The following is a 144179-nucleotide window of genomic DNA, read 5'->3' as shown; positions in this document are numbered from 1 at the left end:
GGTCTTTAACAATGCATTGAGCTCTAAGCACATGGTGCTTCTCAGGGTAGATAAAAATCGATTAAAAAAAATTAATTGGATTTTTAAAAAATTAAATTGGATTTTTTTTTTTATTTTTATCAAACGTATGTTACTAAAATGCTTTTGAAGTAAAAATCTATCTAAAGATAGTTTTCTATTTAGGATACATTAATAATTTAGTTTATCCAGCATGAAATGGAGCTTAGTTATGTAGCGTGAGGCTGTATATTCTGCAATATTTACATTTTTTGTAAACTCATTCAATGAATCCAAGCTCTGCAAGCTGAGTTAACATGCACTGCATTGCATGTTAAATTCGTACAATTTCACAGTAACCATGAGATAAATCATAAAATAAAGTTCAGGAATATTCCTTTATCCCATTGTTTTGCAATGGATTTGCATTGTTTTGCAAATCTATGTCCACTGCAAACTATGATTGTTTGAAGAGAAATGCATCTGTACCACCAGACTCTTAAGTGTGAGTAGGAAGGGCAAGCAGTAAAAATGAAAGTGAAACCTAAGCAGTTTATAAACCTTGTGATCTTTCGGCACATAGCTTGAAGCGCTTTATTCTTCCCTTGAGGAGCAAAATGGCAGCAGGCCATAAAAGACCCAGTTTGGGAATATTTTAATGAAGTTCCTCTTCCTACGGGTAAAACAGGTATGCAGGCAAAGCAGGTATACATGCAAAATGCAAGCAATGCAACAAAGATGCAAGGCTTGGTGGCCTGAATGAAACAACATCATGAGAGGTGCTGTGATGAAAGGACCATGTTTGAAGAGGCAGGACCTTCAGGTTGGTAAACTTTCTTTCACCATATTTTTTAGGCTGCCATGAGGTATTGGTATGCTAAAGCAATAATATATATCTGCTATTGTTACTGCATGGTACTGCATACAGTTGCCAAGAAAAGAAATAATGAATTAAAATATGCAAATATTCCCTTTTAGGCTGTACTGTGTGTGAATACAATGAGAAATTTACAATAAGCATACATGGTATAAATAATAAAATAACAGTATTGCTTTTTTTGTTTAGGTGAAACCACCATCAACATAAAAGATTCTGGAAACTATCCACTTTCTAAATCGTCATCCTCTTGTTCTACAGTTTCAGAGTTATCTCTCAAGGATAGTGCATCAGTCACATCATTTACACATATCCGCAATATATCACCTAAAAGAAAGAAACCATCTGGAACCACCACCATGGATAAGTTTCTGATAAAAACCAGCAGATTAGAAAAAGAGTTAATTGATGAAAAAAATTGGTCGGTTTGTTTATGCAACAAACTCTTCTTTCCGTCTGCTTGAAAACCCACTCTTTGTTAATAGGATTAAGCCACAGAGACCAAGATACAGTCCACCAAGTAGATTAGATGTTGTAAGGAAACTGCTGGATAAAGTATATGATGAAGAAATTATGCAATGTGCAACAAGTCTAAAAGGTAAAATTGTTAACCTAAGTCTTGATGGGTGGAGTAATGTCCACAATGATCCTATTGTATGTGTTGTATAACAACAGAAGAAGGGAATGTATTCCTTGCAGAAACGATACTTCAGGAAATACACACACAGCAGCATACTTAGAAGACATAGCAGCAAAAGTTATCATAACATGCGAAAAAAAATCAAATGTCAAGTACACAGTTTGGTCACAGACAATGCTGCAAATGTGTCCAAAATGAGAATACATTTAGAACAACATGAAGAAACTACCAAGATAATAGCATATGGTTGCAGCACTCATTTGATGCACCTCCTAGCCTCTGTGTCCCAGAAATAAAGAGTAATGTTGAAATTGATAAATAGTTCCGTAGCAATCATTTTGCAGCATCAGCTCTGAAAATAATGGGTGGAACCAAACTAAAACTCCCACAAGATGTTAGATGGAACTCTGTAGTGGACTGTTTTGAACAATATATAAAAAACTGGCCTATTCTGATGACCGTTTGTGAGCGAAATCGAGAAAAAATAAATGGCACTTTCACAGCTAAAATCCTCAACATTGGCCTTAAGAGAAATGTTGAACATATGCTGAGCATCCTGAAACTCATTTCTGAAGCTTTATGTCAACTCACAAAGTTCTGCTTTCAAGTTGCCATAGGCAAGGGAGATGGGAAAACAAACTTTGCAGCTGCATCAAGGAGCTGGTATCTCAGTCAAAACAAAGCACATTCCAACTGATAACGCTGAGGTTATCTCCACGGGAAACCACAGTGGCCAGAGGGGAGTGATCTCTACAACTTGTGAAATTGCTTCGATGGAGAATGTGACTGATGACACACCTTGGGGGAAGGGGGGAAACAGGGTCAGAGCCGGGACGTAAATTAAGTGAGGTCAGAGTTGGCTTCATTTGGTCCCTGCGGACATGAAGCTCCTAATAAATAACTGGATTTCTTTTGAAACCTGGTGTGAGGCTCATGATTTAATTAGGGAAGCTGTTGGAACCCTGACACTAAACAGAATCCAGAAAAATAGTTGTTTTTATTGCTGATGCTGTTGAAATTAGTGAGCACTTAAAAACAACTATACACTGACAAGCAGAAATTACAAGATTTTAAAAAGCGAATGGGACAAGCACTGTCTCCAGCTCATTTTCTCGCAAACGTCAATATCCGGTACCTTAAGTGCTGAATATCTGGGTCAGACCTTAAGTGCTGAAGAAGAGAAGTTAGCCCTGACATGGGTATCCAGCAATTATCCATATCTAGTACCAGCTATAATGAACTGCAGAGCTAAGGGGGAACCATTCAAGAAAGTATGTTTGCTGATGAGGTTTTAAATAAAGTTTCACCAGTGAATATGGAAATCACTTAATCTTAATCACTTGGATTCAGAAAGTGTTGAAGTAATGATTTCACTTTTAACTGCAGTGGCCTCTTCTACTGGCATTGAAAGAATATTCTCTTCCTTTGGACTTGTTCACTCTAAATTGAGAAATCGTCTGGGGTCTGATAAAGCAGGAAAGCTTTTTCTTTTCCAAATCATGAACAAACAAGAGAATGGAGATGAAAAAGAGATAGCTGCAGAAGACCCTGTTTGAAGTTTTTTTATGTGGCCCCAGCTGATATATTCAATTTAAGTTCTTTTGTTTGTTTTTGCAAAGATATTTTGTTGATACATTTCAGCTACTAAACATTGATGTTTAAGCAAATACAAGAATATGTAATATAATGTTATTGTTTTAATTAAATAAAAGAATTTGAGTAGTTCTCCACCTATGTGTGATTAACCTATTAACCTAAAATTGGTTCTGATATCGCTGTTTTACTAACCTGACAACTTACTATTCTATATAGGAAACCATTTTGTTTGCAAATAATAATATTAAAGATTCTAACTACCAGCAAGGATGAGTCCTTAATTTAAAGAGCACCTGTCATTTCAGATCCATCATGGCAGCGCCTATTAGCGGTCATCCACTCACCTGCTGCCCGCCACGTCCCTCACCTTGTGTCACTGCCGCATCACCAGCTGTCCCATTAAAGTGAATGGGACTGTAGTGAGTCAACAGCGGGTCAGAGGAGAAGCCACTGCGGGACACAGATGACAGTTGCTCTTTAAAAATTATGATTTAAATTGAGTTGATTTAAATCAAGCCTTTTTTTTTTTACTAATAATTTAAATCAAATCCACCATGGCGCTTATAAGCAGTATCCTGAATAGCAGGAAGTGAGCTTCCTATAATCTTCTCGGCTGTCCATACCAGTCTTTGTATGGACTTTCTATCTGAGGCACTGCTGCCATCAAACCAAACAGTGATGCAGTTTGTTAAAACACTCTCAATTGTGACTCTGTAAAAAATTAGTAATAAAGGACAATATTTGTAGCTCAGAGTTGAAATAATAATAATAATAATTTTATTTCTATACCGCCCTTCTCCCGAAGGACTCAGGGCGGTGTACAGCCTATTTAAAAACACAAAACAAAACGATTAAAATTTAAAATCATTAAATAGATTAGGCTCAAATTAAAATCCCAGAAATTTAAAATACCCCAATTTAAAATTATTATGTTGATAGCCCGGGCTGGCAGAACAACAGGGTCTTCAGTGCACAGCGAAACACCCGGAGGTCGGAGATCTTACATATTTCCGGGGGCAGTTCATTCCACAGGGCTGGGGCTCCCACAGAGAAGGCCCTCCCTCTGGGTGTCGCCAGCCGACATAACTTGGCCAATGGCACCCTGAGGAGACCCTCTCTGTGGGAGCGGACTGGTCGGTGGGAGGCTATTGGTGGCAGAAATGAGGGGTCCTTGGTGCTCTCTGAGCTTGGCTGCTTTCTTGCAGACGTGTCATTACCCAAACTAGTGTAAATTAGCAACTAATGCAACTTCTATAGCAGCAGTGTTATATAACAGAGGGAAAACTCTGTCCGGTGATTTAGTTTCAACCTGAGATTATAACAATGATGTTCATTAAAGGACCTTATCTTGAAAATCCACTTACATTTCCCTTTCAAAAAAAAAATCTGAGATTTTGTTGTTTTCATTCTCAAACTCTTGTTTAAGAATGAGATTATTCCTGAAATGGAAACATTCTATAGTACTACTGAGGCACTCTTAATGAAATTCAGAATGTTGTTCTTAGTTATATATTTTTTCTGAGCAAATATTTATTGGAGGAACTTTTTTGTCTGTTCAGCGTTTTGCACTGTTTTGTTTTACAGATGTTTGATCATAATAAGCAAGCTGATGAAGCCAATGCTAGTTCAGCACAAGGTAAACCTCTTCTTCAACAAAAAGAAACATACAATGAGATCTTCAGCATCTGTTGAAATAAATTTTACTGTTCTGAAATGAAACTTGGGAAGTAAGAATGTAGATTGATGTTCTATTTCAATTTTTTTTCATTCAGGTATGGAAAGGAAAGTTAATAATGAAGGTTCCTTATTGCAGGACAGCAATAGTAGGTAAGTTTAGTTTCATGTAGAATCAACAATCCCCAGATAACATCAAAGATTGTTTTATCAATAATCTTGATAAAAAGAATTATGAGTAAAAAATATACAAAAATAAGTTTCATTTAGCAGAATTAGGAATGTTAAATCATTTTAGGTTAATCTGACCAGATAGATTATCATGTTTATGGTGATTTTAAAATCATTTTCATAGCAAATAGATGAATTAATTTTATTTATTAATTTGGTTATGTCCTGTATTTATGAGAGGACAGTGTGGCTGGCAGATCAAAAGACTAAATATTTTGTTGCATTTTCTGTTTTGTTTTCTCAGTTGAAAGGACAGGAGTTGTTGATTTAATCTGTTTCATGTGAGCTAATTAGCATAAAGGAGAATGGTTGCTTTTATTCATATAATTATTTTTGTTTGTAAACATAAGGAAAGGGGGAATTATGATGAAGGGTGAATTGTTCTGGAACTTTGCCTTTATTAAAGTTTGTTTCTCTAGAATACTCAATATTACACTGATATGAAATTTTGTTGGGTTGCATTTTAGAACTACTGCCTTGGTGATTGTGTCCTAGGAGATGTTGAATTATGAGTTAGATAATCCATTTTCTTTTTGTCTTGATCCCCCACTTCAAAAATACTTGGAAGTTAGTGAATGGTAAAAAAAAACATGGTAAAATGGTGACTCCTCCCACACATTATTTTACATGTGTCACCCTCCCATGGATTCTTCTGTAATCATGAATGTCAAACAGGAGCTATAACAGCAAGTGTGCTGTGCTTGTCTTCCAAACTTCTCATGGTTGTGTTAGTAAGTTTCCTCTACCTGTTTAAAGGTGATGCTTTTCAGTGGTGAACCATTGTCTAGCATAGGCAAACAATTTGAATAGTTGTCATAATCACTTCTTGTACTTTTCATAATTATGAAGATAATAAAGTACGATATTTTTATTGGAAACTCAGGACAATAAAACAGCAGGGCTGAGTCTAGAGTGATGATGAAAGAAGAGTTGGTCAAATCTAAAATGTAAGTTAGATGTCTTGGTTCTGAGTATGGTGAAGAAATTGCCACTATCACTGCATTTGCAGAGTAATACAGCAGAAGTATTCTCCTTTTAAATGTCTATTACAGGAAAATCAATTTCAGATTACTCAGTTGTCCACTGTGACCTTTCTGTGAAATCCTTAGGGATAAAATCAGTTGCATTTGCTTTAACTTGGATTCATTTGCTGTAATGGACAAAGGCATGTATGAAATCTATTTGGCCATTCCTTGTGGGAAAGTTTCATTTATACTGTTTGAAGATATAAATAAGATTCTTTGTAGCACAAGACTAATTAGCATGCATATTTGTCTTTTCTGGGTGATTTAAGACCGCTAGGAGAGATCTAGTCAAAAGACAAAGAATGCACAATGCTTCACTAAGGAAAAGGAACCGTACTATCCAATTTAAAATACTAATGATGGGCACAATTTAAAATATTGGTGATGATTCTTTTTTTTTTTATTAAAAAGTTTTTATCAGGTATTACAACAATTTTTTCCCATCCCTCCTCCCCCCCTTCCCTCCTTATAAAAATTCTCTCTTAAATTTTGGGCTTGCATAAACTTCACATTTCTAACCCATATTTTTTCCCACGTTTCCATCATTATTGGTTCTTCAATATTTTGTGCCCACTTTATCATACAGTCCTTAACTAACTCCGTTTCTGAATCTATTTCTACCAATGCATTATACAACCTTTTTATATGCATTTGACTTTGATCTCTAATTTGTTTTACCAAGTTCTCCTCATTTTGCAAGATACCAATTTTCTGATCTTCTCTCCATCTAGCTTGCAGCTGTCCATACTGAAACCATGTTTGAATTATCCTTTCTTCTCTTAATTGATTCAAAGATTTTAGTTGTAGTGTACCTCTTTCCTTGTTAAGAAGCTCTTTATATGTAATCACATCTTGTTTTTGCTCTACACTTATATTCTCTATCGCGTGTCTGGGTATTGCCCACATTGGTAACTTCTCATTTAATTTATACTGATACTTTTTCCAGACATGCAATAAAGCATTCCTTAATATGTGACTTTTAAAAGTCTTATCCACTTTCTTATCATATAATAAATAAGCATGCCAACCTTAAACCAAATCATATCCCTCAATATTCAATATTCTTTCTTCTGTTGAATTCATCCAATCACTCATTGCTGATAGGGCAGCTGCCTCATAATATAGTCTTAAGTTAGGCATTTTGAAACCTCCTCTTTCACGTATATCCTGCATTATTTTTTGCTTTATTCTTGGTCTCTTCCCTGCCCAGACAAAATTATTAATATCCTTCTGCCATATCTTCAAATTTTCATCTTTTTTAAGTATTGGTATCATTTGAAAAAGAAATAAAAACTTAGCATTCATTTTTACTGCTGCTATTCTTCCCAACAAAGATAATTTTAATTTTTTCCAATCTTCCATCTCTGTATTTTTTGCCACAACGGATCATAATTATGCTTAAATAATTTCGCATTTGATGTCGTAATGTAAACCCCTAAATACTTAACTTTTTTAATTATTTCAAACCCTGTTAGTCTTTCTAATTCTTCTTTTAGATTTGTAGTCATGTTTTTAGTTATTATCTTCATTTTCCCTGCATTTATTTTAAATCCAGATACTTGTCCATATTGATTAATTGTATCCATTAAACCTACAACTGACTGTAATGGTTGGGTTAAAGTAACAACCAAATCGTCTGCAAATGCTCGTAGTCTGTAGTCATACTGCCTAATTTTAATTCCATTTATTTTATCTGACCCCCGTATTTTACTCAACAAAAATTCCAAAGTCAAAATAAACAATAATGGAGACAAGGGACATCCTTGTCTTGTTCCTTTTTCTATATTAAAGGTATCTGTTAAACTACCATTAATTATTATTTGCGCTGTTTGTTTCTGATATATTGTCTTAATAGATTGTGTGAAATATTCTCCAAGTTGCATCTTTTCTATTATTTTCTCCGCATCAAGAAATATTAGCACCGCAGGGATTTGGTTGTTCTTCCCCAAATACTCTAATAGGTTAACAACTTGTCTTACATTACTCTTCATTTGTCTACCATCCTCAAACACCGAAGTATTTTTTTTTTTCTGTAACAGACGCTTGTGTTTTAAGGACTTCATGCAACATTTCAAGTGTTAATATTGATGGTTCCGTTGGAACAGAGAGAGATTGCAATTTGGACGTTTGAGCTGGCGAGCTCCCAGCACTTTTAGGGACAATAGTCTTTATTTGTTTTGAAGCCATTTTTAGTTTCCAATTTGAAACTAAATCAAAGATCAAGCAAAGATCTCTAATTTTAGACAGGGGCTGCCAGCGCTAAACGAAACTTTCCTTTTTAACTTTCACTTTCACGCCACATTAAAGCTCAATCACCATCTTGGTTTCACTTTCTTCCCTTAGTAAGTCAGAAGGAAGTAATACACATTTGGAGTTAAAGTTTAGTACTTGCAAATCTGATCTCTCCTGAGTTTGCTCAGCCTGCTTCCAAATCCAATGTTTTATTCAAAGCGTTGTTTGCAGGGGTGGTTGCGGCGTCTTTCTTCTTCTGTCGGGCTTCCAGGGAGCTCTCACCCTTCAAGCCCCAGAATTGTTCCTGGGACACTTGGGGAGCTCTACCTGCACCCGTCTGCTCTCTTCCTCCCCTTTCCCCAGGGAGAAAGTTTCCAAGCTGCTAGACAGCTGATTTGCGCTGTTCTAGCGGCTTTACGCGATCGCGGGGCTGGCGCTCACAAAGGAGCATGTTCAGCGCCTGCGGTGCCACCGGAAGGCTTGATTCTTAAAGCTAGTCTAAAAAGACTAGAATCAGGATAATTTATGGACTGCATCACCCTAGACCAACTTTACTAAATTCTGAAGTAGAGGCCTTTCTCTAGGCTGTGGCAACAGAATGATTAAGAAGGGGGGAGGTTCTCAGTGGCCACATTTAAACTGTGAAACTCCCAGTTTTGTGTGTGTGTGTGTGTGTGTGTGTGTGTCAGGTTGATATTTCATATGGTAGGTTTCACAAACTGATTAACAAGTTTTCTGTTTAAGAGAGGGGTTCCTTCTCTTAGCTAGTGACTTCCAAACTTCTCATGTTGTGTTAGTAAGTTTCCTCTGCATATTTACATATTTATTTAAATATGTTATCTTTTTTGTATTTTGTCTGGTTTTCATTTTCTTTTAATTCATTTTAGTGTTTTGATGATTTTAATTTCTGCATTAGGTATAAATAATTTATACCTAAATAAGTATACTTTTAATAAGTAGAAATTAAAATAAACTTCTAATTTGAGAAGAATGTAAATACATCTGCAATTTCTACAGCACATTCAGTGAGATCTAATTGATTTTGTAGGGCTATTGAAAAATGTAACAAAAATACTGTTGTAATAGTACACTAATACCTTTTAATACCTGAGCATGCAACACCTCATTTCATCAAACTTTTATATGATGGAATTTGCATGCAGTGTTGTTTGAAAAATGGCATCATTACATCTTTTTTTTAAGCGTATGGCACATGTTAGCCAGGGATCACCAAGGGGGCTGGCTGCCACAAATTCCCACAAGGCCTTATTCTTTAATACAGTAGATATTTCTGAATAATGGAACCTCCTCTGCAGTTAGTTTTATTTACTATGCTTTATAATTCTCTCTGAAAATAAATTATATCAAAATTTATATTTTTCAGTTTAAATAAACAAGGATTAGAGCTGTCAAAGACTGAACTACCTGTTATGCAGAACAGACAAGGTTACTGCAACTGTTGCCATGCACCCTACAGCAATCTGGAACAGGTATTCAAATGAAAATTTAACTCTGACATATGGAAACTTCACTAAAGGTTTTAATAGTTCCTTTTTTTAAGGCTTTCCCTATAGAAATAAACTGCTCAGGGAAATCTCCTTTGTAGCCTCCAAGGTCTCTTCCCCCTCCTCCGTCCTTGAATTTTAAAAAAATGCATGCTGCAAAGCACAACCTCATACCATCTCTATTTTTTAGAATTCTTCTGCACTCCCAAAAAGGGAATGACTTCTGGAGGGAAAAATGGCTGCAGATCAGTATTTTGTTCTGAGTTATTTCCATTACCCCCTTCCAAAGATTCACTGAAGTGTTAAATATCATATGGTGGAGCTAGAAAGTAATGAAAAATTAAACAGATTAAATGTTTGTCTTGTGATTGTTTACTTCCATCATGACAGTTGTTTGTAGGAACACAAGCACTTCAATCACAGTAATTTTGTGACAGCATCCACAGTATGCTTTCAAAATTCTCAGAGATCCCCAAAAAATTCATCTTTTAGAGTAGATCTAAAAAAATCAAAGCAAAGCTCCTTCCATACTTGCAGTTACATTTGTATTTTTAACTTATTGGCGTTGAAGTTATTGGCTTGAGAAAAGCATAGTTAATCAAATAAAAAATCCAAATATGTTCATTAGCTATGATAGAAGAATGTCCCTCACTTATACAAGTCTTAATTTTCTTTTTTCTGTATCACTTCTATTATGACAGTCTAAAATGGACTTACCCTCTTGCAACTCCTTTCATCAGTAGAAGACACTTTCTTTCCTGTAAGACTATATTTGAAGGGAAAATGGTGATTTGGTGCATGAGTTGACATGTATGAGACATCTATCAGCATTTCCTTGAATCAAACCCATGTTTTCCTGAGAGTGTCAAGTGAGTTCTAAACTATGCAGTTGCCAGTAGATGTGTGTGAAAATTCTCAAATGCCCAGTTCACATTTTGCCTTTCAAATATGGATCGTTGCATGCCCCTTTCTTTGAAGAAGTGACAAGTAGGATCCATAAGCAAGGGGGGCTTGGGATTCTTGTTGGAAGATGGCTTACAGGAAAGGCTGTTGTTAGGAGGTTTTCCTGATGAATTATCTACTTGACTTGCTTGTAATGTAGTTTAGTGTTGAAGAGCAAAATCTATGAAATGTGGCAAAAAATGCTTAGAGGATTGGGATTAGGATTACCAGAGATACAAAAATGATTCTTTTTACTCTTCTTTAATGACCAAATTTTACACTGTGGTACCACTGCTATTTTTTCCCCATAAAAAGGGTTTTTTTCATTTTCATTTCATTTTTTTGCTTTTTTTGGTCTCTTGTCCTTAGTTTATTTGCTGCAGTTGGTTTTTGCCTAGTGTTTCTAAGTTCCATGACATCAAAAATATCACTCTTAAAGCATTATTTTTCTTATAATCTTTTGTAATTGCAATTACCGGAATTTATTTTTGTCTCTTAGAATAGAATAAAATTTTATTGGCCAAGCATGATTAGACACACAAGGAATTTGTCTTGGTGCATATGCTCTCAGTGTACATAAAAGAAAAGATACATTCGTCAAGAATCATAAGGTACAACACTTAATGATAGTCATAGGGTACAAATAAGCAATCAAATCATATTAGGAAACAGTCAGTATAAATCGTAAGGATACAAGCAACAAAGTTACAGTCATTCAGTCATTAGTGGAAGGAGATGGGTGATAGGAATGATGAGAAGATTAATATTTACTAAGTGCAGACTTAGTAAATAGTTTGACTTTTCTCTTTTCTTTTTCCCTTTTCTCTTTATCTTCAGCATGTATATAGTTCCCAGCACAGACATTTTGTCAGTTACTGTAGGAATCGCATGGGTACAAGTAGCTTGATGGAGCGTTTCCTGCAAGATGTTCTGCAACATCATCCCTACAGATACCACGACAACAGGTAAAACCATTCAATGCATTGAACTATCTGAATATTTGATGATACAAATCAGTGGTGTAATCTAAAATTTGTTACTACCGGTTCAGTGGGCATGGCTTGATGGGGGATAATGTGACTGGGTGAGTGTGGCCAACTTTTTTTAAAAAAAACTTTTAAAACCATTTTTTCTACAACCTCTTTGGCAAAGAGGTTGTAAAAAAAATGCTTTTAAAAACCTCTGACAGTCCCAGCTGAGTTGTCTGATGACAGAGGCTTTTTTTCTTTTAAAAGCCTCTGATGATCAGGCAACTCAGCTGGGATCATCAGAAGCTTTTAAAAGCATTTTTTTTTTACAACCTCTTCGGCCGAAGGGGTTGTAGAAAAAATGTTTTTAAAAGAAAAAAAGCCTCTGCCGATCAGGCAACTCAGCTGGGATTGTTAGAGGTTTTTAAAAGCAATTTTTTCCCTACAACCTCCTGAGCCGAAGAGGTTGTAGAAAAAATGCTTTCAGAAGCCTCTGATGATCCCACCTGAGCCGTGCGATCATCAGAGGCTTTTTTTTTTTTACTTTTAAAAGCATTTTTTTCTGCTGAAAAGGTTGTAGAAAAAATGCTTTTAAAAATTAAAAAAAGCCTCTGATGATCGCGCGGCTCAGCTGGGCATGGGGGGAAGGCAGGGATTTTTGCTACAGGTTCTCCAAACCACCCGCCTCCATTGCTACCGGATCGGGCGATCTGGTCCGAAACGGGAGCATTTCACCCCTGGTACAAATCCAGTATAGTAAAGTAGAAATGTATTAAATTGGCAGCCTGTTGGGCCAGCTGAAATATATTTGCATCTGGAGGCAACTTGAAAAAAAAGTTGTAAAAGAAGTGAGACAACTCTAAATTGAACCTGTTGTGGTTTTGTGCTCATTAATTTTGCTTTCATTTTCAGCAAATGCATTACTCCAAAGCAATACCTTTTTTCTATTTTGATGAGGAGGGAGAAACTATAACATCTGTTTTTAATACCTTTAGCCACATATATGCTGAATCATTTAAACGCCTAATCGGAGAAAACTTAGGATCTGATGTCATTATAATAAAGCTATCGCTGATGATGATAAAGCAATTTCCTGGAAAAAATCATGTACACATCATGTTAGTTAAGTACCATTAAATTGTGCTCAACTCCTGGTGACTACACAGACTAATGCCTGCCATCTTTGCATTGGAAGTCTACAATTATAATCTTATAAACATTAATTATTATGAATTAATAGTAATTCATATACTGGAATGAAATGCTTCTTCAGCCTGTTCAAATGACAATTTGCCTGATTTAACTACTGACTAAATTCCCTTGTGTGAAGACATCATCTAGATAACATTGTTTTTGTTTTTTCCTCATGCAGTTGAGCTGGGCCAAGCAAGGGAGGGAACCAGCTAATTCAGACAATATGGGGAAGGAAGGTTGAAGGGAGGATAAATGCAGTCTGTTCAATTATTGGAAAGAGAAGATTTGTTCAGAAAGAGAGTTTCCTGTACTTTTGCCCATCATGTCTTCTGCCCATTTGTTGCTCTAGGTAGTGGCTTCTCAGCACAAAGGATATACCACATAGAAACATTTAGGAAGAAATTTTAGGCAAAGGAAAACATATAAAGAATAATCAGGGCATGGAGAGATTGTCATAGAAATCTACCTATTGAAAGAAGACAGTATAAATGAAACTATAGATCAATCTGAGAACCAAAGTACCTGAAAAACAGTATGAATGAGCTAGCTAATAAATTAGATATCTGCATCACTCTGCAATGCAATCTGGGCTCTTTAATACTAGAGTGATTAACATATGACCTCCTAAGCAATTTCCTAAAGCAGTTTAAAGGATACTGCTTTTAAAGGGTTTAGTTTAGTTTAGTTTCCTTTAAATATTTAACAAGTTTTTAAAAAGTGAGGATTCTTTTAAGAGTTGACAATCGTGGGTTGCATTTTTTTATAGTATATATTTCACGTTCCTAATTTTGGATCTTTATAACAGATCATACTTAACTTTACCAAGTGGATTTCTCCAGTGGGTTAAGAGGGAAATACTTCAGAATTCTCAACTAAGATGGGCACTATAGGTAGTCCGTGGTTTACAATTGCTTGTTCAATAACTATTTGAAGTTCCAATGACACTGAAGAAGTATGGTGCTTACAACCACTTCTTGAAATTCTGCCCATTGCAGCACACCAATGGTCACATGATCACAATTCAGGTACTTGGCAGCTGGCTCACTCCTACAATGGTTACAGCATCCCATGGTCATGTGATTGTGACCTTTCCTGCCATCTTCCCACAAACAAAGTCAATGGGAAGCTAGCAGGGAAGGTCTAAAATCACTCCCATAAATTGCTGCAATTGCTTTTTTTCCCAAGGAGCCTGCTGTGGAGTATGAGATCTCAAGGATCTCGAACTCTATAGCATGTGCCTGCAGCGCCCTTCCCTTGCCCAGTCACCTCCCTAGCACCTACCCAAGACTTGTGACTTCCTGCCAGCTACAAATTGCTATTCTAATGACCATTTTGCTTCAGTTTTGCATTAGAAAGCAGATGGTTATAAATTAGATCTTCCCCATGAGATTGAAAAGAATGTTGTGTTTGAACAATTTAAGCAACAACTGGGCAATTAATAAAAGGTCTTATCCAAAGTACTTAAAATTAGGTTAGTCATATGAAAAATATTATCAATATATCAGAGCCTGCAGTCATATTCTTAAAAAGCAATTCAGAAAGAGCATTGTTTGTTGGTGATGCTGTTGAAAATATGGATGGCATTTCAAATATTCCGAAGGAATATATGACTGAGGGAAAAAGTCTACCATATGAAAAATTACTTTTTGGGTATTCCTATTGCAATAAATTTGAAGCTTGTCAGGAAACCATTTGAATATCACATGGTGCTGATGTTTAGAGCAAAGCCATTCCTCTAATTTGGAGGATTCACTACTTAGACACTTTCAATCAGAGATGTTTTAGTTGCTAAGCCAACACTTTACTGTAGGTGCATTCCTTACAGGCTCAGAGGGAATATTTTCAATATTTGCTATTCACTCCAAGCGAACAAACCAACTGGGATTTGAAAAACCTAGGAGATTTACATATCTGTTTCAGTCCATGAATATATGAAAACTAAAATAAAAAGTGAAAAACATGAGAAAGAGAAGGGAATAAAATTTGATCTAAAAAATAAAGTTATAAACTAAGACATTTGCAGTTGCAAATATAAAATGCTGATGTGATAGTTAAGCAGTAACTAATTAATTAATACAGTAGCATATTTTGCGATTTAGTGTCTTGGTTCTGAATGTACTATCATTGAATTTGAAGTTTGTCATATATAATCAATATTATGAACTATTTTCTAAATTAATAGTAATATAAATGTCAGAAAAGATGTATATGGTGTGAAGTTATGTATTGAGTGCCATGTGTCAGTAATTGATTTCACGTAAGAGACGTGCTAGCAATTGCATTGCAAAAACTAAGTGGTGCCAGGACAAATGTTAAATTAAATACATTATTACAATTCCCTCCATATAATTTTCCCCCTCTTGGTCATATAAAAATTAAAATTTCATAGTAACTTTTAGAAGAATTGTGAACAATAGATTGACATCCCGACTTTAAAACAGTAGAGATATAGTCAACCAAGCTTTGGTGCAATATGAATAAGCATAACCTACTGGCTTTGCACAATTTTCCTTCCCTCATTTACTTCCATTTTTATTTACGGTAACTGGAATGAAACTATAGTAATTTCAAGCTGTTTTATTTCTAAAGCTGGCTTGTTTAATGTGACCATGTATAATAATAGTTCCTAATTCCATTAACAAAAGTCGAAATGAAAGCAATAAACTTCAGGAAAGGAGGAGACTTTGTCTTCCAGGAAGAGGCTAAGCTGGTTCATATCTCACTAAAAGTTAACTGCTTAGCACGATATTCAGATAATGGCCATTATGATAAATAGTTGCCTTTCTTTATATAGCAGAGTGCCCTAACCCTGACTCATTTGATAAGTGATTCTAGTCATAGTAAGAAATAAGCCTGATATAAATTTCATGGGTTTCCTTCAAAGGAAATTATAAGCTCTATTTCTATTTTGCAGCAACTCATAAATTGGATGTATTATTTAACAATATTATGATCACTGAAGTAAATTGATTCCAAGCCTGGTTAGGTCTATACCCTCTATTATTGCAAAATTACAAAAAATGAGGAAGAATGCTACATGGAGGGAGAGATGAGTCCTTTCTAAAGGTAGGAGAGGCATTTGCTGAATGACCAAGCTAAGCTCTGGAGTCATCTATTAGAGGTTGGTATGGCAGATGAGTGGGGAAGAAGCATTCTCTTCTGTGATGTGAGTGAGATTCCCAGGTTAACCTTTATTCCCCCCCCCTTTATCTCTGTCATGTTTCCATCAAACCATTACGTAACTGGCAAGTTGCAGCCCTCCCCTGGACTAGAGTCACTTTGACCTGAACTTACATCATTTTGTGGAATATTAATTGGGAAGTGAGGATTCAGTGCTTTAAGTTGCCTTTCAAAATCTATTCATAAAATTCTGTTTGAGCATTGATTCTGAGGATACTTTTGTTATTTCTCACTATTTAATTCTTCAGTTGACATGAACATTGGGCTATTAATGACGTGCAGCAACCAGCCATAGAATGGGTTATTTTAATGACTGAAATAGTATTTTGCTCTGGTACTTGATATATTATTTATAAAAGTTAGGAGACTAAAGAAGGATTTTTTTAAAAACTTTGAGCTTGTATGTGGTGTGCTATATTGATGGTGCGGAAGATATTTCTAACTGCAGCAGTTTTATATAGCGGGTTTTTAAATTCAGTATATCGATCAGATTTCAAGAGGCAACAAGAATATGTGTGTGTGTGTGTGTGTGTGTGTGTGTATGTGTGTGTGTGTACATATAGTAACATTCTTCACAGTATCTTTAACATTTTATGTTATTGATTTTTTTCTTAGAATCTTAAAATTTAATTGTAATCATTTATTTATATATATAGGTTGTCCACAACTTAAAGTACAACTGGAACTGGAATTTCCATTGCTAAGTAATGAGGTCACTTAGCAACAGCAATCCCTACAGTCCCAGTTGCCATTGTTAAATAAATCCCACATTCACTAAGCGAGGCAACTTCCTGCTGGCTCTCCACAACCAAAGTGGAGGTATCAGATGCAAAAGGGAGTTAGAGGGTGCATGGGAGTGTGTTAAAAACACTGCACAGGTTGGGGAGGCGTTGCACAAGTTGAGGTGTAAAGATGTCTGTGAGAGGCACTGGGAGGCTCAAAGAAAGTGCACAAAAGGCACCATATGGGTCAGGAGGGTCATTAAAAGTGTCGCGAGAGGTGCTGTGGCTGGCATGGAGGATGCTTAGAGGTACATGAGAAGGGCCATGAAGCTCAAGGAGGATGCATGGGGTTGTGCAAGTGGCACTGTTCAACTCAGGAAGGGCATGTGGGATTGCACAAGAAGCTCTGTGTGGGTCTAGAAGGGTGCAAGAGAGTGGAGTGCATAGAGATTGGGGAGGATGTGAAGGGATGCATGAGGGTGCAGGGGAAGTGTGGCAAGAGACATAGAGGGTGTGTCAGTGATCAGCACAGTCCAAGCACAAGGTGGGGCAAGCTTTGACTTTCCGGGGAAGTCGGCAGGAAAGGTTGCAAATGATGATCTTGTGATTGTGCGATCTTTGGCAATCAGTCATGAGTGCATATGGATTGCCGAGTGTCCCAGTACCAATAATCACATGGGGTGGGGTGGGGGACTGCTGGAACTGCCAGACCTCCAAGGACATATCATAAATCTATTTTTTCATCACTGTCATAACTTTGGTGACTAAACGAATGATCATAGGACAAGGACTATATTACCATTGAAGAGTAGAAGTGCAGCAGCAGAATTGATTTACTAAGGATTTTAAAAATTAAAATCCCATGGTATCCTGTAGTGGAATGACTATTGACAGAAATGACAAGATTTAGTTAACAGAAAAGGCAGGTCATGAGTTGAAAAACATTTTTGTACACAAATGCAAGTGAGATTGGAGGGATTGTTTTCTTTTGTTTTTTATGCAGCTATAATAGATTTATATATACTCTAGTTGATTAATTTGCAGATTTCTGTGTCATGCCATTTCAACTAATCTGGTTAGTTTATGGGTGTCTTATGTGGACCCAGACAGGAACCATGATTTTTTGCATCTCAGAACATATTAACTATTGTGACTGAAAAATTTGACACAAAAAATAATTATGGAGATCATGGTGCCATCTCCCCAATGATGGAGAATGTTGAAAGTTCCCTATCATGCCTCACCATTATATAGTAGTGGGATTTAAACAATATATGAATCCATGAAATTCAGAGCTCAAACTTGTATGTTCCTGAGTGGTTTATAAGCCAGTTTGGTTTGCAGCTGTACTGCTAGTTATACTACTGTAATAGGACCATTAAAGTTTTATTAACTCTCCTGGCTTTTCATCTCTTAGTTGTGCATTCTGCTTTAATGTTCAATAATTTATAATATTGATGTGTATTTTTTCCCTTTCCCTAGACCAACTTACGATGATATGCCATTCAACTCCCAGCTTCTTGCAAAAGATGGGGCTGCTGTTTCAATGGAAGTCAAAGAGAAGGAGAGACAGACAAGCAGGGTGGAAAATCCAAACATTGAGAGTGGATTCACTGCTGAATCAGGCTGCCTTATTTCCCAGAGCCACGAAAAGCAGAAGAAGGCTTCTGTAGAATGTCTACCTATCCAGACTCTGGGAAGGGGACAACATCCCAAACTAGGAGCGTCACAACAAAATCTGGATATTGCCAGTAATATAAATAATCTTGGTCCAACAAACTTTTTGACCGAAAATAGTAGTCAAAAAGTCTCATTTACAGCTAGAGATGTTTTACCCGATCCATTACCTGCTATCCAGATACCATCCACTCCTCATAGACTTGCAAAAAATATTAGCTATCCAGTAAAAGCAGATGACATATGTGAAGAAGCTACCCAAGATATATGCAACCAAGATGGATTTTTTAATTCAAAGAAAAATCTTGTTTTACAGCCAGTCCTGTCAAAAACTGTTTCACACTTTCATGAGAGTCCTGTCTATAATAAAGGCAACTCTTTAATCTCAGGTCAACTTTTTTTAAAACAAGATGACTTAGAATCTCAGGATGAAACTCAGATTAACCTCTGTCTCAGGAATGCTAGAAAACCTGTGGGCACCAGCAATTCCCTGAATTTTCAAGCAGCTCCCCAATTACCAAGACAAAAAGAACATTTATGTAGAAGTGCTGAAAGTTCTATAAATGAAATAATTGAACAAGTCATTTTGAAATACTGTTATGAACCTCCTCCCAAAGAGTTGCCTTGCAGAGGAGAAGATACAAATTCCTGTGTAAATATTCTGTCACTTTTGGATTACAGTAGTCTGCATGGTTCAGATATGAGTTTTGATTGTGATGCAGTTGTTGATTCACAAGCAAATCTTTCCAAGTTAGCTGCTAAAAATCTAGAACTTCTCAAAGAAGTTAAAGTAAATCTACAAGATGAAAATTATGGGACCCAACTCAGCTCCATTTTTAAAAATGTTTCAGTGCAGCAAATAGCAGAAGAAGAGAATGATATTTCAATTCAAAATAAAGAACCAGTTCTTCCAGCTCTGCCTCATGTGCCTCCTTCCTTTGTAGGAAAAACCTGGTCTCAGATCATGTACGAAGATGATATGAAAATTGAAGCACTTGTGCGGGATTTTAGAGAAGGCCGCTTCCGCTGCCATTTTGATACTGAGCCCTTGGCTCATCGTACACTGAGAAAAAAACCTCAAAAGACTGATGAGAGGATCAATGCAGTTGCACCTAACAAAACAGAGGCTGGGCCCGCTAAAGGGCTTCCAGAATTTACTGATGGGCTAAGTGATGGTCCTGACTTCAGTAACTTATCTGCAACTTCAGAAATACATGTTCCAAAGCCCCTGAAGAATCCCCCAAAAAGAATTTGCCGCCTTGCCTCAAGATGCCAAGTAGTCAAGGTTAGCCATGGCACACAAACAAGTTTAATACAGTATCCGGTAGTAAAGCAAAAAATAATTAGGAAGGACTATCAGCTACAAGATCAGATGGCCAACCTTCTTTGGTCAGAGAATGAGAAAACGCCTACCATGAAAACTAGGTTATGTGCTCTTAAGCTTCCTAAATCTTATACCAAAATCATGAGCCCTTTACAGCCACAAACACTAGTCTATGTTCTTTCATGTCCAGAGATGAAACAATTTAGAAACAAGGCTGAAGAGATTCCCAAAGTTAAAAGTCACCATTCTACAGATAGCAAAGATTCTGTAAGGTACAAGTACAAACAAACCTCTATTAAGTATTATGATCCTCTGACAAATCGAATTTTAAAAACACCTCCCAAATGCATAGCTGGGGGGAAAACAAAGAAGCCAGCACATGTTCGACAGCTATTCAGGAACCTCAACTTTGATGGAAACAGGAAGAAACAAGCTGATATCCAGTATATATCAAAGCCCTTCAATTCCCCAGACAACCATGCGACATCTCTCTTACTTGACCCTGTTAAGAAGAATGATATGAATTCAAATCATAAGTCAGAGGACACTTCTATTTCATCTGAAAAATCAGAATGCTTGATCTATAACTGTTCAGAGAAATGCTGTAAACACTTATTTATTTCACAGTTGAAGTCGCATGAATCACAGCAGGAAGGTGACTTTCAATTCAATCCATTTAAGAGGAAAAGAGTCAAATGTCCCTTGAAGTCCCATACTGCTGATTGTTTAGAAAGAGACAATCCAAAGAAAACATGGCAGAGGAAAAAAATCAATAGTAGAGAATCAGGGTTTCCGAAAAAAACTTCAGAGCTAATTTTTATCAAACATGACCTTGTTAAGAAAGGCAGTAGAAAACAACCACCCAGAAGTACAACTCAGCAAATAGAAGGAAAGATTAAAAAAAAATCTTGTACTCTTAAATCATCTATTCTCATGCACCACTCAAAGAACACTACCATAAAAAAGCATCTTCAGAAAAGAAAAGCTGATATTAAAAAGTTGACAGTGTCAAGGAAGTCAAAAAGAACATTTTTGAACACTGCAGCTGCAATGGGTGTTCCAGAAAAAAGGCAGAGAGCCTCTGTAAGGACTTCTTCCAAAGTAAAGACATGGGAAGTGACCAGAGACAAGAATCTTTTTTGTACTGTGAAATAATGTTGCTCAGATCATATAAATTTGCTTTGGGATTGTCTTTAAGAGGGCTGGAAAGGGAGAAAAAAAGTGGGAATGGCTTTTCAAGATAATGCATCAGAATTAGAAATGGAACAATTTCAAGGTCAAACAGTAAGCTAATAGGTCAAGTAGTAGTTCATATTGCTACTTTGTGAGTGTTCTGCACATTACATGTTGAGTTAAAACTATTTTTAAGCAGTAAAAGCCCAGTTATGCAGCTTGCTACATATTTTTCTCAAGCAGAGCACTGTGTTCCCTAGTAAAACCAGTGTTAGTTATTGAAAAAAGTTTTATCTTTTACATGAAGCTTGGCTTTGATATCTTGTTGGTAAACTAAGCAATGTCAAAACTCATCCCAAAGCAGTGTGAAACTAAATGGGCACTCCTGCTGTTTGTTAAGATTGTCAATTTCCCCTTAACTTCTCTGAAGAATCTTTGATTGTGTAGAACCAGTTTTTTGGAAATTGCACATGGAGTTTTGGGATGTATGCATTGCATTTGAAGAAGTAACTTTACCTTATCTGGAATCTAAATTTGGATATCACACAATGATTGTATTTTAAATTCAGATCACAAATGCAAAATCATTCTTCCTATATTTGTTACCTTCTCAAAATTATCGGATGTCCTTCTAGAATGAAGCTGCTGTTGAAAAAAAAATTTTTTTCTTTTGATTTTTTTTTACTTTTTCTGGAAGAACAATTGATTTTTAAGATCATACAGAATGGTTAATCAAGACTGCTGTGTATAAGCAATATTTCTACACATAATCTGCCCTTAGAATGCATTACTACCTAGTTTCATCTCACAATATAGTTGTGAAAACATTTTAAAATAATTTCAATATATAAGCAAGTTTCTGAAAAATGCTACTTCATGCTTAAAATAGATTTCCAACTTCAATTTTTAAAAAGGTAAATACTTAATTTTTTAAAATTTTTGGCTTGCATTAATTTTTCTAACAGCATATATACTAAGTTATATGTTACTCTTAAATACAGGTAATTCTTGACTTAGAACAGTTTAGTGACCATTTAAAGTTACAATAACACTGAAAAAAGTGACTTATGACCGTTTTTTCAGTTACCACCTTTGCAGCACCCCCATGATCATGTGATCAAAATTCAGCTGCTTGGTTCATATTTATCACTGTTGCTGTATCCCGAGGTTATGTGATCACCTTTTGTGATCTTTTGACAAGCAACGTCAATGAGGAAGCTAGGTTTAGTTAACAGCCAGGTTACTAACTTAACAACTGCAGTGATTCACTAAACAACTGAGGCAAGAAAGGTGGTAAAATGGGGTAAAACTCACTTAACAAATCTCTCCCTTAACAACAGAAATTTTGGACTCAATTGTGGCCGTAAGTCGAGGACTACCTGTATAAAATAATAATATAAAAATTCTCCATCTGGATTGATTGAATTTCTGTTTCCTGAGAATTCCAACAGGTATTTATATGAAAATGACTATTTTGTTCAAAAAAAATAGTGTGTTTCAAGTGTTTTGGATGTTATACTGGATATTACTTCCAGTATACTATCACCACCAACTATTGTAACAAAGTAATTATGGGTGCCCCGGACATATATTATGCTAATACAAATATATTTAAACAAAAATTCTTTAGTTGATAATTTTATAACCAAGTTACCTGATAAAAGATTTATTGCAAAAGTTTTTTTCAACAGTTCTTGTGTTTATATGCAAATTTTCACTGATGCATTTATGATTGATAGCAATGTCATTTTAGCTAACATGCTGATTTTTTACATTCTGTTCTGTAAGTTTTTGTGAATATTCTGACATTGTCTTGTCTTCTCCAATTCTAAAATTGTACACATTTCTATATATATATATCCTGCTTTCTTAATGATCCCATTTTTCCCAACCTCAGGATGCACAAGGCACAGGCTGTCTAATGTTAAAACATTTTTTTTAATATTTGTATGTGTTTGATTTATAATTCGGTTCCTCAAACAGAGTGCCATTTTAAAAACAGAATATTTAAAAAATGGCTATATTTAAAAAATGTGGATAATTATCTTGATATATTTATATATTTTCTTTAAAAGAGGAAGAAGTCTAACATCTTATTTTTTTGTATTGTAAAGAGCTTGGGATATACTTTTGGAGAAAATTGTGCAGAATTGAAAAGTCTATAACCATTACTTTTGACTATGCCTCACTTCTGGGTTTAAGATTATAGTGTATGCTTGGTAAAGTGAATGTTGGAGAGAATATATTTTGGTTAAAATTATACTGTATTTTATCAGTTCATTGGTTTTATGGATAGGTTTTTAACTTATTATCTTATACAATTACAATATGTGGAATGCTCAACATTTTAATAAATAAATCAGGATCCAAAGGTACTGCATAAACATCTAGATGATTTCCTGTGCCTGTGCCATGGGCATACCTGTTGTGTGTTCTAACTAAGGACTAACTCAGTTTCATATTTTTATTGGCTTTCAAAATTTTGAAATGTTAGGAGGTTGGCTTCTATATCCGTCTTAATTTTATTTATTTATTTATTTATTGCTATTCATTCCCCACATTGTGCCTGCCCCATCCCCTCATATATTAGACAACTACTTTCCAGCGTCCGGTTTCAGACTGAGCCTCCAAATTTGTGCCTCAAAAGCTTCTAAACAGACTTAAATTACATCTCCTCATGTTGCAACAAGTAATTTTGGTATAGGTATACCTGGGGGATTTTACGACTCTTGCGGATGTAAGAAAGATACAGTTGTCATCATGTGCACAGAAGCCCCCTTTCCTTTTCTGACAATATTATATGAATGATTCTCTTCAAAGAAGAGGAGAGCAGCCATAGAAATGTTTTAATGAATATTTCAGCAATGCTGCATGAGTATGTATTGAATTTAGGCATGGAAGAGAAATTTGTTTGATTCAAATTTTAAAGACTGATGCCACTAACCTCAGTACAGCATTTATTTTTCAATGCAGTTTGAAAATTAAACTGTACACAATATAGTGCATGTAAAAGAAAAGAGCTTTTAAATTATGTTTTCCTTATCATAAGTAAGTAAGCATGTAACACTAAAAAAATCTCAACACTAGACATGTACAAAAATTAAAATCAAATTTCTGTTCTTTTGTTATATTTACCCAGCTGTGGTAGAAAGGTGAAAGATAATTGATAATTTGGAAAATAGAAACTGAACAGACCAAAATGATAAATTCGTCCATTTCTATTTAAATGTCAAAACTGACATTTTAAACAGATATCTCTAGGATCCTAGCATAAAGGATATTGTTTAAAAGCTCACTGAAAGACTGCCATCAGTTCTAACACTCGTCCCCACTGGAAGGACTTGCTATTGACGCTACAGGGTACCCAAGGGAACCATTTCCCCAATTACATTTTTGCAAATAAATTCAGATTGGGAAAAGCTTTAAAGGTTTCACTTCACATGTCTTCTAGAGGAAAGTGGGAGCAAAACAAAACTTCTATATGTTATTTTCAAAATAATACAGCAAATAATAGATTAAACAAAGTTGAAATGCCATCTTTTTAATAATAGTAACATTTTCACAAATTGTTACCATCAATATAGGTCAAACAATTTTTTCATATTTTTCACCCTTTGTGCAATTTATTAACATAGAAGTCTGGTTGTTACTTTATTAAACCTGTGCAAATACTGGTTTTACCAGTCTTAACTTCTTGTTCTATTATTAAAAATGAGGGCTCCCTCTTTGCAATGATTTTCCATTCTAACTTTTCCTGATTTTTATTGTTTCACTTTATTTACTAAATGAATAAAACATGTTTAATTTCACTTGTATTAATTAATAAAATTGTTGGTACATATAATACTGCAGCTAATTACAGGCACTCCTTGACTTACAATGAAATTGAACCCAAAATTTATGTTAAGAAAGACATTTGTTAAGTGAGTTTTGACCCATTTTACGACTTTTCTTGCCACAATTGTTAAGTGAATCACTGCAGTTGACAAGTCAGTAACCTAGTTGTTAAGTGAATCTGGCTTCCCCATTGACTTTGCTTGTCAGAAGATGGCAAAAGGTGATTAAATGATGACTTTGGGATACAGTAATGGTCATAAGTATGAACTGGTTGCCAAGCATCTGAATTTTGATCATATGATCATGGGGATGCTGCAAAGGTAACTATGAAAATTGTTCATAAGTCACTTTTTTCATTGTCATTGTAACTTTGAAAGGTCACTAAAGTAAAGTAGTCCTCAACTTACAGTAGTTCATTTAATGACCATTCAAAGTTACAATGGCACTGAAAAAAAGTGACTTATGATCATTTTACAAACGTTGCAGTATCCCCAGAGTGGTAAAGTTGGAATTCTAAATTTATCTTTTTATTATAAAGCTTTCCACTTACACAAAAGGTACTCAAAATTGCTAATTCCTACTAGACACTCTTAAAAGATTTTGAGCCTTTTATAATCTTTTTTGGTGTGCTAATTTTAAAATCTGAATGCAATGGGTAAAAACAGTAGCAACCTTTTGTTACCTTCTGTTTTTAGCTGTCCTAAATTCTCTGTATATTACTACATGTTACAAACCAAGTTCAATCAGAAATTATACAGACTGAAGACTTTGATCTATTAAATTAGAAGTGATTAGTTAAATTCAGAATGTACTCAGCTATTTCAGTTACAGTTTAGATCAGGGTGGATTTGATTTAAATCGAGTTGATTTAAATCACAATTTAAATCATGATTTAAATCACTAGTAAAAAGGCTTGATTTAAATCAACTTGATTTAAATCATAATTTTTAAAGAACAACTGTCATCTCTGCTACTCCTTTGACCCACTGTTGACTCACCGATAGTCCCAGTGTTGCAGAATATACAGCCTCATGCTACATAACTAAGCTCCATTTCATGCTGAATAAACTAAATTCTTTGTGTATCTTAAATAGAAAACTATCTTACGATAGATTTTTATCCCAAAAGTTTTTTATTAAAATAAATTTGATAAAAATAAAAAAAAACTGATTTAAATAAAAAAAATCCAATTTAAATCAAAAAAATCTGATTTTTTTGATTTTAAAAAAAAATCATTGATTTTTATCCACCCTGGTTTAGATCCTTTCTTCTTAATTCAAAAATAAACACTTAAGCAACAGACCATAGACAAACTTTGAAGCAGAGTTATTTGACTCATTCAGATTAACCTGAAAGAGTTATCTCTTAAATTATATAATATTGTCCCAGAAAAAATACTTCAGCTCTAATTTGTTTGAAAATGACTTGGGAGAAAACATTTCAAGAGTAGAATAAAATGTGGAAATCAGTGTCATCTTCAGCCCAAATTAAAGAAAATTATCTTAAACTATTCAGTAGATGATATATGATTATTTTTAAAATAACATGCATGAAAGCTTTTTGGAATGGTTGTGAAGAAAATGGAACTTATTTTCACTTGTTGTGATCATATCTGAATTTTTCTTCTAGTCTGGGGTATTTTGGGTTATTGATAAAACTAAAAATCAAAGAATTAATTTATGTCTACAATTTGCTTTGAAAAATATTTTTTCAGGGTCTAACACTAATACATTTTTTTAAAAAAAAAGTAGTGGTGTTTTTGTTGAATGCAACCAGAATGTCCATAGCTAAAAATTAGAAAGATAAATCTGTGATGTTGGTCCTTTGATACCAAAAAGTTTGACATATCAGCAGCTGAAAAACTGACCTACATTCTTCAGCTATGTTCTGGTCAAATTAGAGTTAAAGCTTTCTCAAATATGTGGTTTGATTTCATATCTTATGCTGTCCAGGGGAATCATAATTGTTTTATCTCATATATTTATATTAATGAGTGGGAAGAATATTAAGGTATAATTAATATGTGGTATTAATTATTTCCACATCTCCCCTTTTAATCTTTACATGTACGGGTTGAATTTTATTGCACTGTTTATCATTTTTTTATTTTTTTTTAGAACTAAATCTAAGAAATAAGATGGAGTTCTAATTTTTAAAAATGATATTTTTCTCCTAAATGGTTGGCTGAAGACAGCATATGCAACAGCCATTCATAATAAGTCTTCAATTATTTGTTGGCCACAGAATGGTCTCGGCCTATTCTGTAAAGCAAGAAGTATTTGCCATAGAATTGGAATTACTTGCAATGTTTCAAATATTGAGGTAACTTCTTTATTAGGCTATAGTCTGTCAGACAACATTACAGCACAGCAGAATTTTTAAAAATTCCTAGAGAACTTTGATTTTGTTTTCTTTGATTGTTTATTTATTACTGCTACAAACTATGGTATAGCCAGAAATCTCACCATAGCCTTCATTAAATTGTTGATGCCAGCAGCATGTTCTATCTGAAAAAGCAATAAACATAACTTGGATCAGGAGAACTTAGGCAAACACAAGCAGTTGGAATAATTCTGTGCTTGCCATTTTCTAAAATAATTGCAGGTCTTTCTCCTACAGTATTTCTCGTGAACCATAATACTTACCTCAAATCACAGAGGGTTTTTTTGATGTAATAAATCTGCAACCATCTCCTACAGATAAGAGATTTTAGATATATGCTATTTTGACTGAAGCTCTTTTCTTACACATACAAAGATAGGATGAGTTTGAAGCAGTTTTCTTTTGCTGTATTTTAACTCTTAACGATTGATCTAGATAGACTGCAAAGAGCAGCACTGCAGGAAACTCCAGTAAAAAAAAAATCTTTCCATTATTCATTAATATAAAACACCATGATGGAAAAGAATGTGGGGGACCATTTAATCTCATCCAAGCAATCAGGCCACCTCCTGTACCACAATGTTTTTTAATCTATTGTTTGGCAATGAATAGAGTCTGTTCCCTCACAGCATTTGAAAGCAATATCTTTTACTGAGACCAAGCCTTTTGCATGCTATTTTCCTGTTTTCCTTACTCAGATGTTCCGATCTAGAGAACCAGAAAAATGATGACAGTATGCAGTACTCAAACTAAGCATTTTTCTTTAATCCTCTAGCGGGGAAAAGTCTACAAAACAGCTGTGCTAGATCTGTTGAACCAAAATAGATTAGCTATCATACCTAGAGAACAAGTAGTATTCCATAAATAAGAATAAATACCATCTGGTATCCTCCTGATACTTTTTTCCTCACCATTTTGTATCAATGTTTGTTTTTCTCAAGATGAGCCACTGTAATCCCTTAAAAAAGATTCAGTCACTTAACAGATTCTTTGCTGAAACAAGCACCAGCACCTTTTCTTCTTAAGATGTCTCATTCTTCCTCAGCGAGAGGCTCTTATCCCCCAACTTCTATGAATCAGTGTTTTCCGCAGGATACCTAGTTTTCAAGATGCCTAGAAAGATCCAAAACCTCTACTTTCAGTTAGAATTGCCCTACGTTGTTCTCATACATTGCCCTAGGGCCAGGTTTTAATCCCATTTTGTTGAAAAATAAAAATGTAAAAGTTGAGGTTTATGCACATAAATCAATAAAAAAAACAGTCTTTTAACCAAAATCTCTTCTACATTTGGGCAACATATACAGTATGATTAGCACAGGGTGATCTAGAATAAGCTATCTGGTGTTTCCAGACCTCCAGGTTGCTGAAACAGGATGAGTGGTTTTTGCACACCTCTAGTTGCTGACAAGTCCAAAATGTCAACAGAGACCTTTGGTAGGGAAAATATACACATTGTTCAGGAGAATTGAGTGAGGCAAGGTTTCACATGTCGCTGATAAGACATGTAGGAGACAAATGGTACATAGGAATTAATAGTGAAAATAAATGGTGGTATGAAGTCACACCAAATTCGATAAAAATGATAGGCAGAATCTGAAAGGGGAGTCTTCTTTTCTATTTAGCAATTCTTCAAAAGTTAACGTGAATGACAACACTGTGGAAAACCTGTAACTATATTGCAGAGAGTAAGGTGGTTGACTTTGCTATGCAAAACTCTTACTTAAACAAAAGGGCTTGAAACATTTTTGAAGTCCTGAGTATCAAGATAATATTTGGTAGTGACTTAGGCAGATGTTTCTTTAATTCACTGGAGTAGAAGAAGAAAGATAAGGCACAATCAGATTTGCAAAATTCTGTTTTATAACCAATCTTAATAATAAGAGTACTTTCATGCCTTTCTGTGGAGTTGATTTCCTTGCCTGGGCATCCTATTGGGATAAGACAGTATATTTTTAATCATTTCATTATTAGACTAATGGATTCCATGTTTAGAATGAAGTGAAGACATGCTAGCAATAATGGTTAGAGTATAGTGTATTTTTAGCATGAAGAAATAAAATTGTGAGATTTTAAAATGTTAGTAACTTTTTAATGTTTGTGTCTAATTATCATTCATATAATGTTTTATTTCAGATTGTGGCTGATTTTGAAGTTTCTTTCCAGAATTTCATGGTTTCTGCAATTAAGACAACATTAGGACAAAGCAGTCACAACTCTCTTCCATTTAATTAACGGACAAGTTCTCAATTTAAACATAATATGTATATAAATGTGGCACAAACATTAAATTTTGATATCCTCCTCAACTATGTGATAAACTCTTATTTTTAAAGGTTCCTCAACTTTTTTTTCTAGTGTATGTTGATTGGCTTACTTTTAACTACCAACATTCTTCCCCTTTTAAAGAGAATTTGTGCAACTCTATGGAGAAGTATCCCTTACTCCAGTGGTGGGATTCAGCTAGTTCGCACCACTTTGGGAGAACCGGTTGTTAACTTTCTGAGCAGTTTGGTGAACTAGCTGTTGGAAGAAATCATTAGGGCAGAGAACCTGTTGTTAAATTATTTGAATCTCACCACTGCCTTGCTCCCACACTCAAATATACTTGTTCAACTGTAGGACTAAACTACTATCAACTGTATTTCCAGATAATATGCCTTAAATTGTTAGTACAATGATGACTGAGTTTTTTCTTTTATTCTAAGGTTATTATTGTTGATAATGTTATTTATTTTATTTTTCTGCCCAGCACCGATATTCATAGCCAAGATTAATAAATTGCTACGGTATATAAGGACATGGCAAATAGATATACTGTGGATCTTTAAATCCCCACTTTGTCACCAGAGTAGGTATTTCTTAATGCTTACTGACCAGCAGCCTGTGGATAGAAAAAAAAATTACCAGCAACCAGGTACAAATAGTGAGAAATAAGTGGCTTTATCACTAATGATGTTTATGTTAGATGAGCATAATTACAATCCTTATTGTAATTATACAGAGGAGTTTCTGCAAGAATGGTTCTGAGGATAGGAAGAATAAGCATACAAAATATATGGATATTAAGCATGAGTATAAATTTCTGAATAAAGTATATGCACAGAATGCATATACTTTTTTTTCATTCTCTATTGTCATGAAACTGTTTATATCACCTATTAAAAGTGAGTTCTTCAGCTGATGCAGGACAATAAATCAATAAAACATAAGTTTACAAGGATCTTATTCCACAAATGTAACCTCCGATTCTTTTGTCAATACAACTGAATGTCTTGAAATTTTCAATTAAATTATATCATTCACTGCATAGCTCGTAAACAGGGCCCAACATAGTCCATGTTTGTTTATAAGCAGAAGTGGTTCATTTTAGATCATGAACATCTGCCTTATTCCTTAATCAGCATAAATTCATATATTTTGGAATCTTTGATTGTAGTTTAACCTGATAGCAATCCATTTCCGCATACAGGTACACTTTGCCTACTCAATCAATAGAATTTATTCATAAGTAATGGTCTTCAGGGGATGGCCATCTCTGAAAGAGGCAATTTGCATTAGGAATCCCTGAATAAGTAATGACAAAGATTAAGCCTTAATCTATGTACAACCTTGGCATCCCCCACCTTTTGTGCTGAAAAGATGAAATGTATAGGTATTGCTATAGGGAAGTTAAACTTTGCAAGAGAGGAGTAAGGGAAGGACCATTGGCCTCAATTTTTGGTGGGGAAACACCAGGAGACTATGCTCTTCTCTCATGGGAAGAGATTCATCTGGCCTAATACATTCAACTGAAAGATGTAGAAGCATTTTTCCTGTATCCCTTCATTAAGGTTGGCAAGACTGGATGTTTTCGCCATTGTTTAAACAGTGAATCAATTCTCTAAAAGGTATTGTCTGAAATAAGAACAACATTCTAGGTAATTCATTTTTACCATAGAAATTCTTCCCAACAATGACAATTGTAATTTTCCTCATCATAATGCATTAAGATCTGCTTACAGGAGCAGGCAAAGTAAGCCATAATGCATCTTCTATTATTGCATATAACTTTTGTTAAATCTTGAGAATCAAAAATATTAAAATGACATTCAGAAGTCCGTATTTCAAAAATAATATTGAACAGTTTAACTTCACCAAGTTTCTAGTGTCAGTCGGATGTTAAGCAAAACTTAACAAAACAAAACAAAACAGAGGGAAGGTTAAAAGAATGGTCCTGGATATGATGGAGGTTCCAAACTGCAGATTGGAAAAAGCTTAAAGAGGACTAGAAAACACATTTTTAATAAAATGTAGGCCAGGACTGAACAGAACTGAAATAAGGAGAATTTTTGTTAAAACAAAAAGCAAATACCTAAAGCAAAAAGAACTCAGGTTTGTGCCAGGCCTGATTCACCCAAAATCTCACTGCTAACATCTAAGGATAAATGAAAAATGCAGGGCAGTTAAAAAAGCCATTTATTTTTGTTATGCAAAGACATTTTTAATCTGTGGATACAAAAATGTAGATATCCTTTATCTCATTGACCGTTGAAGGAATTGCAGAAAGCAGCGGTTAGAACACTGTTTAGAGCAACTGTGGTTCAAACTGGGAAAGGATAGCATGAAGATTGTATTGTGTCACATTTATTGGCAAAATATACTGTAAGAAATAGAAACCGGAATTAAAATTGCAAGGAAAAAGATCCAAAATCCTGAGGGTATCTAAAGTAATAGTGAGAAAACTTAAGGAGTTTCTTGCTGAAGATTAAAGTGAGTTTAGAAGTTGAATTCCTGCTCAATAAAAATAGGAAGATGTTAGCTGGGCAATGCTAACCAGCAGTGTCTGCAGAAAGGATCAATACAGCAAGATGATGGTTGAAGCCCCACCTCTTTTTTTAACTTCATTTAATGTTAACACACAAAAAGGCCAGAGCTGTGATTACAGCTGCCGTCATGCTTGTTTTGATCCCTCCTCTCCACTTTGGCTGGTGATACTAATCCAGTGCAAATAGGTGGAGAAATTGCAGGAGTAACAAACTTTCTAGGCTACAAGAATAGATAGAGAGGGTGACTATTGCCATGAAATAGATAGTTTGGGAGACAAGAAACTAGACAAAACATTTAAGTGAAGAAATGTCTTATGGACCAACAGGTTCTGTTGCCAAGACTGTGGTTGCTGTGAAATCTGGATTGTCAAAAAAACAAAACAAAACAAAAACCAAATCAGGAAAAAATGCTTTTGAGTTGTGCAGGGTAAATTTATTGGATGCCAAAAGAACAAACCATTCAAAACTAGATGAAATAAAACCAGTGGAAGCACTAATACTGATGTCAAAGCTTAAATAGGTGACAGGTAAATTACAAAATCATTGGAGAAAAAACTGATACTTGGAAAAATCCAAAACAGTCAAAAGGGCTGTCAGAAAACAAGGTAACTAGATATATCCTTTCAATGAAGAAGGCAGCACAAGTTTGCAAAAACAGAAGCAGTTGCTGACAGACAATCCTCCTGAAATGATGTTCGTTGGGTCTCCGAGAATGCCTGAATGACAAGAGAAACAATAAAGATGTCAGGTAGATCACAGTTTCAGCAAGGGAATTCGTATAAATACTTTTATACCAGGAGTGAACCAGGGTGATTACACTGTAATCATTTCTCCCTCCTATAATAATTCTCTAGATTTTTTTTTAAAAAAGCAGCTACCTCTACAGTCCAGTCCTCTCGTTCACTAACGACATTAAGAGCAAGGCTTGCGGTGTCTATTCGTAATTACACTGGCCAGAAACTACTCAGGAGAAAGTACATGGCTGGAGAGGCAGGAACCAATGCAAGTGAAAAACGACATCTGGTAACTGATGGTCCTGAGAGGTGGTGAAAGCAACCACGATTCGAGAGCATCTCAGCTGTTAAAATAACGCATCTCCCTTCTAGCCCTCCCCGCCTTTTTGGCTTTGCCACTGCAGCAAATCTCGAAGGGAGAGGACGTAGGGACAAGAATTGCACGGGTAAGAAGCGGGCGGAACGCCGCATGCAGGTCCGAGGGCCGCGCCGCTCGTCCCCTTCCCGACATGCTGCATCACGACACCTGCTCGTTCCTTCCGCGCTATTCTCGCTCGCCTCTTAGGTCTAACGCCGCCCCCGCCCTGCCACGCCCCGCTCCGCCCCGTCCCGCTCCTCTCAAGAGCCGGAGGAAGCATCTGCTCCCCCCCACCCGCATGCGCGCTCTTTTAACTCTGCCCTCCCCCTCCCCCCACCCCGTGACGGTAGGGGCTGCAGCTGCCGGGGGTGGAAGAGTGTGGCCGGGTCTCGACGTCATCCTGTGCAGTGCACGGGGCATTGAAAGGTGAATGGCAGAGAGGGCGAGAAGAGCGCGAGCGACTGTCAGCCCAGCCCGCAGCAGCAGCAGCAGCAGCAGCAGGAGGAAGAAGGCGGCGCCGAGGTTTGCTTCTGCTCTTCCCAGGAGGGGCGCCCGCAGATAATGGAGCGGAGGCGGTAGGAAGGTGTCGCGGTGGAGGCAGCGGCAGCAGCGGAACAAAAAGCGGAGTCACTGCGCCGTGTCTTCCCTTCGCCTCCAGCAATGTGAGGAAAGAAGTGCCGCGACCGTCGCTGCGTGACCGCTCGACCGCCGCTTTCTTCTAGGGGGAAGGGGGCAGTGCCGCCGCTCCCCCCCCCCACCGCTGCTCCTCACAATTCCGACTAGGCAGGCGACTCCCTTCACCACCGCCCGCCCTGCCCCCCCCGCCCACCTCCCGCAAAGCTATGAGCCATGAAGCCGCCTGGCAGAAGTTCTCTGCGGCAGCCCTTCTCTGGCAGTTGCCGGCACCGCCGATCCTCTAACGCTCCCTTCTCAGCATGCCTGGCGCGGCTGCCTCTGCTCGCCTTCTTCCGCCGTTTCCTTTTGGCGTTCCTGCTCCTCTGCTGGGGACGCCCAGAGAACTGGGGGGTCATTGCGGACACCGGTGAGTGCGGGGGGGGGGGAATGGGCTTGAATCTCCCCTTCTTCCTCCGCAGTGTATGGTGTTTGGGAAGTCAGCCCTCTTCTCCTTCAAACTGCTATTTGCTGCCTTTCGAGTTACATGCCAATGCAGATAAATAGCAAAGGCCGTTATCTAGTTATTTTTTCTTTCCGGTGTCCCTTTGGAGCCCCTAATTTTCCCTGTCATGCTAGTTTCTTCTGCTCGTGACAGACCTCATAAAGCACCCCGTCTTTTCCTCCCTGTGGTGAGAAGCTTTCGTGATCTTTCACCCCCCATAAGTATGTGCATACACCTGCTTCCACACAGATTCATTGACAGGTTTTTATCCCGAGGATAGCATTTTGTTTGATCACCTGCAGCAAATTGTTAATCGTGACTGCAACCAAATTTTTCTTTCTTTCTTTTCCTTCTCATGTTGAAGATTCTTTATTGGTGTATATAGATATGGTGCAAACTCGAGCATATGATGATGATGGGCAAGATGTGATCTCAAAAGGTGCTGATGCAGCAAAACGTTCTTGGCAGGTTGTCAGAATGCTCATTTTTTGTGCTCTTATTTAAGAAGTATCTGAAGCAGAGTAAGTGAGGTTTCTGTTTAGGGAAAGATATTTAGAATTGAGTTGAGAGCTCATACATAATATACAAATGGAAAAAAGAACTCCCTGTGAATAGAACTCTTAAGCATGAAGAAATATGTATTTTCTTCTGCATGATCTCTAGTACTTAAATGTTAATTTTGAAAGAAATCTAACTGAATTTCTTGAGATAATTTTGTATAATAACTATACTTAGAATTTGTATTCTTACGGTTTGTGAGAAGTGGTCCTTATGTAAAGGGAATTGATTGATTTTTAGTGGACACATGAATTCCATTTATGAGAAGTTTGCTGATTCACAGATTTTGATCAATATTTCTGAGGAAAACTGACAAGAGCCATGATGTTTGGGATCTCATTAAAAGAGCTTCCCTTCTGAAAAATGTTTTTTTAAAAAACATTTAGATTATTATGTAAAATGCATTGTATTAAATACCCAATATTTTCTGTCATTCTTTCTGCAGTACTGCAATACTTTGTATTGCTTTCCTAAATACCATACTAGGAAATATTTTAATAAGGCATGTTGGACTCATTGGAATGATATTATCCTCTTGAAGGAAAATTAACAGAATTTAAAGCAGCCTATATAAAGTGTTCGGTTCCTCTGTGGTTTAATGTAGACCTATCTGTCTTCCCAGCTATCCATTGGAATGAAACTTTGGAAAAAACAGAAACCATTCTGGCAAATGAGGACACTGCATTTCAACAGACTAACAATAGTAGTAGCAAAAATAACAATTACAGCAGTGCATTCCAAAAAGAAATCACATTGCCTTCAAGACTTATTTATTATTTGAACAAAGACTCTGAAAGTCCCTACCATATTTTGGATACTAGGACAAGATACCAGCAAAAACACAGTAAGGTAAGAATTTTTAAAAAAGGAACATCCAGTACAGTAGCTCAAAATAGTCCTGTCCCTTGAGGGATTGTCTTACTTTAAGAATGTCTATTCAGCAGATTGGTAATACCTCTGTAATATTATTGCTGCATTGGCTTTAGGTGCCAGGAATTGCTGTCAGTTAGTTGTGAAGCTTAGTATCAGTACTGTAGATAAAACAAAAGAATATAACCTATTTTTTTCCCCTCTTCATTTTAACCAACTTACTTGAACTAGAGAAAAGGGCATGTTAAAAACTAAATATTTTTCACGTAACAGGTATAGGAGATCTTGATGTGTTATGGATCCAAATTCTTTATCTTTAGTACATGTGTATATACACACACACACACACACAAACTGCATCTTCATGTAGCTAAACTTAGTCATATTTAAACCATAAATTAAACCTAAACCATATCTAAAATAATGACACTTAAATAAGTTATGATTCACTTGTGTCATTGCTTCAGTTGTATGTTTAAATTAACCTTAGCTGTATCAAGACCTGCAGAGTTCTCATATATTTAGCAGAAAAGAAATATGAGTGAACTTACTATGAGAGTACTTTAGAAGACTGTTTAGAATTTAGTCTATTGTGATTTCATGTTATGTATTAGAGTCTTGTTTTTATTGATCTCTTCCCAAAGTAATAATTAGGCCAAATGTGATTTGTCCCTCTTGTTATGATATAAGATCATGTATTGCGGTACTTTTACAGATATTCCATTTCCTCTCTAAAGGTAGTATTTCAGTAGTCAAATAGCTACTGCTCAATGTTGTGTTATATTGTATAAGTTACATTGCTATTGAACATAATTTTGGTTAGTCTGGGATTGAAAACCCAACCACACGCATTCTTAATAGACAGGAAACTTCTTAATTTTTAAAATAATACTATTAATGCAAATTAAAAGGCAAGAATTTTTTAAATCATTAGTAATTTGATGTGTTTTTCATTGAATCATACTTTATATTAATTCATAACTCTTGGAATAATATGGCTTATTCCAAAACAGATCTATCCAAAGAAATGCATGACTTTGGCAAGATGGGCACTTACAGAAAATTGATTTTTTAATTTATTTTATTAATCAGTTCAGTAAGCAAAGGAGTGAAGTCTGTGTGCCACCTGACCCATTATTTTGAAGCTCAGGAGACATTTGGCAGCTGTTTCTGATGAAACATAAGAAACTATTGTCAGATAAAGAAAACAGGGCATTCCCAGTAGAATATGCAGTATCTCTACAGGACCAACATTGGAGAACGTGAAATTAATATCTGTTGATCATATAAATGTTAATAACAAATCCAGAGTGACAGTATGCTTGAAGGGCATTCTCAAGAGTCTGTGCTGCTTTGATCTTTCCAGATTATTTCTCTCTTCTTACTATAGACTTCTACGTTTCAGTGAACGCAGCTCTAGAATGCAGCCTTTGGAAGTGACTTTTTAGGAAGTAATACAGGTAGTCTCCAAATTACAACAGTTCATTTAGTGACCATTCAAAATTACAACAGCACTGAAAAAACTGACATGACCATTTTTCATTGTAACAATTTTTGCAACATCCCCATGGTCATGTGTTCAAAACTCAGATGCTTTGCAACTGGTTCGTATTTATGATGGTCGCTGTGTCCCAGGGTCCTGTGATCATCTTTTATGACTTCCTGACAAACAAAGTCAATGGGGAAACCAGTTTCAGTTAACAGCTGCAGTGATGATTCACTTAACAACTGTCGTGAAATGGGACGAAACTCACTTAACAAGAGAAATTTTGGGCTCAATTGTGGTTGTAAGTTGAGGACTACCTGTATAAATAGAGGTGGTACAGGGCTGATTTGAACCTAGTGCCTGCACAACATGGTTGTGTGTTCCTTTGGGGTTTAGCACTAACTTATCACTTACTGCTTTTATATTTATGTTCATAGGTGTAAAGCATTATCCAAAATAAGAAAGTACAGGTATTTTGTTAGCTAAAAGGTCCCACCTCTTATGAAAGATGATAATTTTGTACAAGATATATGAAATGGCATAGATAATTAGTAAAATACTGTAAGTGCTTAGCTTTGTGGGAAAGTTATTCAGACAAGGTATAACTCATTCCTGGAATTAAACAGATACTGTTTCTCATGTTCCCTGGTATATACTTGGTAGTTATATTAGTGCAATTGCAGCAATTCCACCTCCTTATTCTAGTATGGTCTTTGCTGTTACTATCGTGAAAAAAATAAGAATTATTGTGGGTAGCAGTGCTCATTTCCCAAGTTATGTGCCCTTCCTCTACCCATCAAGGGAGGGAGGCAGCTCTTTCAAGTGCTTTTTTGTATTTCAGTAATTAATTACTGCACTGAGAATATAATTGTTACTAATTCTGCCTGCATTAAGAATATAATAATATCTAGCTTTGCCAATGCAGCTAAAACGTTTGAAGTAATTGTTACATCTTTTAATAGCAAGTATTCCAAATGTTAATCCTTACATAGCCAAAAAAGCATTATCCATATAGAGGAAAAGTACTTGCACAAGTTTAAAGATTTTACATTAATGATTTAGGAGAAAAATGGGGGAGGGAAGAGCAATTCAGTGAGGATTGATCATGAAAGCCAATATAAATGTAAAGAAGAAGAAAAAAGGCATATCCAGGAAAGATCCCTGACTGGCTGAAAAGGAAGACATAATACTGCAATATTTTGCTGCATTTTCCATGTTTTAACTTCATAGTCCCGCTGTATAGAAACCTTATGAAATTGTCGTGGGAAAGTTAACTAGAATAATCTAGCTCACAGCATTTTTAATACTCATTATCTGGAGCATAGCTTTCAATGTGGCAACTGACAATCAGAATATATGATTAATATAATTGTTAAATTAATTACATGTCAAGACTTCTGTACGTGGAAAGAGAATAGTATGATTAACTAAGTTCTAAGAGCTTTTAATCGAGGTAGGACAACAGGAGTGGTCAGTGGAGCCCAATGAATGATTCAGCAGAAAGTGCTTGACGGAGTTAAGCAACTCTAAATATGTGTCAGATGAAAGTTTTCTGCTAATACACTATTCTGGAGGAGAGTCACCTCTGGGTGAAATGGGTGGATGGGAGAGAGGGAGGGAGGGAGGGAGGGAGGAAGGAAGGAAGGAAGGAAGGAAGGAAGGAAGGAAGGAAGGAAGGAGTCCTTGCAATTTTTATTCCACTAGTCATTGTTGACTATAGGGCAAAGCATTCATCTCACTGTTCCTAGGCATGATGGGTGGTTTATAAACTTAATAAATAAATTTAACAAACAAACTTCAGTTGTCATTCCATTTGTATGTAACAAAAGTCTCTTTGCAGGGCATCCCTTGAATTCCCTTTCCAGTTCTTGGAAGGAACAAGCAAGGATACTACTGAGACACAGGTGTTTAGTACTGGATGCTTGCCCATATATAAATATACATAGGTTGAAACTTTATTTCTCCTAACCTGGAGAAATAATTTATATCATTTAGTTCCTTCTTTTTTGAGTATCAATACTTACTCTAATACCTTGAATCACATCCCTATTCTTTGTGGGCTTCTCTACTTATCTGAATGACTGTTGTAATGGGTCATGATTTCAATCCTGAAAAATAACCCACTCTCTGACCTAAATGAGGAGGAGCTAGTGGACGTTGGAAAGGAGAGATCAATGGAAATTCTAGAATCACATTCCAACATCAAGCCTGAGTTGTAACATGTCAGATAGTCCCAAAGGTGCTTTTTTGAAGAGGCAACTGGATTTCCTTGTTTTTCTTTGAAGACATTTTGCTTCCCATCCAAGAAGCTTCTTCAGCTCTCAGAGCTCCTTGAAGAAGCTTCTAGGATGAGAAGTGAAACGTGTTCAAAGAAAAACCAGAAAGTCCAGTTGCCTCTTCAAAAAAGCACCTTTGGGACAACCATGACCTGGATGACTGAGAATCTCCATAGACAACATGCCAGATAGGAATGTGAATGGAACAGTGATAGAATCTTGAATTAAAGATTCCTGAAGAACTGAATTTCATTCTGACTTTTGAGAGATCTTATATTTTTATATAATCTTATATATCTTATATTTACTTGGAGGCTCACACTCCCTAATGGCTGCTTGTTACTGAACGCAAGGAAGCAAAGAGGTAGAATAGTGCTTGTTCTAGTTCAGAGGTAAAACTCCTTAATGACTCTTCATTTTTCAGGATGGACGTGGAAAATTGTAGTTGTAATAGTTTTACTTAAAAGAAATATATAAGGGATCAATAAGACTCCATACATTGTTGGGCAGGTTATCAGAGCTATCTGGAGACTTATCCCTCTAATGTATCCAGTGGGTTCATCACAATAGGTCTGCTTGCAATGCAAAGTGAGCTCCTGGGAACCTTAGTACTCTTTCCCGTTAGGAACCTGCTAATTCCCATATTACTTTAGCATCAAATATTATTTTAAAATAGAGGAAAGATCTATGAAACTTTATCTGCATATAAGATGCTTAGGGATTCCTGGGTATTTCTCTTTTTTATCATTTAGAAACTGTATAACTACTGAACCATAGAATGTATTCATTTCTGCCTCCCTATTTTTTGGCTACTGATTTGCTGAATGAAGGATTTTAATAACTTTAAATTCGAAAGTTTGCAATTTTGAAACATTGAGTTGGTTTAATAAAGGTATAATCTCAAATTGTCAATACATACAGTCACTTCTACTACTCAGCACATATCATAGCAGGGATATAAAGGGATTATAAACTATCAAGCCAATATAACTTTATATGGTTAAGACTGCTTCAGAAGAGTTTAGAACCATGATGGCGAATCTATGGCACAGCTGGCATGCAGAGCCCTCTCTGTGGGGATATGAGCCTTCGCCCCAGCTCAGCTTCACCATGCATGCACGGCCAGCTGGTTTTCAGGTCTCTGCCGTACATGTGCAGGGGGTGGGATGCATGTGGGACACATGTGTGCATGCACGGGATGCGGGGTGTGCATGGGGGCATGCGCACAAACATGGGAGCATGGGGATGCATGGGGATTGTGCTCGCATGTGCGGGGGCAGGGTTCACACGGGGGGGTTGTGCACACATGTCCTGGGGGTGGGGCGCATGGGGGGGGTGTTGCGTGCACTCTTGGCACTTGGCACTGAAAAGGTTAGCCATCACTGGTTTAGAGGATCATTTACATGCTAAGCCATACACTTTTGCAAACCACACTAGCTAGATCTGTGCAATATGCTATACCCAAACCATATTTAAGGCTTAGCTGGGATAAGCAAATCCAGCCACTCCCTTAAGGCATAGTCCAAGAAGAGTTTGATACATATTGATTAGTATTAATATCTTTAAAAAAATATTTTTCAGGTTGTATCCAAACTTGTTGGAAAATAGAAACAATTTTGAGAATTCTCACGTGTTTTTACATATATTATGATATGCATACATATATAAAGAGGGAGGTAATGGAATACTAAATGTCAGGTTTTGTAGGCCATTTACAGTCTATGAATTAATCTTAGAGGGCTAGTTTGGAGTTGTGATTAATACACTGGGATAGAAACTGGGACATCATGAATTCCAGTCCCACTTTAGTCACAAAACTAGCTGGGAGACCCAAGTGCCAAAGAGAACATTTTGCACCAAATGAGATTATCAAAATTTTCTATTCTTTTCTAACAATAACATCTAAGATTGACAAATCATATAGTAATCAATTCTGAAAATGTCATGAAACAGAAAGAACGTTTTATCCAGCGGCGAAATGCACTTACCTTCGCTACCGATTGGAAATATGAGCACGTGCCTTTTCTGCACATGCGCAGAGGGTAAAAAACGGGACGTAATGGCGTCCCGGTGGGTGGGCGGAGCTTGCCACCGCCGGCCCTACCACCTCGCACAAGCCTGATAGATCAGGCCGGATTTCACCGCTGGTTTTATCATCTGTGATGGACATGTAAAAAAAAAAAATCCCCAAAATACTGAAAAGACATACATATAGTGTAATGCAGAAAATCTTGTAATTTAAATTTGAAATGAAACTATAACTTTTCTTACTAGATGTCTATGGAAATTCTCAGTCATCCAGGTCATCGTTATCCCAAAGGTGCTTTTTTCAAGAGCCAACTGGATTTCCTTGTTTTTCTTTGAAGACATTTTTCTTCTCATCCAAGAAGCTTCTTCAGCTCTGACTGGATGGTGGGGAATGGAAGAATTTATATTCCTTGCAGACAGCTGGTCATTTGCATTATTTTAGAAAGTCGTTGAGGCCACCTGGAGGTTTATCTGTGTCCTCAGGGTCACCTGAGTAGTGCAAATGGGTGTCTTGGAACTGATGAAAGGACTGTGTAGACTGGAGATAGATGATGACATATCCCCCCCCTCTGTTGAGAGAGGGCTATTCAATACTGACACAGATAGCCTCTTTGACCCCTCTTTCAAACCAGTGGTTCTCTCTGTCCAAAATGTGGACTATGCTGTCTTCAAAAGAGTGGCTTTTGTCTTTTAAATGCAGATGGACTGCTAAGTCTTGTCATGATGGGTTTGTTCTCCTATGTTATGCCATGCTTTTATGAAGTGGTTGTTTTGTTTCCCCAATGTACAGATCTGCACATCTCATATGTGTACTGCATATAACCACGTTGTTCAATTTGTATCTGGGTGTTTTATCCTTGGGGTGGATAAGCTTCTGCCTAAGTGTATTCTTGGGTTTAAAGTGTGCACGTATGCTGTGTTGACTGAAGATCTTCCTGAGCTTTTCAGATATTCCTGCAATGTATGGAATGACAGCATTGCTTCATTTATTGTTTTCTTCTTTGCCTATTATGGAGGAGCTCCTGCTAAGTCTTTTGGGGGATTTGAGGGCTTCCTTGATGTGTTTTAGTTCTTTTCCCCCTGTATTTGTACTGTACAGTCCAGGAAGGCTAGACAATAAAATTGATGTATCTGTCCACAGAGTTGGTATGTTTGGTGAATGCTTCCAATTCTGGTGTTTTGATCTTGACCCAAGGATCGTTCACATAATACCAATGAGTGGGTGGAATTTCTGTGAAGGAGTTTTGGGCTTTGGTTTCTATCTCTTCCATGTAGGTGAACTCATGGAACAGCCATATTTTTTCACCAAACATATCACCTCTGTGGACAGATGCATCAAATTCATATGGGAAGATGTTAAGGAAAATAATCTAGCCTTCCTGGACTGTGCAGTACACATTAAGGAAGAGAGAAGCCTTAACATTGAAGTTTACCAAATAAACCCCACACAGAGATCAATATTTACATTTTGATTCTCACCGCCCACTGGAGCACAAAATGGGAGTTATCAGAACTGTACACCAGTGAGCTGAAGACCAGCCTACCAGCAAATATGGGAAAGAAAAAGAACTAAAACACATCAAGGAAGCCTTCAAAACATGTGGCTATCGCAAGTGGGCCTTCATCAAATCCCTAAAAAGACCCAGCAGGAGCTCCTCCATAACAAAGAAGAGAACAACTAATGAAGCAATTCCATACATTGCAGGAATATCTGAAAAGCTCAGGAGGATCTTCAGCCACACAACATACATGCACACTTTAAACCCAGGGAGCTTGTCCACCCCAAGAATAAAACACCCAAACACAAACTGAGCAACGTGGTTATATGCAGTACACATATGAGAGATGTGCAGATCTGTACATTGGGGAGACAAAACAACCACTTCATAAAAAAACAGCACAACATAGGAGATAGAGGAAAGGTTTTTTCACAGCTATGATGAAGGGGAGGGTTAAACGTCCCTTCCTTATATCTTTTGATCGCAATATTTGTTTAGATTCTAGATAATAACAGTTACTGCTCATGATAATTGAATGTCTTGTCTAGCTATGTCCATTTGGGGAGAGAATAAGTTGTTGTATTTTTAATTTGGTAAAATTCATATAGAGGTAATTCTGAGTCTGATGTCATTGCTAAAGCTGTTGCTTCCTATCTGCCAAATGTTCACTCTTTCTCAAGAGGCATGGTAGCTCAGTGGCTTAATGATGCTGGAGATGGTATCTGCTCTGAGGTTTGAGCTCTAGCACTGTATGTCGGGGTGAGTTCCTGTCACTTGCCTCAACTTCTGCCCACCTAGCAATTTGAAAACATGTTCTGTGAGAGTAGTTAAATAGGTACCACATTGGTGGAGGGACGAACTGGTACTTCGTGCAGATGGTCAGATTCCTGCCAGCTGTGAACCTTCCTGATTGCGACACCCATTTGCAAGGCCACTCTGATGGAGAGAGGGGGACACTGCTGGAAGAACTGCTTGTCTTTCTCTCTGGTGCGAAGTTAGCTTGCTCTCCTGTGGCGCACCTTAGGAAACATGCAAACATGTACCACAACAGAGCTAGTTAATTGCCAGCCAAACTACTACTCTGAATTAGCATTGTAATTCTGGCTATTGAAACAACTCCATACACTAATAATATTCTTCCTCAAGTATTCAACTCTTTGTGGAGTGCTTGGTGCTTCTCGAGCTTGGATGTTTGCTTGAAGATGTTGCATCGCCAGACTAAGGCAATATCTTCAGTGACTAGATAACAAAATAGCACTGAAGATGTTACCTAGTCTGGTAACGAAACATCTGCAAGTAAATAACCAAGCCACCCAGGATTTCACAGGACTCAATCCTGAGCTATATATATTCTCTTCCATTGATTTAACTTTTTGTTGCTATCTAATGGTTATTGTCAGGGGTGAAATCTACTTACTTTCCTTACTGGTTTGGAAGTGCATACACCATGCGCACGCTCAATTCGCAAGCATAAGTATCACATGCACGCGCAGACCTGCACATGTGCAAAACCTTCTGCGCACGTGCAGAAGGTAAAAAAAACATTACTTCCTGGTTAAAACCAGGAAGTAATGACACCCAGGTGGTGTCTGGGTGTCCGCTATCGCTACCAGATCGCCGAACCACTGGCCAAGATCACTACTGGACCGGGCGATCCGGTCCAATCCGGGAGCATTTCACCCCTGGTTATTGTAGTCCTACTTAAGCATTTGTGCAAATGCAGTGAATGGTGAACCAGAAATTGCTTTCTGACTGCTACTTACAACTGCCTGGGGCATTTTTGGGGAAGTCTGCTGGTTCCCAAGAAACAGCCTCTTAACATGGGGTGGGGGGTGGGGGGGGAGTTATTCTTTAACTAAAGGGGCATTGCTGTTCTCATTTAACCCTTTCTGGATTACTTCAAGTAATGAGATGCTTCTGAGAAATGTGAAACTGACAGTTGATTATATAGCAAGCATGCTAATCTTGTGTTACAACTGTTTTAACAGATTAAGAATTCATTTTGAGTCCAGATTCAATTAAAAATGCTACTAAGTAGCTTGAAAGCAAGTTAGCTAAAATATATTTTTTCCCACTGTGCCTGCTAAACTATTGATATGCCCATCTCTTATTCTGCCACTTTTTGAAGTGCTTCTGATGGGAACAAAAAGTTATTTTTAACAGCAGCATTGAGATGTAAAAATCTTATCCTTCAGGGGTTTGTTTGATTCTTTTTCTTGATACTTTCCTACCAAAATCATTTATAATTAAGTAGCTCTTTCATCTAAAATTAATCTGCTAGCTCTAGTGCTCGTAAATTTTGTTTTAGGTATGATTTTTATGGGAATGGGTTTGGATGCTGTGAGTTTTATGTATGGGTTTTTATTTTATTTTCATTGTATGTTTAACTGACTGAAAACATGTATAGCATTAGCAGGAACCCCAGTTACAAAAGCTGGAATAGCTAGAAGTGTAAAACTGTAGAAAATTGTAGAAAACAGTAAAACTGTTAAAAATGCTCACCTATGTGAACATTCAGAAGCAACCAAACTGCAGACCTGCTCTTTCATGAGGACTAACCCCATCTGTATCAATATTGATACCATTTTAAATCTTAAATATTTCTGGATAAATACCGTAGAAATTTTGTCCTGCTTGGATGTAAGCTTATTTCCAGACTGTCATAGCCACCATAATTTCTACATCATATCTACTATAACCTGGGCTAACAAGATATTCTTAAGTATCATCAATGTATTAATATCTCACTCCAAACCAGCAGCTTAGTATGGATGTTAAATAGAAATGGAGAAGGATCTGAATTCTTTACATGGAAGTGGGAAAGAACTTAAATTCTTTAGAACACCCATAGACTTGAGGTCTTTTCCTTCCTCATGGTAGGAGTGGAACTACTGCAAAATTGTGCAGAATTTTGCAAAATTGTACACCGACCAGCACAAACAAAGTTGTTTCCCGCAAAGGCTTACGTGCCTTTGCTCCTCCTTTATGTCTTATGGGAGGGGTCAATCATCTCCAAACCTTACTCCCAAGTCGCCCCTTTTTTCTTAACTGTTCTTGCCTTCTGGCAGCTCTGCGCATGTGCACACTGGGAACAGGCTCCCCCTGTTCCTCTGCTTCACTGACATCAGACTCTGGAGGCTCCAGAGTCAGCACATAACTCTCAGATGGCCCTGGCCCCATATCTGCATTTGACGCAGAACCTTCGTCCAAGCCTTTCCCTAATACGGTGGTGTCCACATTACAGAGAACTCAATCCATTTTTTTTTTGTTTCTACAAGCTCAACACAAAATCCCAGATAGCTTTGCAAGATGCACGTGTACACAAGATGTGTACATATTATTTGTACTCAGCTGAATAAGATCAAAATCAGACCGATTTATATGGACAATTGATAAAACAGTAAATGTTTTTCTTATGCATATTTTTGTCTCCATTTCTGTCCTCACATTCTTCTCTTCTTTTTTTTCAGGCTGTGCATCTAGCTCAGGCAAGTTTCCAGATTGAAGCTTTCAGTTCTATGTTTATTCTTGACCTCTCCCTGAACAAGTAAGTGTATATCTATGGTTCTCACTTATTTTGTTCAGTATAGCAGATCTTTTAATTAAAATAAATATTCTAATGAAAGAAAAGTTCATAAAGTATACTCTCATTTTCTGGAAAGTGTTGCCAAACTGTAAAGATACAGTCATGACTCCCATCTGATTATTAACAAGGTTGTTAGCAGGGGTGTTCTCCTATGCAAATAACACAGGTTGCATCCCAGTTGGATGATAAGTCGCCATTATAAATGGTAAACAGAGGTGACACAAAACATTACAGAATCTTACTGGAACCTTATTGGAATTGTGGCTAAAATGTATACCATCATTTTTTGAGCAAAATAGAAGACTGAGTAATCTAAAAAAAAATCTCCTAATGAAGGAACAAACTGGATCTAGACCAGAGCGCTCCACAATAGATAATTGTTTTATTTTATATTACTTTGCAACAAAACAACAAACTAATGGCAAGGAACTGTGTACCACATTTATAGATCTCAATGTGAGTTTTGGTTCTATGAACAGAAATATTTTATGGAAGAAATTGGCCAAAATAAATATGGAAGATTCTTACTCTTGATTACTCTTGGTTAAGGTCCTCAACTGAAAAATTGTTTTGAAATCTCTACAGGTCATAGAGGCTCTCTAAGAGTATACCTGCACCTAAAGGTGTTAGACAGAATTGTTTTTTATCCCAATGCTTTTTAGACTCTATGTCAATGATGTTCCAGGATTCCTATATGCTTCAGACACTTGTATGCCAAAGATCCATTATTAATAAATTTATATAGTACTAATGCCTCACTCTGAAATAGGCCTGTTATGAAAGCTAAATACCTACTGTTTTTTTAATTCTTTAAACATCAATAAAATCAAATAAAATGTGACGATATTTATCAAACAAAATGTGAAATTTAACTGGCAGATAACTGGGAAGTCTTGATCCAGTGATTTTTTTTTACTTGTTTACGAGTCGTTTTTACCAACACAGGGTTGGGGCTAAATCATTTTAAAAGAAGCTTGGCAAGGGCCGAGGAAAGTACTAAAAGTTTATATGAATTATTTAATTACAATTACCCAGGTATCTTGACCCCATACTTAAAGTATTCAGGGCAAATGTAGCCCCAATGCTGACTTATTGTGCTCAATGGAAGGGTCTTACAAAAGCTTCCTCACTTGAACAAGTTCAGACTTCTTTTTAAGGAAGCATATTTGGAACTGATAAGAACATATCAGCTCCCGTGGTCAGAGCAGAAGCAGGTGTCCATTCCATACATAACCTATCAATAATTAAAGTGTTCACATACTGGCAAAAGATCCATTCAATCGATCCTGATAGGTTACCCAAAATATACTTAGAAAAACAGTTAAGTATGGCTCAGCCCAATTCCTGGGTAAGCCAATTTACCAAAGTTATTTCTACCCAGTGTTTACTCTCAACTAACTCTTAAGCAAGGCAAATTTTTAAATTTTTCAGTTCTCAGTGTCCAAAGTGACATATAGTTACTGGCAAAAAATAAATATTTAAATTGGTTTTCTAAGAACAAAACTATTTTTCAATTTGAAAAATACCTGTCAGTCAGTTTGATGCAGTTCTTAATTAAGAAGGGCTGTTCTAGAACAAGATCTGAGTTTTTGAATCCCATGGCCAAATTAGATACTTCCAACTCCTGCCATATCATGACTTGAAGATATTGCTCATATTTTATTTGACTGTCAACTGTATGTATGCCCCACTTAGACTAAGATAATTAACATCCCTGCTTGAAAGAACAACCTACTGGAATCTGAACTGAAGATCATCCTATTTCCTCCTGGGTTCTAATTGTGAGCAGGACTGCTAAATTTATAGTTAAGCAGTTGAGAACCTGTTACATCGAACAGATTGGGGTGTCCTATAAAGGTGATGTATTTATCTAGAGGTTGATTCTTTGCATTTACCACATATGTAAGAGCCTTGGTGGCGCAGCAGACTAAAGTGTTATTAAGTAGCACCAGCTGCCTGCAATTACTGCAAGTTCAAATCTCACCAGGCTCAAGGTTGTCTCAGCCTTCCATCCTTTCGAGGTAGGTAAAATGAGGACCCAGATTGTGGGGGCAATAAGTTGACTTTGTATAAAAAAGAACACCGCTTGGGGGGGGGCGAAAGCCCTATTAAGCAGGTAAATACAAAAGTATGAAAGCTATTGCTTAACGTATTGTAAGCTGCCCTGAGTCCCCGGAGAAGGGCGGCATATAAATCGAACCAATAAACAATAAATGCATTTTATTACTGTATTTTCTTTTATCTATTTACTATAGAATGAGATCAAGTATTTTATTTTTATTTTATCTTCTTAGATATGGTCATAAGACTAATCAATAAACTATTGCTGTAGTCGTACTCCATTGCTGCTGGAGTGCTGTAATTGGTGGGGAAGGATAACAAAGTCAATCACTCTGCATTTTTTCCCAATAGGAACTTGTCTTATAGGATTCATTGGGAAAGCATCTGAGGATGACTTCCCTTCTACATAAATTGAAATGCTAAATGCATCTTAGATTAAATTTGATTTGCTTCTGTTATCTACTCTTATTTCCAAGCCCTGTCTTGAGATGGAAATATTATTTCCAAGACAGGATGAACCCCAGATTAATACCTTTGAAAACTCTACAGGGACCTCCTAATATTTAATACAGCTCACCTACACTTTGCACTGGATCTGTGGTCTTCACAGGGTGAGGGAGAAGCCCAGTTGTATCACTTGATGTTATCCATTTAGTTGCTTAGTATCTGATAATCTGAGTACAGGTTTATCCTCATTAGGCAGTGTAACTCTTTCGAAAACACAGGAAATATATTTTAAGGAATTATACAGCAAGGCTGATGCTATCAGCCATTTACCACTAAACTTGATAAAGAGAGAAGTGGGCTCTGTATTAATAGCTGTGTTCATGGCTATTATCCAACTTGGGCAAATTCTTAAAGACTGGATTGTTGCAATCATAGTGCCTCTGCATAAGAATTGCACTGAAGAGTATCCTTAAAATTATAGATCAATAAGCTTGTTCAGCACCATCAAAAGGTTTATGCCAGGAACTTGCAATAGAAGCTTTGTGACCAGCTGAAGCAGGAAATGTTCTGGATGGAAGAGCAAACTGATTTCAAAGAAGGTTGATCAGCTATCGCATATACTCTTGCAAAATCTGACAGAAAAATGTTCAGTCTGTAGCCTCTCTTTATGCAGCATTTATTGATTTATGCTTTGACTCCAACTTGCATGATGTTCTTTGGAAGAAATTGAAAACTTCCTCTATAGATAGGAGGCTTTTATATTGCTAGCCTTCCAAGTTGGCAGGGAGGTGCATCTCTACCTTTCTTAATGCTGATGATACTGTGATCATCTGGAGCATACCCATTGGTCTTAGGACAGCATTCCTAGCACTTGCCCAACAATGAGCAGGAGCACTACACTGAATTATTCCAAAACCAAAATTGAGGTATTTGCCAGAAGACCAAAGAGCTATTCCTATACAGTATTAAGGTCCATTGTAATAAGGATGAGATTTCATGCCTCAAGCAGATGAAAGGCACATGGCAGCTCTGTTGCTCTGAGTGCCCAAAAGAGCTCAGCTCAGAAGTGAAAGGGAGTTGCATTCTAGCAACCCTTGGGTAATTTCAAGCTGAATCTTTGTCCCAGATCACTTATGGACAATGAGTCCAGTCCAAATTCTCCAGTGTGTTGTTTTAGGTGCCTTGTTGTGTTTCTAATGAATCTCTATACCTTGAATCAGGTGTGATGAAGAGGTATCTAATGGCATGGTCCTGAATATGACTGATTTTGTATTGTATCTCTCATTATATTATTTCCTTATTTTTTATTGTTCTTTGGTCCTTGGCAGTAATAACATTGAAGTTCATGTTGAATTGGGACAATTATGCAAATGTTTAAAAGTATGCTATTTTAAGCTATTTGTCATTTCTAAAATTATTGTTTGTTATGCAAACCATTGAAGAGGTCACTGGTTGCCAGCCTATGTATTGAATTATGGGCTTCAATGTTTTGTGAATTTTCTTGAGCAGTGCAAAAAAGAAATGTACAATATAAATGCTATTTATGTATAAAAATAATTAACTTTGGTTTCAGGTACATTTTTTGTGATGCAGGCATGCCTCTGAGCCAGACATAAAAGCAAGTTTTCTAGGCAATGTTTTTGGGAGTGTTTTGCCTTTGTCTTCTTTCTAAGTCTGAGAGAGAGGGGCTGGTCCAAAATCATCCAGCTGGCTTTGTGCCTAAAGAGGGAGTAGAACTCACAATTTCCATGTATCTAAGCACTTAAACATAATATGCAATATTTAAATCCAGATTTACCTCATCAGGGATAATTACTCTTGGTTATTCTTTATTTGCAATGAATAAAGTCAGCTTTATATAGCAGATTATACTGACACATTTTCCTTTGCTTCTTTGTAGTGACTTATTATCTGCTGATTATGTGGAAATTCATTATGAAGATGACAAACCACAATATTCAAAGGTAGTGTAGTCATTTTTCTTGTGTTTGATAATATTAGCATATCTCATATATTTATTTTTTGTTAAATGTTTCAAAGTGTGAAATGTGCATTTTGTCTACTAATATCTGTGGCATTTAATATGCCATCTCTTTGCTATGATAGGATAGTAGGACAAGTTTAATAAATTTTAATAAGATTAGGCTTTGAAATCACAGCCTGCTTAGTTTAAAATACTGTATTGTTTGTTGTTGTTTAGTCACTAAGTCATTTCTGATTCTTTATGACCCCATGAATGGACCACAACTTGTCAGCTCCCCATGTCCCCCACTGTATCCTGCCATCCCCTTCTCCTTTTGCTTTCAATCTTTCCCGACATCAGGGTCTTTTTCAATTAGTCCTCGCTTCTCATTTTGATCAGCTTCATTCTATCTGGTCGAAATTGAACAGAATCAGGTGTGATACTGGAAGAAGCGCCTCTGCCCTATATCAGTGGGGATGGAAAGATCCACCTTGTTGCAATTGCGGTGTTGATATGCAAACTGTTAAACGTATTGTGCAAGATTGCCATTACGTGCGTTCTCTGGTTCCCTAAAAGATCTGCATGAAGCAGTGCCAGAAGTGATCACCTGAGTTGTGAAACCACTGCCTTATCCCCAAACAAGTTTTACCTATAATTACGTGGATTGTGTATATATGTTTACTTCTTTTTTGTCCTGTTCTCATCATACACTAAATAATAACAACAATAATAACAATAACAACAACAATAATTGGTGTCCATAGTATTTGAGTTTCAGCTTCAATATCTGTCCTTCCAAAGAACATTGTTGATTTCTTTTAGGATTGACTGATTTGATCTCCTTCCAGTCCAACTCTTCATCCACCCTGGCATTTCACATGAAATATATTGCTTAACTATTGCTTAATATTTTATATATAAAAAATATTAAGGCATTAAAAAAAACTAATTGTTTTTTTAAAAACAGAAAAACAGAAACTATCCAAAGGATTTCATGTGGAAAACAGGCAAAATGCTGAATATTATTAGTCCCATTCTGTTGCTTTAAATTCAGCTTCAGTTTCATCATTGCCAAACAGCTGCTTATTCTTATTAATGTAAATATTATAAACTATAAACAATGTGTGGCAAATGTAAATTGTTAAATAAAAAAAAGTTTCAGGGGGTTCAAAAAAGCTATATTATTAGAGCTATCTCATCAGATATTAAACTGGGATACTTAAAATTAAATTTTACTGTGTTGTAGTAAAATAGTGTCTATATTATATTCACTTGATGTATACATTTATGGAATGAGGCAAATGCTGGTCTTTAATGTCTACTCTTTGGCTTCAGCCTCCATAGAAAAACTGTGTCTGCACAGGACATGTAATTGTTATCTGATACCATAGATATTCATTCAAGAGAATTCTACATTGAAGAAACCTGGATGTTAGATTGTACTGGTGCTGGTGGAAGAGAGGGTAGACAAAATAGTTTTGAATTTTGCTTCATGTAAAATCTTCATTGGTTGTGCTAAACATTAATTGAAGTATAGTTTCAAATATGGATTGTGGCTTATTTGGGAGTGTAATTTCTGGATTGGCTTTCAAAAAACTTCCAGAATAGAAATACGGTTATAGGTTTTTATTGACAACTAAGAAACTCCTGTATTATCAACAGTATTTGAGACACACTTAGGGGCTAAAATCCCACTAGAAATAATAAATAGGACATTTTTTTTTACATATAGCAGTAATTTGACCTAGATTTCTCTAAACATTTTTCAGAGTTAGTCATTTGTAAATAGTGAGGGAAGTCTTGAGATTATATACCACTTTGCTGATATAATTACTAATATTCTCAGGAGAAATAGTGAATTCATTATCCAGGAGATTAAATATAGAACATTTCTTCCATGTTTAGAAAATGAATTTTAATGTTGTGTTATACAGTAAAAAGAGCTGCTATTTTGTATTTTTTTATGAATATGCTATGTGATGACTTGAAACCGAGGTGAAAAGCCTTAGACTTTTTTAAAAAAAGAATAAAAGTGAGTAAGTGAAGTCCCTCCTTCACAGTCCCCTAATGACCATTTTGGAATACCCATGTTAAGAGTGTGCAATGTACAGATTACACTCAAGATCATGTGGTATTTCTTTTATTTAAATATTTTGTGCTTAATTCTGATCAAATGCACAAATCAAAGTGCAGAGCAATAATGGATTTGTGAGTTAATTGATTGTTTCTCATCAATTTTCTTGAAATCCAATCAATTCTTTTTTATTTTGTTTTTCACTTCACACAAAAGTTATTTTTTAAAAAAAAATCATAAAATTATAATTGTACTTGTGCCTGCTTTTTAAAAAAATCAACTTAAGCATTCAAATTTAGATTTGGTTATGATGACCCTAGGTGAAAATAGATAATTTAGTCTATTAAAAGTTTCACTAACAACTATAAATTAGAAACAGTCTATTTGATGTCCATTGGCAGTGGTATATTTGCAAAAAAAGTTTAACACACTTCATAACTGAGCACTAGTTTCATATTTATTTTAAGAATGCTGTTGGGTCATAGATTGGCCATAAAAACAATGATTTGAAATGCAGTACTTTGATGGTGTATCCATTTGCTCAGAAAAAAAGGTGTACCATAGGAATAGGTGGTTACCAAGATAGTTCTCTTTGTGTCTAGCTGTAGTAAACTCTCCAGAGGTACCTGGAGCTGGATGGCATATGCATTTAAATAAGACCTGACAATTTCTTTCCTGAAAGCAGGAAAGTTAAAGAAAGAGACAGAGGGACTCTAAGACCAAGCCTTAAGAACAAATATATGCAAAGCCAGGATTGAAAAAACCACAACAGACAATAAATGCCACCTGTCCATTGAAGAAGCACTACTGGTTAGTTGTTGCAAGAAGATTGCACAGACAGACAACAAGCAGTGGCATGACCAAGTAACAGCAATGGGGCACTGGAATATCTGCAAAAAATACCATTTGAATATCTTTGCAAGCAAGAACTTGTGGGATCACAAAATAGACAAAGTAATAGAAAACAAAGAAACTAAAGTTCTCTGGGACTTTAGACTTGAAACAGAGAAGTATCTGCCACATAACACCCAGACTTTACAATTGTGAATAAGAAACACAAAAAAGTCTGAATAGTGGATGTTGCAGTTGCTGGAGAGAGTAGAATAAAAGAGAAAATAACAAAATATGAAGACCTGCAAATAGCAGTAGAATAGTCATGGAAAAAGAAAGCAAAGAGCATAAATGGTAATACATGCCTTGGGTGCAATCCCAAAGCACCTGGAACACTACTTGAACAGCATTGGCATAGACAAAATCACCACCAGTCAATTGCAAAAGGCAGCTTCATTTGGAACATGGAACATGTTATATCCTGCAACGATATCAGATTCTCTGAAAGTACTTGATAGGTTGACAAAAATGCCAGAACATCTGGCTGACTGTATGACTAACAGTATTACTGTTGTATTACTGGGCACCCTTTTTTTTTGAACTATTACTCTCTGGCAGACAGTGCAGGATAACAAAACAAGGACAAATAGGTTGAAAAACAGCTTCTATCTCAGGGCAATAACTATATTGAATTCTATGGTAAAGTGTAATATCGGGTTTTCAATTTCAATTATATAGAATGTAAAGGATGTATGTTTGTGTTTTTATTTTTATAGTTATAATGTACACTGAAGACAGCATTTAATTTCATTGTACCATGTGCAATGACAATAAAGTAAACTAAACTATAATATTACAATATTGTAATAGGGTCATAATTATATTATTCATTAAAATAATGGTAGATAACTGGAAAATTATTTAGGAGCAATTAAAAATCAGTTTAAGAACAAATCTTAAATCTATCTTAACGGTTTGCATTATAATTCTGTGTCTGGTTGATAATAGGTCTGCTCATGTCCAATTGGGTAAGCTTAGCTCTTCTTAGCTCTTTCTTCAAAATTACACTTTTAATTTATTTAGTAAACTACTTTTAATTTTTTGCAGTTTAAACTAAAACTGAATTCAAAAAAAATCACACAAACTTTTCACTTATGTTTTATTGTCGTATGCAGACTTAAACTATGAATCCATTATTCTGATATGCATCGGTCCACTTAAAAAGTAATTATAAAAACATAGAATATTTTTGTTCATTTTCAGGGAGGGGAACACTGCTATTATCATGGAAGCATCAGAGGCATCCCAAAATCCAAAGCTGCTATTTCTACCTGTAATGGACTTCAGTAAGTATAATTACTAATAAATATCTCATTATATTGCTACTCTGAATCCTTTGTATTAGGCTGTTTTCCATACTCTATGTTTAGGACAGTGTCCCAGCAACTAAAAATAGGACTTTTTTCATCCTTTCTTCCCCGTCATGGATACCTGCCCCATTGGCGGAAAGCTTCTTCCCCCATTAGTCATCATTTTTCTTATGACTGCAAGTAACCAGTGACCCAGTGTAATTGGAGAACAGCTAACTATTTGCTAATATGCAAATTTTAGAGAATTTAGGAGAGGGGAAAACCATTGTTGGTATAATTAAAGCATTAAGAGAAAAAGAAGATATTAGAGTGAAAGAAATGCTGATAAAAGGAGAAAATGTTTGGGACTTTTGGAAAGGCTTGTAGAGAGAAGTTGTTGAATGAGACTATAATTTGAAACAGGAAAGTATAAACCAACCCACCGCCAATAAATATGCTTAGTTAGATTTTGGGTGGCGATTGGGCAGCTGTGATATTATTACTATCAATTTTCTCAACTATGCAGATAATTGGACAGAAATTAAAACATATAGAATGCTCAGTCTAGTGGTTTCCTCATAACAATGAGGTCTGGGAGATATTTAGAGAATATTGGCAGTTTGGAATACAGTGCTCTGTCTATCATTTCTCTCTCTCCTATCTATAATCTATCTATACCTACAGTCTGTCTATCTATCTATCTATCTATCTATCTATCTATCTATCTATCTATCTATCATATTCCAGTTATTCTGTATAAATATTTTCCCATGTACTCATGTCCACTTAAAACTGCCTGTCACACTTTCTCAACTCCACCTGCTCCACAGGGTTGTTGCTCAGTGAGTGAGTGCTATGCACCAAAAAGATGGGCATAAGTCTAATAAATTGAAGCTGTGGTGGCTCAGAGGACTAGGATGCTGAGAAGACAATTTAGAGGTTGACAGCTCAGCAGTTCAAAACCTGAGAGTGAGCCACTTGATGGAATGGGCTCCCATCAATTTGTCCCAGCTCCTGCCGACCTAGCAGTTTGAAAGCATGCAAATGCAAGTAGGTAAATAAGTACCACTTCAGTGGAAAATAAAAGGGATATGAAAGGAGTCTCCTTGAGTGTCCTCTGGGAATGGTGATGTCACCAGCTAATCCCTTCAATTCAGAAATGTCTTGGTCGATGCTTCCTACCCAATGTTAGAAGAAATTTAGCAATGGAAAGAGTTACATTGGCCTCCTTATCTGCTAGTAAATATTACATAATAAAATTCTTCAATCTATCTCAGAAATGAAGAACTATTAGGAGCTCTTTGCTTATATTTCAATAGAAAATTACAGTATAAAGGTATATCAATTTGTGTTTCAATGTTACCCTCTTTACATGGACAGAGCCTTCTGCATACTGTATGAAATTTCCCCTCCAGCTCTGCTGATAGTATAATACAATATAATAATGTAAATGCACACCAGAATGTACTGTTTGTAAGTTGGTCTAGGTACAATGCTGCTTTGAAGTATGTATTGCTATGGCCCAATTATACCCTAGGTGAGAGTTTCCTATATTATGTTTCTAATGCTATAAGGTAAAGGTAAAGATTCCCTTCGCACATATGTGGTAGTCGTTCCCGTCTCATCTCAGTTTCAAAGCCGAAGAGCCAGTGCTGTCCGAAGACCTCTCTGTGGTCATGTGGCTGGCATGACTAAATGCCAAAGGCCAATGGAACGCTATTACCTTCCCATCAAAGGTGGTCCCTATTTTTCTACTTGCATTTTTTTATGTGCTTTAGAATTGCTAGGTTGGCAGAAGCTGGGACAAGTAATGGGAGCTCACCCTGTTACACAGAACTAGGGTTTTGAACTGCTGAACTGCCGACCTTTCGATCAACAAGCTCAGCATCTTAGCCACTGAGCCACCACATCCCCTTCTAATGCTATAGCAAGGATTTTTTGCTTAAGAATCCATTGTCTGATCTTGTCAGGGCATGAATATCTCCTTTGAAAACCTCAAAATAAACCTTTAACCAATTTGCTTATTTCCATCATTTCATGTTTTCTGATTGGACATTTTAGATATTTGTTTTTTCCCCCAAGGCAACTCATAGTAAATAAAAAACTTCTAAGCAGTCTCTGCTGTCAAAATTTTTGTTAAAAAAAAAAAAAAGACAAGACATAGAAAAGGTGATTAGAGCTAAAAGTAAGAGTGAGAACTAGAACCGAATGGAAAGTAATGGATATAATTTCAGTCCAAGCCAAGCTGCTCTTCCTTTAGTATTATTTATTCTTATTTCAGCAGCAATTGATATCTCTTCTTTCTTCATTGATGGATGGTTGATTAGTCCAGTAGTGGGTTTCAAATCCCGGCGCTACCGGTTCGCTATTGGTAGCGCGCAGGTGCACATGCTTACTTTGCGAGAATGCGTCACTTCTGTGCATGTGCAGAGCATTTTTGATGATGACTGGGTGAGTGGGCGGAGCCTCCCACTGCTGCCGCTACCGATTCTCCCAAACCGGGGCGAACCGGGAGCAACCCACCACTGGATTTGTCCCTATCTATCTACCAAAGGCCCAGTCCTCCTGCCCCTAGTTCCTGAGTCCCTCAGCAAGTGTCAGGAGGAACTGATGTGTAGGAAATAGGAAAACAAATTCCCTTTGGACTACTTTTTTGGCCAGATTAATTTACTTCATATCCTGTTGCTCTTTTTCTGAAGACAAGAACTGCAATATTCATTCATCACCAATCAGTAGTTGTTGCCTTTGTAATAAGTAGAACATAAAGGATTTCATAGATCAAAGAGACTCCATGATGTGTTCAGCAACACAGCAAGCAGGTTGATTCTACTTACAAATTTAGATTTATAGATAGATCATGTCATAATTTCAAGTTAGCACACAAACAAGTAAAATTGTAAATAGGCTATTGACATATTGAATTCCTCTCTCATTATAAATCTAGGACTACATGTGGATTTGATTAAAAAATGGTGCTTTGGAGCAAACAAGGGTTGGACCCTGGGTTCAATTCACACCCCCCCCCCATCATTCCCTGTGTTTTTTTGGAACTATTTGAACTATTCATGAGTCTCTCATGCACACTTTCAAAGATGCTTTATCCTTCCTAATAGCAGCATAAACCATTTGTCATAATGTTTGTATTTTGTGTGGAATACATTAATATATAACCTGGAAATGTGTGGGAGTTCCTACAAATATATACTCCCGTTTACCTAATATTGAAGTATTTAAAATGTGTTTCTCATATTCTAGTGGCATGTTTGAAGACAATACTTATGTCTACCTGATAGAACCTTTGGAGTTAACTCACAGCACGGTATGTTAATGCTGACCCATCTAGATCTTGCTTTGATTTGTTGCAAAGGATGCAAATCCTAACCAATATAAATTAAATAAGGCATTATTATTTAATCTGTAATATCATCTATAACACTGAATTTGAATGAATATTTTATTAGTTTTTTCTACCCTGTGTTTGATATATTTTGTAATTTTTTTAGAAACATAACTGTAGCTGAATATGTTATTTAAATGAGGTTAACCTGAATGTTAAACACACTCACACCACTCCTATAGTCCTATAATAATGACATAATATTCAGGTAAACTAAGTGCCATTTGGGTTGTAGACATGAAATCTAAGGACAAACCAGCAAAGCTACATAAATTTTATTATATTTATTTTATCAATTGTTATGGCCACCCAACTCTGGGTAGCTAACATTTTAAAAAGAAAAAGGAAAAAACAAGAATAAAAGCAAAAAAAAAAAAGAGTAGAACTGAGGCCAAAATAGAGCCATATTCACATTCATAAACCATTGCAAGGCAGGCTGATCCAATGCACAACCTTTGGGAAGAGCCAGATTTTCAAAAAGCCAAGGCCAGACCATCTACATCTTGGGAGGAGTGTTATACTGTTCCAAAGAGCAGGCAGAGTGAGAGAGAAGGCACGCCTCCTTGGTTTCTCCAGATGACGTTGGGGGACCTGAAGCATGCCCACTCTTTCAGGGACAGAAAGAAGAAAAACAGTTCACAAATATAGCCATAACAAGGGAATGGATTTCATAAGCTGATATATTTAACTAGTTTATTTGTGTATAAAATATTTATGTTTTATGGTTCAGTTGAATATAGCATTTCTGTGAGGGGTTTTTTGGGTTTTAATGGGCCACGTAACCTCTCTTCATGCTTGGCCTTGGGATAGAATCCTGACTAGGATTTGAAAATTCAGCCCATTGTTACATAAGCATGTAGACTTTCATAAAGTCCCCAAACCAGTTTTTTTTTTAATCTTCAGAGCCTCCAGGAATGTTTCCATTGTTTTCAGAAAATAATAGTGAAATGAAATGGAATATGAAATGAAAATGGCTTCTTTTAGGCTTAGACATTAAAAATAAAATTGAGCTGGTTCGATTAATTGTCTGTTTTGGTTTGATGTTCACCAAATAATTAATATATTAATTATTAATCATTCACTCTAAAGTGAAGAGGCTGTTCATTGGCAATTTTGATGGGACTCTTTCTGGAGACGCATCTAGGTGTTTCTTTTTCTCCATCTGGGAAACTAATTTCCTAGTTTTTGCTTGAGATAATTTAGAAAAATTGCAGAACTGTTGGGCTTTTCCACCACAGTAAATAATCTTGACCTCCTCCTCCTAGACTTCTTTCTAGAGATGTGTTCTAGTTCCAAAAATAACAGCAGATGCTAAAAATAACACTGCTTTCATTATGATTTTCTTTAGTTATATAGAATATAGAAGCTTTTTCACTAATGGAGGTTTTTCCCATGGGGGAAGCAGGTTTTTTTCTCTCTCATCAGTTGTTATGCCATGTTGGTAGACTATGGATTATTACAGGATGCTATGCTTATCTTTCTAGGAGACAGGAGAATAAAGACATAAAGAAGACTGCAGCAAAAACTTCCTATTAAAAGAGTGTTTAATACATTTGATGGCAAAGTACATTGATAAGGGGTTAGGGCATTATCATTGTATATCTAAATATATGTGACTAGAACAACTGTAGGAAAGATGTACAACCTTTCTTTATACAGTTCCAAAGGTTCTCAGAGGTTTTCCTTCAACAGCCAATTATAGCTATTTGTTTGTTACTGAGTGCTAATAGATTGTTAGAGATAAGGGGTCTTTCATTATTTGAACTAGGTAACATCATCAGTGCACTGATGATGTTATCTAGTTCAGGTAATGAAATGTTTTTAAGAAAACAACCAAGCTAGGATCCCTCATTTCAACCCTGAGCTACAAATATTCTCATTTATTGATTGTTAGAGAATTAAATATGGAAAACTAAGTTTAAGGCATGGAATTATAATTTTAAGTTCCAATTGGAATTGACTTAGATTCCACTTTATATATTTGTAAAATAGCACCAGGAGAAGCATTAGAAGATTGAGGACCCCTCCAAAAACAACAGACAAAAGCTCAGTAGAAAATATGGTTAGGGTCCACCCAAATAATAGCTAACTAGTAGGAGAGGAGTTCAGTCCAGTTGCATACTTGGTGAACATCCAAAGAGAAATATTCCACAGTTCAAATTGTATCATTCAAAAATACCATTTCAGGTTTCTACATATACATGCTAAATTCTCTAGCAGTCTGTATTATATACATAAAGATTTATTTATTTATTATTTATTATTAGTTCAATTTATATGCCGCCCTTCTCCGAAGACTCAGGGCAGCTTACAATGCACTTATAGCAATAGCCTTCATTCTTTTATATATACCTGCTTATTAGGGCTTTTGCCCCCCCCCCCAAAGCGGTGTTCTTTTTTATACAAAGTCAGCTTATTTCCCCCACAATCTGGGTCCTCATTTTACCTACTTCGGAAGGATGGAAGGCTGAATCAACCTTGAGCCTGGTGAGATTTGAACTTGCAGTAATTGCAGGCAGCTGGCTGCTAAGTGCTACAGAACAGCACTTAGTCCGCTGCACCACCAAGGCTCTTCTAATTTAATATTTAAGATATTACATTGAACACACACACACACACTTACTTACCCCTCACCCATTATGGATAAGCCAAGAATTTTAGGTTTCAAAATACATCCCCGAAACAGTTCAGCTTATCCATTATATGTTATCTATCTGTCTGTCTCTGTCTACCATCCATCTATTTACCTGTCTGTCTATCCATCTAGATGACAATATCATGCTTGAATTTATGTCACCAATACAATATTCTATTTGTTTTCTTTTTCTTCTTCAGAGCAGTGCAGGTAGACCACATGTCATTCGGAGAACATTTGGATCAAATGCCTTCAGTCAGTTGGAAGATCTTGGTACGATGTAACTGTACTTTAATAAGAGTTGTTACTATAACTATATAGACTCCATAAATCTTTAAATAATTTAAATGGCACTTCTACCAGAGGAATTATTAGTATAGTTAACAGAAATTTATATAGTAGTATGTCATGATATAACAGAAAATACTCAGTTTCCATGTGGAATTAGATAATCAGTGTAATTACTGTTGCTAACAGCCACTTTTCTAGATACACAGTTCTTTGTGACAAGCTTATAGTTAGACTAATATAATTATTAGAAAGCTCTTTACTCCACCATATCATTGAAATTGTGTGGCCAACTTATAGTGAGTTGTCCTCTATACAATGAAATAAAATGAGCAAACTCCACATATATCAAACTGAGACTTAAAAATTCATAATTAAGACTGACACCATTTTTTTCTGTAAGAAAAAACACTATAAACAGCACATTTTCCAAATAATAACATATCTATTAGGGTACAGTATATATAAAACTGGCCTTATATTTTCCTTTGATAATGCCAGCTGCTCAATTGCTCCCAAATTGCAACTGTAATTTGTATACAACTTTCACAGTAATCCCTATGTTTACAATGAAATTCTTTTTGCAAGAAAGGAAATAGTTAACTTATCAACCCATAATCATCATATTACATGTTGCTGGTGACTGCTTTCACTGGAATATGCAGGATGTTTGAAATGAGAAGCGTTTTAAATTTGTTTTTTTCTAGAAGGCTGATTATATGCAGAACAAATACTATCAGAAGTAATCAGAGATAGGATTGACACTGTGAACAGTTTGAATAATAGTTTATCATCTCATCATTATCAACTCAGTCATTTGGAGACGAACTTTCATTTCGGTGAATACAGTTGAGGACTGAATGCTAAACTGGGTTTAAAGTAACTTGAACATGTTGGCTAAAATTAGCAGATCTAAAACAAAGGAAAGTTTTACCAATATAAGGGGAAAGGGCCAATATGTTTCATTAGATAAAGGTACAGATGCTATGTGATAAAATAGAAAATTCTTTGCTATCAATCTCTAGATACCGATTCCACATCTGATTGGTCCTTCCTGTCTGAGTTGCAGTGGCTAAGAAGAAGAAGAAGGGCTGTGAGTGTTACGACGTCAGTAATACTGCATCAAATCAAAAGATCTCTTTGCTTTTAAAAGACATGGGAAAACATGTGAAATGTAGTACTGTATTAGACCTCAGCTTTCATGCTGAAGTGATTTGTACTGCAGGAGATCATTTATTTCACCTCACATTTTTTTTCATTTCAAACAGCAAATTGGTGAAACTGACATAAGTATAAATCATTGAACAAACAGCAGGTACATAGGTAGGTAGGTAGTAGGTAAGTAGATAAAATTACTCAGTTACTCAACTGAGTAAAAAAGAGATCCTCTTATTGTTTATAGCAGTATTTAATTATATACACTTTAATAGGGGCAAAGGAAATCTATAGGAAAGATGGAAGGTGGGAAGTACCGTACCATGAATTATGTTGGAGAATGTCGACTGCTACAAGAGATAATTACATGTTTATGAAAACTGTTTTTAAAGATTAAATAGTATTAATTTTATTAATAGAAATATAAATTTTATATGTAGTCATCTACAATTAATTATTTTTCAAGATTGGGGATCTTGATCCCCAATTTGTGATTGAAATAGTTGAGCTAAGTAATAAAATGCTGCTGTTTGTGTGACATGGATTTAAATATCAACAAAAAATAAACCTTTTTGAAGAAAAATAATATTTAGAAACAATGATCTATTAACTGAAAATCAAATCTGAAAACACTGTCATTCAAAGAATGAATGGTTTGAATTCTTATGAATGCAAATAAATTGTTATGCACAGTCCATTTCTGCAACTGGTGAGAAGTTCAAGAGAATTTGGCTTTCTTTCCATCAGTAAGAGTGCCTACGTAGCATTTTGTGATATTCAGTTTATTTGCAAATATAGAGATACCTGTACTTCTGGTCAGAGATTCCAAAATCTATATGTGATTTTGAAAAAGAGACCCAGTATCACAAAGTACAATGGCAAAGAAAGAAAAAAGAAAAGAAAAGAAAAGAAAAAGGAAGAAAGAAAGAAAGAAAGAAAAAGAAAGAAAGAAAGAAAAAGAAAGAAAGAAAGAAAGAAAGAAAGAAAGAAAGAAAGAAAGAAAGAAAGAAAGAAAGAAAGAAAGAAGAAAGTTAATTAGTTTACAACTTGATCATATTCCCAACCCTCCTGGGAAGGCTACAGCCAATAAATTGCATATATTTTGTTAACTTTTGTGCAATATGGACTCTGAATGGCTCAGAGTGGAACAAATCAGAATTTAACACAAACTCAAACACTGTGATATTGGACAGTTATAAACATACAAACTATCTTCGAGACCGCCTGCTGCTACCGACGACCTCCCAGCGACCCGTGCGCTCCCACAGAGAGGGCCTCCTCAGGGTGCCATCAGCCAAACAATGTAGGCTGGTGACCCCCAGGGGGAGAGCCTTCTCTGTGGGGGCACCTACCCTCTGGAATCAGCTGCCCCCAGAGATAAGGAGAATCCAAGACCTCAGTGCCTTCCGCCGTGCCCTTAAAACCCACTTTTTCCAGCAAGCCGGGCTGGCTTAGGAAGAAATTTTTTAAATTTTTAAATGTTTAATTGGTTTGTGGTTTTTTTAAATTTTGGGCCAAATTTATATAGATTTTAATTGTTTTTAATATTTGTATTTCATGTTTTTAATTCTGGCTGTGCACCGCCCTGAGTCCTCAGGGAGAAGGGCGGTATATAAATTGAAAATAAATAAATAAATAAATAAATAAATAAATAAATAAATAAATAAAGAAAGAAAGAAAGAAAGAAAGAAAGAAAGAAAGAAAGAAAGAAAGAAAGAAAAAGAAATGGAAAACCATCATATCAAACCTGAAAATATGTTATTTACGTATTTATTTATTAATATTTATTAATCATATATCTCATCTTTATTTGACTAGAATTCAGAGTCATATACACTGAATTCCCAGGTTGTTTCTGATTAGATTCAATTATGTTTTGTTTCAGGAAATTAACTGCATCATATGCTTTCATATCACACCCTGTGACAATGTAAAACTTCACTTAAAAGTGAATTGATTAACTATTATCAGAAAAAGATTCACACAACACTAAAGATGCAAAACTATATCAGATTCTGTATGATACAACAATATGGGATAGCTGTGCTTGTCCCAGTCTTTGCTCATTGTGTAAGTTGTACATTATATAAGTTGACCCTTCTTGAACATACATGTGCAGTAATGACAAAACATATGAAGTTTCGCTGAGTCAGACCACTGAGTCTATTTAGTCAGTATCCAGAGAATTCTTCATCCTTCATAGCTATTCATTACCTGCCCCCGTAGAGGAAGTAGCTTTCATATGGGTTGCGGGGAGAGGTTATACTTTTTTCTAAAGTTGAAAACCCTTGCTGGGGTATCTGATAGCAATTCGCTTTTTGAAAGTATCTTTGTCATGCTCATTGGCCTTAATGAAATTCCCACCCGACAACATGGCAGGACTGATTTTAACCTATCATCTGAAGCAGTGGCAAAACCATTTAAAAATATAATTTTTATAATTAAAACGAGAAGTTGTAAAAAACAAAAAAAACCCAACTATATCTGTGACTAGAAAAATTGACTTTTGTATCCCCAAAGAATTTCCCCCCTCTTTTCATTTTGAAAAAGACTGAAAAAAGATTGAGTTAGATATCCCCCAGTTAAATTAATACAATATAATTTGTTCTTAGGCTTTGGTAAAACAGACTTAAGAACACAGTGCGAGTTATCACGACAAACAGTATAGCAACCTATTCTTTTTTAAATCTATTCTTTTTATAATTTACAGGCAGTGCGTGGCATCTTTGAAGAAATGAAATACTTGGAGCTCATGATTGTTAATGACTATAAAATGGTAAGTTGATTCTATTAGTTATTTCTATTCTTTTTCATAAAAGTTCATTGTGAAAAATGCATACACACTTAATGGTTGAATAAAGAATTAAGGAATGTGCAACAGGAAATTATTGAAATAAGACTACATTATGGGTATCATAACAGCCAGGCTTGTATTATTTGATGCCTCCATATCCAATGCTATTTCCAGAAGCTTTGTGGTCTAGGAAAGACCACAAAGTTGATTCATTTTGGTCCATTTATTTGTCTTTATCAAGGCTTGGTTCAACATTACATCTGTCATGCAATTAAAATTATGTGAGGGGGCTAGAAGGACCACAGTCATATTCTCTGCCTGCTCTATCCTATCCTACATGACTTGTCTCCATATCTATGAGGGTTTCAGGAGTTCAAAATGATTATACTCTTCATGCAAAGGCCAGCCCTACCGTTAATCAGGGTGATATCTCATGTGAAACCAATGCATATAGCAGAGATTCCCTGTCTTAATAGCTACTTCTCAAATGTCTAAAACTGCTGGTATTAAAGCAGTACTGAGTTGAGGTAATCTAAGTTGACACTGAGATATAAATCAGAAAGTGCCTGATTATTTTGTTTGCCAATTATTGTAGGCAAGAAACCTCATTTTCAGCCTCAGATTTCCATCTGCAATATGGTAATAATAGTACTGATAAAAAAATTCTGTCAGGATTGCTCCAGTGTCTTTCTATGAGGTCAGAAATTTAATGATATTTGTACATGATGTTGGAAATTCATCATGTTTATTTATAATCTGAGAGTACAATGTTTGGAGAGATCTGTTCTGGATTTTTTTTAACCCTTTTGTCCAAAGATTAATAAAATATATTTCCAGATGGGGAACTATTTTTTTCATTTGTTGTGTCCCAGTGATTTTGCATGGATTGTTTAGATCAGGGGTGTCAAACTTCTGGGCTGCCGGATGCATGACACGCTGACCACACTACCCCCATTTTAGCAAAGGAGAAAAAGTTGTGATATGTCACGTGACGACAACATGTCGTCATGAGTTTGACACTCCTAGTTTAGATAGTCAAGGAGTCAGGACTGACCCAAAGGCACTATATATATAAATAAGCTGATAATAAGTAATTAATGTTAACAGGCTTCATTTATAAGAAGAGTTTATTTATTTTTGTGAATAAAACTTTAATAGTAAACTTTCTGCAAGATAGCAGATATTTAGTTTTCTTGCAAATTTAAGACAACTAAGTACAGTCTTCTTCACAGAACATTTTGTACTTGAAATAAAAGATGCATTGAGTTAATGTGCCACAGAAGGCTTGCAATCAATAATTTTAATTATAAGGGGATGTTATTGTAAATTCATGTTTTATGCTATTGTTTATGCAATTGACCTTTATCAATACAATGCAAAAATGTTCAAAGAGAAATATTACTGGGGTTGTTTCTTTTTTTGGCTTTGCTAGGAAGCAATGAAGTATAATCAATGTTTCGATTGGATTATGACTTAACATTTTTCTTCTAGTTCAAAAAACATCGGTCATCCCATAGTAATACGAATAACTTTGCGAAATCGGTGGTAAATCTCGTGGATGCTGTAAGTATTGCCATAGTCAATAAAATTAATAATACTGTATTCAATTCAATAGGGAATGATAAACTGAAAAGGCAACCATTTGTCCCATAATTCTTTTTATAATAACAAAAACTGATTTACATCAATTGCAAACTTGTGGGTCTAAATCCCAATTTCTATATTACCCAAAGTTTGTAGAACTACAAAAAAATCTTTGAAAAGAATTCTTACTGTAGTGTAGCAAGGGGGGCAAATGGCATTGCCTAAGTCATGATGTCACCATGCAGTGGATATAAATTGCACAATTTGTATCATTTGTGTGATGTCTTGACGCATATGATGTAATCACAGCTTCAATGAGATGTCCACACATATGTACTAAAAAGAAACGAACCCTTGATCCTAGAAAGAAACATTCACTGTCCTCTGAGAATGCAGAGAAAAGAAATCCATGATTTCTTTTATTATTTTAAAATTATTTTCTTTGAGTTTTACAGAAGGTATTCTTTCCTTTGGGAGGTTATAGAATCACAGTTTCCTGTTTGTTTTGTTTGTTTTGTTTTATTAAATTTGTATACCGCCCTACTCCCGAAGGACTCAGGGCGGTGAACAGGCACAGAATAAAATACAGAAATACAAAAGTTAGAAACAATTTAAAACCAAATTAAATAATTTAACCCAAGACAATTAAAATCCCAATAATTTAAAACAAATTAAAACTTCAGTTTAAAAATTTAAAAGAAAGGGGAGAAAAAATTAGGCCAGGCCGGCTTGCTGGAATAGGAGGGTTTTAAGAGCACGGCGGAAAGTGCGCAGATCCGGGATCCTCCGTATCTCTGGGGGGAGCTCGTTCCAGATAGTGGGTGCCCCCACAGAGAAGGCCCTTCCCCTGGGGGCCGCCAGTCGACACTGCTTGACTGACGGCACCCGGAGGAGCCCCTCTCTATGAGAGCGTACCGGCCGGTGGGAGGCTGTTTGTGGTAGTAGGTGGTCCCATAAATAACCAGGTCCTAAGCCATGAAGCTCTCTAAAGGTGGTAACCAAAACCTTGAAGCGCACCTGGAAGACCACCGGGAGCCAGTGCAGCTCGCGCAGGAGAGGTGTCACACGGGAGCGCCATGTTGCTCCTATAACCACCCACGCGGCCACACTCTGCGCCAGTTGGAGCCTCCGGGTGCTCCTCAAGGGGAGCCCCATGTAGAGAGCATTACAATAGTCCAGGCGGGAGGTGACGAGGGTATGAGTGACTGTGTGTAGGGAGTCCCGATCCAGAAAGGGACGCAACTGGCGAATCAGGCGAACCTGATGAAAAATCCTCCTGGTCACGGCCGTCAAGTGCTCTTCTAAAGACAGCCGTGAATCCAGGAGGACGCCCAAGTTACGAGCCCACTCCGTGGGGGGAGGGCAGCGATTCGCCCCCTGTAATGCTATCCTGTGTAGCACCTTGCACTTGAAAGCTGCCAGTGCTGAAAATGAATAAATAAATCTTTAAAAAGGAAAAGACAGAATGCCAAGAATAGACCCTATCAATGAACTCTTTGAAAAACCGCCTTACAGTGCAGGCAGCTATAGATGCCACTTCCACACAAGCTTTCTTTAGAGCTTGATAAATGCAGTGTATTGAATAAGCCGTCTCACAATGCTAGATATTTTTCTTCCAGTGTAACAAACACTTCAGTTTTTTGTGCAGATAAAGACTATCTAGATAAAAAAAATAGAATTATTTTGTGAACGTCCATGGTGCCCATTCTAGTCCTGTTATGAAATGAGCCTGACAGAATGAAGATAGGGACAATTCTTTGAAAAAAAACGAAACCAAGGGTTATTTGTTTAAACAGAAAATGTATCTGTGATGTTACCTTGTTGTGCAAAATACACAACTGGATCACAGGATATACTTACCTACCTACCTAATGAAGATTATGATTGCTAGAGATACAGTTTGAAGAATGAGTGATTTTATTGAAGAGGTATTCATGAATTCAAGCAGAAAAAAACAAGAGTTCTGAGCTTTCAGTTAAAGATGTTTGCTGTAATAACGAATTGTTGTTGTTCTGCTCACTTCAGGCACCCAGATTCAGAATTATTAAATTTGAAGTGTATGTTCTTATAATTAAAACAAAAACAAAATCTCACAATCATGAGGTCTGTCCATTCTCAACTGTTTTTATGATTTCCTGCCACAAACTATATAGTAAATATTACATACTCATATACTGATAATTATGCAGTCTTTTGTAGTATTGACATTACTGTAAATTTAATGGAGTATTGATTATTAGGGAAGTATATTATCTAATTATATTCCAATGTTTCTCTCCTACTTTACCCTGTTTGTCTTTCCACTGATTGATTGGCTAACTGTGCATGTTTGACCCAGTGTTCCACTCCTGTGCTTGTCCTGTCTCTCCCCACAGATTTACAAGGAGCAACTAAACACCAGAGTTGTTCTAGTTGCTGTTGAAACCTGGTCAGACAGAGATCGTATTCATGTCCACTCAGACCCACGGCAGATGCTTCATGATTTTTCCCGATATCGACAGAACTTCATCAAGCAACATGCTGATGCTGTACATCTCCTCTCGTATGTAAAAAGAGGCGAGATGGTCTGGTCCACTGTTCTTCTTAAGAGACTTAAGGATCTGTAGTCATTTCATCCTCAGGTGTTATTAAATATAGCACCTCTTGACTCACCCAATGAATTACGAGGATTAGCCAAAATCCTTTTAGAGCCAAAATTAAAACTGCTTTTCACAGAGTCCAAGAATTATTTCTATATAGTACAGGGATATATCTTATTCAGAAAGATGTTATCTCAGTTAGGAAACCTTTTTCTGGGTAAGATATTTTCCTTACCCAGAAAATATCTTATATTCTCTCACTTTTACATTTTTACTCATTTATTTCTTCCTATAACATCTTCTAAAATTGGAAATAAATTAATTAACCCTAGCCAGTTTGGTGTAGTCATTAAGGTGCTGGCCTAGAAACTAGTAGACTATGAGTTCTAGTCTCACCTTGGGCACAAAAACTAGCTGGGTGATTTGGGGCCAATTATTCTCTCAGCCCAACTCACCTCATAGGATTGTTGTTATGGGGAAAATGGGAGGAAGGAAGAATATTGGGTATGTTCATCACCTTGAGTTATTTATAAATATTGTAAAGGCAAGATAAAAAACAACACAAGGTCACTTGACATAGAATTACTATGAGTATCCAATATATCTGAGAATATTCTGCTTCAGTGGCATTAAAGAAACTGAATAAAAGAAGCCCATGTTCTCATAATTTATATTCTATTTCATTTGAAGATAATGATATTAATATTATTTTTTTATCTGTCTTTTTCTCAAGGAATGTGACATTTCATTATAAAAGAAGTAGCCTAAGCTATTTTGGAGGAATTTGTTCGGTGGCTAGAGGGGTTGGAGTAAATGAGGTAATAGTTCTGTTTTGAAGAAATGTATTTATTTATCCAATTCATAAAGTCTCATGAGTATATAAGAAGTACTTGATTATTGACCACTCATTCAGCAACTATTCAAAGTTGCAAAGACATTGAAGCACAGTGGAAGCTGGCAGGAATTCAGAAATCACTTCCAATGCATTTTACCTGCCTGTGGTCATTCTGTTCATTGGTTTAGATAAGAACATATCTCTGAGATGACCCAATAGGTCATGGATCATCAGTAAATAAATAAATATAATGTCTTTGGAGATTCTCAGTCATCCAGGTCATGACTGTCCTAAAGGTGCTTTTTTAAAAAGGCAAATGGACTTTCTCTCCTAGGATGTTCTTGGATGAGAAGCGAAACATCTTCATGGAAAAAACAAAGTCCAGTTGCCTTTTGAAAAAAGCATCTTTAGGACAAATAAATATAAAATACTTTTTTTCCCCACTATATTGTCCTTTGTTGGCCTGTTTTTTTGTTTTCTTTCTTTTCGGTTATTATATTTATACTTTTTTGTTTATATTTGATGCCTCATCTGCTCTTTCTATCCTTCAAATACTTGAAATCCTTATTTCTATCCTTCAAATACTGTGAAATCCTTATTTCACAGAGTAAGCCTATTTCTAATAGCAGTATGGGAAGGCCAATTCTGGGAGGTTATTCTCCAAGTTAATTCTATTTCTTCTCACTTCTCAGGACAAAGTTCATTTATGATGGTTTAAATTCTAGAAAAACGTGCATTTGTTGTATACTAACAGAATCAGTGTTGCATGTACTTAGAAATAAACTCGATTAAATTAGTAAGATATTTCCACAGAAATGTTAGTATCTAGCTTAAGTTATATACAAAAGAATATAATGTTTATTTATGGTCACTGACCAGAATTGCAAACAGAAACATTAAAAATAAAGTAAAAGAAAACAAGATAAAAATGTCTACAACATTTTGTGATGGAAGCTTTATGTTAAATTTATAATAATCTGCATTTATCTTTTTTTTTTCACCCTAATTTAATTGAGGTTGATATTTTTTCCTAATAGTATGGGCTTTCCTGGGCAATAGCACAAGAATTGTCCCAAAGCTTGGCTCAGAATCTAGGAATACAGTGGGAGCCGGCATCCAGAAAACCAAGTATGTGCTAAGTCTCCTGGTATCAAACTAAATGTTTGTATAGTTTTATATTCTCTAAATAGAGCTAACTATTTTGTTGTCTAAGAATCTTTTAAGTCAATTCAAGCAATTAGATTTCTCTGCCCATGTAACATTTTTGGTCATGCATGCTCATGGAAACAATTTACCTATTTAGTCACTAGAAGTCAAAAATAATTTGATGGTACATAATCACTTAATCAATCATGCATGTCTATGTATACACACACACACACACACACACACACACACACACACACACACATATCTATAGTGTCTTAACTTTTTCTTTGTTGGGAAGAGATTAGTTTACTCATTGCAGTCTTTCAGATGTGAATATGGAATTCCTTTATGCTTATAAGATATATTATTCAAAATGCAAAGATGTGAAGAGTGAAAATACTGTACTTACTGTATTTGTTCTCTACTGTGTATTTTGTTGTACATATTGGCAACTAATTTTATTCTTTTCCACCTCCTCCCTCCCTCCCTCCCTCTCTCTCTTTCGTTTATATCGTTTAAGAAGGGTGTGATTGTACAGAATCCTGGGGTGGATGCATCATGGAGGAAACAGGGTTTGTGGTGATAATTAATTCTTTTACACAGTTCAATTATTGTTTACATTTTGCTCAGGCCAAATTAAAAAAATAATGTAATTCATAAGAAGAAACACTTATTCATCTTATTGTTTTCTGTTACCATAGAGGGGGAAAATTATTTCAATCAATTTTTTAAAAACCTATACAAAAAAAACCCTATGCATGTGAATTTATTTTACAAATAATTGTTTTTTTTAAAAAGTCAGATAATTTTTGACTTTAAAGTCTTGCCTGTTTTTCTTATTTTTCTTATCTTTTCATGACAAGAAATTAGAGAAGGTCATAAGAAATGTGTATAATTTTAAAAGTAAATAAAACAAGTTTAAATCAGAAACAGTGTCAGATTACATAACTTGTTTTTCCTTACTTGGTTATTGTAGTGAATAACGCCTTATGCTACCATTTGTCTCTCTGTGATATCAACCACACTACAGTGTCAAGTTGTATTCAAGTTCAATTGAATATTGATTTGTTTGATGAAAATTTCTAAATGTTCACTTGTGTATTTCTCTATTCTGATTTGTATAAACACAATTGAAAAAGAAATGATAATTAGAACTTGAAAGTAAGCTTCAATAAATTCCTCAATTCCTCAATAATGGAGCTTCAGTAATAGATAAAAGCAATTACAATAAAAATGGGGGGGGGGTGTAAGATTACTTTTCAAATCACAGACACCAAATTTTCTGTGACTTTTTTAAAGAGCTCAGTGAAAGAGCTTTGTTTAAAATAGCTAAGGCCAATTTAAAAACTTGGAGGAGAAAAGTCATAGGTAGGGATCACTATTAAAATTTTATTATTTATGGAGGTACAGATTTGGTCTTTCCAGATAGGACATTGATCATTACAAGAAGCATTTTAAACTTATCCTTGAAATAAACTGAGAACAAAATAAAATGACATTTAATTGATAAAACATCATTGCTCAGTTGTTTCTATAAATTTCATGATGGCTGAATTCTATAGAAAACAGTATTTCCAAAATATCTTCAAAGTCAGTCCAAAATACAGAATATTTCAGTTGTAGTTTGCCAGCTTGCACAGAAAGATATAGACAATTTAATTGTTTTTCAAAGTGTCAAAACAAAACTCTAAATAAAGATTACAAATATTTATGTTTGGTCAAAAAAGCATCTTTTCAGATAGGGAGTGAGAAGCTTAATCCGGTTTGACTAAACATAGTGTCCCTGTTTGTCTGAAATGGAATACTATCCAAAACCTATGTAAAATATGAAAAGGCTACTTTAAAATTTTGAATTGAACTATTAATATCTGCTGCAAAAGTATACTGCTCTACTGATCTATTTGCTTTCCAAAAAAACATAGATATTTCTTTATGGCTGTGCTATGAACCATTTCTCTAATATTTTGCTGTTGTTTTGTTACAGTGTCTATCACCCCAGAAAATTCTCAAAGTGCAGCATTGCTGAATACAGAGATTTTTTACTCCGAGGAGGAGGTTTTTGTCTTTTCAACAGGCCTACAAAGGTGCACCCCTTATAATCTTTTATAAGGAAGGTAGCAAACTGGGTGATGGTACATTTTGAGTGGATTGGGAAGGAAATGGAGGAAAGAAAAGGGAGAAATGTCATATCTTATTGTATACTATAGGTATACTATACTATACTATAGGTACTATAGGTAGTCAACATATGGCCACAATTGGGATCAGAACTTCTGTTACTAACTTCTGGTCACATTAAATGAGTCACATCTGATTTTTGCTACAGTTGTTAAGCAAACTGTACTGTTGTTAAGCAAATCATTGCTTAGCGCATTGTAAGCCGCCCTGAGTCTCCGGAGAAGGGCGGCATATAAATCAAAATAAAAAAAAATAAAAAAAATCATGTCATCATTAAGTGAATCTGGTTGCCCCTATTGACTGCATATCAAAAGCTCCCTGGGAAAGTCGCTAATGGCAATTATGTCACCCTGAAATGTTGCAACTATCATGAGTATATGTTTATTGTCAAGCACCCAATTTTGATCACATGACTATAAAGATGCTGCGATGGTTGTAAGTGCAAGGAAGCAATCATAAGTCACTTTCTTCAGTGCCATCATAACTCCAAACAGTCATTAAATAAATGGTTATAAGTCAAAGACTACTGTACCATTCCTGCTCTAACTTACACCTAGGTTTAGCATAATAACAGAAAAAAAATAAATAATAAATTTCGTTTGTATTTCAACTTAGTTTAGGACCTTCAAGTGGTTTCTTCCTCACCGCAGGATTTTAACCTCACAACAAAACTGTGGTGAGACCCACAATTGAGTGGGAATTTGACTCTGTGTGATCAACTTCATCTGTGATGATAGAATACAATGAAAGCTAATATGTATCTATGATTGACAAATGTGTTAACCCTGGTCAAGATCATTACATGGTTTGTGATTTTTGTTTGCACAATGTTTATGTATAATATGGACACTATAGCTTGTTCAAAAGCTCTAGGTTTTTTTTAGCTAAATGTTATGCATTGTAAGGATGTAAGAGTAACATACAGTATAAATATCATCCTTTAATCCTTTAACCTAAAGGATGAGGAATAATTGCTATCTCTTGTACTGTCCAAACTCCATGCCCATATTCTCTTTTTTGTTTGACTGTCATAATGCTCCTTTTGTGAGTGGGCAAATATTTCCCTGTGGGAACTATAAAGCTCTCAGAATTGCAAACTGGCCTACTGGTATAGATTTTGAATTAATGTTAGTGTGATAGAATTCAGACTTAACATTTCTAGCTAAAAAGAACAATCATGAGAGGGATGATTAAAATCTCAGCCTCACAAAATCTGCTGTTATTCACCTTTGTTCTAATCTGTGTATTAAGATTAGTATCATTTAGGGATGAGCTGTCTCTCAATTCAGTCAAATTCACAGTCTTTTGTAAGTGCAAATAATACAAGGTATAGAGCAGTGATGACTAACCTTTTCCGGACCAAGTGCCCAAAGCGTGTGCCCGAACTTCTAAAATGCAATGCCCCACGGCCCCGTGCATGCGCCCCACCACCCATGCTCACCCCCTGGACATGTGCACACGGCTCCCCTCATGTGTCCTGCCCCCCTGCATGCATGGCAGACCAGCTGGCTGGCGGGAGGGTGCGCGCACATGCACAGTGGAGCTGAACTGGGGTGACGGCTTGTGTGCCATCAGAGAGGGCGCTGCGTGCCACCTCTGGCATGCGTGCCATAGGTTCGCCATCAGAGGTGTAGAGGAAGAATATTGCCCTGGTAGCCTTATGTGTTACATATTCTCACTTATCAGAGAAATTTCACTTTGTAACAGATATAAAACTGAACCAACCCTGCAATTATATCTAGGAAGTAAGAGGGTTTTCAGGAGTTAAGCTTTATTCCCAAAGCACAAGATATCTTTGCTTTGGGTTCAAGAGCATTCACTGAACATACTTAACCTTCAATACTCTCATCTTTGAGAAACCACTTAAACTAAAAACTTCCTCTTTCAGCAGGTGCTTTAAACTTTTAGAGGCATTCCTACTTCAGCATTCCTATTTTTATCACATGAAAGTACTCCTGGCTTTGGTAAATTGCAGGAAAGAGGAAAAAAATGGCTATTCAGATTGGATATCAGTGCTATTTATTCAATAAATTAGATACAGTAAGGAAAAGAATGACAGAAGTAACTGGACCACATTCCTAACTCCTTTTAAGATAGATATTACTATTTTTACTCAACATCTAGTTGGATGTCCAATCCATCCAAAGAACAGAAAATGGTAGAGCCAGATAAATATAGCGAGAGGAGTAAGTTCCAGTTCCTCTGAAGTTTTGCTCTAAATTAAATTAAATTATTCCTGAGAAAAACCTCTAGCAGAAATCTGATATTCATTTTTAATAATCAGCTTCAGAACAGTAATGCATAAGTATTCAGCACTTAAATACCGTGTTTCCCCAGACCCTGTCTTATATTTTTTTGAACCCCGAAAAAAGCGTTTGGCCTTATTTTCAGGGAGGTCTTATATTTTGGGGCACGTTGAGCAAGAAGGGGATCCTCTTGCCCTCTTACCTGATTTCCAGCTCTGTCTCCCTAACCCTTACCAGAAGAAATGGCAGGGACCGGCTGCACATGCGTTTAAATATTTTTGGGGAGGGTTTATTTTTTGGGGGGTATTTAGTGCATGCGCTCAAAAGCCCGATTGGGCTTATTATCAGGAGATGTCTTATTTTCAGGGAAACTGTATATACCTGAATCTTTTAATGGTAGTTAGATCATAACATTTTTTCTTAAATGTGTGGTTTTTTTCAGTTGTTTGATGCCACTGAATGTGGAAATGGATATGTGGAACCAGGTGAAGACTGTGACTGTGGTATCCAAATGGTACTATTTTCATCTTAAAATGAAAGCTTAAAAGTATATAATTACTGATAAGGTGCTGTTCATTTTCATGCGGCGTAAAATAATAAAGAAGGAAATGATGGAAGAGGTTTTTGACTTCTTCTATTCCTGCACCCACTCCCTTTGAGATCATCTGAGCAGGAGTGGAAATCATCAGAACTCTTGTTTGGAGAGTTCTCTTTTGCTTGGTATAAGGCTGAGCAGAATGTTAATTCTAATTTTCATACTTTCTTACTTTGCATTTCTTTCCTAATTAATCAGAGCTATGTTTCTGATCCTTACTTAGCTTATATACATAAATATTTTAACTTAGTGGCATGTTCCAATATTAAAATAATAATCTTGCAGTCTGGGCTGAGGGGATTCTGAAATCCCCTTCAGAAAAACAATTAGTATTTTAAATGTTATTTATTATATTATTTTGATTCAACATTCTATAATATATTTGGTACATAACATAACTTATACTAGGTGGCTGTTGATATGATATTACAAGTAGTCCTCAATTTACAACCACAATTGAGCCCAAAATGTCTGTTGCTAAGTGAGACATTTGTTAACTGAGTTTTGTCCCACTTTATGACCTTTTTTGCCACAGTTGTTAAGTGAATCGTTGCAGTTGTTAGATTAGTAACATGATTGTTAATAGAACTTGGCTTCCCCATTGACTTTGCTTGTCAGAAAGTCACAAAAGGTGGTCACATGACCCCAGGACACTGCAACCATCATAAATATGAGTCAGTTCCCAAGCATCTGAATTTTGATCATGTTACTATGGGGATGCTGCAGTGGTGATAAGTGTGAAAAACGGTTATAAATAATTTTTTTTGTGCCATTGTAACTTCGAATGGTCACTAAACAAACTGTTGGAAGTCAAGGACTACCTATATTCAGTACAGGGATATTATCAATTTCAACCTCTGAGAAATATGTTAGATTGTGTCAAGGTACAATTCTAATAAATCAATACATTTTAATACGGAAACATGTCACTGATTTTGCAAATGTGTACCTATAAGCAAGGAATCATGTATGCAAATGTAGACATCTATCCATGGACAGTGCTTTCTATACTGTTTTTCCACTGTAGCCACTGGTGCAATTTCAGACTTGAAATTGGAGGATCTTCTACCACTTGACAATATACTCTAAAAGTGCACTGTAAGATCCTAGGGAAAGGACTCACCCCTTCTCCATTTTGCACATAAAGTTCAGTCAGCAGAAGTGAATCACTGAATTTTTGTGTTCAGCTTTTATCATTATTATTTATAATTAATATGTTACTGTCCAAAAAAAGTTTGGAAACATATTGGCTCTTGGATCGGCTGATCAATATTGATTTGGCAAATTCAAATAATATTCCCAATCTCTTGTCATTTGGGACTGAAAAGGTCCATTTTTTGTTTTCGTTCTCGTTGCCATATATTTTGACGGCCAGGATGGTCTACTGAGTGGTCTGGCTGCCAGCAGTTGCTAATTTGTTTAATTCACGTTGTGGTGTTATCAAGGGTGCACCACAAGGAGGCGAACTAGCTTCACACCCCACATCAAACTGTAGATCACATCATGACTGGCTGTAAGCTGAGGACATATACCAGTATCTGGTTTTTTTTTTAAAATTTAAACCATGTTGCGCTTAAATGGTTAGATAGCCTAGACATTGGCATTTGAACATTAGACACATATTTTATTGTGTTTTACTAATCTAGGTGAAATGTTAATATATGTTATAGTCCATGTATGGTATGCCGTATGCCAAATAAATAAATAATAATTAATATACTGTATATTTTTTTAGGACTGCCATGCAGAGTGCTGTAAAAAATGTTCCCTTTCTAATGGAGCTCATTGCAGTGATGGTCCATGTTGTAATGAAACCTGCCTTGTAAGTTATTTTAATTGCATCTTTACTAAGTGGCACTGAATTAGAAAATGTAATTACATAAGATAAAAATAAAAAACACAGATCTACTATTAGGAACAAAGGGCAGAGAGGTATCACAACTTAACTCTGTCCATTGAAAATCATATCATTCCTCCTCCCTCCCCCCACCCCCGGTTGCTTTCCTCCCAGAGAATGAAAATGATACTTACATATGATTTTTTCACCCAATAACAGGCTAAGATTTTTATTAAAAAGTCTTAGATGCTTGGTTGTTCCTTGGCTGTTTTTTAACTGAAGATCTTTTGACTTTCAGTTTTTTCCACGAGGCTTTGAGTGTCGCTATGCAGTGAATGAATGTGATATTACAGAAATCTGTACTGGTGATTCCGGCCAGGTAATGACATAATGTATTTTGAATATGTTACATATTATCAGTCAGGTGATCTCCTTCCTTCTCACTTGTGTAACAATACTAAACGTATTTCACCTAGGACCAAAATTTGATTTTGAGAAAGGTAGAAAAAATTTACTTTCTATGGAAGGAACATAAGACCATTACATGGAAGAAGGGGGTGTTTTTGCCTCTTCTTTTTTCTGCCCACTCCTCCAAAATTTGTTCCAGAAAGCTATGGCAGTAAGGGTTGCAGGAGGAAGCAGGAATAAGCAAAAATTGGTATAGTACAATGTAGACCTGTTTTGAGTAGAAAGAATCCTTCCATTTGTGGAAAAGCAATTTGGGATCTCAGCAAAGAGCTTTCATTCATTTGTTGATTTCAGTGTGTATATATATTGAGCTCTCTCTTTAAGAAAGGCTTTAAAACAATTAGAGTACAGTATTCTTCCATTTAACATATATACATTTCTCTTCGAATAAACACAATTATTCTATGGAGAATAGGCATGTGCTGTATCAGGCAATGTAATGTTCCTATTTTGATATTACATTTGTAGTTTAACTCACATTTAACAGAATTAAGCATTTTTAAAATGGACATCTCTTCCAGAAATTTAATCAAATTAAGTAATCATCTAAATACAGGAGCTATTATGTACATACTCATCATGTTTACATGACCAATCATCATTCAGATGTGCTGTCTGGACGGGAATAAAATATGATTAAAATGTATCAGTAGTAAAATGTGGCTTAATTAAAGACTATTTCTAACAAAATAAAACATAAGACAAAATCTTCAGATCTCAAATAAGATGTATAATTATTTAATAGGGCCAGGTTTCACTGAAAAAGTGATCAAAGAGTACCAGCAGGTGCCTTTTTAATTAGAGTCTTCCCTAGAGTGATATCTGTAAGTACGATCCTTGCTAGTAACTACCTATACAATTATATTTGCTAATGGCTTACAGAAAGGACCTCCAAAGTTATCTTAAGTAAGCTCTAGATAAGTTATGCAGAAGTCCTAAATTGGCTATTAATCTATTCAACACTGAAATAATTTGATCGAACTATTATTAGAACAACAGAATTTCCTGGGGTGGCTCTAAAGGCAGACCTGTGTAAACATAGTAGCCTAATCAGGAAGCAGTTACCAAAGCCAGGCTGTCTGAAAGATATGTTGATAAGAGCGCAGTGGTTAGAATGCAGAACTGCAGGCTAACTCTGCCCATAGCAGGAGTTCAATCCTGACCGGCTCAAGGTTGACTCAGCCTTCCATCCTTCCAAGATCGGTAAAATGAGGACCCAGATTGTTGGGGGCAATATGATGACTCTGTAAACTGCTTAGAGAGGGCTGTAAAGCACTATGGAGTGGTATAGGTAAATCTAAGTGCAATTGCTATAGCTATATATGAGCTAAAACTGAAAGAAAAACAACAACTGAAGCTACAATGGTACAAAATGGTACAATGGTAGCTACAAAAACATTTTTAAATCAAGAAACTTTTAGGTTATGAAACTCTCCTTGTTATGTCCATTACAGAAGGGTTTAACCCTGTTGGCTGATAAATCACCTACGGTACTACAGGATTTCAGAACTCTAAAGGCATTAGTGTGACCAAGCTCAGTTCAGAGTATCTGCACCTTTCCTGCTTTTGTTAGAAAACGAGCTTTAGTCAGATATCATCTGCTTTTTAGATAGCTGTCTATCAATATGTGTAGATGGGTCACCACCCAGCAAAACCCTATGTCTGTGATGGCGAACCTATGGCACGCGTGCCACAGATGGCACGCGGAGCCATATTAGTGGGCACACCAGCTCAGCTCTGGGGCGCATGCGTGTGCCGGCCAGCTGATTTTCGGGCCTTCTGGGCCCACCAGAAGTAGGGAAACAGGCTGTTTCCTGCCTCTGGAGGGCCTGGGGGGGTGGGGAAGGCCCGTTTTTCTTTCTTACCTGGCTCCAGATCCTCTCTGTGTATCTGGGAATGGTGAAAACAGCCTTTCCCACTCCCTTGGAGGCCCTACGGAGGCTCAAAGGGCCCATTTCCCCACTCCCGGTGGGACAGGAAGTGACGTTTTTTCCTGTCCCCAGCCTCCAGAGACTCCTAGAGAGGCTCCTACAGACTCCTAGAGAGGTTCTGGAGGCTGGGGACAGCAAAAAATGTCACTTCCTGTCCCACCGGGAGTTGGGAAATGGGCCCTTTCAGCCTCCATAGGGCCTCCAAGGCTGTTTTCGCCGTTCCCAGATACACAGAGAGGATCTGGAACCAGGTAAGAAAGAAAAATGGGCTTACCAGGCCATCATGTGCCAGGAGCGAGGGGGGAGGGGGTTGCGCACACATGCGCGTGGGCACGTGCGCGCGCGACCCTCCCCCGCCCCCCCCCCTCTCCTGGCACGCGATGGCAAAAAGGTTAGCCATCACTGCCCTATGTGAACAGAAAATGCAAGTAAATTCTAAGGGATAATTCCACTGTTTTTAAAGTAAAGAAATACTTTGCCTTTCAGTGCCCACCCAATCTTCATAAGCAAGATGGATTTGCTTGCGATTCAAATCAGGTAAGTTAAAACTGAGCCTGCATGAGCTTAGCCTATAAGTGTATATAAGGACAGTATTTTTGGAAGTTGCAATACTCTCAATTTCACTTCACAGGATGTCACTCAGGGATGCTCACAAAGAGTTATAGGAACAGGCTGGATGGCTGTTAAGGAAGGGATTTTTTTCCCCAAACTATCAGATATGTAAGACTAAATAAACAATTGTTCAGAAATTTTGGTTTAAAAATAAAGGGGGGGAGGGGAGAATAGGTAGCATCTGGAGCCATAAAACCTAGTGCCATCAGGCATCCAAAATGTGATATTTCCTCCTCCTCCTCCTTCCTCCTCCAAAGTTATGAGGTATATGCCTCATCGTCACTTTTTGTATATTATTGATGCCTGTTGTATGCTGCCATTGTTGTGCACCATTCTCAGAAAGGCTTCAGCATAGATCCTGCTTATGTTACTAATACTTTTTACACTATTACAGTATGTTTTTCCCCTTCTTGCTTGATGGGTAATACTATTCTTTGGATGTTGTCTTTTTCCTTTTTTGTTTTGATGGCTTATGCTGTTTTAATTGTTATTTGGTTATTAGCTACTTTAAACTTTAAAATGCTTTCTTTAAATATAGGAACTATTTAAGTAAATAGTAATGCAAATTTCATGATTCTAGTTTACTTTTGCCATTTCCTTGTGTAATTATTCTATCCAATATAATATTCACTAGGTACTGCATGTATTATTTCTTCTCAGCAGTTACTAGGATAATGCTCTAAGCTCTATGAAGTACAGCATAATGAAGTACATTATGCTGGAAATTCATTATGCTGGAAATTCTATTCTGCAACTTTTACCTTCTTTCAAATTCTACTTTGCAACTTGGGATGTATAGTTTCAGGCTCGAGGTCAAAAAGCAATGTAACTGCTTTTTGTTCACATATTCTAATGTCTCTTTATTAAAGAGAAAACACTCAAGTCTGCTATCTTGTCTGGAAGCAAAATATAAAGTTATACTAACATTTTATTAGCCTGGTGAAAAGAAAATGAATTCGAGCATCCTAGCTACCTCGTGTAAAACACATGTGTGGTCCCAAAAACTTCTTTTATTGCAATAGCTGTGAATTCACAGATGAGTCCCATATAGTTGTAAAGAGTGCTTCGGGATAAGGCTGAAAATCATCCACCTTTATCTCCCTTGACACGCTGCCAAAGACCTAATTGGCAAAGCCACACGGAGTTCAGAATCAAACAGAGCTGCAGACTTTAAACTGAACAGAATTAACAACGTTGCTTCCTGCAGAGGTCCACGTGCCTTTGCTCCTCTTTTAAGTGTTATGGGAGGGGGCAATAATCTCTAAACCCTACTCCTGAGTTGTCCCTTTTGTTTTAACTGTTCTTGCCTTCTGGCAGCTCTGTGCATGCGCGCACTGGGAACAGGCCCCCCCTGTTCCTCTGCGTCGCTGAGGTCCAACTCTGGAGGCTCCGGAGGCAGCACGTACCTCCCAGATGGCCCTTTCTCTGCCTCCGACACAGAGCCCTCATCCAAGCCTTCCCCAGACTCTAGGACTGGCCCGTGTTCCTCCCCAACTTCCTCACTGTCCGACTCTGCTGCTAGCTCTGCAGGCTGCCGGCAGGCCACAACACCTTGAAAGCAAAGCCAAGCAGTATTATTAGAATTTTTTTTTGCTCCCTGCTAGTAAAAAGGACAAAGTTCATGGCATTATCTGGCTTTTTATGGAGAAAGAAGAATGGTATGATGCTGACTACAATTTGTTCCTATTTAGGGACGTTGCTACAGTGGAGAGTGTAAGACAAGAGATAATCAATGCAAATACATCTGGGGCAATAGTAAGTTAATTTATACAAAAATATTTCTTAGCCTATTCTATCAGCCTTTTACTATGCCATGAATGAATTAAAAGATAATGCTGTATAAAAATAATTTGTAAGGGCCTTTAATGCACTTTTGTTTGGAATTTATATGTGCAGACTTAGTACTAATTCTCCCTACCCTATTTTGATATTTAAAAAGCTTCTCTCTCCCTCCCTCCCTCCCTCCCCTCTCTCTTTCTCTCGATATATGTGATTTATATTATCTTCTATTGTCTCTGGGTGTTCAAGCATTTTGGGGAACAGGCCTTATTCTCAGAAATCAATCAGGATCAATGTGATTTGGCTGTATCATGTTTGAAAATAGGGGTGTGTGAATCTAAATGAAGAACTGTGTTGCTCTGCAGAAATCTTCTACAAAGCTTTGGCAGAATCGGAGGATAAAATCTCTTCTCCCCCATAAAATATTGCCAAATAAGTCCCCTCTTAGCTGCAAATTAAAAAAATAATAATTGCAAACGTACAAGATTTACTAAAAAATTTTGTCCTTGACAAAAAGAAGTATCTTCCAGACCTTCTGATTGTATTAGGAAAATAACTCTATCTTTTTAGTTGTTTTTCCAACTTCCCTTGTTCTTAATAGTTAATATACAGTTTTTTTACAATCTTATATACCAGACACAAGCAGTAAATTTTTTATACACATGAAAACTGTTAGGGAAATCCTTTAAAAAGGAAATCATATAATACATACTACTGATATCTGGTTCTTTGTTTTTAATTTATTTAAATGTACAGTGAGCAATAAAACACTGAAAAGAAAAAGAAAAAATAGGGGGAAAAAACAAATTACAGAAAAGCAAAAACAAAACAAAAAATTTGGAAAAATATAGAAAATTCTTAGTGAGCGAGAGAGAACATTTTAAACATCCCTATTATGTTCATAGTGTGTTCATAGCTAACTGTAGTAGAATTATTTGTGGCATGATTAAACATTGGGACCAAACGAATAAAATATTGTGAGCGTTAATTGAAATTACCTTATTTTCTTCCACAGAGGCTTCAGGGTCTCACAAACACTGTTACGAGAAGCTTAATACAGAAGGTACACAGAAAGGAAACTGTGGAAAAGATGGAGACAAATGGATTCCTTGCCACAAACAGTAAGTTTGAGAATGCTGGATTCAATTGTTCTTAAACTGACTTGCTTGTTGGCCTAAAAGATACAGGAGCAGAATTTTCCACTTTATTACAGATACCTTTGCTTCCCACAGAAGGTACTACTGAAGTTTTGGGACCCTCAAATAGCCTTGAAGATAACATGGGATACTGTATGATGGAAACTGGGGGAACAGAGAAGCATTTTTACACTCATTCAAGGCACTTTTTAAATTCACTTCATCATTTTCAACTCAATAACAGCTTGAATAATAACACATTTTTCTCATTTGATATGTTATCCATATTTGTCAGGTTTCCAATGGCTTGTAGCCCTTGCTTATTTATTTTTTATATTTATTTATTTATAGTGTTTAAACTTTAAACATAATATTTCATAAACCATAGCAATGCCTGATAATTTTTAGCATTTGGACAACTTCATTCTAGAAGTGAATATGTAGCATGACTATTTCTCACAAAGTTTAGAATTAAATTATTAAATGAAAAAAGAATTAAAATCATTTGGAATTCTGCTACACTGCAGTCCGGATTGTATTTTTCCCTACAGGCAAGTTTCCTAATTTGTCAAAATAGTCTTTCTCTTCCCATTCTGAAAATAGTTTGTTATGTATCTTGGCTTTTTCTTACAGCGACGTGTTCTGTGGATTATTGCTTTGTGCAAATCTTGATGGGGTTCCACGAATTGGTCACCTTCAGGGAGAAATTATTCCAACTTCTTTTTTCCACCAAGGTGTCGTAGTGAACTGCAGGTATGTAAAGGTTGATTCAGTGTGCAAGATTGGCTTTTTCAGTTTACCTAAAAATTTGAACATTGAGCACACTCAGATTGTTTCTCAATAAATTAAGTTAAAACCATATTTAATTAGTTGAGTTTAATTAATTTCTTATGATTTTTTTCATTGTACTGGCATCCGAATAGGTTGTTTAATATAGATGTAAAATTATTCTATTGTTTCATTGAGATAAATTGAAATGTTATTGTTTCAATGAGGTGCCAAATTAATTTTAATTTTTCTTTTATTTTAGTATGTTTCTTATTTGGACACACAAAATTGTCCAAAACAGCAAACATCCATAAATAGAGTGAAAAAAATAATCATATTATTTTGCTTCCTGGATTTTCAGGTTATGCATGCTATAAATATTTTACATCTATTTATTCTGATGAAGTTTAATAATGCTAGTAACATTTTAAAACTTCTTCTTGTAGTTGTGCACATGTACTTTTAGATGATGAAACAGATTTAGGATATGTAGAAGATGGGACTCCTTGTGGTCCTAATATGATGTGTATGGACCGAAGATGCCTCTCTATTCAGTCCTTGAACATAAGCAGCTGTCCTATGGATGCTAATGGAAAAGTTTGTTCGGGACATGGGGTAAGTCCCAGGTCAGCAGAATATGTGACACACCAATTTCATGGAAAACCATTCTTCTTACTTCTAATCTACAGTATATGGAGATCTTTATACATGAAGACAGGAAGCATAAATTCCTAATAGGATGTACAAGAATTTGCCCTTTCATCTCATTGTTTAACTTTCATTAATTTAGACAGTCTTGGAGATATTTTCTTCTACTACAGTGCTGTCAAACCCATGGCCCATAGCCCAGATGCATTACGCACTGGCCACGCCCATACCCGGTTTAGTGAAGGAGAAAAAGTCCCGATACATCACATGACGTCACTGTGAAAACACGAGTTTGACACCCCTGTTCTACTATTACTACTATTTACTCCTGGGATATTTATTAGTACTGTTTACACCTGGAATAGAACAACATTGTTCTATAAAGACATAAAATAGAAATATTGTACAAAACCGTAATTAACAGAGTTACATGCAGAACCCAGTTTGGCATGCTTATGCAAAGGATTGTCCTCAGTTGAAATATAGCTTTTTATCTGATAGCTATCATTCATCCCCTTCCCCTCTGTGGGGCATATATTGTATCCCTTGGGTAAAACTGATAACCTAAAGAATAACAATGTTTCCTTCCCCTCCCTTCCATTCAATCATATCTGTTTCTTGAGACTGCCTGAAACATGTCCCTACATTTTTCTTTCTTTCTTTCTTTTTTTTTGATAATTTTTTTTTTAATTTTTTAAAACAAACAAAATAGAACACATCTTTTCAAAATGAAGATTTTGCTCCGGTCACAAATTGAAACAAATCATTAACAAATCTTATTTTCAGTTAACACAACTCAATATTTTAAACAGATATTTCCCTCAAATCTATCTATATAACTATACCATTATCCCCAAAAACCCGTTACTTAAATCTTAAATCCTATCCAGTTAACAATTCATTTTTCTCTTTCATTTGCTTAGATGGATATTTTGACAATATAAATCATAATTATATTAGACAAATTAAACATTCATTAATTATTTAATTATTATTAAATCTAATGTGCATTTTATCTTAACTATCACTCTAAACATGCACCTCCTTGTTTTGATCATCCCACCTCTTTTTATTATCTTTGATGTTAAACCAATCATTTCTATTTCTTGACTGTTAATCACAGCATAACCCTTTGTTTTAACTATTAAATATAGCATATTTTTATTTTTTAGCCATTACCCAGCATGCCCTTTGTCTGGCTGTTGAACACAGCATATTAGTTTTGTTTTTTGGCCGTTACACTGCATCTTCAAGTTTGTTTGGCTATTGAACATAGCATCTCTATTTTTGTTTTTTGGCCGTTACACGGCATATTAAGTTTCATTTTGGCTGATACCCAGCATGACCATTTGTTTGGCTGTTCAATACAGCATATTATAACTTTTTGGCTGTTAAATACAGTATGTTCATAGTTGGTTTAACAATCTCTACTTAAACCTTTCTTTGTTGTTTCCCTCTATATGCATTGCTTTTCATTTAGTCATATTTTTCTTTATCTTTTTTCATTGCAATCATAACATTTTAACCTTGAGACATAGTTCTCGCTTAAAACATATTTTTAAGTATATTTTTAAATTCCTTTTAACATTTTCAATTAATCATATTCACCCTTATTCTTTATCTTGACATTTTACCATTAAAACATAGTTCTTGCATTAAACATAATTACATGTATTAATTAGTTTCATTTAACAATCTTAATTTCTATAAAAGCCTCCCTTTAATTTATTACAATCATCTTTACTTTATTTTATTTTTAATCACATTATCTTCATTTCCTTGTCTGTAAACATAAATTTCTTTCCATTTTCCAAGTTTTTAATTTTATTCTCCATAAATCCAATTAGATCTCTTTTCATATTTTTATTCTGGATATAATGTATCAAATCTCTTTCTTTTGGGGCTGTGCTAAATCCTTTTTCTATTCCTGCCCCAACATTCAAGTTATTATTTGTTCAACTGTAGGAGTTCCATTGTAAATTCTTTTTCTTTTCACCCAAGTCTAGCTGCTTGCAGTCAGGAAAGAAAAATCCTCCTCCACAGTTCAGCAATTTTTTTTTCTGTAGAGCTCAAAGTTCTCATAACAAAGGGAGGTTACAAAGTTCCTCTTTGTGCCAGATGGTGTACATCTATAATTCACATTTCCCATTAGTCATGCAAGACTCCAATTTTATTTCTTATTATATAACAATCGACTTTATTTTCTTCTTTTGGTTAAAAAAGTATCAAATCTTCTTCTTCCCCCCCCTCTTAGTCCAATTCAGATTTTAAAGTGTTTAGTCCTTTTACCAAATCTCTAAATTAAGTCTCTTAATTCTTGTTCCAAAATTAGTTGTTTCTTGGGTCTTTGTTCTTTAAAGTTGCAGTTTAAAGTTTTTTTTCAAAGCTCCTTTGTTACTTAGCCACCGTTTTAGGCTAGGGATCTTCTAGTTACTGATATAGCTCCAAACATTGTTACAAGCCTGGGTTGTTGTCATTCACCCGACTTCAAAAGGCTCCGTTTTAGTTCGCTTTCCTCCAGCGCTTTTCTTGCCCAGTTGTCCCAGCTTTGTGGCAACCGACATGGCTGCCGCCCCCCGCCGCCGACTCACAGAGGGTTCCCTCTGACCTCCAAGGAACTTGCCTGTTCCTCTCGGTCTTCCGAAGTGCCCCTCTTCTTCCCCCGTCCCTGCAGGACAGGTTCGGTCCGCAGACCCATTGGCAGCGGTTCGGCAGCCGGGGTTTTTGCAGGACTCATCAGAGCCCGCTATTTCCCCGACTGTCTTGCCGCGACATCAACCGGAAGTTCCCTACATTTTTCTTGACAAAGTTTTTCAGAAGTAGTTTGCCATTTCCTTCTTCCTATGGCTGAGAGAAAATGGCTGGCCCTAGCTCACCCAGCTTACTTTGTGCCCAAGGCAGGACTAGAACTTATGGTCTCTTAGTTTCAGGTCTAATGCTTTACTACTATGCCAAATTGGCTCTTGATGTTTACTTAATAGCATGTGAATGGTGCTTTTTTTGTTGAAGATCTTGTTGAACCACCATCTCCTCTTCCTTTCCTAGCTAGAATATTCCCAGCTGCAGAATGGCAGCCATTCTGATCACTTTTTGATACTCACACTGGAGTATCTAAAAATATTGAGCCAGTGGGAAGTATATCAGTATCCATCCTATTTCTTGAGCCTGGGTCCAAGTACTTGTGAAATGAGATGTCCGTGATGCTCTCTGAGCTTGGTTGTTTTCTTGCAAATGTTTCATTGCTTGAACTAGGTAACATTAATGAACTTCATTGAGCACTCATGATATTACCTGGTTTGAGTAATGAAAGATCTGCAAGAAAACAATCAAACACACAAACCCCTCATTTCAACTCTGAGCTATAAATATCTATCAATATTTGTGAGATATTACTGTGAGCCCTTGAGACTCGGGCAAGCATATACATTTATTTTTTGTTGTTATTACAATAATTTTTTTTCTTTCTTATGTGATTATCTGAATAGTTAATGAGTTAACATTTCACTTAAAACCATATTGAAATGTTACATTTTCTGATATGACAGAATGTTTTCCTAAAATAATTTGTCTTTTTGCTTATGAAAATATACAGTGATTCTTCAGGCTACGTATAGACAGTCAAAAATACACATAACTATGGAACAGGTTTGTTTACCTAGTTTCAGGTGTGATTTCAGAAAAACACGGAGATTCTTTTTTATTCTAGAATGAGAGCATTTTAACTTATAAGCTATTAATTGCTCATTGCTGTGCATTTCTATGCTAATTGGGCAATGTGTGTTTCTGAAGGAACGCTGAAACAAGTTAGATTCTCCTGTGATGATAAGATGACTTTGTTTCTCTGGTAGCATGTGGCTATCCGAAGACATCAGTGCAACATTCTCCAAACAGAAGCCCTTATTCTGCTCCGTCTCCTCCAAGACACCATTTTAATGATACACTAATATATGCCAACTTTTTTTTTTAGGTGTGCAGTAATGAAGCCACCTGCATTTGTACCACTACTTGGGCAGGTACAGATTGTAGCATGTTTGATCCTAGAAGGAAAGATGACTCAGAGAAACCAAGTGGACCAAAGGGTTTGTGTGATTTCAGTTCCTTTTACCACCATATAAATTATATTATTAACAGGAACATTTGTAATAAAGCATTTGAAAACTATTAAACTATTACATATATTTTATATTTTACATTTATGGTTCAGGAGGTATTTCACAAAAAGCAATGATATGAAAATATTTTGAATTTTGTCATTTTTCTAAAATATAGAAAATATAATTAATTGTAATAATAATTCTACCTATCGGTCTGACAAAATATCTAACATTTTAAATGTATGAGTATGTTTATATAATAATAAAGATTATATTTTTATATTTTAACACCTAAAACCCTTTATTATTATTACTTTCAGAGGTCATTTGTAGCACAGTTCTCTGCATATAGAACTCCTGCTGAATTTAGTTGGATTGGAAGTGTATATAGGAAATAAAGTCTTGGATTGTTTAACATGAACCTAATAAAAAAGTTACAGGATATTAATATATATTAGTAAAAACTAAGTTACTTATTTTTTATTTTTGCAACTTAATAAATTTTTTTAACTGCAGCATGACTATTGATTTAAATATTCAGAATACAAAAATGCCATTTTGAATCCATTATAGGATCCCAAACACACAATTTAAAAAACTTATGTAATTTAATGCATTGAGTAAAAATGCTCAAATATGACTGAGTAGCAGTTTGCATTTTTAAACTGGGCATCATTTGAATACTTGAATGATTTTGAATTTTATTACTGTATTTTCATGCCCATTCTTTCTATCTAAGATGTTAGAATCCATTTAATTCCACCATAAATCCATAAATTAGCAGGTGGGAAGGAATATTGATTATAAGAACACAATCTACTGATAGTGGGGGACAGGGTTTCTGAATGGTATTATATTCTGTATTCATCATTATACAGAAATTAATTCTGATAGATATATTACTTATATAGGGTTTTAGTGCTATTAATGCATGTAAATTTTAGACTACCCTAATAAAAGAATGGAATGTTACTGGTAGATTGTAAACATATGAAAATTTCGAGAGGAGCAAAGCTAATATACATGCTAGAAATTCATGAAATTATGTAAAACTGATCAGAGATTCATAAATGGTAACAGGACAGAACTAGAGGACCCCTGGGACTAGCTCTAGAAATAGGTACAAGGGTGTTTTAATGCTTTTCCAGTCCTGTATTATGCCATTTGATAACAAAAAGCAAGCCTTAGTTGTAGCTTTTCTCTTCTCTCTCCAGCCTTATCCTTTTCCAAAATGAAAGCTTCAGTAATAAAAGACTCATTCTCCCATATTATGCAATATAGGACCTGATGATCTTAGAAACCCCATTTCTAGTGAGAGAAGGATTTCATTCCTCAAGATATAAAATTCGCTGAAAATAAGTACTACGAAGGTTGTCCTTCTGTGACAATATTTTGATGATCTTTTCTTACTTCTAAGTAACAAAAACTCTTTGTGGAAAATAGAATTCTAATGGGTCTGAAGGAAGATTTGATTTGTAAAATCTTTTGAAACTCCTTTGGATAAACCCAGACTTGATAAAAAATAAGGTATTTCTAGAGTAGGAGACATGAAGAGCAAATGGGAACAAACTGGTATTGAAAAACATTAAAGCCAGTTTCCAAAGAAAAGATTTGTGTAACAGAAATAGAAGACAGCCATGTCTTTGCCTCCCAATTTTTCCAGTTCCTAGTTTTAAAATTTCCTAATTTTGTATTTTGTTTACATAATGCAGATTATAATTTCAATTTGGAAACAAAAATTCTGCCTACATATTCATAAGGGAGGCTATAATCCTAGCCCTGGTATTGGGCCATAATCTAAAGATAATTTTAGTCATTAAAAGTCTGCAATATTTAAGAATGTTCTTTTTCTATCCAACCAACTAGTGACTATTTTAAAAACTTCCACAACTAAAAATATTTTCAGTGTTATACTATTTCCTAAAAAAAAAAAGGTTTTTCCTATGCTCTGTAACTTTTAACATTCTCAAAGTGTAAAACTATTTAAGTTGGCGTTCAATAGACTGTTTAGGTAAACCAATATAGGTAAGTCCTCAACTTACAACCCTTCATTTAGTAACCGTTCAAAGTTACAAAGCACTGAAAAAGTGACTTATGACTCTTTTTCACACTTACTACTGTTTCAGCATCCCCACATGATCAAAATTTGGACACTTGACAGCTGACTCATATTTAGCACGGTTGCAGTATCCCAAAGTCATGTGTTCACCTTTTGCAACCTTCTGACAAGCAAAGTCAATGGGGAAGCCAGATTCACTTAACAATTGTGCTACTAAAATAACAAGTGCAGTGATTCACTTAACAACTGTGGCAAGAAAGGTCATAATATAGGGCAAAATCACTTAACAACTTTCTTGCTTAGCAACAGAAATGTTGGGCTCATTTGTGGTCATAAGTTGAGGATGCCTGTAGCTCTGAGATTTTTATAGAACTTGAAAGTTGAAGGTAATCGTCATACTTTGCAAAAGTACCTATTCTAACAAAAATTATACAAACCATCTTGTTGTTTTCACTGCATTTGCGTACTTCATTTCTTTCGGTCCTTTTACATATTTCAGGTTCTAAAGTCAGAGATAAACTTCGAAATGTAATATTAAGAGTTAGAACTGCAAGAGATTTTCCTACAATCAATATTTAAACAACTTTTCCCAATAAAATAATTTCCAGGTGGATAGGATAATAAATCTCATTATGAGTTTGAAGCTAGAGAGTCAATGGGAATTTAAAATACAGTTTGGTATTTATTTAGTAAAATAACATAACTGTTCTGTCCCCGTACCACGCACACACCCAACCAGCCAGCCAAGGGTTAAATAAACTCTTCAAACATTCAACGTCAGTGATAAGGAACTTGGCAGCAACTCCGTGGCTGCCTGCCAAGAACTTTTACTCCGATAACACAGACAAAAATACACACAGTTTGAATAGTCCAGTTTGTAATTAAATCCACAGCAAATAGGCGTTGTGTCCAAAGGTGCAAAGTGACTTGCCAGAGATTAGCTTTGTCCATCACAGAGTCCGAATGGCCACCACACTCTCTTTTATAGCCTGTGGGGTGTGGTCCAGTGACTCAGCTTAATCTCTGGCACGCCTCCTTTTCTGCTGCGCATGCTTGTCTCTCCGGTGCTGGCGTGGGTCCAACCACAATGTTTCTTCGTCACTATCCGACGGCTCGGAAACACCTGACTCCTGGCCAATCTCTTCTCCTTCGGGAGACACCTGAGGCATTGCCAGAGAGGAGGGTCCTGGAGAGGGAGGCCTGGCCGTCTCCTCTCCTTCATGTTCGGAGCCTTCTTCCTCTGATAAAATAGGCTCGGAGGATGGAGCCACAACAATAACTGACCTAGAGAGGCTTCGGTGGAGGGTATTTTAGCATTGGTGAGATTCTGTGAGATCTGGAGGAAGACATCATTTGACATTCGAGCAAGACACCCTATATTGCTATTTATCCCGCGGAGACAGAAGCACATTTCTCACATTACTTTTATTTTCTCAAATAAGGACATTCCACACATCAAAAACCCAGAGCTTTCAGAAGGATATTTTTGAACCTAATTCCTAAAGGAAATTCTAATCCCGTAAAAAGTTAGGATGAACCTCAGTTGAATATTGATATGTATTATATTACATCCCATTTTTCCTCCTGAATTCAAATTGCTTTTGATACATACTCAGTATAGTCTATCTTCCAAATTAATTTTTATAAAGTTTGTAAGATGTTGCCATAACAAAGAAAAATAACCCCAACATGCACAACCAACAATCTTTATTATTCTGGTTAATAGATTAGAATATTTCTCTTTCCTTTCGTTAATCCTGAATAGTTGCTAATTGGAATATACCAGTTGTTTATTAGAAATAGTGTAGAATGTAAAGCTAGATTGGAAAGGAAATCCATTTTTATGTGGAGTTAAAATTTTAGACATTAGAAACAGTTAAAGTCTTTTGCATTTATGTGTTTCTAATTGGGACGGAAATCCAGTGTTATAGAAGTTGCCAGTCTTAGTTTTGAAGAATCAGGACAGATTCACGTTACTCTAGCATAAATGAATTTTTATATTGAACATGATATGATTTGTGCCTCATCATTAATAAGTGTATTGGTACATAAACATTAGTGGGGGCCCACTTAATGTATGAAATGTTAGGTTTGGTGGACAGGCATCTATCTGGGACCCTCTGCTTGCCAAGCCAAACTATAGATGAACAGTTTGAATGATGTTGATTAGGAACTACTTCATCTGCCGATAGAAAGCTAGAGGAATCCTTCTAGAGAATAATTTGTAACAGTGGCCGATAGCTCAGACTTTGCACAGATTCATATCCAATTTTCCCCCTCTAATTTTCTATACTTTCTACATTCCTAAAAATCCTGGAATGATTTGAGTAACATTTTTTCATATTTTTAAAAATCTTAAATATTTGCCATATTTAGGGAATGCTTTTAAAATTTTGTAAAGACCATTATCAAAGTTTTCTTGGCTGTTTGACCATAATGCAACATATTCCCAATAGTACAGGAATGTGTTGTTATTTGATCATAGAATATGTGTTTTTAAACAGTCATCAGTACTGTATTCTCTAGAGCAGTGTTTCTCCACCTTGGAGTCCACACATCTGAAGGCTGCCAAGATTGAGAGACACAGTTCTAGCATTTATCATGAAGGCCGATCAAACCAATGTATCCCTCTGTAGGTTCTGATATGTTTATGGGCTAGTGTTAGTTGAGAATTGAACAGAATGTCCTCTCTTTCCTTTCTCCTTGGATGGTCCTTAGAATGTGGGCATCACTCATTATTTTCAGCAGGCAGCTGATGCATATTTTTGGAGAATTCTAGTTGATTGCATAAAGAGAAGAGAAGCACCATTTCAATGTACATCTTCTGCAGTGTGTGCAAACTGCAAAGGAGCTACAAAACTGTAGCCAATCCAGGCCTATCATCTTCCTTGTTACAGCTCCACCCATGAATGCATTACAGAACATTGATCAATTTTTAAAATAAATTGCACTTAAATATGCTGAATTATTTTTAAAACTGCTAAAATGAATTTTCTACAAAGTGAATGACAGAAAATGGTATATCATTCTGAGGTGCCATATGATTTTTCTTTTCAGATCTTTTATGTATGTGATGATTGTCTTTTTAAAAGATCTTCCCTCTTCCCTCTATACAGTGAGCATGGCCACTAACAGGCTTATAGGTGCAGTGGCAGGGACCATTCTGGCACTGGGGGTGATATTTGGAGGCACAGGGTGGGGAATAGAGTAAGCATATTTATTAGTTTCAGAGTTTTATGTTTGGTGCCTACTGTGTGAGGTAACTGTACGCATCTGATCCCTCTGTGTACTCCAACTAGCTTTGTGTTCTGTGGTGACTGTATTTGTCATGTGATTTGAATATTTGTGTCGTGTGATATGCTCATGCAATGTTTAACTCTCTCCTGTCTGGGATAATGTGGGGCATAAAACAATAGTTTGTCAATTTTGTAGCACCATAATTAATACAATTCAATGTTTATATGTTTTTGATGCTCTAAATTATGAATAAAATTTCAAAAAATTATTATAGTTTTAAAAATTTGTGTAATAGATACCTTAGTTCACTTGATATAATTTGGTTTATTGCCAGAAGCATTCAGAGGAATAGTAAGTAAAAGTATACGTTGTAAATAATTAAATAATTAAAAAGCAGAATTGTCCAAATCACCGTTTTTCAATCTTAGCCACTTTAAGATGTCTGGATTTCAGCTCCCAGAATACTTCAGCCAGCATATCTGATGTCCAGACACCTTGAAGTGACTAAGGTTAAGAAACTCTGACCTGGATCAATAATGTTTGGTTCTGCTGCACCTTAAGTGAGTAAGGGAGCTCTGCACATGGAAACAGTTTTCTTCATGCAGAGCCAGTGAGCATCCAAATATGTGCATTCTCACCAGTACTGAGAGGACCATGTACATTTTCTTGGCCTAGCAAGAGGCTATTTTGATGATCATAGGGCTCCTCATCTGAGTTTATCTGTTGTGTGTGTTACTAAAATTGGATCAAGGCTATTATGAATATTTATATTAAATGAGATGAATCATTTTGAAATAGATAACGGGTATTACTGATATGCATATTGATGTGTCAACCATATATGTGGTTAAAAATAAGTACAACCATTTAGGAACTTTATGGGAACATCATCAGATATTCTTTATAGCAATATCATTAGAATTAATTGTACTTTTTATTTGATTTCCTTTTAAATAATGCATGCTCCTATGTATTCTGCCTACTGAATTGTATTTATAAAATCAAGAAATTATTCGGCTGTTATTTCTAGAATAGCAGATTTTCCAGATAACTGCACATTTTCCATAACACTACATTCGTCCTTCCATCCTGTTCTTCAACCTGATGGTAGCATTTCTGATGTTAGGAAGATCAAGCTACTAAAGAAAGCAGAGACAGCTTTAGTGGTCACTGGTGGCTGTAGAGAAAAGGAGAGGATCCTAATTTTCTTATGATGATTCATCTAAAATTACATTTTCTTAAAATCAAAATTGCTTTGTTATTCATAGTAGTGATACTATCATAACTAATGACTGCTTACTTGTTTTTTTTTGCATCAGTGTGTGATCTGCCTACAGTTTTGTTTTAAGAAATGATAAATATGTGCATGTTACAGAAAATTCATTATTAATCCAAACTATTACAATTTTTCAGTAAAATTTGATTAAATAACAGTAGAATTGAATTTCTATCTAGGAGCAGCTGAAACATCATTAAATGAGGAAACTATCATTCTTCATCAGGCTAGATATTAAGATGCTTGTGGAGAGCCTTTATAATAAAGGATCTGAAAGAAAGAAAAGTATGATGGCCTTCATTAAAGGAATTGATTTTCTACATTGCATTAGTCAGAATCTAATAGAAGAGAATGTTTTAACTTAGCAGTCACCCAGCAGATTAATTCCCTGATCAGCAAAGGGAATTAACTTGCTGCACGATGGGAATCCAGTTTGGATTATCAAATTTGTTATCGTCTAAATTGCCAAAAGCAATCTTTCTATATTTGCATGCCACCATTTTCATAAGAAAAGATGTTTGCAAATGTATATATTGAATTCATTATTAGATATTCATCCTAGTGCTACAAGGTTGACTCGAGTGAAGCTCTTCTATGGGTAGATGGTTTAAAGATGACCCTCAAGCCAAGAAGCTCACCAGGCATAAGAAATTCCTTGCCAGGAAGGAACATGGAGAATTTCCCATGTTGTAAATATAAACTGCTCTTCGTTTTAGTAGCAGGAGGGCTACTTTCAGGCACTCCATCCTTTCTGTTATTTACACTTAACAAAACTAGCTATCTCTCAGGTGAGCAGGGGAGTGAATAAAAAAAGACGGGCATGCTTCTAGGCATTAAGACTGGGATAAAATAAATAATTACTTCCTGTATAAATAATCACAATTTCTAATAGCACTTGCACAAAATCCTGCTTTTTAAAATTTAAAAACAAACTGTTTTTAAATGTCCATATTAGTTTTAACTATGGATTTTTTAACAGCATTAGCACATGTTCAAAATCATCTCTAATCTGTGTCTTGCTTTTTAAAAGACTATAATGTGAATAAGACAAAAGATTAAATCAGATATGTATCATTTTGTTGTGATTGCATTTGAGAAGTAAAATAGTGATGGTGTTTGTTGTTTTAAGGGTCAGCTTTGATGGAAATACTCAAGTACACAATGATTTACAATGCCACAGGAGACATTTACTTAAGTCACTAAACAAAAGTATTTTTCAGTGTACATGGAATGTAAATAAAATTTGAAAGAATAGACCCAGAACTTATCACTTGACTTCTATCACCCACAGGTGATTGGATTTCCAGGTTTTGCACTTATTTCCATGGACCAATTTAGCTTATTGTTGTTTTTTTGTTATTTTTAGTTGTCTTTGTACTTTTTCCCTGTTTCTCCTGATGCTCCTTTTTTTTCTTTTTTGTTCTTCAAAATTCTTCCAAACTTCATCCAATAATTTAAAAAGTTAGTTGTCTATCAAGTAAAGAAACATACTATCTGACTTTTTTATTTAAAAATGTTTGAATACTGCAAAATTGTAAGGTATTCATGGCATTATAAATGTTTAGATAAGTTTAAACTTAAGTCCAAAGTTTCATTAGTAAGAAGTATTCTAGGGAAGTGTTAGTTTCTATATGGAAGCATGATAGATAATTCATCTATCTTAAAAAAAAATCTTCATGTAGTTTTTAAATAACTTTGGCCCGTTTGAAAATGTTTCTTTTAAATAATTTAATAGCTCACTTATTTTAAATTGTTTTACTACATTTCCCTGGATGTGAATGAATTAAGTGGTTGGTTCTGATCTCTTTCTTCCCATCATCCTTTGTCACAGGTCCTAGCGCCACCAATCTTATAATAGGTTCCATCGCTGGTGCCATCCTGGTAGCAGCTATTGTCCTTGGGGGGACAGGATGGGGCTTTAAGTAAGCAATGCCGCATGTCTTTTTTTCAGTGGCTATAGCACTTCTTCCTGCTTACATCACTAGATTTTGAGTTCCTGCTACAAGATCTCCAGTAGTGGTTTACTTTTAAAAAATCCATATTTTGTAAAAGACCAAGTATCTTTTTAAGAAATCTCAGAAATGTCACCAGGGTGCAAAGTTGTAATATAGAGTATCTAATAGAGTCACCCAATATAGTCTGAAAGACATCTTTGTATTGCAGCAAATTACTGCATCTGACTCCTTGGATAGTATTAGAGATCTTCAATCTAAGGAAGCTTGTGAAATTACTGTGGACATGACCAGTGCAAAGATATTGTTCTAAAAAGAGTAGTTATTTACAAAATGCTACCTTGAGGGCTTCAGTAGGGTCCAGAAAGCCTGAATGCAAAACAGTTCAATTCCCAAATGTCAAAATTAATTCTATATTACATTCCAAGAACACAATAAAGAATTCATTTTGCAGAAGGAAAACTGATAAGGTCAGTGAAAATACGTAACTCACCCAAGTAGTATGAAACTGAAATTTGAACCAAATCTCAAATCTCAAAACTAATTTTTTCATCTTGGGAGAGCATAGTTTAAATCAAGCAGTATTATTGATAAGATAGCCCTCCTCTTGGCAGAAACTCCAATCTGTAAAATCTTTTGCATACACAGACTCATACTCATTTCATAACCTCATCTATCCCTCTGTACCTTGACTGGAACTATTTTGCAATGAGTTATTTCAGCACTTACGTATTTTAAGAATAAGTTGATTTATACAGCTGATGCCTCTATACTACACTTTGTCTATGTATTCCTAAAAATAAACATATAACGATTTTGATTCTTTGAATTGGCAGTGGAAAAAAATAGAATTTTGAAAAATATCTGACAAAATGGCAGCATGGTAGATATGGCCCAACATAAAATGCAGTTTTAAAAAAGACAACCTGATCTGTACAAGTCCAAGTGACTTTTCCAAGAATCTGAATTTGAAACTAAGAAGGAAATGTTTGCGAGTTCATGGCTGTCTCATTTTTTCTCCTTAAGCTAAATAAAGAAGGTGAGAGAAACCTAGGACTTTTGTATCCCCATATTAAATACTACACACACAGATAGATACAGAGAGAGCACATACATTTTTCGGCTAATAGGGTGGGGTTTAAGAATTCTTTCTAGGATAGAATGCTTAATGAAAATGGTTCGGCAAAAGCTTAATAGTAAACAGTTGCTTTAATGCAATTGCCCTATGTATGAATTAGTAAATGGGCCTAGGAAACCTTCATCCTCTAGTCATATAGAAGCAGCTTTCACAATTTATCTGCACCGTTAGAGCATGGGGGGCGGGGGTGAGATAGAAAAATTCAAGATGGCAACACATCTCAAAAATTCTATTGTTTAGTTGCAGCTGTTATCTTGATTGTTTTAAATCTCCCCCTACCCCATTGACACTGCACCCAGTTCCTTATGACAGGTTTTTAGTTTGTTTGTTATTAGGGGCTGAAATAATGTATTGTGGGAAAGTTAGAAAGAAGTATTTCTCTTATATCAGTTGATATAAATTATAAAACAAAAATAAGGTGTATTTTTATATAAAACTAAATAAACACAAATCTTACTAATTTTGCAATTAATATAGTTTATATATTATCAGGACATATGAAATATGCTTACTAATAACATGTCCTGCTTTTAATTCTGTTCAGATCATTGAGATAATAATTTACTTCTTAATGTTATGAAAACAAGATTCTACACCCTTTCAGAGGGAATTGAGGTAAGGACATTAGCCCACTTGACATTATTCTCCACACACACGCTTTTTTAATCCATAGTTTCTTGAATAACCTAAATTGGCTGGACTCATGCAATGTCCTAAGTTATAAACAAAGGATGTTGTCTTTTATGATCTCAAGATTATGTCACAAAAATTCAATAAGACATTGAGCAAATTTTAGGAGCATTTTTTTTTACAAAACAAAACATCTGATGTGGAAGAGGAGGGGAAGGGCTCAGGAAAAAAACAGCAAAAAAATAGTTTAATGTTTAAGAAAAATGCCTCTTCCTTCAGATCTTTATTTATGACAGTATCTTACATTCAGAGAACTCCACTCAAATGGTACTTTGCATCTTGTGTGACATTTACATATACATTATATGAAATATTATGAATTGATATCTCTGTATGGATAGTCATGCAGTGTAAACATCTTAATAGTTCTCTTGCTTTTTTATAGAAAACTATTTTATTCTGTAGCAGAACCTCAAATATGATGGCCTCGCCTAGCTCTCAGCTTGAAGTGCATGTTTCTTTGGGGTAAAGCTGGGGAAAAAAGGTAGATTTTCTCACTAGAATCTAGATAGGTCTTCTCATATTTTGCTGCTTCATTTTGTATGTATGAGAGTCTTAAGAGAACTCAGAATATTTATGTTATCTGCTAATAATATTACTGTATGCAACAACATCCAATTCTATAATTTAAGATTATATTTTAAGTTTAAAAAGACAAAATATAGGTCTTCAAATGGAAAGCACACTTAAGGAATAACTCTATAGAAACAGCTAAATATTTTAGTGTGGCATCATAATACCTATCTGAGAATGTTCTTTTCTGAGTATTCTTAGTTTGGATCATGACTAAAACCCTTCACCTAGCTGGACTTTTCTGTCCTCTTATCCTCACTGCATCCTCTGAGGGCCAGGAGACCCTTCCACTTTGTGAAAAAACATCAAGATCTGCAGCGAGAGGAGAAAATGGATGAGATTTGTGAGAGTAGCTTGAGGGGGAAGAAGAGGGGGAAGTGCAGTCCCTAATGAGTGATGTGACTTTTCACTCATGCACTTCTGGATCCAACTCATTATGTTCCTATTATAATACTATATTGTCTAATTAAAATTCTTTTTAGTACTTATGTGATAGTTGTTAACTTTCTTCAGACGCATGAAAAGTTGAATTCAAATATTTTTAGGGTAAACATTTGGCACAAATGTAACACCTCTCCTGCGCGAGCTGCACTGGCTCCCAGTGGTCTTCCGGGTGCGTTTCAAGGTATTGGTTACCACCTTTAGAGCGCTCCATGGCTTAGGACCCGGTATTTACGAGACTGCCTTCTGCCGCCAGTAGCCTCCCACTGACCAGTACACTCCCACAGAGAGGGGCTCCTCAGGGTGCCGTCAGCCAAACAATGTCGGCTGGCGGCCCCCAGGGGGAAAGCCTTCTCTGTGGGGGCACCTACCCTCTGGAACGAGTTGCCCCCGGAGATACGGCGGATCCCGGATCTGCGCACTTTCCGCCATGTCTTAAAGACGTTTTTGTTTCATCAAGCTGACCTGACCATACTTTTTAAATTGCTTTAATTTTAAATTGCTAAATTATGGGTTTTAATATGGGGGTGTTTTAACTGAGGGCCAAATTAATTTAATTGGTTTTTAATATTGTTTTAATTTTTGTATTTTTTGTATTTTATCTGCTGGCTGTTCACCGCCCCGATTCCTTCGGGAGAAGGGCGGTATACAAATATAATTAACATAACATAACATAACATAACATAACATAACATAACATAACATAACATAACATAACATAACATAACATAACATAACATAACATAACATAACATAACATTTTGTAAATGTTCCTCAGTAAAGAGACTAGATTTCTATACGATTTGGTGTGTCTTAAAAAAAAAAAAGAATTCTTATTTTCACAAATCTTGTGAAAGCTACACACGTGACTAAACTTAATGTTTGGTTAGAATCAGCACTATAATGGGGAATAAAATAATATTAGTGTTGTTTTATAGAGCTGCTGAGCTCTGAATTAAAATTGATCTTTCCCTCCTTTTTTGAATCCCCACTTGTTCTGGGTGTAAGCACTCTGAAATATGTATCCATGATCCAAAAGAATTTTAATTAAAATATACAATTCATAGTATATACTACTAGGGTCATTGGACTGAGATGAGTGATTATAGAAATTGAATAAATAAATAATTGTATTGATATTGTGCATGATACATTTTAAAGCCATTTATTTCTTATAAGACACAGAGGTGGATGGATGGATGGATAAAAAGCAAGGTTTTTTTAATGTTTTGTTAAAGTTTATTGTATGGCTGGAATTAAATTATTTTCTTGTTGGGCATAAAAAAAAGGAGTTGCCTACTGTTAGGTGGGATTGCAAAATCTGTTGTTGCATTGTAGTGCATACTGTTTCTCCATACCAGAGACAGCCAATTTCATGTTATTCCTCCAAGCCTTTTGCCAAAGAACTAGAATGATATATTGTCATTCTTTTTTTCCAATCACAATTGTATCCTTTTAGTCCTTATTCTGAATTTCCCCCATAATTAAAGGTTGCCTAATTAAATAAACTAAGTTAATTAATTAAATTAAATTAAATCAATTAAATAAAGTTGAAAAATAAACAGCTTCTTTCTAAATAAGCAAGATGTGGTTACATCTTTTCAATTTGCTATACTGAAATACAGATTTTATGTGTATAACCATATTTCTTTTCTACTTAATTTGTTTTGAATAATGTATTTAACTGAAAAGAAAACTGGGATTTCCCCCAGCAATGATTTTTTTTTTAATTTGATTTATATGCTGCCCTTCTCCGGAGACTCAGGGTGGCTTACAATGCGTTAAAACAGAAGATTCAGGTTTTTTGGTTTAATTTTCCTTAAACAAAACAAATTTCTCCTATTTGCCATTAAAAAAATGCCCATACTGTATAAATTTATACTGTATAAATCATAAAGCTTTTGCATCTTTTTAGTTCCCTACTCTAGAATGTTCCTTAATATCTAAAGAGGAAACTGGTTCCACCTCACCATTCCATGTGTCCCCTGAAGTGTGAGTCCCATTGTTCCCTCAGATCCTTTTTGCCTGCCATTGTGCTCAAATTTCAGACAATTATTCCTTTGTCCAATTTGGAGAACTGTAAATGGGATTCAAAGTGATGTTCTTTGATGTCATCTTCCTCTGTAGATGCTTTAATGAAAAATCAGAATCTTAATCACATTAGCTCATGTACTGAACAGATGCCGAGGATTGCAATATCCCTGTTATTACGGAAACCGTAATTCCCAGCTTTCAGACTTCACTGTCTGTCGGAGGCTTTTGTGTTTATAGCTATTCCATTGTTAACAGATTTCTCAGGAATAGCAAAATAAGCTATCCCAAATCCAGTAGGAAAGAAGTTTGTACAGACATCTAAAGGCAAATAGTAAACTTACCAGCACAGAAAATAGATATCATTCTCTTTTGACAGGCCATAGGGCAGTAAGCTTAAATGTATTCAGTAGACTTTTTTTCTCTCATCTGCTACTACAACCTTTCTGATTTTAAAGACTTGTACATACAATTTCATACAGTAGAGGAAAGCAGGTCCCTTTTTTTGAACCTCTGTCAAGGGGCAAAGATTTTAATATGCAGTCACTCAATAAAAATAATAACTTATCACCTTGAAACATGGGCTTCAGGGAGTGGTCCTCTATCACCATTCATGGCTTGGGTCATCTGATTTCATTCAAGAGTAAAATACTATATTGATGAGCTTCCCTTTAGTGGGAATGGCCAATTTCAATTTTTTAAAAAAGCTATTCTGGACAAAATCCAAAAGGTGAAAAATAGAGCTTCTTGTATGAATAGCACAACTCATTAATAAAAAGGGAATATATCAACTGGAGGCTGCACATAGCCCAAAGCCAGGAGATACCTTACTCCTGAATTTCAGCAGATAACAAAAAGAAGCAGGTGAAAAATATTAAAAGAAATTGAATAATATTAAAAGAAATTGAATAAAAGAAATTGAATAAAAGAAATTGAATAATCTAAAAAGAAATATTAAAAGAAACCTTTCTTTAGTCATAACACACCAGAAATAAAACCAAAACAAAACCAAAATCCAGGAACCCCCATTCCTCCAAATGCCACCCTTGTCTATTTTGGTGTCCTAATTGCTTCATTACCCAATTATTGTAGGCCTACATTTTTGGAAGAAATAAGGCTTACAGTCACCAAAGATTTTTTCCCCATCCTGCATTCAAATCACATAGCAACCAGTTTTCAAGCTATTTCACAACGAAAATGTCAATTTTCTTTTGGGAACTCCTGATCTTTTTCCAGCTTTCAGATTTTACAATCCTTCAGCATGTTGAAGAGATAGTTATTTGGTGATAGGCTGTTTTGCCTTCTGTGAAATAAAATGTCACAAAGAAACAATCACGGTTGGGATGAGGCATTGCCTGGAGTGCTAGTTTTCTTTTTCCTCCATTGTGCAGCTGATGGCCATTCTTTCTCTCTTTTGCTCATTCACTAAGCTCCAGGTATTAGCCACCGTGATTCTCACACAGTAGGAAAATGATACTGCATGAAAGGACCTTTAGATCTATGACATAAATTACTTTCTAATTTTGAAGAGCATTTGCTTCATTCCTACCATAGGCATTCTTTGCCTTCTTTATGGAAGGGTTGTTTTTTTATTACAATCTCAAAGATGTATTTCGATATTTCGATCTGGTCCAAGTATGTTTCATATTTTGCTTCGAGTTTCAACTTCTGTCTTTTTGGTGTTCATGGAACGTTTATCAAATTAATAAAGTTGGTATAGCAAAATTATCTAGCAAGACATTGTAAGTAAACACAGTTCTGGTAGATTACTTCCTTCAAGCATATCTTAATTAGTTGTAATAAAATGAAAATAAAAAGTTTTTATGAGTTCTGAATTCACATTAATAAACTATCCAAGAATGTTTAAAGAATTGCTGACCATATGCAAATTTCATTTATGAGTTGATATAGTTATATTGTTCTTGTATTGATCAAACAAACTGTAAAATCATTAAATGAGTATCATAACCTTTGTCTATATTTTATGAAATCTGAACTTGTGCAGTACATTTCTCTTCTTCCAACATGCACAGCTTTGTCTGGCATTTTTTCCTATTTGGGAGAAGAGATTTTATTTCATGTGAGATCAGTTACAAACTATTTAAAAGAATATAGCGATATAAATTCATGTTAATGATATGCTTCATATTGTTATTATTTCCTTGAGAAGGATTTTATCAGATCAGTAGTTGAAGTAGACTACAACCCTATGCATACTTAGTTGAGGAAAAAACTGGTGGAAATAAACAAGATTTAATTCTGATTAAATATGGAAGAACTGTGAGTAGGAATAGCCTTGCTGTCTATATGCACAAAGTGTAGAATTCACAAATTCAACACTCAATTGGGAAATTAAATATAGTAATTTCCATAAGGCTAGTTTTCACATGAAAATAGTAGATAAGAGATGATGCTATGGTGGGAAAAGAGCCCACAATATGGCCAATTTTTCCATGTATTGTTGCATATTATATACACCGCCAAATGCATAACTTTTTACATTGTTGTTTTTAAGATACACTGTCACTCTAACTACATTAGAATGTAAGATTAATTATACTATATAAGTGTAAATCTATAGAAAATTGTAGGTTTGGGGATTATTTTTAAGCTCTTCTCATAAATCATTAAAACATTTTGGGCTATGAAAACATAGCAAAGGCGTAGTGTTCAAATCTTTATTTTCATAAAGTCCACAGAGAGAACCATTTTAGTCTGTTTTAGTAAAAGCAGTGTTGTGTGATATCTTTGAGGTCAACAAAATTCATTGTGGTTTAAGATTTTGTAAACAAGATGCAAGAAATATCCTGAGTTGTAACATGAGAATAGAAGAAAATTAACTGACCATAGGATGAATACTGTACACTATGAAAAGTAGCAAATTTGTAGAGTTCAAACAGCTACCTACTTCTGAAAGCAGCAATTGTGATAATTAATGTCTTGGGATAATTATATCAGATCTGCCAATACTTCATAGCATAAATATTATCGTATTACACTGGAATATTCACTCACCGCGATGCAGTATATATTTGGAGATATATGGCATATACAAAAGCCAATGCAAATATTGTTATAACAGAGCTGTAGCTGTAAACTGCATGTTTCAAATATATAGTACAGAAGTATATAGTACAAGTTTGTTCATGTTAAAGTTTGTTCTTTTGGCAATCATCTATACTTTACTAGCAAAGCAAGTACTAGCAATAAAAACAGCAAAATCTTTTTATTTGAGCATGCAGTGGAAGAACTAAAGGCTTTTACGTTTTATAACATTAGGGAATTTGTGAAATCCTGTTCTATGTGTTACTGCATGATAAGGTGGTGGTGGAGCAGTGCACACGCACAGTGTTAAGATTAAATGCATGAATCCCTTGCTTGATGCCCCACATAAAGCCAGATTATGGGGAAGTTGCATCCAATTTTTGTGTTGCCTCGTAATGCCTTGCTGTTTATTTATATAGCATATTTATATAAGACGAGAATGGATGTTTATACTGAAAGCTTTTTCTGTGCTAATGACATCAACACACTTTCAGTCATGCAGTTAACACCCCTAGGTGTCCATTCTGCTTTAAGAGCCGTTTCTGTATGGAGAAAAAAGTATATGTTGCGCATTGCAGTTATGGGCTGACACAAAAGACATCCTACATTGCAGTCCATTGGATATGTCAGCAGAGTTCTTCTCTATGATGTGTCCTTGATACTGTACAAAATGGTATGTAGGATTAAAATTTCATTTTCATTTAAAAATTGCTCTCAGAACTCTGCTTTGAAAGCTTTTAAATATTAAACTTTTTCAAGGTTACATCTGGGAAGTCTAAATGTGAGCCCATACTCTAATGTGATGATTATGACTTGTGGTTCCCATATGCCTCACTAGTCTATTTCTTATTTCCTATCTCTCCTTTAATTGGAAGAAATGTAAAAAAGAGAAGATACGATCCAAATCAACAAGGCATCTAAGGAATTCCCTGGAAGAATGTGGCTGTGCTTGAATGTGGACTCTGGCTATGGAGGCTCTTTGAAGCAGCTGGCTCTTCCTGCAGCAGAAGCATACCAGTCATTGTCTACCAGTGGCAAGTGGAGGCATTTATGAAAGGGCCGAAGGAAAACTGTCCTTTACTGGAGATTTAAATTCAAGGACTTCCTCCACTCATTTCTCTCTTTTTTGGGAGATATTAGGGATAAAACAAACTTTGGGAAGGAACTACTTCGCCTATTTTTTGTTCTGAACAAAAATGGAGCAAACAAACCAAGCGCAATAAGTAAACTCTTTCGAACTATTTAAATAGGTAAAGAATTTCTTAGTAATTTGAGTTCGCATGATCTTTTAATATTAATGGCAGACTCCAGTGGCATGATAATTTCTGAAATGGTGAACTGCATGGCATAAACACAGCAAACAAGCTAGCAAGAGGGTCCCAAATAAAATCTATTTACCAAGAACATGATAGAACAAAACACAGAAGAGCTGATTCTAGGTTTTACCTATGAAACAGAGGATAATTCCTTAATTCTACCTATTATAGGTATTCTTTATTTTGTTTATTTATTGCTTTGGGGCAAGCCTCTTTGAGGAATGGCAAATCATACTACATTGAAATATATTTTTAAAAAATGCTTTGGGGGAAGTCTTATCAAGCTCCATTATTACACATTTTGAAATGTTTCGTTCCATACGTGATCTTAAGCTGTACACATTCATAAAATGTTGCTCCTATTTAATTTTGGGGTAGCACTTTATATTTTAGAGTGGGCATAGTGCAGGGAAATTCCACAAATAAGAGGTATGCTTTTTAAATATGTATGCTTAAAACCAAAAAAAAAAAAAAAAAGGTCCGTCCAAAACCAATATGTGTAAATGCATATGTATACAATGATTTTTTCCTCTTCAAATGCATTATTTGCATCCATGCAGATATTTTGTATATATTGTAAGAAACTGACACCCTCTCAAATTAATCACAGAAGTGCCAAGCTTATGTCTTTTTCATTTTGCCATGTTGTTTTCCTTTCTCAGTCTCATATTGTATGACAGGAAAGAAGCCTAAATAAGCCTTAAGTACTTGTAAAATACTGAGAGCTTTTAACAGGTTAAGGCGTTCGGTGTATTGTTTTATAAAGCCCAGTCTCCCCTCACCCTCAGGACTCCTTTCATTTTTTAAAAGTGCATAAACAGCATCCAGATATCCATGTCTTTTTGAATTTATTTCTGTAGTAATTATTTTTCAAAGCATAGCTTTGAATCTTCCTATTAGACTACATGTGGTTACTGTCATGGAGGTCTGAATTAGAAAAAACAATGAGAATATTGCCATGTGCATAACCAGATAACATTGAATCCTGCTTAAACAGAGAAGTGGCATTCATGAAACAATAATATAGCCTCTTCCCTTCTCCCAAGCATCCAAGCTCTGCCATAATCACGGCTTTTCATCACTTCTCTAATTAGTAAATGGGAAAAGCAGTAATGGTAACCCCCAAAGTGTAGTGGAAATAAAGCTTGCTTGTATAGATGCACCTCTGCTGGCCAACCGCAAGTTAATATTATGCCAATATACAAGGCAACATCCCACTTTGGTTTTGTTAGCACTGTTGGTGCAGCTGCTGCTGCAGTTGTGCTTAGGGGTTTTCTACGCCTGTGTGCTGGGACACAGTGCCGGTGCTAATTAAGCAATCATGGTCATTAAAGCAGCCATAAGATAACAAACATTGTTATCCTTTATTACAGTTGCTATGACATCAGAGCAGTGTAAACTCAACCTGCAATCATATCCAAAACTCCAAATGCTTGATCATTCATTGCAATGGAAGACTGCTTTGGAATAAGCTTTAAGCGCATAATGAAAAAGCTACTTACTTAAAAGCTTTTTCCCAAGTCACAGGTATTTGGGCATGAGCTATTTATAATTTGGTTAATCATATAGAAATTATTTCAATCTGTATATAAATGTTTTATTCTTTTGAGATATTTTACCCATTGTGTATTAGCATTAAAAAAAGAAAGCAAAGCAAAATCTGATACTTTTCAAGTTATGTTTGAATTTATTTTTAGATTTCCTTGGGTCACTTAATACTGTACCAATGTTTTGGGATGCCTTTCATCAAGCTTTATTGACAATTGTGTGAAATCATAGTGGTTTGGCATGACAATCATTTTTGAGTTAACTTGGGTGGGCAATTTGTGGTCCTTGGGCCAACTGTAGCACCTGAATTTTTATTTATTTGCTTTATTTGCTTACTTATTTAGACCCAGAACTATTGAGATGCTATTGAAATTCAGTGGAAATAAGAAAAATGGTTCCTCATTTTTTAAATGGGAAATGTAAGAAATAAGGAGCATGAACTGTTTACCATACCTAAATAAGAAAAATACCTTTCCTGAAACTCCAGCTCCCATTACTAATGTGACTTATTGTGCTTATAGTGCATCATTGGCCACAAAAATGTTAGGCACTTCCATTTAGCAGGTGCTGTCTTTACATAATCCTTGCAATGTATTGAAGTTACTGTTCTATAGTGAGTGAAAAAAGCAGGGGAAAGTCTGGAATGCAATTATACTGATATTTAAGGTTAATACTCTCCAAAGTCAGCAATGAATTTTACTTTTTCTTCCTGACCTGAAAAACAAATTGGAATAAATTCTATATGTGATGTGCTCAAATCCTCTCTCTTCCAATAAAATGGCCCTATAGAATATTTTATGTAATGCCACTTTTTGTTTAAGTATATTGGAGATTAAAATAAATAGGTGCTAAGGTTGGGTTTTGTTTTGGGAGAAGTGGTAACCACAGTAGATAGTGCCATTCAATATGGCTACAAAGGTTAATCTGTTATATTAAGTAAAATCTTTATGTAATTCACAAAACATTGTAATGTGCGATGTGATTTAAAAAATCAGACCACACTGGTCCCCAATTATGTACATATGATAAAGAGTTGGGGTAACTTTTTGTTACACTAACAATTTCATAAGAAATATAATTTCTTTTCTAAATTTCTCCTCTGCTGTTTGGTTCTGTATAGATACATTTAAATACACAGGTTACGTATAGACTATAAATGACCACACAACCACAAAGCTCACAGAAATGAATTGTCACGTTTTCAGTGGTCCTAGCCTTACATCATCAAACCTGCTAAGGTCTATACTTATTTTATAAGCATTCATTTACAATATTTTGTAAAGAACACATGCAACTTAGGGTTTTTTTTAACACGATATCATTGTAATGGTGTTCAACACAATAAAAAAACCATTTCAGTCGTTATATTTTTGTTTCATTGATAGGATTCAACTCGACAGGAAATGTATGGAAATTTTATATTGCTTATATTGATATGCTGCATGATCCCACTGAATTCAACCAATTCTCAGAGAGGAAAGCGCCACTACGCAAATTAACAAGAATATATTCTAGGTGCATGTTAAAATAAATTACATAGGACTGGAGTTGTACAAGATTTTCTTTACTATGCAATGATAGGTATTGCACAAATTTAAAATTCAAAGACAAATGTCTGAGGAACTTTACAAAATACTTGAATTATTTTTGATCTAAAAAGCTATCAGTCATTTTCTATTCATTGTTGCTTTCATTATTAATATTCATCTAAAATAGTGATTATTTTTAAGGTGCACAATTTAACAAATTTATTTTGTCTGAAGCTAATATTCATATCTTGTTGGCTGCAGATGAATGGGAATTCAGTTATTGTTTTGCATCTTAGTAAATTAGTATTAAAGACGTCATAAACATAGAAATTGGCTTCTGTATTTTTCTTTCCTGTGCTGTTAATAAATTAAATTTCACATCAGACCTAATTTTCAAGAAAATGAAGGCTGTTTGGTATTTTTTTATAGAACATTGGGAAAACAGTTTCCAAGTTCACTTTTGTTGCAGATGCTAATCTCCTCTGTTAGCAAATGTGTAATGTTGGATGTCTTTATGACTGGGGGGGGAAAAACACATTAAGAATGTGCAGTTCAGCATATAGTACATGGACCATTATACATCAAATGAATGTCCTGTGGATTAATAATAACCTTTTGGGAGGATCTGAGGACTCATAATGATTCAGCCCTTCCAGAAACTCTAATCCTACAATGGGATTACCTGGAAGTAGCCCTATTGAAAGCAATACTTCTTTAAACTTGAAATATATAGATTGAAGTATGTTTTTAGAAATCAGAAATGCCTATCTGGGATGATTTATTTGACTGCCTGACAGCATCCAGAGTTTTGTGTGTAAAGTTGGGTATACATAGTGCCATACTATACTCTTCTTGACCTCTCAGAAGCTTTCAATACAATCAACTATGATATCCTTTTGGGCCATCTGTGGGGCTTGAGGCTGGGAGTGCAGTGCAGTTTTGCACTGGTTTGGCTTCTTTCTCCAAGGCTGCTCTAAATCGATGTTGATAGGGAGTGAGAGGTTCAGCCCGCGGCAACTCCTTTGTGGTGTACACAGGGCTTAGTATTCTCTCCACTCCTTTGTAACATCTACATGAAGCTGCTAGGTGGATCATTCATCATGGGTTGAGGTATCATTCGTATGTTGATGATACTCAACATCTCCACCCCTGGTGTTCCAAGTGATGCTGTGACTGCCCTTCCGCAGTGCTTGGAGGCTGTGAGGGCCTGGATGGAGGACAACAGGCTTTCAGCTGAACTCTAGAAAGATCCCATCAGTCAAGGAATTTTGACTAGCAGAGGAGGAGAAAAGCATTCTCTAGCTCCTGCCCTTTGGAATATCTTATCCCATGATGTGAGAGTGACTTTCCATAGTAGCCTTAAGACCTGGATCTGCCAGATGGCTTGGGCCATTAGGGGGAACCTCACATTGGGAATGGTTGATTAATTAAGAGCTAATCCCACTCCCTCCCCCAGGCATCCAGCTCCCTCCTCCTCTATCTTGTGTCACTTATCTCTTTTGCGTGTATTGTCATTTTGTAGCTAATAGTTTTAATGTTTTTTATAACTCTATATGCAGTCCAGAGTTGCTTTGAGATGAGATGGGCAGCAAATAAATTAATAATAAATTAATAAATACCCTAGCTAATTCATAGTGCTAATGTATTGATCTGGTGACTGAAGTGAAAAGCATTTTAATCATGTTGGAATCAGTTATATGGTTACATCGTAACAAAACCACATTAGATACTTGTCTCCAGTAGCTGTCATCATACTCTCACTCTTAGCACTTTTACAAAAGTGCACAACTGTGCATTTGACTGCCTGATTTAATGCTTTATTATGCAATATTTAAGAAAATAATCAGCTTTCTAAAAAAGCACAGCCTTACTGCCAAAAGAATACTCATTTCTTTTCCCCCCTCATCATGAGGATAGAAAGCTTAAAGATGCCTTTGCAGCATCTTTAATACATTCCTTAATACATTTTACTTTCTCCTTTGGGATTTTAGGTTTCTGCCTAGAGATGCTCAGAATGGACTTGGTTATGCTCTGCTAAATATGAACATCAGTGAATGAACTGAAGCAACTGAGGGAATGAGAAGCTCCACATTTTCCTTTTTCTACCAGAGGGATATGGGCCAAGGGAATGAAAAAAAAAAACCTGTCCATGTAATATAATAAGTTGTGAGGAAAAACATTCAGCATAGATACAGAACAGGTAAACCAGGCCCTTGAGAAATTGAAATATTCCTGAATTTAATTGTAGTTCTTTAAAATGGAAGTGCTTCTCAGAAGCCAAAGAATCACCTTGAAAGTCAGTGATAAGTAGATGAACAATGAACCTGATGCACTTTGGTGTGAGGCTCTGTAATAAGATGATGAATGTTAGAATATATGCATATTAATTAGATGCTAAAGATACCACAACAGCTAAAACTTTAAGGAACGGAGCTGTCTTAATTGTTTCAGAACATAGCAGAATGCTATGGAAATGAGGGAATTGGATCTTGTCATTTGTGCAAATATCCTGATATACACATGCTTATGCTCCAATACAGTTGGCTACCAGTAAAATAGTTCTGGTTGTTTGACTTCTAATGAATCCACTGAAACACAGTGAATCATAACTTTCATGGAGATGTACTAGGAAATTTTCTCCTTTATTACTTGAAATGGAGAATAATGGAGAAAAGCAGCACCCAATGACCTAATTGTCATTAGCAGCTCTATCATTAGCAGAAGCTCTGCCCAATCATTCTGCTGATAGGTAACATAACACTGGAGATACTGCTCAACCATCACATTGGTTCTCTCCGCAACTCCGTCGGTATTTGGATGGAAGGCAGAGCTGAGATCTTGCGAGGAACTGATCACCCGAACAAACTCCCCTTAAAATTTGGCTGTAAATTGGGCTCCCCAGTCCATTATTATCCTTCTTGGTACCCCGTGTAGCCAGTAGACATGGATCAGGAACAATTTGGCCAGCTTGTGAGCCTAGACAGGCGATGAAGTAGGCCTGCTTAGAAAAAAGGTCTATTACTGTCCAGATCACCATGCTCCCATTTCTCTCTGGGAGGTCCACTATAAAATCCATAGCGATCTCCTCCCATGGCCAAACAGGGTCGCCAACCGGCTGCAGCAGACCCAGTGGTTACCCTGGCCTGGTTTTCATAGCAGCATAGTTCGGGCAGCTTTGTACGTAAGCCTCAATGTCCTCCTTCATCTGTGGCCATCAGAACTGCCTATTGGCCAGATGTAGCATCTTCAGGAAACTGAAGTGACTAGCTTCTTTGACATTGTGGCAGCGTTGCAGCACCTGTGTTCTTAGTACACTGGGAAAATAGAGTTTAGTGCCCTTCCATGCCAATCTCCCCCATGTGTTAATCTGTTGTTCCCTAGGACCAAGGGTGAGTCAATAAGGCTGGGCTTGGGTCAGGTCAGTCGTGACAGAGCTCAATGCCCCCTTGGCTTGTTGTTGCTCCACCTCAATGTTCACCACTGGCTGGACCGGTGGGATGATTGCATGCACTACTTCCTCCCAGACACCCTTGTACTGAGGTAGCAGGGACAGGGCGTCCACTAAGAAATTCTTCCCTCCTGGTATATATTTGAAGGTGAACTGAAAATGCTGGAAATATTGCACCCACCTCACCTATTTCGATGACAATTCCCTTGGTGTCTGTACAGCCACCAGATTTTTGTGGGGAGTCCATACTTTGAATGGTATTTTACTCCCCTCCAGGAAATGTCGCCACATCAGCAGTGCCCAGTGCACTCTGAAGGCCTCCTTCTCCCAAATCACCCACCGTCGTTCTGCTTCAGTGAGTTTCTGGGAGGTGTAGGCACAACGCTGCAGCTCACCTTTATCTTTGCACTGCAATAGGACAGCCCCGACAACTACATTGCTGGCATCTGCTTGGATAACAAAAGGTCGTTCGGGATCGGAGTGCTTGAGGATTGGCTCCTGGGCAAACAGGCCTTTCAGACAAAGGGCTGGTTGGGCCGAAGCTTGGTCATGGCAGGTTTGGTTTTCAGCAGGTTGGTGATCAGCAAAGCTACTCAGGCAAATGTGGGTATAATCTGCCTATAGAAGTTTGCAAACCCCAGGAAGCTCTGCAACTGCTTACTTGTCCTGGGAGCTGCCATTCCAGGACTGCTTTCACTTTGGCTGGATCCATCTCCAGTTCCCCACTGGATATCGGTAACCCAAATAGTCCAAACAGGTGCGATGAAACTCATACTTCGACAGTTTTACATACAGATGTGCCACAAGTAATTATTTCACCACCTGCCGGACCAGTTGAATGTGCTCCTCCATGGTCTCTGTATAAACTAAAATATCATTCAGCTAGACCAATACCCCCTTGTATAGGTGCTCATGCAGCATCTCACTGATAAATTGCATGAATACCGCAGGGGCCCCCTGCAACCCCCTGCACTTTAAACTGGTAGCTCCCCATTACCTTTCATCATTACCTTTCCAGAAATTCTTAATTAGTCCAGCAGCAATAAGGAAGTACATGTTCACTATGCAAATGATAGACTTCAAAGGTCCTGGATTTCATTAAAATTAAGTATAAAGTCTCTTTTAAGATTACTGCAAATGGCCAGAATGAGATGTGTCTGAAGGCCATGAACATAATTGCCAGTGCCTTCATCATTATGCTATTTCCAGGAAGTTTTGAAAGATGAGGCCAGGCCTCATTTATACACAAAAGTTCTACAATTAGACTAGTTCTATTTTCACCGGCTCAAGATTGACTCAGCCTTCCATCCTTCCAAAGTCAGTAAAATGAGGAGCCAGATTGTTGGGGACAATATGCTGACTCTGTAAACTACTTAGAGAGGGCTGTAAAGCACTGTGAAGCAGTATATAAGTCTAAGTGCTATTGCTGTTATGTTTTTGATCAAGACAGATCATTGCATATGTACCATGACTAATCAGAGAACTCTGAAAGGAGGCAAGGGTGTATCATTTTCTATATTACATTCTTTAATGTAATATAGAGTTGGAAAGGAAAGTTGCTTTCCTTTAAAGGAAAGCAACTTTATCTCAATTTGATAACATTCCAGTTGCCTCAATAATCTGCACTCTAATTGAAAGACAAATTCAATTTGTCTAAAAAAAACCCTTGAATACCCTTTTCATTTTGCATTACAAAAATAATGTTTTCCGGATGCACTAAGCCAGGGGTCTGCAACCTTAAACACTCAAAGAGCCACAAAGGTCCTAACTGGAAGCCCCCCATTCAATTCTGGAGCCAACCTGAAGTCCAGTTCTCCAACCATAGAGTCTCCTCCTAGCGTAGCATTCTTTTTCCTCTGCTGACTGGAAGTCCGGTTCCCCTACCATAGAGTCTCCTCCTAGTGCGGTGTCCTTTTTCCTCTACCTGTCCTATCTGAAAGCCCTATCAATTGTAGAGCTGACCAGCGACAGGGAGCCGCAACAGAGGAATGAAAGAGCCACATGTGGCTCCAGAGCTGTGGGTTGCTGACCCCTGCACCTAGCTAAGAAGCCAGGTTCATGGGTACATGCTTCCATTTCAACTTTCACGCATACCCCCCCTTTTTTTTGGACCAGTCTTTAAAAAGTGCCTGATGATGGACCCAATATTGATACATAGCATAGTTGTGAGACCAGAAATTTATGAGCAAATGACACTGAACAATGTTCAGGAAACACAGGAAGTAGAGGAGGAAATAGAAAGAATAGAGGAAAGGACAGTGGAGGAAAGATAACAAATGAAATGAAAAGATAAAAAAGAATAGTTAGTAAATGATGAAATAGAAAAGGCAAATTGCACTTCAGGAGATCAAAAAATAAAAGGGGATATACAGAAGGAACGGCTGAAGTGAGGAAAAGATTATTGAAAGGTGTACTGAAGGCTCAAAAGAATGTACAAGCAGCAGAAATAGAAGAAATACTTAGATCAAACACAAATGAGACAAGAAGATACAAGACCCCAAGGGAGGAGTATGGGAGATGTGCCAAGAAGTCAATAAGAGCGGAGATACGAAAGCGGGCAAGAGATGAGGGATAAACATAGAATACTGTTTAATACAGGAGTTGTTCTATTAAGAACTAGTATAAAGATAGAAACTAGAAATGGGGGAAATATTACTTGTTTAATTTGGAAATTATTTGATTAATGATTATAAAACAGAAGCAGAAGTTGCAGAAGTTAGAAATGTGGATATGTAAACAAAGATATAATTTGTATAATTGAATAATGAATATCAAATAATCAAGACAAGTAAATCTTATGATTTAATGGTTATAAATGTGATATCTATAGATTGTCTATAATGTTTGATATTATCAATTGATTATAGAGAAAACTGAACAGAGGGTTTAACTAAATAATGCAATTTTTAAAAATAAGGATAAGTAAAGACGATGGCGAATAGGATTTGAAAACAATAGTCATAATTATTGTGTATATAAGATTTACTATCTGCACTTAAAAGAGATTGTACCCAGACTGCACACTGTTATTTTGAATATAGAAATTTTATATACAACCCAAGAAAATTGTACAATAAAAAATAATAACCAAAAAAAGAGCTTGTCCATTACGACATCTAGATTCCTATCACTGTTACTGCTATTCAGCCAACTACCACCTATTCTTTTACTTGTTCATTTGGTTTTTGTTCCCAAATGTAAAACTTTACTTTTCTCACCACTGAATTGCATTTTCTTGAATAAGGCCCAGTGTTCCAAGTCGTCAAGATCCTTCTATATCTCAAGTCTGTCTTCTAAAGTGTTGCCTATTCTCTCCAGCTTGGTGTTGTCTGCAAATTTGATGAATTCCCTTTTATTCCCACTTCTAAATCATTTATGAAGGTGTTATAAAGTAATGAATCCATCTAGTGGTGATGCTGTCTCTCCCACTACTTGAGCGGTTGACACAGAGAAGAGGAGGTCAACCATTTCTTCTAAGCACCTGAGGTCAGGACAAAAATATTTGCTTTAAATCTTCTTGTTGGGCTTGATGTGGAATAACAGATAGTTGTTTCTTTGTAATGGAAAACATCTTTTCTTCCACTGTTGTGGGAGTGCAATTGATCAATGGTGATTTTGGCAATGCCAATGGTGCCCAAGTGATGCTCTAGATGTTTTGGGATTGTACCCAAGGTGTCTCTTACTATTGGTATTACCTTTGCCTTCTTTTGTCCCAGTTGTTCTATTTCTACTTGCAGGTCTTTGTATTTTGTTATCTTCAGTCTTTCTCTTCTCTTCTACTGTCGGCCAGGTACTGGAATGAGACTTTTCAGCTTGAACCCTTCTCCTTCCCTGTTTTGTCTCAAGGTTTTTGCCTCTGGGTTATTAGCCACAAACTTTTCTCCTTGGCTGGCCCTCCCCCAGTCTTTCGCCCTGGCACAATGGCCATGGCCACTCCCTCCCAGGTGCGTCGCCACAGCCCATACACAGAAGGAGGTTTCATCCTAGGTTTTTCGACACCTGGGACAGTTAGGGCCCAACAAATCAGCTAGAGGGGGAAGGAAGGAAGGAACAGCCTTGGTGAAATGGGAGGGAGAAGGAGGGGGGACTTCCACCACTGGCTTTTTTTTTAAGAGAAGGAAGAACCCTTTTCAGGCCAGATATCCAAATCGATAACTAATGACAATGAATAATTTACAGCGTTGATTCCCACCCCAAAAAAAGGGGGGAGATGTTGGCAAACATCCCATTCAAGATTTAGAAAGTTAGAAAAGGAAATTGTAAAAGCTCTCCAGTCCCACCCCTGCCCGTTCCCCCAGTTCAAAGGGAAGCACTCCTGTTTTGTTTTGTTTTTTTGCAAAGGGAAGAGTTAGTTGCAATTAATTTTTTAACCAAAAGCAACAGATAGTAGTGCTTCATTTTGTTTGTTTGTTCTTTTCCTCCCGAGATATCTGTGCAGATTTCAGGAGGGGGTGGGGATGGTGTGTGTGTTACAACTTGGCATACCAACCATTTTCTAGCCCAATAAAAGATTTGTAAGAATCGGTGGGAATTCTTACACACTAAGAAAACCCATTAAGGCATAAACTTTCACTGCCCAGAGATGGGTGGATTAATTAACTGGTGCTTTAGTTGATTCTTCAGCAGACAAAACTGAGAATCTGTGGATGCAAGTTAAGATTTAATTTTAACCCTGTTGCTTCCCTCTGTATGGGGGGGGAGGAGAAATGAGGATAAACTGACATATGCCTCCAATCAATTGCATCTTTCCTGCATTAAGATCTAAATCCTTCATAAATCCTTTTCCTTCCACCCCGTTTCCTCCAGGAATTGGCAGGTAACTATCTCAAACTTCTAGAGCAATCCACACACCTTTTGTTCTGTTAATAGGGGACCAAATAGGTGGTCAATTAGGAAGACAAAAGGAGGGAAAATATAACAAAAGATAAACTACCAAGAAAGGAATCTGTCTGTTGCAGGAAGATGTAAAATCTAAGTTAGGGTATATGACTGAGTTTTACAATGTAGTTAGATTATATGACTAGAGTAATTAGAATACTAAGAACTAAGACTTTAGTGGGTATAAGAAAGGATGCAAAATCATCTCATACTTTGTAGAACTTGCACAAGGTGGGGTTGGCCAGTCTGGGGCTGGAGGTCCCCTATTGTGGGGCCCCTGCCAGTTAGGGTTGAAGGGAGAAGCTAAGCACGTTGAATCTGCTCAGGAGCACACACGCACACATGCATATGCACACGCGCGCACACACACACACACACACTATGTTCCTTCCTTCCTTCCCCCTCTAGCTGACTTGTTGGGCCCTAACTGTCCCGGATGTCAAAAAACCTAGGATGAAACCTCCTTCTGTGTATGGGCTGTGGCGAAGCACCTGGGAGGGAGTGGCCGTGGCCGTTGTGCCAGGGCGAAAGACTGGGGGAGGGCCAGCCAAGGGGAAAAGTTTGTGGGTAATAACCCAGAGGTGAAAACCTTGAGGCGAAACAGGCAAGGATAAGGGTTTGAGCCGAAAAGCCCTAGACCCCCAGGTACTGACCCATCCAGTCTAGATTTTTTTTATCTTTCTTATTGACAACTGACTTCTTGTTGTTGATTGTTCAATGTCTGTTTGAATTCTTCTTCATTTTCTATATCTTTATTTTATGTTATTGCTTGCAGGCAAATGATATTTCTTGCAAATCTTGCAGTGCTCCTTTCTAATGCCATTGCTTGTAGTCAGTTTGTGTGATCTTCTTTGGTTGGGCTGTTTACTGTTAGCTTGTTTGGCAGTTCCTTCATTGGGATGTTGTTTATTTCTTGATTGTTGATCTGATGTTAATCTTGGTGTTAATCTATGTGCATCTCAGTGTTGATTGCTAGTGGGGAAGTGTTTTGATCTTTTTGTTCTCTTTTTCGCTTGTTGATTATCTCTTTTGCATAGTAGGTAGATGTTGTTTATGGCTGTGTGTCTATTGATGGCCAATTGGTAAGAGTGCAGCCTGCTTCCAGGTCTAAGATGGACAATAACATAGATGCATAAAGGCAACCTCTTCTCTGCCCAATAAGATTGCACAACAGATGCCAATGTCTTCTTTCAGATTTGTCATTGTTATGTTAGCCATCATCTATTCATTGCAGGATGAAGGCCTCTTCCGCATGTTTCCAGCCAAAACTGTATTTAGATTTCTTTTGCCAATTGGGCCCACAATACTTGCTGACATTGTTGATCCATTTTGTTTTGGGTCTCTTTCCTGGATGCTTTTTATCAAGTGGAATCCATTGTAGACTACCTGCCTTAGTCTACCTGCCATCAGTTCTTCTTGCTATGTGACCAGTCAGTAGAGGGTTCCACTTACCTTAGCTACTGGTTTGGAACTGTGAGCGTGCGCATGCACATGTTTGCTTCACTCATGCGCAGCACTTCTGCACATGCACAGAATGTTTGTGATGACATCCGGGTGGGTGGGCGAAGCCTTCTGACGCTGCCACTACCAGTTCATCCAAACCGGGGCGAACTGGTAGAAACCCACGAATATGACCAGTGCATTTCCATTTCAATTCTTTTACTCTCTTGATGATATTGTGTACTTTCATTTGTTCTCTAATCCATCTGCAGGTCTTCCTATCCTGTCTTGTAATGCTGAGCATGTATCTTTGCATGGCTCTTTGTGCCACTCATAGTTTTGTATCAATTGTGAGGTTAGCATCTGTGTTTCATTGGCATATGTTAGAACAGGTAGCACACACTGATCGAAATCTTTTCTCTTCCGGCAAGAGGAAGGTTGTTTTTGAAAATTACACTTAGCTTGCTGAATGCTTCCCAAACACATTTAACACACCATTCAATTTTCCTTTTTGTATCACCTTCCATTGAAATCCATTGGCCAAGGTATATGTAGTGGTCAACATTGTCTATTTCTTCTCCAGATATAAAAATGTTTCTTTCTTTGGGAAATTTATTAAACATAACCTAACCAAAACCTTTTTCAGATTTATTTTTAAGCCAAATGATTCTCCTGCTTTGTGCAGCTCTTCTACATGTCTTTGTAGCTCTTCTGGATCTCGTGAGAAGAGAACAACATCATCTGCAAATCTTAAGTGATTTGAATAGGTGCCATTGATTTTTATTCCATCTTTTGCCCAGTCTAGTTTGCAAAATAGGTCTTCAAGGCAGGCTGAGAAAGGGGTAGGTGATATTGTATTGCCTTGTCATACACCATGTTGATTTCCACTTTAAGATCATTAAGGCAAAGAGTCACCTTTGTTTTTTTGTCTATTGAAGTTTATGAGAGCAGTGTCTACGCCTTGGTTGAGCAATGCATTAATTATTACTTGCTGGAATACTGAGTCAAACGCCTTTTTATAGTCAATGAAAGCCATGCGCAGAGGCATCATGTACTCGTTCTGCCTTTCAGTGACTTGCTGAACAACCTGGATGTGATCCATTGTGCTGTAACCACTTCTGAACCCTGCCTGCTCCTTTGGCTGTGCATCATTTAATGTTCTCAATATTCTTTTGGCTATTATCATGGTGAAAACCTTGTAGATGACTGAAAGAAGGCTTATTGGGCGATAGTGCTTTAAATCATCTTGGGCCCCTTTCTTGTGTATAAGAATCACCATTTTTCTATGCATTGGTTATTTGTTCTTCTCTGAGGCATCTCAAGTATAGTTTTGCTAGTATCCTGTGTAAACTATGAATACCAGCTTTCAGCATTTCATCCATAACACAGTCATTTCCTGAAGCTTTGCCATTTTTCACTGATTTTATGGCACTTGATAACTTTCTCCACGAGGATATCTGGTATTTCCTTTTTCGTGGGTTACTTCTGAGTGATTTTGATCTTTGAATAGAATTTTCCAATTATTTTTAACATTTCCTGTTTTGTTCTACACACAGAGCCATCTTCACATTTTAATGCAAAAATTTCTTTCTTATATTAATATAAGCTTGCATTTTGCTCCAGTAATCCCTTTGTTTTCTTCAATTGCCTTTTTCACAAGCTTTATGTTAAACTGATCTGTTTCTTCTTGGATACATTTTCTTTTGGTCTTGCAGAGTTCAACGTACTCCAATATATTAGTGAAACTTCCAGTATTCTTCATTGTCTGTCGGGTTTTTTCATTAAGTCAATGGTTTCATCAGATATTTTTAACTATACAAAGTGTTTTTACAGCAGTGCTATAGATATAGCAGATTCAAGAACATTTTAAATTATTTGTTCATTTTGATCCGTAGTGTTTGTCTCTTCCAAATCTTGTAATAGAGCAAAGTGATTTGATAGATTAATCTCAAAATCGCTGTTCTCCTGTAACAGCTTTCCCTCTTTTTGTTTTTTGTGATATCCTTATCATTTTCATAGGCTCTTTTTGACAGTCTATCTTCACTTTAGCTTGTCCATTTTATGGTCACTTCCAACATTAAAACGATGATAACACCCAGAATGGACTCTTCCATGTCTACTCTCTGTATGTTTTTTTCTTGCAAAATGAGTTCATGATATAAAGTTCCTGTCCTTCAGCAAACTCTTCTAGTCTGTCACCTCGATTATCTTGTTCACTACTTCCATACAGGCCAGCCACTTTTTATCCAGGTATTGTTCTTCCTATTCTTGCATAAAAGTCACCCATTAGTATTTTGTATTGGCATTTGTCTTTGTCTTGAAGGTAGGTCACATCGTTGTAAAACTCTTCTATCTCAACATCACTATAGCTTATTGTTGGCATGTAAGCTTGAATGATTTGAAGCTTGTATTGGATGTTCAATTGAATGATGCATTGGGCTATTCTGTCCAATGTACTTTGGAATTTTACTACAGAGTCTTTCAGCTTTTGATTGATGAGAAAACCAATTCCGCCACGTTGTCCATCCTCCATGCCTCTAGTGTAGAGTAAATGCCCAGCCCTATCAACTACGTTTTCACCTTTTCATCATAATCCAATGATATCCCAATGCATATTGTTGAGTTCAATCAGCAGTTGTTCTAGTCGAGTGACTGTTTTCATTGTTAAATGTTGAATGTATGTGTAAAATCCAAAGGCAGCCTGATTTAGACTGGTGATTTTAGCACCCTCTGCCTTCGGACAGGTATTCCCGCTACCATGGGTAGTTTCCCTAGGGCCTCCAGGGAATGAGGGCCATTTTTGAAGTCGTGTTGGCATATGGAAGGATAGACTATAATCTGCTATGCTAGTCCAATGTGGGTTGGCAGATGTGATCATGTTAAACTGCAGTATCCATCATGGGTGACCCTTCTGGACATATATACGTTTGACGACATAGCCCATGATTTCATTTACTCACGTGAGCCCCTTCACCTTGTCAAGGCCCCGATCATAGAAGGAGCTTTCAGATTTGTTTTGAGGAAGAAAAGAAGGCATTTCTGGAATATTACATTCCCAGGCTTTTCTTCAGATCTAGCATTGAAGCGTCTCTTGTATAGATTTTTTTCAGAATTTGTAATCTCAGCAAAAGAAAAGCTGGAAAAAAATCAGAGAAAAAAAATCTTAATTTTTTTTTTTTGCATGCTTCCTACATAAATCTCCTATGAAACAACAGCCCCTCAGTGTGATTATTCCTCGTTTGTCCAATAAAGGTGGCATCTCATCTTTGTTTATGTTGGTTAAACATTCTGGAGAGGTTTACCTTGGAGCACATGTCTTCGACTTCCCCCTCCAATTCTTCTAGCTGGCGTTGCCTCCTCCTATCTTCTATGGATTCTGTGACATCTGTATTCAGCTGGGCAAGCCCTGGCAAAAAATAACAAAATAATTATCAATCACTTTCATTTTTAAAACAAAAATAATTAAATTGTATTAAGTTGAAATAATACTCACTTTCTTCAATTTCCTCAAGTTTCTTCTGAAGTTTCTCCTTTAGTTTGCTGTTTTCCTGAACAGCACTTGCCATATTCCTGGCTAGTTTTTTATTTTCTTCCTCCAACTAAGATACAGACATTACAAGAAGCATCCGTTAGTCATAGAATAGAAATAAGCAGACAGAAAGAGAAGCTTAACACAGGATTGTAAGGGAAATGAATTACTTACAGCTGTAATTCTGGCATTTTTTCCCTCCAGCTCCTCCTGGTGTCTTGCCAGAAGTTCACTGATGTACCCCTTCTGTTGTTTTTGCCTCTCGTTATATTTCCGGAGACAGACCTAAAAATTAAGATTTTTAGCAGCAACATTAAACAGTCAGTAACTATAGCATGAAGACCTTCACTAACCATTGTTAAGCAACAATCCTCATGACATTGCCTGTGGTTGCCTCTAGTCACTGCAGGGTGAGCTGAAGCTGCCTTTAGTTGCTCTGCTGTTAAAAGTGATGTTTTAATAGCACCCTTCTTCCAATATAAACCTTGAAATCAATCTCAGTTTGTTCATTTAGAGGCTAACAGTGCCCAAATATTAAAAAGATGAGCATCATATATAAAATGTACAAGAGGCAAGTGATGTTACAAATTAATTAGGAAGAGGGATTTGACGGCTCTAACCAGCCCCATAGCTACATACTTCTCTCTGTGGACCCAAAGTAAGTCCAGAGAGCTATGTTTCCCAGCCTTTCTGAATGTGGGTCCTGAGGATATCTTTAAATTTAAGATATTAACACAATTCACCAAGAAAGGGCTTGAAAGAAGATGTACAGGCATTTTAAAAATATTCAAATTCAAAACTTATTCTAAAAATTGTTCTAAAGCAATTTTTACTTCTTCCTAGATTCCTTTGATTCCTGCTTTATTTCATTATTATTCTTTATGTCATGTTACCTGTCATATTACTTCTTTGAATCCTAAACTAATCCTAGATTCATACATGCAAGTTGACAAATAAATTAATAAATAAAGTAGAGGATCTCTTACCTCAAACAGCAGTTTTCCTGCATAATACAGGAATATGTCCATCATTGATTCAATATACTATATTTAACCAAACTAAACTAAGATAATCCTAAATAAATAAATATAATAAATATGATAAATAAACAATGTGTTTAAATAAACTAAAATAAGCTGAGTAAATAAGAATGATATTAAATAATATAAATAAACAAACCAATACTGTAAATAAACTAAATCTAAGCTAGGTAAATACTGCTAAAATAAAAAGAAAACCAAAACTAAGGAGAGATACAGTAAGTGCACTGACAGAGAAAAAACTCTCAGTGAATAGCTTTCCTTCAGGCAAGCAACCAGTTTTATCTACTTCTGCTTTGTGAGCTCATATACCTGCCACACTATTATGAAGCATGAACAAAGGAAAAGCAAAGCAAACTGATTGGCTGAATGAATGCTACCCAGAGTTTTACCTATTTTCCAATATTGGTAGAAATGTAAGTACAAAATCCTCTTGGTGCATTTGGTGGAATCAGAGGATAAGCTAACAAGAAAAATGCCATATAAAAATTAGTGTCACTGAAAAATGTAGGGAGATCTCTGAAGAAACATGCATAATTTCTACTGGAAAAAGTGGTGCAGAGGTGAATGAGCGGAATTGGAGAGATGTCTGTTCTTGGCAGAGTAAATTACAGTGTGGCTCTTGCTCTACCATACTGTACTTGCCCATTTTTCTTTAAAGAACTTCAAGATGGCTACAGATCTAATTGGTGGGCCTCATGATATGTGCATTCTCAGTTGTGGCACCCTCCCTAGAGAATGTTCTTCCTAAAATTAAGTCTGCTCTATCTATCCCTTTTGATTTTCAAAAAAGCCCTTGAGAACGGATTAGGTGACCATGACTGAGTCTGATGGAATCTGTACCTGAAGGAGAGTGGAGGAGAGTTCGGGCAAAACAGAGTTTTCCAAGAAAGAGACGTGTATGAAGAGATTGCACAGCCCTGAGCCAGATGGGGGAACAGGGGAAAGGGTCAGGGTAGGATAGTTGCACTCTAGACTCTCTCAGGATAGATATATCTAGTAGTAAGAAGATTACAGCTCAAGTTTGGCAGGATTCTACCCATTAGGTGTGGCAAATAAAAGATTGAACTCAATTAGATTCCACTGGTTTGTTTTTTTTTTAATCTACTGTGTGCTGCCTAGAATCACCTTGGGTGAGATGGGCAGCTATGTAAATTTGGTAAATAATTAGGTAGGTAAATAGATAAATTGTTTACCTCACTTGAAGTCCTATATAAGTTAGGACTTTTTCCTTTCCTTTTTCCTTTCCACTCCATTCTTTTCTGATCTCATCACTCTATATTGTAAGCCTGAGCCCTGTTTTTTGTTTGATTTCAGCTTTTGCTTGTTTTTGCCTTGAATAGCTCAGGAACAGATATTCTAAATATTAAACCTACTACTTATGTCATGCCTGGGCATAATGCCAACAGATGACAATATACGCAGCTCAAAGTTGAGTTGTGGCATCCTTGGTGCTCTCCAGTGGTGGAATCCTCCCAGTTTAACAACTGGTTTGGTGATAGCGCGCTTTGCGTGCATGCGTGTGCTTCATACATGTGTGCAGTTTGAAGAAAACTTCATTTCTGGGTTTCTTCGGAGGAGAAACACAGCTGAGATGCAGCAATCTAACAAATATAATCCTCAGGCACTTGCTAATCATTGTTATCACAGGCAAGATGGTGGTGTCCATTGATAGGGAAGCTGCTGGCATTCCCAGGTTCTCAACTTCACCCCAGGTTTCTGCCCTGGTTTACCAGGGGCCTCTGTGATTTATCTATCCTTCACCTACACTCAGATGTTGCCCTTCAGTCATGGCTGATGCTGCCTCGTACCGGCAGTCATTGGGACGCAGATGCAGCATGTGCGGAATAGGGGGATCATGGCAGATACAGAGTTTGACACGTTGAAATATGTCATTGTCATTGGTGAGGGCTCAAACTGACCCAATATACTATTGATAGTCCTTGACTTACAACCACAATTGAGCCCAAAATTTCTATTGTAAAGTGAGACATTTGTTAAGCGAGTTTTGCCCCATTTTATTACTTTTCTTGCCATAGTTGTTAAATGAATCACTGCAGTTGATACGTTAGAAACCCGGTTGTTAAGTGAACCTGGCTTCCCCATTGACTTTGCTTGTGAGAAGGCTGCAAAAGGTGATCACGTGATCTTGGAACACAGCAACAGTCATATATGAACCAGTTGCCAAATTGATCATGGGGATGCTGCAAAAGTCACAGCTGAAAAACGGTCATAAGTCACATTTTTCAGTGCCATTGTAACTTTGAATGGTCCCTAAATGAACTGTTGTAAGTCAAGAATTGCCTGTATCCCTCCCCCCACTTAAAATGGACATTTATAAATATATAGCATACATTTTATATCAGATATGTATTTCATAAAAACACTTTGGTGACCATATTACTAGTATTTCTGGCTTTATTCATATGATAAATTGAGTCATGATGATGCCATTATTTAAATACTATTACTATTACTAAATACTACAAAGACTATTACTAAATTTGCAGATGATACAACAGTGGTGGGACTCGTCTCCAGGGAGGATGAGTCCCCCTGTCGAGATGAGGTGGACCAGTTGCTTTCATGGTATAGAGACAATAACTTGGTCCTTAACATGAATAAGACCAAGGATCTTATAGTGGACTATAGAAGGAATAGATGAGACATCCAGCCCTTGCTTATCAATGGAGACGGAGTGGAGCAAATGGCCAGTTTTAAGTTTCTGGGTGTAATCATAAAAGAGGACCTGACCTGGGGCATTCACATTGCAGCACTGGTCAAAAGGGCCCAGCAGAGATTATATTACCTGAGACTTCTCAGGAAACAACAACTGAATGAAAAACTGCTGGTGACCTTCTACCGCTGCACCATAGAGAGTATTTTAACTTACTGCACCTGTGTATGGTTTGCCAATTGCACAGTGGCAGATAGGACAGCACTCCAGAGGGTTAACATCATTGCCCAGGGGATCATTGGTTTCCCTCCCTCCTCTTTGGAAGAGCTTTATAGCTCCCGCTGCCTTAAGAAAGTTCAAAACATTCTTAAAGACCCATCTCATCCTGGGCACCCTTTTTTTGAACTATGACCATCTGGCAGATGGCACAGGATAATAAAAACAAGGACAAATAGGCTGAAAAACAGCTTCTATCCCAGGGCAGTAACTATATTGAATTCTACCCTATAGTGCAATCCTATTGCAATATTGGGTTTTCAATTCAATTGTATAGAATGTGAAGGATGTGTGTTTTATTTTTATAGTTACAATGTACACTGAAGATGGCATTTAATTTTGTTGTATGAGGTGCAATGACAATAAAGTAAACTTAACTTATAATTCATATAACAATTGAATCTTAATTACACAGTGCATTGATGCAACAGTCTAGATTTATGTTTATTAGCTAGTTTGTGGGACAGCATCTAATACATATTCATTGTGGTGAGATCTCACAATAAAAATGCTGCCCAAGCAATACCAAATTAGAGAAATCTATATGACTCATGATTGCCTGAATTGTTTTTTAAAAATGAACTGAATGCCAAAACAAAAAACAAAAAAACCCCAAAAATTATAAAAGGGAGAAAATAGTAGACAAAAGTAAAATAAAAACATTCAAGATACGTATTTACTGACATACATATTTCAATTAATTGATGCCATAATTCATAGCAGACATTCATAGCTTATCTATAATAATGAATTCTATGAATGGTTTAGAAGCATATGGTTTGTCTTTTTGGAGCTGAGCAGTAAGTTTTTTGATTCTAAGTTCCTTTTTTTTGTTCAAAAGTCAACGAAAAGGCTATAATCCAACATCTCTTGACTTAAAAAAAACAAACTATTATCAGTTAAGACATGCAAGGAAAGCAAAAAGAATAAATAATTGCATGTATGTATTTAAAGAATTTATTTTAAAAAATTAAACATCATATACTTAATCTTAATTACATTCAAATGTTGATGGAATGAAATTTAGGAGTTTATCCTCGTTGCTGCTGCTACTGTATTTCTTCAATATTGTGCCTAGTACCCCATTCAAAAGCCAAGGATGGCCTATGGCTGAAAAAATCACATGGCAGTAATGCAATTCTCCAGTAAATCCAGGAGTAAAATTAATTACCTACCCTATTGGGTTAAAGTAGTAATTCTGCCAGACAGGGAAGAGGAAGGGCTGCTATAACAGTAGAATAAGATATCATAAGAAGTGTTAATTTTATTTCATTAAGCCCTTGAACTTCTATTTTCGGCTTAAGGATTTGAATGAAGCAGAAATGACTGCTTTCTTCTAAAATCCCCCAATGAAGTTCTCTGTTGGAGCTACTGCAAACATTTCATCTGTTGTCTTAAACACAAAGTCTAGATTATTATCTTACAGTACAGTAGAATTTGCCTATATATTTTTTAGAATGATTCTAATGCTAATGAATGATAAAGCTAATAAATGATATTTTTTATTCATTCTGCAAATAGGAATGGTCACTAGCCACTCCATCAAAGCAGCAATCACTTATTTTCATCTACATGTTCCTTCAGGATCACTTCACACAATCATATCAGCATTATCATGCTGCTTTCTACATGCTCTCTATTTCCCTGTACTCACTGTGTTCTTGATAAAATATAAGAGCTTAAGTAAATAAAGGCATGATTTAAGTCCCAGGGTCTGATTTTGCTGCATTCTTTAACAGTTGCTAATATGAGGAATAGATCCGTTCAACCCTATGTGGCTCACATGTAGAAAATACATGTATAGGATTTTACTGCTAATCTCACCCATTGGTGAGAATGTACTGTATATTGGTGAGAATATACATTCAAATGCACTGTTCCAAAAGGATAGAATTAAATAGTCCTGCATTCATGCAGTTCAGGTTAGTGATTGTTAATGCATCTTCTTCCATCACACTTCGGCTGCCAATAGGTCCTCCAACTTGATTATTTGCAGCAGATGCTAAAAAGCGAGAAATATCAGGTAGCTCTATGACTTCAGGCAAGTCTTCCTGAGTGGGCGAGATATTTTTCTCAGTGTTTGCAAAACAAACTATAAACCACAGGAGGGCCAGGAAATAGCCTGCTTCAGGAGCTAAGACTAAAGACAGTGGGAATTTCCTCCTAGAACTTTGACGCAAGACAGAGAAATGACACGCACTCCCACATGTTTATAAAGGGGAAAGAAATGGAGGGTCCAGAATCTTAGATGTCTTCAGATTCTTAGAAGAAAGAAAGTTGTGTAAAAAGCATCATTCATTGCAGGAGCAATTCATTTCAGCTTTCCAAAAGGACTTCACTCGGTTGAGAGAGGTAAGGTTATTTTCTACAGTTTGGAGAGTGAAGTAGGATACACTGAGTAAGCTAGGTGCTCCTGCCAGTTGCAGCACCATGGACAGTTCTGCACGCGTGCACACACACACAAATCCCTGCTGAGCTAGGTCGATTTTTTGTTTGTTTGTTTCCCCTACAGCTCTGGAGTAAGTTACCTGTTACTTTAATCAATGCTTTCAATTCGTGTTTTGCTGTCTCAGCCATCTGGTCAAGATGAGGACAGAATAGAGAGAATAAGCTGTGAAGTAAAAAGGCAAAGCACACCTAAGAAACTACTACCTACAATTTGTTTTAGGATTTCCAAGTTGGCCACAAGATACCTCTGGGGGCAACTAATTTCTGAATAGTTTATACTCTGTAATTAATTGATAATAGATGCTCTTCCTATTCTAGTTCTCAGAATAACACAACAAATAAGAAAGAAGTCCTATACATCACAAAAAATACAGTAAAGTATATAATTTTGTAATAACAAGAAGAGAACAAATCTAGCGGTAAAAGTCGCTTTTTTCATGTTTTATTTCAGTTTATTGTTTTAATTGCATGTACGTAATTTCTTATGTACAGATGCTTATCCACTAGTAAGCCTTCACAGTTAATTAGCGTATGGATTTTTTTTCCAGCTATCTCTCATTTCATTACTTTCAGAAAAGCTGATTTGTCACTCACTTTTGCTGGACTCTTTGACTTATTTTCGACTGGACGTCAGTAGGCAAAGATGACTTAATTATGTTTGTTTTAAAAAAATCTGGTTCTAGGGGCCAGGAATTATAAATGCATAATATATAAGTAACTGTTCACTGTTCTGGTTTTGCCTACATAAGACAGATGATGAAGGAGGTGATGAAGGAGAAGGGAACATCTTCCGATTCTATAATATCATCTTATCTTCGGTAAAACTACAATAATCAAGCCATTGGATTTTTCTCCTCAATAAATATTAATATGCATGTTGATTTCCCCAAAGATTTATTTTTATGACTGAATGCAAAAGACACAAAAGATGTGTCTTTTCCCTTTAAAGTGAATTTTTTGAGATGAGTATTCAATAAAACCATCTTAAAACTGGGTTAAAATTTCTGTGATATAAATCGTGAGTTTCTCTAGAACTGTGTAAATGTCTCAAAGTATAAAGAAATCTGCTTTGTTCTTTGCTTCATATTTTCTGTTAAATTGAATATATGGATTCAAACAAAGCCACAGGGAGGTCCATACGCATTCTAATGTTGCCATATGAGTTCCCATATTTCATTGCTATAGATCAGCTACCGCAGTGGTTCTCAACTTTTCGTCACCATGGACCCGCCTTTAAATACCTTTTGTGGCCATGGACCACGGCTACGGACCCCTCAGGATTTGAATCATAATATTTCTTCAAGCCTTTGCAGAGCCCCTGTGACGACATGCGGACACACTCAGGGAGAACCATTGAGCAACAGTATTATATTTATCAAGTTTCATGCGCTTAATATATGTGCTTTTTAAAAGATATATGGTCAATAGAATAATTATTTGATTTTAAGAGAAACCAGAGTATGAACACCCAGAGAAAAAGCAGAGGAAAGAATAGTGGAATGTAAAAGTTCATGCCACTTTCAATGCATGAATACTTTTTTAAAAAAACAGCTATAATATACATGGTTATCTTCTTTTAACTTGGAAGATCTGACAGTCCGGAAAGGCTATTACCACCAACTTCAGTTTTCCTGGCTGGTGAGGCCACTTGAGTAATGAGATTAGAGAAAGATTTGCAAAGATGCTCAGCGCTGAGCAGCAACTCTTCAGAGGGGTAACCTGGAAGAACAAAAACAAAAATTGTTATGTGTAATCAGTTTAGGTTTGAACTGATACGGTAAATGTTCTACAAGCTTAGCTCATAGAAAGCAAAATATTTTCAATCCAGTAAAAAGCTGCATACAAGATTGTGAACAAAGTTATTAGATACAAATCTAAAAGCTCCTCAAACATAAAAGATTACTAGATGCAAGAAAGCAGAGACTTCTAAACACTATTGCCTCCTTGTGTGTGTGTGTGTCTGTGCGTGTGCACGTGTGCATGTGTTAATTGAGAAAGCAGATAAAACAGTTTACCTACTTTTTCAAAATGTCATTCATTAGGGCCTTTCTAACAAAAGATTTTATTTACTAGGGTCATAAGGACATGTCAGCTATAATTGTACAAAATAGACCTAGACATTCTCTGTACTTTGGCCCAATTACAATTGCCTGGATTTTGAAGGGAGAACCCCTCATAGGAAATTGATAATAGAAACAAGTCCACCTGAACCATCATGCTGCAATTAGTTCTTATAGTTTCAGTGATTTTAAGCATTTAGCACAGTGGTTCTCAACCTTCCTAATGCCACGACCCTTTAATACAGTTCCTCATGTTGTGGTGACCCCCAACCAGGGGTGGGTTCTAAAATTTTTTACTACCAGTTCTGTAGGCGTGACTTATTTTTTGTGGGCGTGGCTTGGATGTCATGTGACTGGGTGGGCATGGCTAGTTGGTCATGTGACCGGGTGGCCATGATTATGTGTATAGGGACTACTCAGAGGGCTGAAAAAACTCATTTCTGACAGGTCCTCGCACTTTTGACTGGTCTTCACACTTATGACCATCCTCACATTTATGCCCATGCAGCATTCTTAACAACCATGTCACTCATTTCACAATTGCTTCTCTTCACTATGGTGACAAGATAGGGAGAAAAACGTAAAATGTGAGGACAGTCGTAAGTTCGAGGACTGGTCAAAAGTGCGAGGACCAGTCAAAAATAACTTTTTCAGCCCTCTGAGTAGTCCATATGCATAAAAGGATATAGCAATAGAGAGGGATGAAGGAAAGGAAGGGAAATTAGAGTAGGAGTGAGGGTAAGAGAGGGAGGAAGAGAGGCGGAGAAGGAGAAAGGAAGAGGAAGTAGGGAGGAGAAGAAAGGTGGAGAAGAGAAAGTAAGAAGGAAAGAAAAGAGAGAGGTGGTAGGTTTGAGGAGAAAGATTGCTGTACAATAAAAAAGATGAAAGGGAAGAAAACCAACCCCAAACAAATATAAAGATATTAAGATAAAGAATGAATTGTTAAACTTTAAAGAAGAGAACAAATATGAATAAATAGCAATAATTAGAAACACACATACAAACATACAACGTATTTTCTTTGAACAGAGTATTTGGCCGGTTCACAAATTTAAACAGTGTTTAGTCATTTCAATTAAATTTACAATTTCTATATTTCCTTTTTGCCATATTTATTCCTCATCTATTTTTTAAAAAAAACAATATTACCCTTCATCCTCATCTCTAATCTTAATCAAATTCAATTTTTCCCTTCTATTCTATATTATACCCCTTCCCATTGTCATCTATTTTTATATCCATCCTCACATTGGTTAATTATGTAATTATGTAATACAGTTGTTTAATACAAATTCAACATTTTAATATAAATCAATTAGTTATATAACTATCTTTTTTATATTAATCAATATGAACATGAATATTCCAATTATTTCCATGCAATCCAATTTCTCACAAATCAATTAATTATATTTACCAATAATAATAAACCAAATAATTTCCCCCATATATTCCTCCAAACCACAATTTAACCATTTCTGCTTTCAACACAATATACAATTAATAGTATCTCAATTATTACAATTCCCTAGTTAAATAGAGCTTTTTTTCTTTTGTGTTTTAAAATTTGAACCTCCTCTTTTGCCCTAAATTTCCCATTGTTTGCAGTTTTGCACCTACCTTTTTTGGTGAGGAAAAAGAAAAAGAAATCTCTCTCTGCCTCATTTTGTCATGTTGCAGCAAAGACACTGCTTTACTTTCAGTTTCGCTTTTTCAGCATAGCTAGGGGAAAAAAAATCTGCTCCAGCAATTTACCTCTTTGCAGCTAGCAACAGAACAGAGCCCTGCGTAAAACAGCTGAGAGCAAATCAGCTGAGAGTCAGGAGGCTGATCAAATCAACTTATGGTAATTAACCTATGCTGAAGCTGAAAGGGGCTGTTTTTTCTATTTTTGCAGACACACTCAGTCTACTCATTTGTTTTCTTTTAACACTGATCAGCTGTAGGGCGGCCCTTTGAAGCCCTGCGGCAAGAATTTAAACAGTTTTTTTCCCTCTAGCCATCAGCTGGGACTCAGGAGGCAGCAATAGATTGGGAGTGGGCGGGGTAAGCGAACAGCAACTGGGCCGGGAACAAGTTCGGGGGTGTGGCCAGCCAATCTTATTACCGGTTCTCCGAACTATTAATTTTTTTTACTATCGGAACCGGGAGCGGCGCAGGGGCGGCAGGGAAACCCTGAACTTACTCACCCAAACTTTTTCTGTTGGGCTCTTGCAGCTGCAGGTATCGGCGGTGGCGGCAGCAGCAGCAGGGAGTCCCTGAACTCCCCAGGATTTTTCCTGCACTAAAATGTTTTCTAATCACGTGCGCGCATACTCACACGCACGCAACCTCTCTCCACTCTCTTTGCTAAAGCGTGGGGCACCACGTTGTACGCTGGGATACGCAGCCCTCCAACAGAGTCAGAGGATGAGGGTGAGTGAAGGTGTGGGGGGGGGCGAGAGAGGGCTTTGGTGACCCTAGTGAAATGGCCGTTTAACCCCCAAAGGGGGTCGCGACCCCCAGGTTGATAACCGCTGATTTAGCAGGTTCTAATCCAGTTACTCTACTTACTCCTGCTTTTCCAGTCTTTTTAACTCTTCAATGATCAGCAGCAATGCATATCTGCTAAATAGGATAGGATCCTATTTAATTTTTCTAAGTCGAACTTCTGCAAATTCAGGGTGTCCATAAACCTTCTTATATCACCCCTTGGACTATTTTGCATCCATGAAAATCCAAATCCGGAGAATGAATTTGCCATGGGTCTATAGCAAGAGATATGCAACCTTTCCATTCCTTTTTATGCAGCCCTTCCTTAAGTTCATGCCATTAAGTTTCACTGGGAAAAGACTAAAATACGTATATGAAGCCTCTGGTAATTCCAACTTTGACCATTTCAAGGAATCTCATTGCATTACCTCCATACCCACTATTGGTGGGTTAAAATACTTTTACAAAGGGATGGTCCACATTTGTGCTGCAGCTGCCAAAAAAGCCAATACAGTCCTAGGCTGCATCAACAAACCATATGGATAGTATCAAGACCATATGAAGTGTTAGAACCACTTTATACTGCACTGCATACTTGGTATACTGCTTCAAGTTTTGGTCACCATGATGCAAAAAGGATATTGAGATTCTAGATAGAAAGAGTTCAGCAAAGAGCAATGGAGATGATTAGGCTAAATTGTATTATGAATGGTTGTGGGAACTGAGAATGTCTAGTCTAATGAAGAGAAGGACTAGGGATGACATGACAGCAGTCTTCCTATATTTGAGAAATATTGGAGAGAGGAATATCACAGAGAGGAGCTAGTCATCATATTCTTCAAAGCACCTGAGGGCAGAATAAGATGTAATGGATGGAAGCTTATCAAAGAGAGATCCAATATAAAGGAGAAATTTCCTGACAGTGACAACAATTAATCAGTGGAATGGCTTGCCTTCAGAAATTGTGGGTGCTCCATCACTGGAGATTTCAAGAAGAGAGTGGACAGCTCTTTGTCTGGAATGGTATACGGCAATGATGGCTAACCTATTCTGGACTGAATGCCCAAAGTGTGCACGTACGTGCCCGAACCTCCAAAATTCAATGTGCGTGCTGCCTCCGCACATGAGCCCTGCCCAGCAAATACGCACACAACGCCATGCATCCTGTCCCCCACACACACCCCTGCGCATGCACATATGACTCCCACACATGCCCCACCTCTGTGCATGTGCAGCAGAGACCCGCACACCAGCTGGCTAGCGGGAGGTGCACACGCATGCACAGCTGTTGTGGCTCCATTACCTGAGCCTGTGTCATCAGCAGGAGAGGACTCCGAGAGTGAAGGAGAGGAGTTGGCAAGGCCTCCCTCTCCAGGACCCTCCTCTCTGGCAATGCCTTCGGTATCCGCCGAAGAGCAAGAGTTAGGGCTGGGGCCAAGCATGTCCACGCAGCCACAGATGGACAGTGATGAGGGTAATAAGTCTTGGCTGGACCCACGCCAGCGCCGCAGAGATAAGTGCGCGCAACAGAAGAAAGGGCATGCCTGAGATTAGGCTGAGTCACTGGACCACACCCCACAGGATATAAAAGGGAGCGTGGTGGCCAGTCAAACCTTGTGACAAACAAAGCTGAAAGCTTCCACGCCATTCTGCATTGCCGGACTTTTGCTGTAAGACTTTGCTGAAAGTATCTCTGGACTTGATTTAATTCCGTAATTATTGAACTGCTTTCCTTTGATGTATTAGAAGTGGGGAGAAGTTATCTTTCCTCTTTGTAAATAACAAACTTTTGGCAGGCAGCCACTAGGTTGTTGCCAAGTTCCGTTATCATAAGGAAAAGGATTTTGCCGGCTGGTTTGATCTTTAACTCCTGAACGTCTGTTGGTGTGTGTGCGTGGGGTTGAGGACAGAACAATGGCTGAGCTGTACTTGGGCAATGGCTCGCATGCCCACAGAGAGGGCGCTGCATGCCACCTCTGGCACGCGTGCCATAGATTCGCCATCACGGGTATAGGGTCACCTGCTTGAGCAGGGAACTGGAATAGAAGACCTCTAAGGGGCCTTCCAACTTTATTATTCTGTATTCTATTCTGTTTTCTGTATATATAAAGGTACAGGTTTCCCTGTCCAATCATTTCTGACTCTAGGGGATGGCTTTCATCTCTGTTTCTTAACCAAGGTAGCCAGCATTGTCTGAAGACCATTCCATTCCATGGTCATGTGGCCAGTGTGACTATAAGATGAAGTGCACGGAATGCTGATACCTTCCCACTGAAGTGCTACCTATTTATCTACTTGCATTCGCATGCTTTCAAACTGCTAGGTGAGCAGGAGCTTGGACAGCAAACAGGAGGTCTCCCCATCATGCAGTGGAAACTGGACTTTCAGCTTTCTAGCTGACAAGCTCAGTGTGTTTAACCATTGACCCATCGCGCCCCCATTTTGTATATATATACAAAAAATATAGTATTATTGTATTATTGTATTAGATAGTATTATTGACAATATGGCCTAGAAGATACAATTGTGTTGCAAAGTAGTTCCCTAATCTAATAATTTGGGGACTTGGATGTGACCATACAAGAAAAAGTGGCTACCCTTTCTTTCATTATTCCTTCTTGAATCACGGAACTCATTAGCACCAGCACTGAAAATTAGTAAACCCCATGTCAAATCCCAGCAAGACTGGCATTGTTTGTTTGTTTTTACCTGGCTGCACTTGGAGACTTAGTTTTTTCTTCAGTTCTATTATCAACTGTTGTAGCTCCTCCTTCTCCTCTATCCACTTCTCACTAAGGTGTCGTTCTGATGCTGTAGAACAGTGGGAGCTTCTGAACTTAATCCCCTTGCTGAAGTGGTCCCTGTTAGTTTCAGGTTTTATATTTCGAGAGTTGTTTGTTAAAGGTCCAATTCCCTCCCTAGGGGTTTCATTATGTGTAACTTCAGGATAGGTGTTTTGGAAGAAATCTGACTTTGATATGATCTCTGATGATCCTGTATTCCTGGTGAGGAAATAAACCTGTGGCTCTATCAGCCATTTTCTTTCAGCAAAAAATGAGTGCAAATTTGAACATCCCACATGGTTGAGCTCTAATGATGGGTATCCAGTTCCATTCTGAATTTTCCTTTCCTTCAAGATTTTTTGGTGACTTGTAGTGATATTCTAAATGCATGATAAATGAATAAAATGTTAAATTAGAATTAAAATGTTGCTTAAAACTTCATGTATATAGATATGTAAATATACTGTACATATTCAAACAAGGATTCAGCTAAAGAAATAATATGGTTGATGATTGCTACTGGATCTTCATTGTCAATTTCTAATTTGTATGAAAATTTGGCCAATTTTGAAGATTAGAAGTAGTCAATTTATGAAGGGTTTCAGTCATTTATGGCCAATGCTCTGGTACCTACATGCTAGTAATATCATATCAGAAATATCAGAAAACACTTAGGAACTAGGAGTGGTTATTGATCCAATTATTCGATCAAGTATTGATACATATTAATGAATATTATTAAAACATTTTAATGGAAGAAAGTGATGATTACATCAGGGGTGGGTTCTACTTACCTTTACTACCGGTTTGATATGGGATTGCGCGTGTGTGCCCTGCTTCTGCGCATACACAGAAGCTTCTGTGCATGTGCAGATCGCCAGTGATGACATCTGGGGCAGTGGGCAGGGCCTTGCCTCCTACCAGTTTTACTACCAGTCTGAACCAGGGGCAACCCACCACTGGATTACATGTAGTATATCAATGCTTATTTTGGATTTCAGAGGCATATGACTCTTTTGCAGTCATTTCAAGGTTTAAATAAATCAGGAGCCTGGTAGTACATTTTCAAACTAACACATTTTATTAAGAAGCATATGCTTTCATGAACTGCATCTTACTTCATCAGATTCTACAAGAATTAAAACCAAATGAAAAGATCAAGCTTTCACAGAATCTTAAGGAACAGAAAGGGTTCTCCAGGCAACTGTTTTACTTTATAGATAATTACCATACTATAATATTAAAATATGATTGAATACAGCTCCCATGCAATATATTCAAATTTGCCTCTCTTCTTGCCACCTTCTCCCCATTCCAGAAGTCTACAAGAAGCAGCTTATCAAAAGATTATGTATATTTGCAATGTTCTCAGCTGCACAATCTTTTTTTTAAAAAAAGGTAGGTCCTTCTACAATTAACTGTAGCCAAATTATTTGTGATAGAGTTCAACAAATTAATTTGTGCATGTTAATGCAAAAGCTTTCATTAGAAAGAAATCATATTCTGGGATGGGGAAAATATAAACATTTTGCATCCTCTCATCCAAATTTTTATGAGAATATTCCTGCAGAACATTTAAAAAAAAGAAAGGGATAGAAAACTGCCAATAAATCACAACATACTTATTTAATGAAGGAGCTTCTTGATCTCAGAATTACAGTATTTTACATGGCAAATCCAATTCAAAAGTATCATTTCATTGCTTGATGATTAATAGTTGATACTTTTTAAATGTGTCAGTATGAGTGACATTATGAATTGTCAGTTTGCTGACATTTTGATGTTAAAATCATTTCACATTTCTTTATAATATTTTATCTTTAAATAAGCTTATGATTTAAATTACTTTAGCAATCATAATTGGTATCAGGTAAGGGTGTACATCTCCTCCTCTAAAGTAGATGTCTAAAACTTACTTACTCCCTTTATCCCTTTTTGTGGTGGGTACCAAGGTCTCCTCAGCAGCCTATTTTTGAAATTTCCTTTGATGCGCTGTGCCACCTGGCAGGGAGGTGTTTCAGAATGCAAAGAGGAGATTTCAAAACTAGCAAATTACTTGCTATTTCTTGCATCCTGTTCTGAACTTCACCTGATTTCATTGCCTACTTTTGCTCATTAGGCTTGCCATTTCTGCATGCCTTTTTACCATAAGGTAGGGCTTCCATTTATGGGATAATTTGTGAGACAAGTCACCTATTATATTTATTTTGACTGGATGTTTGATTGTGGACCATAGCAACTGATGGGACTTTCTTTTTTGTGGTTTTTTTTTTTACCCTGAAGAAATGATTGTGCATAATTTTCTGTTTTGCTACTTTGACTCTGTCTTGCTTTCAGAGAGGAAAAAAGGAAAAAGGGAAGTCCAGTTCCATCATACACCATTTTTCATTTTCTATGTTATTTAATTGTTTAAATGACAGAGAATTTAGTTTTTTTCATTCTTTTAAAATGGATAATGAAGAAATGAAAATAATAATAGTTATATACAGATATTCCACTCTTAATAAACAATCTTACTATGCTATTTAAAAAGGAGGAAATTAGATGATGGTATTGAAGTATTGAAGAAATCAATTTATATTTAATTTAGAGTATAGAAAATGATGGCTGGCTTTTGCAGTATACTATACTCTAATTGTCTATAATTATAGACAATAAATAAATAAATACAAATAAAAAATAAAATATCAATGAAAAATATATTATTATTATTATTATTATTATTATTATTATTATTATTGTTATTATTATTATTTATTAAATTTATATACCACCCTACTCCCAAAGGACTCAGGGCGGTGAACAGCCAAGATAAAATACACATAATACAAATATTAAAAACCATTTAAAATATATTAAATACCATGGCCCGAAAATTAAACATCCAAAACCATTATTTTAAAAGTTAGAACCCATAAGCAGTAGCTTCCTTCTTTAATAAAACAAATATGTCATCCCAATCTGGCAAATTAACACAAGAGTTCATTCATACACATAAGAGTTCATTCATACACATTATCCCAAATTGGATGAGAAGTGAGATTTACAAATGATACTATTTAAAAATGTCTTTGCACAGGGCAAGAAGACTGTCACTTAGCCAATGGTACAAAGATGACAGGCAAACATCCCTTCTGGTGATCTAGAGCTGGTCTCTCAGTCCAATTCCCACCAAGGCAGCATCTAGGCCTTTCAGAGAGCACTGTGTGGGAGCAATATATATTTACTGTATTCTCTCTCTACTTGGAGTTTCTGTATTTTTAATTTTAATTAGTTTCTTTTTTTTAATGTTGGCTTTTCTACTGCTCAGTTTGTGTGTATATTATTTTTTATTTGATGGTTGTATGCCCAGAATCACTTTCCATGAGATGGGCAGCTATATAAATGTGATAATAAATAAATATAAATATATATAGATAAATAAATTAATTTTAAAAAATCCTCCTGCAAAATAAACATACAGAAAACTAATATATATCAAGAGAAGACAGACTAAAATTTCTTTCCCCCTCCCAAAAGCTACCTTCCTGTAATGAGGGGTGGATTTCTTTATTCATTGGAAGGTGTAGAAGTATTCTGACTTGCAAGCTCCTAGGATAGAGTTTCAACAGCAGGGTTGCCATCTGAGAAAGATTTAGCCTTTAGAGAGCAGCCACATTCTTCTTCACATATTAGTTCCTTAGAATGACATGCAGCTCAAGAACTCAAAGCATATGTCTTTTACAACTTGCCAGTCTATATTAGAAGAGCATATTCAGTGAGTTCCAAATATATTATTGCATTGAATATGACTGACGGTTATTCATACCTGAATGTCTAGTCTCATTTTCTGAACTTGCATTTTGAGATTCTCATGCCTTGCTATTAAGTCATGACAATTCATTTCTAGGATACAATTTCTCTCCTTCGTTTGCTGAAGCTGAGACTTGAGATTCTCCTGGCTTGTTTTTAGCTCATGCCACGTTGTTTCCATTACAGAGTTTCTGGGTTCTTGAGCAGAGTGAGGAAGCTGCATTTTGTCTTCCCATTTGTTCATCTATTTCCTGAGGTACCTACAAGATACAAAAATGATATCATGGCATTACTAAATTCAAGAAGTACAGAGAGTCTTTGATGTTTAAATATTCCAACAGAATATGATTATACAAGTCTTTTAAAGTAAAATTAATAAATATAACCCTGGGACTTCCTAATGGTCTCCCATCTAGCAGTTTCAATTTGCTCAACCTTTCAGGTTCAAATAAATTGAACTGGATGCTGCCATCTAGCTAGGCACATAGTATGAACTTTTCACTTATTCCTAGTCTGATTTCTGTTCTTCAGCTATCTACCAATCCAAAGCAAACCTTTCTCCTTCTTCTAACTCTAATTCTTCTAATTAATCTACAACTCTTTTGGTTACTTCTGGATTTTTCATTCTTCATTGCAAGATCATTCTAAGCCTGATAATCTGTTCCCAATAGTAAATTTCTTTGGGATTTGCTTCTGTAACCCAATTATTCTTTGAGGCTTCCTATACTATTCAATAATAGTTATTCATGTATTTGTTATATTTCTTATCTTTTCTCCAAGAATTCGAGGTGATTTAGATGGAAGGGATGGGGAAAAGATCTCCCCAGGCTCCAACACTTGTTCACCATTAATCATTATCCTGCTGCACACCAATAAACAGAATTACACCAAACTCACTTTTCCTACAGATGTTGCACTCAAAAGACAAATTCATTGAATCCTAGTGTCAGAAGAGGCCATTTAGGTTCTTAAGTGTAGTCCCCTATTCAGTCCAGGAACTCCACCTTAAAACATTCCTGATAAGCTGCTAACTATAAGATATAAGATTTTGTTATGAATTTGCTGGTGTTTGCATGGCTGTATGAATGTATAGCAATTCCCAACAATTCCATGCTGCACTTATATGGTTATACTGGGAGAGAGAATAGGAAGTATGCATAAACATGGATTTCTGGTGTATTTGTTGCTCTCTCTAAACTGATTGCAGCTCTAATAGGATGATATTTCAAGATCTATTTAATAAGATCCTGTTAAATAATAATTTTAATAATATCAGTTAATAATTCATTGTAATGTTTTAAAAAAAATTAGGGCAAGCAGAAATGTTGTAATCTATAAACTATTAACTCTTAAGCAATAGCAACAAAACGCAAATTAGAACAGCTTATGTTACACATTGCATAATAATTGTATGCATAATTTACTCCCAGTATTGATAAATACTATCAGGAAAACTTAGTGATCAATTATATGAGGGTTATAACTATAAACCTCCATAAACCTCATTCTAGTGCATGGCACACTCTTTTCCAAAAATTCTCATTCAGCATATTTCAGTTCCTTTAAGATGTTTAGGTCAGGGAGAATGGAAGACAGCATTGGTATTGTGCCTAAGAAAGATCACATATCAAAAATGAAAAACTGCATTATGCCATTTCAATCATATACTTTTCTTTTACTGGCACCAGCCTTAATACATGCATTTTCCTTAAATGAAAGCCTTACCTCTATGCTAACAAGCTATTGAAGATCTCCAGAACTGGGAAGGGAATCAGATCAATCTGCCCTTGTTATATTAGGGCATCCCAAGAAAAGCTGTTTCAAAATAGTACATCATAATAATGCCGTATTTAATTCTAGCTATTAGGCCATCACTACCATAAAAACCTCAAGCACATTAATTTATAATAACTATTCTGAATAATTGAAGAGTGCCTTTGATCTGGCTCTCTAAATGTTATTTCCAGCAAATTCACCTTCTGCTTTTCTAGAATGTGAGAACAAGCAGTTACTGGTTGCTGAGGAACACAGCGCTACTATGGCGACAGAAAGCAAGAGGAAGCGTGTGTCATTAATATCTTAAAAAGAAAATTACGTGGTTTGCTTCATTACAATCTATTTTTTTTAAAAAGCTGGAACTGAAGTTTATTTTTAAAGCTCTCAAGATTATATATTACAAGAGCCCAGCAAGGGATTTCTAATATTATTACAAAATTGAATATTTTGTATCGACTCCTGCCTTGGGCAGATATTGGACTAGAAGACCTCCAAAGTCCCTTCCAACTCTATGATTCTATTTCTATCAGATATAGCTTAAAATGCAGAAGCATTCCTACTATCCGAGTTATATGTAGCCATTAAATGTTTCCTTCTCCAAAAGAATTAAACCCTGATAGCCAACATTTACATAGCACTTTATCAGAATAATGGGTTTATTCCCAGGTGATTCTATTTCCCAAAGTGTCCCCAATTATCAGTGGAAGAGAGCATGTCCTGCTTTCCTCACTCTTCTCTCCCCAAACCTCTGTAAATATATTCAGAAGATAGCTCAGTGGAAATGAGGATGAGGATGCTT

General features: G+C 36.4%; 1 protein-coding gene across 1 annotated transcript; it reads left to right on the top strand.

Moving 5' to 3' along the window:
• The first annotated feature begins 33922 nt into the window (after positions 1 to 33922).
• Positions 33923 to 98424, top strand: ADAM23 (ADAM metallopeptidase domain 23). The gene is made up of 25 exons (XM_070956796.1): positions 33923 to 34115; positions 35371 to 35597; positions 46378 to 46454; positions 50902 to 50965; positions 55133 to 55215; positions 58474 to 58537; positions 61451 to 61523; positions 62564 to 62631; positions 65404 to 65469; positions 66979 to 67050; positions 69447 to 69613; positions 70384 to 70468; positions 71523 to 71613; positions 72155 to 72206; positions 73619 to 73718; positions 76501 to 76572; positions 78389 to 78475; positions 78789 to 78869; positions 81376 to 81426; positions 83193 to 83256; positions 84296 to 84401; positions 85050 to 85169; positions 85631 to 85799; positions 89800 to 89911; positions 98330 to 98424. The coding sequence occupies exons 1-25, from the start codon at positions 33923 to 33925 to the stop codon at positions 98422 to 98424; spliced, it is 2439 nt and encodes an 812-aa protein (XP_070812897.1).
• Positions 98425 to 144179: the final 45755 nt, after the last annotated feature.

Source organism: Pituophis catenifer, unplaced genomic scaffold (genome assembly GCF_029215685.1).
Source record: "Pituophis catenifer annectens isolate HBS135680 unplaced genomic scaffold, rPitCat1.0.hap2 SCAF_1, whole genome shotgun sequence".
In the NCBI taxonomy this organism is placed as follows: Eukaryota; Metazoa; Chordata; class Lepidosauria; order Squamata; family Colubridae; genus Pituophis; species Pituophis catenifer.
This window is presented reverse-complemented; position numbering and strand designations above follow the sequence as displayed.

Excerpts from the sequence above, each read along its gene's own strand:
- ADAM23 (XM_070956796.1), top strand. The coding sequence starts at position 33,923 with ATGAAGCCGCCTGGCAGAAGTTCTCTGCGGCAGCCCTTCTCTGGCAGT. Across the intron at positions 46,455-50,901 it reads CTTGACCTCTCCCTGAACAA|TGACTTATTATCTGCTGATT; the intron begins GTAAGTGTATAT and ends GCTTCTTTGTAG. Across the intron at positions 78,870-81,375 it reads GTACTGGTGATTCCGGCCAG|TGCCCACCCAATCTTCATAA; the intron begins GTAATGACATAA and ends TTTGCCTTTCAG.